The sequence below is a fragment of the Pipistrellus hanaki genome (assembly GCF_964339955.1).
Source record: "Pipistrellus hanaki genome assembly, chromosome: 5".
NCBI classification, from domain to species: domain Eukaryota; kingdom Metazoa; phylum Chordata; class Mammalia; order Chiroptera; family Vespertilionidae; genus Pipistrellus; species Pipistrellus hanaki.
The window spans coordinates 60,262,860-60,407,038 of record NC_140507.1 but is presented as its reverse complement, the minus strand read 5'-3'; the positions used below and the strand labels follow the sequence as shown (position 1 = coordinate 60,407,038).

The 144,179-nt window shown below is 37.1% G+C and overlaps 1 protein-coding gene and 2 long non-coding RNA genes across 12 annotated transcripts; 1 reads left to right on the top strand and 2 right to left on the bottom strand.

Moving 5' to 3' along the window:
* Positions 1 to 28,019: 28,019 nt before the first annotated feature.
* MAP9 (microtubule associated protein 9) lies at positions 28,020 to 47,901 on the bottom strand. Of its 10 annotated transcripts, none has more exons than XR_014795045.1 (14): positions 47,785 to 47,886; positions 46,273 to 46,432; positions 45,478 to 45,562; positions 43,969 to 44,289; positions 41,593 to 41,825; positions 37,672 to 37,768; positions 36,817 to 37,058; positions 33,703 to 33,773; positions 32,432 to 32,600; positions 31,806 to 31,895; positions 30,225 to 30,386; positions 29,962 to 30,107; positions 29,655 to 29,809; positions 28,020 to 28,531 (listed from the first exon to the last, which is right to left on the bottom strand). XR_014795045.1 is itself a non-coding variant. In XM_084884319.1 (14 exons), the coding sequence occupies exons 2-14, from the start codon at positions 46,345 to 46,347 to the stop codon at positions 28,409 to 28,411; spliced, it is 1,947 nt and encodes a 648-aa protein (XP_084740445.1). In that variant the 5' UTR covers positions 46,348 to 46,381; positions 47,785 to 47,901; the 3' UTR covers positions 28,020 to 28,408. The 10 variants fall into 10 exon arrangements, 9 of the variants coding, with proteins under 9 accessions (XP_084740445.1, XP_084740448.1, XP_084740450.1 ...); XM_084884319.1 differs by having other exon boundaries at positions 29,655 to 29,787; positions 46,273 to 46,381; positions 47,785 to 47,901; XM_084884322.1 differs by having other exon boundaries at positions 29,655 to 29,787; positions 41,593 to 41,822; positions 46,273 to 46,381; positions 47,785 to 47,900.
* A 124-nt stretch (positions 47,902 to 48,025) lies between these two features.
* On the top strand, positions 48,026 to 126,582 carry LOC311622872. Its single transcript, XR_014795046.1, has 3 exons — positions 48,026 to 48,324; positions 96,226 to 96,296; positions 125,993 to 126,582. It is a non-coding gene; the product is annotated as an uncharacterized lncRNA (long non-coding RNA).
* On the bottom strand, positions 89,682 to 94,894 carry LOC311622873. The gene is made up of 3 exons (XR_014795047.1): positions 94,760 to 94,894; positions 93,056 to 93,147; positions 89,682 to 89,761 (listed from the first exon to the last, which is right to left on the bottom strand). It is a non-coding gene; the product is annotated as an uncharacterized lncRNA (long non-coding RNA).
* Positions 126,583 to 144,179: the final 17,597 nt, after the last annotated feature.

Genomic DNA, 144,179 nt, shown 5'->3' with positions numbered 1-144,179 from the left:
GCTGGAGAATCTTTTCACTCTGTGAAGGAGATGCCACAGGAATGTACCACATCTCCTGGGACTCCGCTCCTCTTCCCATCGCATCTCTCTAGCTGACAGATCTGAGCTCTAGAAGAGAAAGGATTGTCACTACCAGTTTGTCAGAGAAGTAAACATGTAGGTCATTAGGAAGAAAGGGAGGAAAAATTCTGCAGACAGATAGTGCAGATGCCCAGGCACCTGTGGCCAGGAGTAAAGTGTGCCCTGTTCACCAGCTTGGGGTATTTTGAAACTCCCAGAGATAAGCAAGACACATTGCTGAGACACAGCTACTATCCATGTTGGGGACATTTAACCCAGTGAGACATGTATACCAATTTCTAACAGAAATTAATCTCATTCAGACTTTAATTGGGGGCCTCATAGGTGTCTGGCATGATAATTTAGATCGTGCAGGAGGAACAAGCTTTACTCTCTCAAAGTTCTTCTGGATGGTCTAATAAATAGACCTGAGACAGATTAGCAAGAGAAAATAACCAAATTATATATATGTGTGTGTGTGTGTGTGTGTGTGTTTGTATGGAACCCCACATAGTCAGAGACCTCCACATGCACAAGAGGTTCAGAGACAGAAAGGAAACATGGGTATGTAAAGCAACGCATTGTGGGGGTTTCAAAGGGCCATTGCAGGATGATGAGAAGGGCAGATGTTTAGCAAATAAACGTTTGCCTGCCTTGTAGATAGGTAAAAATCATTTCTGGTGGGCCAGAATCATTGTGGGCCAGGGTCCTAATAGAAATTCTCCAAGATTGTTAAGATGGGGGGCGGGCAGAAGTTTCTCTTGAGCCCACAGGGCTTTGGTCTTCCTTAGCTCAAAATAAGCTGCACCAGAGAGGTACATCCTGGAGTGGCTCCTTCTGAACCCCTACATCATTAATGACCAAAAAAAAAAAAATAGTATAGACAGAATCAGAAATCCAACTCACTCAGAATGTCAAATGCCCTTGGTAAATAACTGATGCAGTACAAGTGTGTTTCCCAATGCAAAATGATAAATGTGATTAAGTAGGAATAGAACGAATGAAGGGCCCTCACCACCCAACCAGCTCTGACCTAATCCCCATAAATTAATTTTCCATGTGTTTGCATTCAATTAGCTACAAGTATAAAAGTAAATGATGTAAACTTCATGCTTTTACTTAGAAGGAGTGACTATTTTATTACCGAATATGTGAAAAGTCATTTTTGTAATATGCATGCTATGAATCACATGGCTCCAAAAAGAAATAGAGGGAAGCAGAAGTGCAGAAAAGTATGAAATATTTTGTAAAAAAGTTTTTTCAATACTTTTTTCCATGGGTGTTTAAGTGTTAGAAACAAACTTGCTGGTATTTGTGTTCTTCTATGCTATGTTTTACTAGAAATCCATTCCTGAATTTTTTTCTTAAACAACTCTTTATTAGTGGTGCTTAATGGATAATATAATTATAATCAGGCGCCATAATATTTTCTTGCCTTTGAGTGACTTTCTGTGCATTTTTGACAAGTGAATCTCAATTAGTAAGTAGTTGTTACTGTGGTTAATAGTAAATGCCTGAATTGTATGACTTTGATTATTCCTGTGCTTTATCAACCTCATTCACTGTCAATTTAAAAAAAAAAAAAAACCTGCTTTAGAGTTAAGAAATTGTTTCACATCATATGAAATACAATATTTATTAATCTGAATGAGGTAACACACACTAAAGGCACTTGTGGGGGAAATATGAAAACTAACATATTAGGCCATATGGGAGGTTTCACACTTGCTTCTTACATACAAGCACAAGAGCATGAACTGAGCTGAAGGGTCTAAGCTTCTCCTGGTGGTAACTGAATCAGGATGCCTGTGAAATGTACACGAGTGTATATACACGCAAGTGGGTGACAAATACTGTGGATAAATTTAGCCCCCTGATCAAGTCATGCTGATATGAAGGCTAAACCTACCAATTGAGAGCAACCATGTGGCTTCAGATACAAAGGTGTTGGCGAATTTCCTTTCAAGATATTTTGGTGTTGCTTTTGCTTCCTGCCAAAGACAAAATGCTTAACTTCAGCGTTTTGCTCTATAGGGTTTCTTAAAGATCCATAGTATAAATGAGACAATATATTAAATATTTTCACACCATGCTTTCCTGAATTCTGCTACTTATATTAAATCTACTTGTCAGTCAGCAAGTTCTCAATGGTGCTTGGCATTCTTAGCTATATTTGAAACTGATTCATGATAATAACATTCCATAATATTAATATTGTAACAAGGCCTGGACAGGCACTTTCTTTTTTCTATTCTACTTTATTTTGCTTTTAAACACCTCCCCCCACCACCACCACCACCACACACACACACAATGCTGTTTACATAAGAAAAGTAGTAATCATATAACTTTAAACAACAGAAGCCATATTTCCCAAACCAGAGAGTACATGGCAAGCACTGTGTCTGTAAAAGATTCTGTGACTTCGAGATGTTCTGTCTGGAGAATGTTCTGTCTGAAAGCTTGAAGAGGCTATGACATCATTGAGTTCCTTTCTTTGGAAGAAGAAGAGCAATGCTGCCATCTTGCGTTTAAAAGCTATAAGACAGCGTTGATATTTTCCTTAATGGCACAAATTCTAAGTGACCTGAATCACACTGAGAAGGAAGACAAGGACACCTGGGCTATAGAGAAGTAAAATGCTCAGCTTCAATTCACTGCCTAACCATAAAGTTAACTAACGGAGTGTTTACATTTGTGAGAAACACAGAGTTTGAATAACCGTTTATTGCTGACATTAAATAACTCGTGATTTCCGTCATCACTTTGTGTGGACTCAGACTTCCTGCCAATGGAGACAGCTTGTCACTGATGAAAGAGGATGAGAACTTAAGGAAATGGTGGCAGAAGCTGTGATCTCAGCACTCATTTAAAAGCCCTGGAATGCCGACTGCTGATGCCACTGAGGTTGAAAGAGTAAAAAAGCCCACAGATGCTGACCATGCACAAGTGCTCCTCCGCTCATGGTAGCTGGCTCCCAACCCCCCTCTGAGGGTCAAATAACACACTTGGGGTAGGAGCAGCATTTGCTGTGGGAAAGACCACACAGAACTTTGCCCTGCCTTCCAGACTCTATTCCAAAGCCACACATTTCCACAAAGCTCCAGGACCCGCCAGGAGCCATTTGAATATGTTCTTCCACAATAACTCTCCCAGCCAATCATCAGCTAAACCATGGGCCAGGTTATCATGGGAACAGGCCATACCCACATCTACAGTGGGTATCAGGTGTCTTTGAGTGTCAAAGAGCAAAACTTCAGAACCAGAACTGTGCCCCACCACTGCCTCCAAAGTACACAAAAATCCTGATTTGGGGATTTTGGGCTCCACTGACCTTGAAAATACAGAGAGAACTTTGCACTCACACTTAGGCAACTATATGCCAAATGACAGAGGAGAACATATGAGTTAAAAGAATAATCATGGTCCTGAGACAGAGGAACAAGATGATACACATCTCTGCTGCTCTACCAATAAAGCCTTGGAAAGACGTATTTTTGTCTCAATCAAAGGAATATGTTCATCTGGCTTATTTTGTAAGGAACAATGTAAGGCATGAGGGACAGTGCATGATCATCTGGGACAATCTACTAGCAGTATATGCATCCTACTAGGCCAGTGGTTGGCAAACTCAACAGAGCCAAATATCAACAGTACAACGATTGAAATTTCTTTTGAGAGCCAAATTTTTTAAACTTAAACTTCTTCTAACACCACTTCTTCAAAATAGACTAACCCAGGCCATGGTATTTTGTGAAAGAGCCACACGCAAGGGGCCAAAGAGCCGCATGTGACTCAAGAGCTGCAGTTTGCTGACCGTGGTAGTAGGCAATAAACAGCCAGGCACATCACCCTATGATGGGCATTTTATTTATTTATTTATTTATTTATTTATTTTAAATATATTTTATTGATTTTGTACAGAGAGGAAGGGAGAGAGATAGAGAGTTAGAAACATCGATGAGAGAGAGCGCCATCGATCAGCTGCCTCTTGCACACCCCCCACTGGGGATATGCCCGCAACCAAGGTACATGCCCTTGACCAGAATCGAACCCGGGACCCTTCAGTCCCCAAGCCGACGCTCTATCCATTGAGCCAAACCGGTCCCGGCTATGATGGGCATTTCAGAAGCAAAAATCTCTTGGCAAAATTCCAAAGATAGGAAGACTACACACACACACACGCACACACACACACACACACACACGCACGCACATGCATGCACGCACATGCACACACAAAATACAAGTATAGGATTTACCACTTGTGACACTCTTTTGACCAATGGTGTGTTAAGATAGAGTGGGGATGTAGGATATGGAAAATCTTAAAAGTTGCCATGAAAGGACATAAAATATTGAGGTAAAAATACCCAAAATGTGAAAACCTAGGGAAATTATTTTTTTAGGACTCAAGGAGAGCATGACATTGTGTCTGCATTGAGTTTACATTTCTGTGTGATTTCACAAGCAATTTCAGTGACGTAAGCTCTTTGCCTACCTCATTACAATGAGGCTAAGACTGCAGTTAGCGTTACAGCATAATGACTACATCCTATTTGCACAGGTTCAAAGTTTCTGGTTTATAATTTGTGTTTTAGCTCAGAGTAGACAGAATGAAACAATAAATTAATGAAAACACCCTCGGGGGGTGTCCAACTGCTTAGGCTGAGTCTCTTTATTTATACGAAACAATGACTAACACCTTCTTGGGGAAAATAACTACCTAACAATGTTGGATGACAAATGCAAAGAAAAAATGTACAATTCCATCCCTAAAATAAAGGTAGTGATAACACGCTGTTTTATATAGGGATTAAATTAAAGCTTTTATAAGTGTTATTTTATGTTAAAATATTTTTCATACCTGGAAGCATGAATAGCTCCATGTTCATTTTCAATGTTTTAATCACATACATATCCATTTTTATAATTCACTAGCTATTTAAGGTTTAAAAATGACCTAACAGTACTTTCACTCTGTGAACAAATAGTATAAGAAGGTATAGATTTCTGGTCCTCCATTAGGAGAGCTTGTCAAGCAAGTCTGAATGGTCAGCACAGATTTGTCAAAGCTTATCATCTATACATATAAAAGCCTAAGTGACCAATACTACTGAATGACCAGAAGGAATGGAACTACTGGTCGACCAGTTGCTCTGATGCACACTGATCACCAGGGACAGAGGCTCAATGCAGGAGCTGCCCCCTGTGTAGTCAGTGCACTCCCACAGCCAACTTCTCATGGTTAGCCAACCTCCCACTGTCCCTCCCCACATTAGGCAGACCCCATCCAGTGACCAGCAGGCCCCAGCTGGCAGCCTGCAGGCCCCAGCCAGCCCACTTCCGATTGGGACTAGGCAAGACAGCCCCAATAGGCCCTGATCACACGCACAAATTTCGTGCACTAGGCCTCTAGTGGAATATATAAACCTATGGGTCTTTAGAAGTTGTTCATTAGAAGTTGTCATTGCCCTTATATGAGTTAAATTGTGTCCCTTCTCAAATATATGTTTAAGTGTTAAGCTATAGTACCTCTAAAATAGCCTTATTTGGATACAAGGTCACTGCATACGTATTTCATTAAGATGAGGTCATACTGCAGTAGGGTGGGCCTATAATCCTGATCAGTGGGTGTCCAAATAAGAAGAGGAGAAAGAACACAGACACATGAGGGGAGGATACCATGTGGCAATGGAGGCAGATGTGAAGTGCTGTGGCTGCAAGCCAAGGAATGCCGAGGATTGCCAGCAAACAACCAGAAGCTACAAAGAAGCAAGAAAGGATTGTCTCCTACAGGTGTCAGAAGAACTATTATAGGTTTAAATATTTTATATTTCAATCCATTACAATTTATTCCCCCATGCCCTCTTCTACCTTCACCGACCTCCCTCCCTCTACCCACAATCACCGCACTCTTTGTTGTTCATGTCCATGAGTTCTTTCCTTTTTTCTCAATCCTTCCACCCACTTAGCCCCATCCCCACCGAGCTGTCAGCTACTGTCTATGAGTCTCTCCCTATTTTACTCTTTGTTCAGTTTGTTCATTATATTCCACATGAGTGAAATCATATGATACTTGTCTTTGACTGGCTTATTTCATTTAGCATAATGTTCTCCAGGTCCATCCATGCTGTCCCAAAGGTCAACATTTATTTTACAGTAGAGAAGTATTCCGTTGTTACTACAATTTTTATTGTAATGAAACTTATGTTGTCTCATTTGAGGCCATCTTTAAAAGGATCTCTAACGTTTTGTGGCCTCAGTAGTCTGATGGCTCCCTTATTTTCTGGTGTTGCAGATGTTCCAGGTTCATCTTGTACAAATTGGAGCAGAATCAGCATTCTCCAAAATTCTTTCTTTCTTTCCATAGGAAATCGGATTTAAAGGCCATAATTTGCATACCAAGGAAGCTCATTACTGCTCAGTTGCCTCATTATTTGTAGGTCTTATCAGTGGACAGAGTTAGAAGATAGTTCATGAGACTAGTATATTCATTTCCAATTCAAATTTAGCACTATAACATCTTCTACTGCTTAACATCTTTTGTATTATATCTGTATTTCACTTTTTTCACACCAAAAATTCTTATTATTAAGGACAAGTGAAATGGCAATTAGAATATTCCATATGCACTCATTTGCTTTAGGCTGCAATACATACAGAACCATATTAAATTTACCAGTCTAACACTATTTTGATTAATAAAAACAGCTAAATTTTTTAAAATGCTATCTCAGTTTTTTAGTATTTATTTTACATCTCTATCATCAGATGTATTGCTATTATGAACTATAGTCTCTCTTTTACCCTTCTTTCATTCTTAATTCTACAAATAACTATACAATAAAGCAATGACAACCACTGATCACAGTGGATGACTTAGGTCATTTTAATCATGTGAAGCTCATTTGCTAATAGATTCCTTAGAAAAGTCCCCGTAGAAAAATATTCTAGGTTGTTGACTATTGATATTTACTGCATTTTAATGACCTTTTCTATCTTTTCTAGATCATTTATGCTGCATATATATTTGTGTTCCCATTTTCTTTGCTTGAGAATCCTAAATATATTACTCCATTTTTATATAACAATGTATTGTTGAAAATCTAGTATAATTTTAATTTTTAAAATATAAATCACATATTCTCTTTTCCTAGACACTCAAAGGGTTTTTGGCTTTTTTGTTAAAGTCTGCTAATTTTACTAACTTAGGCTTAGTGTTAGTTTTTCCATATGCTCATTTAATATGTTGCTTTAGTCCTCCTTCCCTTCCCCATCTTTTTCAGAATAGATTTTGTCCTCCTAATGAATATTTTTAGATTTTTGTTTTGTTTTGTTTTTGTTTTATTTAGAGATTTTGAATCTTCTTTGACTAAAACTAATACTTTCCACTTTTTTAAAAATTCTTTGTATGACTTGCTTTTCTTTATCTTCAGCTTTAAAGGTTCTTCTATTTCTGAAAATATTTATGATTTCTCTGTGTTTCTACTTTATTCTTAATTTATAAATTTTTTTCTAATTCTTAAATTTTATCATCTCAGTTTTGACTTTGTAATTCTGATTTATGTTGTTCTTTCATATCTTCTGTCTTTGTTGAGCATCTCAGCTTGTTAGAAATTCTTTTGGGGGATTGTCTTTTTGAAGCTATAAGAAAGTAATGCTCCTTTTAAAACTTTTCTATTACAGTGACAAATTGAGCTTTGTCTTTGATTTTTTTATATATATATTCTCTGTTGTTTCCTTTATGTGGGTTTCTTTTTTCTGCGCTTGAGAAGGAAGTTTGGCTCACATAGCCTTTCCAGCTTCACAAATCTCCCTCTTATGTTGTATTCATGAAATATTAAAAAAAATAATAATAAAGTATTGTGTTCTGAGCTTCCCCAGCTCTGTAACCTGCTCCTCCCTTTACCTGGACCATCTGCTTCTTTTGTGCCTGTTGTCCCCATCCTCTCGCAGTGCGGAGGCCTGCCCTGAGAGGCATGTCTGGGGTCTCAGTGTCACCAGTTCCTGGAAGCTAGATTGCGCCTGTCCCTCTACGGCTAATATGCCCTGCATTTACCCACTAGCACAATGAACCCCTTGTATTGCAGTGACTGTCCATTAGATATTAAGGAGTCTCCACTTATTATCATCTGTCAGATGTTGGATCATTTCCCTTTGCTTTCTCCTGAGCAGATAAGAAAACATATAGGTATTGTAACTGTTAGTGGTTTTTCCCTCCCATTAGTATTTATAGCTTTTTTGTAAAATTTGGGTTTCTCTCTAGTGACTTGACACAGTTTAACATGGGCATTCAGGAAGATCCAAAAATATGCTGCCGATGCCACTGTGCTCTTACCAGTTACTTCCAGATTTTTTTTAAAACTGTTCATTCCTTTTGTCCCTCCAAACCCTCTTTGGTTTGCCTGTTTAATTTTACTTCATCCTAGTATCTATATAAAGCTTAAATGATGCGTAACAGGGTTTCTCTTAGGCAGTTTTGTAAGATCGAATTTTGTATAAGTGTGTGAAAGCTCAGATTTTATTTCCTGTTGAAAAGTTTCCTGTTTTCTCTCATTTCTAGATGTGAATCTACTAAAGTAAATGCCTATCCTTAATTAGCATCAGTGTAGCTGTATGGAAATTTTTCTCCTCTATATTCTCTTCCCATCAATTTGGAGGCAAATGTTTATATTAGGAAAAGTCAAGCTTCTTTAGGGCATTTTTAAAATTCCTTTACTAGCCAAAATCGGTTTGGCTTAGTGGTAGAGCGTCGGTATGCATGTACCTTGGTTGTGGGCACATCCCGGGTAGGGGGTGTGCAAGAGGCAGTTGGTCAATGTTTCTCGCTCATCGACGTTTCTGGCTTTCTATCTCTCTCCCTTCCTCTCTGTAAAAAATCAATAAAATATATTTTAAAAATAAAAATAAAAAATAAAATTTCTTTATTAGGTCATTTGCAAACCCAGTATTTAAGATTTGCTATTAAATTGGAACTTGTTTGACACTTTTTCATTTTCATATCTATTTGTCACATTGTGAAAATGTCATTATAGGGTGTAAGTGTTAACAAAAAAAAGGAGGCAAAGAAATAAATGTGATAAAATTGTCATCAAAAGGAAAAAGATAAAGAAACAAAAACTTATAAATAAGATTAGAAATGTGATTTTATTAGTAATATATTGATGACAACATGATATATAAATAAACCTGTTTTTGCACAAATATATATATATTATTTCAGAGAGGGAGTGGGGAAGAGAAATAAAAACAACATTGATGAGAGAGAATCATTGATCAGCTACCTTCTGTATACCCTACTATGGGGATCCGGGTCAGCACTCAACACTGAGCCACTCAGCCAGTCTATTTCATTGATTTTTTTTTTTTTTTTTAGGGAGAGAGAAGAAGGAAGTGGGAGAGATAGAGAGAGAAAGATCATGGAATAGCAAAATATCTATTAGCTACCTCTTGCACAACCCCAACCGGGGATCAAACTGGCAACCTGGACATGTACCCGGACTGGGAATTGAACCAGAAATTCTTCAGTACATAGAATGATGCCCAATGAACTGAGCGACACTGGGCAAGTCATCCATAAATATTTAATAATTCTTATGGTAAAAATTATACTTCATTGATCAGCTGTTTAGCATAAAATTTTCTCTGTGAAAAAGTATCCCTAAAGTGATATTTCGTTTTTGATGACCTGTAATTTATAATACCAATGGGGCTTCTAATTTGTGTAAACATCTGTAATGGCTAGCATGTGTTTTCTTTATTGATTTTTTTATATTTCAAAACATCTAAGTTTGGGGTTCCGCTTGTTACAATTCATTTCCTTCCTACAAAATGTGCATCATATGGATCTTGAAAAGCACAACTTATAAAAAATTCGCAATTTAGAAAACTGATAAAATATTCATAAATGTACTAACAAGATCTCCAGGGTAAAACTCTAAAGCCTCAGAGAATAGGGGGATTGGGAAGTTTGTGCTGAATCGGTATCTGCCTGTATCAATCCTTCGTTTGCTAATCTTCTACGTCTTCCACTTGTCAGTGATTATTTCCGCTCTTCTCTGTAACTACTCCCTTAGTGCCTTCCTCTCGGAGTTTTACAGCCTGACTGCTTTACTAATTCATTACAACTTGATGTGTTTTATTTTGTATTATAACTTCTATAACAGTAAGCATGGATGTTCATAATTTCTGGGAGAGAGAAGCAATGTTCTAATGATAAGACACATTGATAAAAAGCTGAAGACTTATAAGTGAACTGAAAAATCCAAATTTGGATGCATATTTAAATAAAGTGCACCAGATCCCTTCCTAATTCAGTAGTCTTAGTGTTCTGTTTTAGATGGTTGGATTTAATTATGTAAATCAGGCCCAAGTTTATTTATAGTTCTACATTCATCATATTTGGCTTCTCTTAATTTTTTCCAGGTGAATCAAAATCAGTGCACAGTATTTTGGCAGAGGTAAGAGGCTCCTGTTGCTGAATTCCCCATTCTCTCAGGCCAGTTTATACTTTAAATGCTCATGATATTATGCTATGTCTACCCCATCTCTGCCACCTACCTGAAAAGCCAAATTGAGGATGTTGTAATTAAATCATAATTAGAACTTCTGAAAATAATAGAAGAATGATTCCCAAACATGTTATAAAGCTATTTAGCACACACAGTAATGAAAGATTTCCATTTCACCCATGACCACAGGATTCTTATCTCGATGTAGTGTGAACACAAACTTCCTACCAGTGGACTCTATGCGCTCTGAGTTGGCCATCAGCAAAATATTCCACATCCCCAACATACTCAGATCTCTGAACATCTTACTGCCCTACCCCAAACCAGATTACTCTCTAGGGGCATAATTTACCCTGTAATACTATCAAGATGTGACACAGTTTTCCCCTCTAATAATCTTCTCACCACAGGCTAAAAGTCAGTAACATGCAAACTCATTGATTAATCATCATACGTTAGGCATTTACATCTATTAAACTCACTTAATCCCTAAAACAATTCTATGAGATAGCAACTATATTCCTAACAAGTGATGAGGAAAGTCGGATCCCAAAAGCTTAAGTTGACTCACCCATGGTCACCACATCTGCTAAGTAGCAGAAGTTAATTTGATTCCAAATCCAAAATATTAATTTCTTTGCTTTCATACCTCCCCAACACAGTAGATATTCTCACTGAACTTTAGTGTATATTCTAGAGCATTAAGTTTCCCTTTTACCTCAACAGCATAAAGCCCAAACTAATAGGCAATATCACTCTTTCTCTGTTAAAGTCAACTGTCTCCTTGTCACCATCCCTTATACACTGCAGAACTAGATTCACCAATCAACATTCATGTCATCATTCTGGGTGATTCCTATAACCATGTAAAAGATCAATCCAGTCCTACTCAATGACTTATTCCTGATTTTTGCATGTTTCCCACCTATAACCTCCTATCTTCCCAATGAGCTTGCCCTAGTCATCCACTGGAACAACTCCTTGATCCCTCCCATAAATATCACTAATCACTTGATCCCTCCCATAAATATCACTTTGCCTTTCTGCTTTCTCATCACCTGAATCTCTACTCAACCTTCAGCATTAATCAGGACTACATTTCCCTAGTCAATTCATCCTTCTATTCTTCAGATGGTTATTATCCCCTCTTTTTAAATTTTCAACATCCACTCTTCATTCTCTCTTTTATAGGATGACTTTGCCTCTTATTTCCTGAGAAAATAGAATCACTTTGAATAGATTTCTGAATCTTCCTACCACTACATACATGAACTGGCCTATATTTATACCCCTTCATTTAATTTTAGATTATTATAACAGTGCTTGAAATTCATGCAGCAGGGGGAGGAGAGGTCCCTCATCCCAGTCTGCACCCTCTCCAATCTGGGACCCCTCAAGAGAATGTCCGACTGCCTCTTGCAATCCTGGCCCACTGGCTCCTAACCACTCACCTGTCTGCCTGCTGCTTGATTACCATAACCTCTCTGCCTGCCTGCCTAATCACCCCTAACCACTTCTGCTTGTTTGCCTGATTGCCCCTAACTGCTCCCCTACCAGCCTGATTACCCCTAACTGCTTCCCTGCTGATCGCCCCTACCGCCTCTGCCTCATCCCACACTGGTACCCAGGATTCCCTCCACTGGCCAGTCTCAGGCAACTGGGACTTGGGCTTCCCTCTCTCTTGCCAGCCGCAGCCACAGGGGACCTTAGGTTGGTGGCTTCACCCTGGTCATAGCCCCTGGCGCCCTGGACCATGGGGCATGCATATTGTCCATCTCCTGGGCTGGGCTGCAGGCGCAGGTACAGCTACTGGTGCCTGGGACTGCAGGGCGTGTGGCTGGTCCCTCTCCAGAGCCATAGGCACAGATGCAGCCACTGGCACCTGGAACCACAGGGCAGGCTGCTTATCCTTCTCCCGGCTGCAGCCCCAGACATTGGCACCCAGGATCTTGGGAGGTGGCTTGTCCCTCCCCTGGCCTGCAGCCTGGCTAGTCCCCATTTCTCTCTCACAAGCTAAATTGTGCTTGGCTGGTCCCCATTTCTCTCTCCCCAATGTTAAGTGTCTGAGCAGTTATGGCATGAAGGTGTGAGGGCCTGACAACCATTTGCATATTAGCTCTTTATTATATAGAGTTATGCATTCAGCTTACTCTTGTTGAAGGCCCACATCTTTGTGCACAAGACCTTCCATCTCCTTCTAGCCATTCTAGCAAGGCCTGTGTGCCTAGGAGTCTAGTCCATTGAAGATACTCTGATTAGGATTCAATTACATATTTTTCTAGTCCCAAAGTCACCTTCTGCCTTTCCAGTCCCTTTGGGCCCAACCCCAATGGTCAGTCCTCATTTGATCCCACCTCTCTCTAGCACTGCGCTCAGGAAATTATCCTACTTTAAAAAGCACTTCACTTTTCAGAGACTTTCTGAATTTCCCCACTTTTCAAACTTTCTCAGTCTTTTTTATGGATTTTAATGTAAGCAGGCATATTGTAAATAAGAAGGGAAGCGTCAGAAAGTATTTCAAAAACCATATAAATATTACATGCCCACTTTTTTATTATTTAGAAGACAGCTGTTTTTCAAAGGCTGAGGCTGGAGAGGAGTATTTTCACTGAAATCTATACCAAAATGTCATCTGCACCGAAATGGGAGAAAACTTCCCCATCACTGGTGATTAGTGTACACATCACCCATGAATTCAAGGTATATATTCATTTTCCCAGAGATTGCACTGAACTGTTGTCAGATATATAATATTCAGGCTTCATAATGTGTACAGGAAACAAATTAAAATCCATTTTCATGGAGACTGTGGAAAAAAAATAGAATGTCATAACTCATTTTTGCAATGAACCTAACAGGCAAGTACTGCATTAGGCTATGTGATGGAAAATTATGTCTATTCCATGAACTTAAGCTTCCAAAGTGTTAAGATCTTTGGGAAATATGCAGTGTCTGCACGTGCAGAGGGAACAAGGGGAATGTGAAAGAAACACAATATGCTTCTCTGAAATGTTTGCAAGAATTTAAAACTTACTCCTCCTCAGTTGAAAGGCAGAGTTCATTTGAAGGAAGCCGCACGTATTTCTGAGATCCCTTACTGAAGACACCTTTTATGTACCTGGATAAAAAGCCCATGTTCCCAAGGCTATGCCATTTTAGTTTAAGAAAGAGTTTGTTGTTGAGTTGGTGCATACTATTTAAAAATTAGATTTGATTTTGAAACATAAAAGATATTCTTTTTTCTCTCCTCATCTTCCTTGAATTTGTGTATTTCTCCTCCTGGGAGCTGGCCTCACATGGAAAAAACCTGGTTGGGTGGAGTGAAGTTGTGTCAGCAGCTTTGTTTGCAGCTCACACACTGACACGGGGTGGCTGGGTATTAAATCCATGTTTAATCACTCATTCCCAAGACGGATGCATGAGCCAAACCAACAAAGGAGGAGCACATATTCCTGCTGTAAATAGCTTCAGACAGATTGCTCTTGAGTAGAACATCAAGGTCAACTCATCATTGCTGACTTCATATTCTGTTTTCTGGGGAAAATTTATGCGATGCTAATTGCTTTTTAAATTACACAAAGAGTTGTCCAACCATTCAGATTAGATTTGTGCCTACTCTGATTCTCTTGCATGAACTGGTTCAAGGCCATGGTGTTTTCCATTTTTGCAATGAACCTAAAAACTAGAGGCAAGTACTGCGTTAGGCTGTGATGATAATTGTGTTACCTACACTTCTCTATTTGAACTGATAGTTTATCTGCATTCCCAATCATTTAGTAAAATGTATTCCCATGAAGCCATTACCATGATTTTCATTAAAAAGAGGTTTGCTTTCTAGGAGTCAGGGGTTTTCAAAGGCATGTCATCATGGGACTCCCAGGCTGGAATCCCAAGGGGCAATGAGGACCCCTCTCTAATAACAGAACTCTCCTTGCTGGGGGCCAGTGCATGCAGCCTTCAATCATCACTTGGCACACCCCCTTATATCTAGTTGAAAGTGAGGTGTATGGAGAAATCTGTATATTTTGGAAACACAGGTCAGATCAAGATGTGTGCTTTGCATATTATCTCACTCTTCTTCTCCCCCAGCTCCATGGAACATTATTCTTGTGCTTCCGAACACTTTTTCCTCTTACACCCTTTTTGGAATATTTTTCTCATAATAGACATTACTTCTGGCTTATGCAAGAAAACAATCCTATATTTTTATTGATTTTTTACAGGGAGGAAAGTTAGAAACATCTATGAGAGATAAACATCGATCAGCTGCCTCCTGCACACTCCCTACTGGGGATGTGCCCACAACCAAGGTGCATGCCTTTGACCGGAATCGAACCTGGGACCTTTCAGTTCATAAGCCGACGCTCTATCCACTGAGCCAAGCTGGTTTCAGCCCAATCCTATTTTTAAGAAGGGCATTTAGGCAGCCGCCATTTTATTTTATTTTTTTTTAAATATATTTTATTGATTTTTCACAGAGAGGAAGAGAGAGTGATAGAGTTAGAAACATCAATGAGAGAGAATCATCGATCAGCTGCCTCCTGCACACCCCCTACCTGGGATCTGCCCGCAACTAAGGTACATGCCCTAGACCGGAAATGAACCCGGGACCCCCCAGTCTGCAGGCCGACGCTCTATCCATTGAGCCAAATCGGTCCCGGCAGCCCAATCCTATTTTTAACACTAATACCAAATTGCTTTTTCTTTTATCCTTTGAGACATTTTCCTGAAGTGGATGAGATATAAGCCCATATGCCCATAACATTTTGAGCTACAAACATGGTCCATTTAATAGCTGTTTTTATTTGTTTTGGTTTTACAAATGAATGATTTAGCTTTGTTTATTCCCAGGAAATAAGTCTAGTCACAACTACCAAATACTTTGCATCTTTTAGCAATGAAACTAAAGGCTATAGTCACATTCCTACATATGAATATGAAAAGCTATGCTGTGAATCACCTCAGACATTTTAAAAAATAAAAATAACATCATGGATGAGATTTTAAATTACAAAAACCTATATAATAGTCATAACAAATCTGAATAACTTCGAAATATGTAAAATAAACACCAAAGTTCTTTCCTCTCCCTGGCCCATTCGGGATAACACTGTTCAATAGTTTAGTGAGTATATTCCAAGTTTTTCCCTGTATCTCACATCTATCCATTTATCACAGCATTTTATGTTTATTTTTAAAAATTGCATTCTTTTCTGCAATATAACTGGGTATATTGCAGAAAACTATAAAAGTGTGCTATTGTTTTATTCTCATTCTAATAAATCAAAGCTGTTTTATTATAGTAATAAATGTAAACTATATTGTTTAGACTTGCATATAATTTTTGGAAGAATCATTTTGCCTACTTATGGGTGTTTAACTTATTTTTAATATTTTGTTTTAAGATTTTCTGCAAGGAGCATATTGTTTCACCTTGTGAAAACATCTTTGTTAGATAGATGAAACCATTGATTAATCTAAATGAAATTTTAGATTTTTTTTTAAACAAAATGTTAAATTGCTCCACAAAAAGAATGTCCCAAATCCCACTCTGTTTCTCCCTATTGGATGTCATCAATCCGTTTTACTTTTCTTATCAGTCACAATATTGTTATGGTGTCACAAAACAAATAATTAATAACTCTAATCCCAGTAGTTTACTACAACCAAAGTTTTATTTGTCTATCCCCCAAATTCTCTCTTCTAACACTGTAACTAAGCCATCTGGAACCAATGTTTTCTAAAGTTGCTGCAGAAGAAAGATTATTTTTCAACATCTCGATCCCATAGTGATACTATTACTTCCTCTTGCCACCACTGCCATTCATCACCTACTCCTTCTGATTGCAAAGGGATTGGGAAATGCAATCCTCTCAATCCCAAGATGGAGGGAGCAGTGGTCCTGGGTGAGTGGAAGTCACTATCTCACTGTCACTAATGTAATGTGTAAACAATGGTATCTCCTTGTGGTTGTAGTTCTTTCTCCCTGGTGATTTTTCTACTGTGTGGTGGTTGTTTTAAAATTAAGCACACCTAGCCAGAACTGGTTTGGCTCAGTGGAAAGAGCATTGGCTTGAGGACTGAAAGGTCCCAGGTTTGATTCCGGTCAAGGGCATGTACCTTGGTTGCAGGCACATCCCCAGTAGGGGGTGTACAAGAGGCAGCTGATCAATGTTTCTTTCTCATCTATGTTTCTAACTCTCTATCCCTCTCCCATCCTCTCTGTAAAAAATAAATAAAATGTATTTTTTTAAAAATTAAGCACACCTAATTTTTATTATTAATTTAAAGGAGCCCATAAAGTACTATGCATAATAACTTTTCTTTTTTAAATATATTTTTATTGATTTCAGAGAGGAGGGAAGAGGGAGAGAGAGAAGAGACATCAATGATGAAAGAGAATCATTGATTGGCTGCCTCCTGTATGCCCCACACTGGAGATCAAGCCCACAACCAGGGAAAATGCTCTGACAGAGAATTGAACCATGTTCACCTGATTCATAAGTCAATGATTAACTACTGAGCCACACCAACTGGTCTAACTTTTCTTTTTCTGTATTATAAATATTTTCTCTCAGGCTTTCTTCTCTTAATTATAATTACAATAAAGGCTCGGTGAATGAAATTTGTGCAGTGGTGGTGGGGGGTGTCCCTCAGCTCAGCCTGTACCCTCTCTAATCTGGAACCCCTCGAGGGATGTCTGACCACCCACTTAGGCCCAGTGGGACAATCCCTCTCAAAATCCAGGACCGCTCGCCTGCCTCTGCCTGATTGGCCGTAACTGCTTCTGCCTGCCAGCCTGATCACTCCCTAACCACTCCCCTGCCAGCCTGATTGATGCCTAACTGCTCCCTGGCCAACCTGATTGCCCCTAACTGCCCTCCCCTGCAGTCCTGGTCGCCTCCAATTGCCCTCCTCTGCCAACCCAGTCACCTCAAACTACCCTCCTTGCTACCTGGCCCCCTCCCCCAACTGCCCTCCCCTGCAGGCCTGGTTCCCCCCAACGGCCCTCCCTTGCTGGCCTTGTCTCCCCCAACTGCCCTCCTCTGCTGGCCATCTTGTGGCGGTCATCTTGTGTCCACATGGGGGCAGCCATCTCATGTCTTGAAGTGATGGTCAATTTGCATATTACTCTTTTATTACCGTAGATAGGATTTTTAGTGAATGACCTAAAAATCCCCAGAGGGCTCCAATGACTTACTACACAGTCTTCATTTCCTTACTTTTCATTTTTGAGGTTTCCACTGTGTCCTGTTGCATTCCTTGGTCCTCACACAGGACACCACTTGCCAGGGCTGACCAGCAGACCCTGAGCGATGGATGGATGAATGATTACTCTGATATACAATTGCTGTGAAACAGAGGGCTAAGGGACTGCTTGGCTAGAGGAACCAGACAACCTCGTTTGCCTGCCTCTTCAGGCTTTTATTGTAACAGCAGTTTGGGATAAAGTTTACCTTTTGGATACAATCAGTAGGGTAAGTAATCTTGGGAGAACATATGTATCTTTAAGCAAGGACACCTAAAGATTAAACATAAAGGTTTCAGTAAATACCCGAGGGTCCGATGCACATACACAGACCTGTTAAGGTCAAGGAACAATTAGGGGTGGCTGCCTTCAACACTCCTCTTTGTTATTATCTAATTGTTAGCATAGCAAGAAAGCCAGTGGGTAGTTGTAAACCTAATTTGCATCTCATCACTTTTCCCAGTGGTGATCTGGTGGCCTCAGCCCTTAGGCATCTTGGTAATATGAGAATGAAATGGGAGGAGGTAGCAAATGGAAAGAGGCGATCGGGGAAAATAATGTGAATATTGCCTCTAGGAATCAATAACTCTAACATAATGTAACAGTTTTCTGATCACATTTAACTTTAATGAGCTTGAGAATATCTCTTTCTTCTAAGTAATAGGAACAGATGGGCATGGATGATCCCCGTCCAAAACATTTTATGAAACAGCTTCCTTGTTCCCATATGGTTTGCACATCCTTCTACTCTTTGTTCATATATTTTCTAAAATGTTGAAAAAAGACACCACCGCTTTGGGGAAATGTTGAAAAAAGACACCACCGCTTTGGGGAAAGGTCACTCATTCTATCTGCTTCTGATTTTATGTTATTGATATCATAGATCCATTTCCTATTTTCTTCAGAATAAAAAAAATGTTCCATTGTTATGCTTCTGAGGGTATGCTTGGATAACTGTGTGATTTTTTTTCTTATTTTAATTCAAGCCTATGAAGTCAACCAACCAATAATGTTTAAATAAGCATACTTATTTTCCTTATAAATAAATAAATACAGTGCACAGTTGTTCAAATCAAGTGTAGCATTTTATCAATTCTTAGGAATTCATTTTTATGACTTTTAATTTTTTTCTCCAAGAAAATTGATCAGCCAATTTTTAAATTATTTTTTGACTTTTATATTTATGGTTGGAGAAGAATGCAAAGTTTCCTTACAAACTAAAATGGTGTTAACTCCCTTTTCCCTAGAATGTAAGCTGTGTGATGCCACTGTTGAGGGCATCCAGGATCCCTGATGTCATATTCACAAATCTCTATTTTTTTGGAGGAGATTCTGCCCTCAAACACAACTTCCAACAAAAAATTTTCAATGAGCTATATTCTTTTAAAATATATATATATAATTTCCTGACTGGAAATTGAACCATGACCTCCTGGTTCATAGGTAGGTGCTCAACCACTGAGCCACACCAGCCAGGCTATGAGCTATGTTCTTAATGCAGAGGAGGTGGTATTCTACTTACTCCTTGAGTTTATAATTGCCAACTGTCACCCCAAATCCCCAAATAAAAGTCTTGATTATTTTTACTTGTCTAATAGTTTTCTTTTGTTCTGCTCAGTTACAGAAAAAGAAGGGAGAGAGCAGACATGCATGATAGTGGGGGGCGGAGGGGAGGGACAGAAGGAGGGAGAGAAGGAAAAAGGGAGAAAGGGAGAGAAGGAGGGGAGGGAAGCATGAGGCCAAGGCAAAAACATTGGCCATTTTTCTGAATTGTCAGTCTTCCCTACCCTCCCATTAACCTAACTCAATCTTGACTAGCTCTAGCCCTTTCTGCCTCTTTCTTCTGCTTTATTTATGAAATTTTATTTACTTACCAATAGCACTGATATGACCTTACAGAGTGACCCATGACATCCTTGCACACTGCAGCAAAAAAGTTAATCCTCAGACTGTGACCCTCTTGAGTGACTATCTCAAAGCCCGTGTTCCATAATTTGCTAGGTTTTCTGATATTCTAACACTCGCTACATGTTTGAGTAACTCAAATATTGTAAATTCTTTATTCATTTTGTAGATTTAATAAGGTCTTCCATCTCTAATAATAAGGATATTGAATACAAGGATGTTTACTATATTGTTACTTATTATAGTAAACATTTGTCAGAAAACAAATTGCCCCAAAATGTAGTTACAACATCAAAGATTACTCCACTGCAACCCACGTCCCTGCAATTAAAAAGCTATGATAGTGTGGAAATATGTTCATTACATATTGTTGAGTAGAAAAACCTGGTTACCAATTGTGTAGTTTAATTTCTATATTAAAGAATAAAAAATGTTATGCATATATACATGTATGTGCATGTGTTCTGTATTATACATACACATGCACATATATACGTATACACATAGATAGCATGGAGAGAGACACAAAAACAGACAGGGAGAAAAATAGAGAAAAATAATATCTACCTTCACATTCAGCTTAATTTCAGAACAGTAAAATGCACTGGTTAACTAAAAACTGGATGAGTACATAATATATTAACTATGATTGTCTTTAGGGGATGGGATTGTAGGTAACTTTTACTATTTCTATTTTTTAATTACTTGATAATTATGTAATCTTACATTACCTTTGTAGTTTGTGTAATGTTTTAAGTAAAAAAAAAAAAAAACACAAAAACAAAAACAAGAAAACACACAAAAGTTTTATATCCAAATTCTGTCATCTATACTAATAAAAGGGTAATATGTTAATTAGACCAGACGTCTTCCAGATGACCTTCTGGACATCCTTTCAGACAAAGCCATGGTGGTTGGGCTGAGGCAAAGGTGGTTAGGGATGACCAAGCCAGCCGGCAGGGGAGAGCAGTTAAGGGGATCAGGCAGGCAGGGGAGAGCAATCAGGGGGATCAGGCTAGCAGGAAAGAGCAGCTAGAGCAATCAGACTGCCAGGGTAGAGCAGCTAGGACGATTAGGCCGGCAAAAGAGAGTGGTTAGGGAGGTGAGGATGGCAGGCAGTGAGCGGTTAGGAACTAGCAGTTTCTGATTGTGAAAGGGACGTCTGACTGCCAGTTTGGGTCCGATCCACAGGGATCCCTGTGGGATTGGGCCTAAACCGGCAATTGGACATCCCCAGAGGGGTCCCAGGTTGGAGAGGCTGCGGGCCTGGCTGAGGGACCCTCCTTCCCATGCATGAATGTTGTGCACAGGGCCTCTAGTTTTCAATAAAAGGTATATCAACATAACATCATTATTTCATCTTTAGCCCACAAGTAAAATTCATACCACATTTCCTAATATTATGAAATTAAATTTTGGCACAGTCAATAAATAATATCACACAACAAAATAAATCTTGAATGGTTCACTTTAATTAAGCATTACATGAAAATACACTAGATAAAAAAGCAGATATTAAATACATCTCCTTAAATAATTCTTAACATCCCAAGTTTAACAACTAAGAATTGTGTTCATGCAATTCAACATTCTACAATCACTTGTAACATATATAATTTAAAATAAATCACTTGGAATTTTAAAGTAAGAGAATTCAGAGGTCTCTGAGAGTTAGGCATTTTTCATTCTGTGAGCCAATGTACTTAGGAGGCAGGAAAATTGATAAGTTTGCTTTGTGTAGAATGAAAGCATATGGATTTAATTACTTTTACATGTAGCACTCCTGAAATCAGAGCCAAGATTTTTTTTTTTAAATATATTTTATTGATTTTGTACAGAGAGGAAGGGAGAGAGAGATAGAGAGTTAGAAACATCGATGAGAGAGAGTCATCGATCAGCTGCCTCTTGCACACCCCCTACTGAGGATATGCCCGCAACCAAGGTACATGCCCTTGACCGGAATCGAACCCGGGACCCTTCAGTCCCCAAGCCGACGCTCTATCCATTGAGCCAAACTGATCTCGGCCAGAGCCAAGATTAAACGAGGAAAATATGTTTCCTATACTAGTTTACTCTTGAGAACTATTTTGACTAGCATGCAACTTTTCCTATTTTGTGAAATTCCTTTTCTCTACTGTTTAGTCCATGACCCAGGACTTAAACTTTAGTGTTTCTTCACACTATACATGGTAGGATAGGTGCCCTGCTTTGATCTGGTGGATAGTTAAGGAGATGGTGGAAAAATAAGGGCACATCTGAGAGCATAAAATTCAACCGATAATGACCAGTTACAAAAATTAGTCTGGACATTTTATCAGGTTATCGAAATTATAAATGGTGGGCGGAAGCTGATGCCTGAGTTCTAATCCAGATTTCTTATAGTGGCTGTGTGAGCTCGGGCAAGTCAGTCTTTGGGAATCAGTTTTTTAATTTAGAGAAAAAGTTTGGGTCATGATTATTAAATTATTAACATTCCTTTTAGATGAATATTTACATCACTCTAAATTGCATACCTACTTTCAGATACTGCTTTGGCAACAGTGACAAATATCCGTTTCAATACTATTTAAAAGAGTAAAAGCACTACTAACACTTGAAAAATATGATGCTCTATAAACCACTAGAATATTGTTATCCCCTCCTTCTGATCTAAAATGCTGTATTGTTTACTTATGTAACACTATTATTTTCTTGATTATTGAAACTTAAATTCTGCATAAAAATTACTTTTTATTACTAATACTTAAATTTCTAGGGAAATGTTTTTGGTAATATTTTCAAATATTCATTAAATTTCTATTTCCTTTACTTTGAAGTGTCAGCATTCTTTAAGTGATACAATTTAATAATGTGAAATCTATAGGCTTATCCTATGTTAATTTAAAATTCCCTTATAAATTAATGAAAATTTAATCAACAAATTTCTACATCAATGATTTTCAATCTTTTTTATCTCGTGGCACAGATAAACTAATTACTAAAATTCTGCAGTACACCAAAAAAAATATATGTTTTGCCAATCTAACAAAAACATTTTTTTTTTAATTCATTCACACTGGATGGCTGTCATAGTGTTGGCTGTTGTCATTTTTTATTAGACAATCTAAGGGAAAAGAGGTCAGTGTCCCTGACTAAATAGGGACATGTTTTAAAAATTCTTGTAGCATACCAGTTAAAAACCACTGATATACATTGATATTTGAGACTTTTGAAGGAAATATGGGGTAACCATATCCTTTAAATAGATGAATATATTCAAGAGACTGTTGACAGGCTTGGTTCTCTCCTTGAAATCTCAGAAGGTAAAGAGTACTATATTTTTGCCTAGCTCCCAAAAGTCAGCTTTATTTCTGCTACAGGAGAAGAGTTGACTTCATTCAACTAGATAATTCAATCAGCACTGGTTGCTATAAGCAGGAATATATATATATATATATATATATATATATATATATATATATATATATATATATATATATATAGGGTCGGCAACTAAGTAATTGCGGGTTTCACACATATATGGCTTCAGTTGAATTTTTAGGTTTGCAGACGTAGTACAAATGTAAAACACATTTTGTATTTGATAGTTGGCTATTCAGCTGTTAATCAGTAAAAAAAGTTTTTTGATCTGTTTTGTAGTTTTTGTTTGGCGTTCGTTGAAAAATGGAAAATCAAAAGGAACATTTTCGTCATATTTTGCTTTTTTATTTCCGCAAGGGAAAAACGCATCACAAGCTCATAAAAAGTTATGTGCTGTTTATGGTGACGAAGCCTTAAAAGAACGGCAGTGTCAAAATTGGTTTGCCAAATTTCGTTCTGGTGATTTTTCACTCAAAGATGAAAGACGCTCTGGTCGTCCAGTTGAAGTTGATGACGCCCTAATCAAAGCAATAATCAATTCGGACTGTCACAGTACAACACGTGAGATTGCAGAGAAGCTTCATGTATCACATACATGCATTGAAAATCACTTAAAACAACTTGGCTATGTTCAAAAACTCGATACATGGGTTCCTCATGAACTGAAAGAATCACAGTTAACGCAACGCATTAGCAGCTGCGATTTGCTAAAGAAACGTAATGAAAATGATCCATTTTTAAAACGACTGATAACTGGCGATGAAAAATGGGTTGTTTACAACAATATCAAGCGGAAAAGATCGTGGAGCAGGCCAGGTGAACCAACTCAAACAACATCAAAAGCTGATATTCATCAAAAGAAGGTTTTGTTATCAGTTTGGTGGGATTACAAAGGAATTGTCTACTTTGAACTCTTACCACCCAACCGAACGATCAATTCTGATGTCTACATTGAACAACTAACGAAATTAAACAATGCAGTTGAAGAAAAGCGGCCCGAATTGACAAATCGAAAAGGTGTTGTATTCCATCATGACAATGCAAGGCCACACACATCTTTGGTCACTCGGCAAAAATTAATGGAGCTTGGTTGGGATGTTTTGCCACATCCACCATATAGTCCTGACCTTGCACCATCTGATTACTTTTTGTTTCGATCTTTACAAAACTCCTTGAATGGTAAAAATTTCAATAATGATGATGATGTCAAATCGTACCTGATTCAGTTTTTTGCTAATAAAAAACAGAAGTTTTTTGAACGTGGGATTATGATGCTGCCTGAAAGATGGCAAAAGGTCATTGATCAAAATGGGCAATACATTAAAGAATAAAGTTATTTAGTTCCATGAAAAAATTGTTTTTGATTTTCTTTAAAAAATCCGCAATTACTTAGCTGCCGACCCAATATATATATATATATATATATATTTTTAACCAAAGTAAAAGTATTCTTTTGAAGGAAATTGCTTGTTAGATCTTTGCAAACATCTCAATTTCCCTTTATATCCTACCTCACAAGCAATGCTAAGAAATTAGATTTTTTTTAAGAAGGTCCCTAAGTACAGGTCACCTCCATATTCTCTTTTGAGTGCTATGACCTAGACTGACCAGGAAAGCAAAGATTTCTTATATATGTCAAATAGCCATTATCAACCCTATCTATATTAACCTCATATATATTCGAAATATGGAAATATAGAGCTCATGGTAGTCAATAATGAAAAAAATGAACATCTATTAAGCCATATGTGCCATATGATACATTAATTAACTTCACTCAATTCTGACAACTTAGATGTGATAATGGTAACCCACTGAATGTGATAATGTAGAAGAAAATGATCAGGAAGCTGAAATAAATATTAATGTGAAATCTATGACACATTTATGATGTCACAGCCATAAAAGTAGCTATCCTTTTTTCCTATTTTTCCTTTTACTTCCTGGAATTTGCAAATATCTTTTTACCTCGAACAGCGAATTTGATACAATAAGCACTTAGCAATCTATTCTGGTAGGCACTGTGTTTGGTACTATGGGGGACACACAGATAAGGCCCTAAATTCCATGTTGATAATACATGTTGCTGGTAATAATGTCAATTTTATGAAGTATTCTCCTAGTTCAGGCTGTATAAAAATGTTGTTTATTTGTCTGTAGCACTGATGTGACCTTACAAAGGAATCCATGACATTTTTCTTACCTTGCACATTCACTGTATCGAGATTAATTCTCTGACTATCTTTCTGAGTGACTATCTCAAAGCCATAACTGCTGGGCTTTCTAATATTCTAATACAAAATACAAAGCATTTGACTAAATCCTTAAATGCTATGAATTCTGTTTTTATTTTATAAATGTCTACAGCTATTTCTTAAGTGAAAGATAATCTCTGGATAATAATAGGTGATTGTAGGATCTGAGAGGTAAAATGTGGGTGTAAGATTAAGAAAATTCTCTGGGGCCACAGGAGAGCATGAAATGGGTATGAGGCTTCTGGAGGGCGGCCCACTTAATCAGCTCTATCTAATCAATTCAGTCACATGCTCAGAGTGTGGCAACTTACTTGATTTCTCTGAGTCTCAGTATTTTTATCTGCAAAATGGGACTAATAATAACTACCCTGATGAGTTGTTGTAAAGATGGAAATAACATTTGTAAAGATCCAGCAGAGAGAATAAAATAGGTGCTTAATAAATATAATAGTAACTGCTTTTCTCATCCATTATTGCATTGTACATTGGCTAAAGAAGCATTTCAACTCCAAGAGTGTTCACTTGGTCTGTGATAAACTATCTGACCATTCAAGTATGAGTCCAATTAGTACAGAGATTTGCAGAGATCTAATAAATTAAAGCTTATTGGAGTTTTTCTACAAATTACCTTCCTCTACAGCTGTTTTCCAAATATAAGCTGTAAGACTCTAGGTTAAAGAACAAAAATTGCCTTTATCACCTTTATGGCTTTAGTTTAGAAAATAATCTATAGTAATAATAGAGAGATATGCACATTATCTGTTACACTGTCACATCACGACCAGATCAGCAGGCTGTGGCCCCACCCTCTGCTCAGGCAGCTCCAAGGGCCGGGGTTGGATAGGATACAATAGGAGGAGACAAGAAAGGAGCGGGGAGGAAGGCAGGTCTGCATGCAGACAGGCAGAGAGAAGAAACAGAAATACAGAAAGTGAATAAGAAAAAGACGCAGGAATGGAAAAGGGAAGGAAACATGGGGCTGCAGGAGGAGGTGGTGACTGCGTGGGAGAGTGGGAGAGCAAGGGGGAGTAGGTGTGCCTGGCGAAGGGTGGAGCAGGGCCCCACTCCCCCATCCAGACGCAGGAGGAAGGGAGGCGCCCATGGGCCCGGGACAGAGTGGTGGATAGTCGGAGGCCTTCTGGGTGCAGGCGCTCCTGCTTGGCAGCTCGGGCCTCAGCCACCCTCGCTGGGCCTGGTGTCCCGGGCAGGGAATGGGAGCAGGACAGTGGAGGGGAGGTCAGGCAAGGGGGGGAGGGGCGGTGAACACTTGGCTGAGGCTGAGCCCTGGGCTGCGGGTTAACGCCCCCCCCTGAATGGAGCTTTAAGAAGGAAGGAAGGGAGGGAAGAACCTTATAAAGGAGTCAGTAGAGAGCAGAGTTAGAAAAGGAAAGAGGATGTATGTGTGAACTGTAGGAGCTATAATTAAAATGAAGTATAGTCGTGTACCGGGGACAGATTTTAAAAGTAAGTGAAAAGAACAAAGATAAATGATAGTGAATAATTAGGCAGGTGGATAGATAGATATTAAAACAGTTGAAGTAAGTAGCGAAGATATATGAGAAAGGTAGGATGGGAGAGAAAGAGGGAGAGAAGAAAAGTTTTAAAGAGGAGCTGGTAGAGCTTAAAAGGAGAATGGGAAGAAGGAAGAAATGGGGCAGGGAGCAAAGCAGGTCTGAGGGAGGAAGAAAAAAAAAATTAAGGTGGGAAGGAAGGAAAAGGGAAAGGAGGGAAGGGGTAAAGATAAAGAAGGAATGTGGGGAGGGAAGGAGGGTAGGAGAAAGATGGCAAGAAGGATGATGGAACAGAAGTAGGAAATAAGGAAGAAAGAAAAGTTTATAAATGATGAGTCAGTAGGAAAAAGTGTTACATAAAGGAGAGAGAAAAATTGTGTGAGAGGAAGAAGCCAGCAAGAAAGTCATATACAACTGTGTGTGAAGGGGATAAGATTTAAAAAGAGTTAATAGGAGCGACCAGGCTGGCAGGGGAGGGCAGTTAGGGGTGACTAGTCTGCAGGGTAGGGCAGTTAGGGGTACCAGGCCAGTAGGGGGGTGGGGGTAGTTAGGGGGATCACACAGGCAGGCAGAGTGGTTAGGGCAGGCAGGCAGGTGAGGGGTTAGGAGCCAGAGGTCCTGGATTGCAGGAGGGATGTCCAACTTCCAGTTTAGGCCTGATCCCACAGGATGTCAACTGACAGTTGGACATCCCCGGAGGACTCCCGGATTGGAGAGGGTGCAGGTCAGCTGAGGGACTCCCCCTCCTCCCCCCCAACCCCATGCAGAATTTCTATAACTAATGTTTAAGTATATCACTACCATGGAATAGATATCTTTTTGGTATCACTGAAACAATAAAGTGACATGAAATTTAAAAAGACAAATTTCAGAGGTCTGTTCATGACAAAGTGCCTGTGATTGTCACATAAGCCTAGAATAGGTAAAGTTCATTCATATTAAAACAAAAGGCAGAATTCTTAAAATGTTTCAGTAATTAGCATTCTTCTGAACTACTCCTCAGTTGACCAAACTACTGAATTACTCCTCAGTTGACCAAAACTCTAGCTTACAAAGTGCAAATGAAACTGCTTTGAGCTAAAGATCAATTTTAGAAGAAATAATATATTCATACTTCCCAGCAACTGTTCATTTAAAAACATGAATCTAGATGTACAATCATATATAAATTCAATTATTTCCATAATTATTGTATCTAGATGGTTTCCTTTTTACTATTGGGAACAAACATACTTAAATAACATAAACAGCATAGTGAAAGCGATCACTGATCACCTGACTGTCAGAATCCTCAGGACATGATAAAAGGTATTTTAAAAGTAAGAGCATTCTGATGATTAGAGCTTTTCATTTGAGGCAGTTTATCTGTAGTTCAAAAACCGCTTTCAATGTTTTCACTGGGTAAGCCCCAAAGCATACTTTTTATGACCAGCAGAAGCAGCTGGCATTTAATTTAAAATAAACTATTCTAACTATAAATAACTGGATACATAGTTTTAAACCTATCACTAACATTACTGAATTAATAACTAAATACTGTAAGAAGTAGAATTATCAAATCACTTTTGAGAACACAGTTCTGCTTGGAGGACTCCATGGAGGAAGTGCCTCATTTTCAAGAAAGGAGTGACGTTTCTTTACTTTTCGTTCCATTCTTTCCTGCCTTTCTTTCTTTTCCTAAAGAGAAAAGAGAAAACTATAAATTTATACACATGTATAAACAGAGCAAAATAATCCATTATATTTAAATTTCATTTCCTAGTTTAATTGGTTATAAATAAATAGCAACTAGGGAATATTGCTAATTTATAAGTACACATTCTACCAATAGGTATTAATGCATCAATTAAATTTTTAAGTATTAAAAGTGATATTTAAAAAGAATTATGTAAACCAGGGGAAAAACCCTGTAATTCCATAACTCAAAGACAATGATTGACCTAAGCTAGTTCTCAGAAATGAAATTATTGGTTACAAAGGCTGAACAGGCCACGGCAGCAAGGAATACTTCAGATCTTTTACAAACAGTTGAAAATTGAGCCTCATGTTTCTTTGCTTATTTTTAAGCTTGAACCCTTTTGTAAGTTTTTTTCTCAATTATTTGGGTCATCTTAACTGTATGGGTATCAGCATTTTTAATTTTTAGCAAGTTACATCTCTATATATATAAAATCCTAAGCAACGGGTCAACTGTTCGACTGGTTGCTATGACGCGCACTGACCACCAGGGGGCAATGCTCAATTCAGCGGGAGCGCCACTCAGTTGTCTGACAGGCACCGGATGCCAAGCTCACAGCTGGCAGCAGTGGCAGGCACAGTGGGGTTGGGATGAGCGGGAGTGGCTCAGCGCCCAGCCCAGGCTCAGGCTCCTCGCTTGCCACACTACTACATCCCTCAGGGGATGTCAGACTGCCGGTTTCCCTGGCCTGCAGGTATCAGGCCGAAACCAGCAGTCTGACATCCCCTGAGGGGTTCTGGATTGCTAGGACACAGGCCAGGATTGCTAGGACACGGGACCCCACCAGTGCCTGAATCCGTGCACCAGGCCTCTAGTTATCATATAATAAATATTAGCTTTGCAGCAAACATTTTATTTACATTACGTTTAGTCCTTGATTTTTACAAAAAAATAAGATAAATATTTCAGGCACACACAACAGTTTAAAGAGTGATGTAATCAAAACCTGTGTAGCCTTATGAAATGAAACATGCAGCCAGGGGAAGGAAGGCCCATTCTTGCATGAATCTTCGTGCTTTGGGCATCTGGTATATAATAAATGCATTAGCAAACAAAACCTACCAGCCATTTTTCGTATTCATCAATAGCTTGTTTATCTTTATCTCTTTTCTCAGCTCTTTTCAGTTCTTCTTTCCTTTTCTCACTGATTTTCTCTTTTCCCTTTTCTTTGAAAAAAGCTTCCTTTTTTTCATTCCTATGTAGGATAGTATAAAACACTGGAAAGTTAAAGGAGAACATATAATAAAGATTTCCTAATATATCTTGGAAATAATGAGACTGAGATGCACTAGTAAATTTCAAGTAAGTAATTTTTAGAAATCCTAGAGTGCTATCAATTCAAATAGGTCAGAATGTTATTTTGGATTACCATTTTTCCACAGCAGTTTGGTTGTCTTTCTTTTTCTCAGCAATAGTTTCCTCCTCCTTCTGTTTCTTTGCTCTTTCATATTCTTTTTCCTTTTTATTTTTCTCTTTAAGATATTCTATCTTTTTTTCCTTCCATCTTTCAAAAGCCTGAAAAAGTCCAGAATGAATTTCTGATTTATTATAAAATCAGTAAAAACACAGTCAATCACTAATTTAGATTTCAAATATTTAAAATAAATTAATATATTCAAAGCTGCCTAGTACATGTTGTGCTTCTTCTTTTCTCGCAGCACTTTCTTCTTCAGTTTTTTTCTTGTTTTTGTCTTCAAGCCTTTTTTTTGCAGCTATTTTCTTAGCTTCCTTTTCCTTCATAGCCTTCCAGGCCTCAAATGATGCTAAGGCTTCTTCTCTCTTAGCAGCTCTTTTCTATTTTGGAGAAAAAGTGGATAGTTATATATGCAAGTAAAAATAGCTAGACAAATATAAATACACCCCCAATTATATTTAGCTTTACTTTCCTTGATATGCATCATATATAGAAATTATGTTTCAGAGCAGATAATTTATTTAGAATGGTTTATACAAATTAATTTATGAAAAATATGTTCTGAATTATTTGTATTTTAAAATGTTCTTTACAAAAATACATTTTATCAGCTATTGATCTATTACTATTCATGGGAAGGAAAACAACTTTTTGTTCAAAGTGTACATCTGTAATAGGCTCAGTAGTACTGTAAAATGTTCATAATAAAATACTTAAGTAAAAGAAAAACAGCAAAGCGCTAGGCTTATAAAGAAAGTCTGAGTAAGGGAATTTGGCCACAACACACAGTAAGCTGCAGATTTTGCTTTGAACAGAGTTTTGTTTGACATCAAAGCATAAAATTCTTACTACGAAAAACATATTCCAATGGTGAAGATATGGCAGACTGGAAAATATGTAGGTGAATGTTGATAGCAAGTATGTTATATTACTTTACTTACTTCCATCTAATCCCAAAATATCCCATGCCTTCCTTAATATTGGTTAACATTAAGTGACATAAAGCTTTATTATGAAGAGAACATAATTTAGAAGTAAAAGGACTACCGAACTCACTGAGTTGTGAAGATCAAATAAGTGTCTGGCACTGACCACAGCAGTAAGATGCTGCAAACGTGGTGACAGGTGTACAGACATGCCCCATTCAAAAGGCTGCTCCACACAGTACTGTGTTTGGGAAATTTCTTTCTAAACCTACTTAAGTACTATACAGCATAATGAAAATTTTTTGTTATTGCTGGGGTTTTTTCAGGACTTTTATTTTAGAAGGTGAGAAAGGATTCAGCATGTTGTAGGCTATCAAGTAGGACTTAGAGGCAGAGCATGAAGCACAGGAGAGAATTAAACAAGAGCTCAGCTCCAGTCAATGGGAAGGATATGGATCAAGAGCCCAGGTAGGGCCTGCTCTTAAAGATATGTATGAAATCCAAGTTAGAAAAAGGAAAACTGAAGGTTAATGTTGATGATCCTTTATATTCTTGGCTAAATTGTAAGATTGAAATCAATTTTTAAGAGTGAAGTAGGTAGGTAGTCACAAGCAATAACTAAGTTCATAATCAGTAATGCCAAAGCTATTCCACACACATAAAAAATAAAACTCTGTGTACCTGCTTTTCATGTAAAACAACTATATTTATATCTAGCTAAAAATGTATAAAGCTCCAGAGAAAATCAGAAATTACTTCTTTTATATACAAGTTACTCTGCCATTTAAAAAACAGTTGATTTAAAAATACTTAATATTGAGATATTTTACTGACTTAAAAATCTAGAATATTTTTTATTATGTTTCACAATACCTGCTCATTTTCGATCTTTGAATTTTCACTTTCAATCCTTTTAATTCTGTGCTTTTCATGTATTTTTAAATTTTTCTTCTCTAACCATTCCTGTGAAAACAAAAATAAAGCTATGATATTCAAAGTTTCCCAAATGAATTTGAGTTCTTATATATTTCTGAATATTAAAAACTATATAAATCAAAATAGATTTTATGAATTCTATATAAACTAGTATCATTTTTCTTTTTCCAATAATATTCTAATATAAAAAGATTGCTCAGGTTTTATAAAATAAATATTTCCCAATAAATTGGGTATTAAATCATCATTTTTGACAGGGTAAATTTATTCCTTGATAAACAGGTAACCTTATGTGATTATTCTTTTTTAATATATATTTTATTGATTTTTTACAGAGAGGAAGGGAGAGGGAGAGTTAGAAACAGTGATGAGAAAGAAACATCAATCTGCTGCCTCCTGCACATGCCCTACTGGGGATGTGCCCGCAACCAAGATACATGCCCTAGACAGAGTGGAACCTGTGACCCTTGAGTCCGCAGGCTGATAATCTATCCACTGAGCCATACCAGTTAAGGCTGTGATTAGTTCTTATAATTATTATTATTGTTGTTATTAATTTTTACCTGATAAACAGCTGCTCTTATGTTATCTGCTTTGTCAGGTTCTTTGTTCTGTTTGTGTGAGGACTTTTGATCCAAGACTTTCAAAGTCCCTAAGTAGTAAGAAGAGGTAGTTTTCAATGGAGTTCTCCTTATAGAACTAGAATTCTTTAAAAATTCAGAGGTCATTAATCTGAAAAATAAATAAATAAATAAATAAATAAATAAATAAATCAAGATAAAATATTAAAATTGCACTTCATTGAAAAAGATATGTTAGAATTTGCAACTACTACATTTGAAAACTACATTCTAACAATAAATTATAATTGATTTGAATATTATGTACGGTCTTTTCTTATTATACAAAGAGACCTATTCAACATATTTTAAATTTTATAACTTCCAGTTATATAGCTTCAAAGTGACTGCTCTTTTTGGTATTTGCAATGCGAACATTTTTAACAATGTTCTGTATCACATTTTTAACAATGTACTGTATCAAAAATACATTGAAAAAACCCCACAATATTAATAAAGTAGGTTTTAACAGTTTCTTGTGTTATTTTATTATGTAAACTATTCTAAATATAAAGTTAGAATGGTAACCTCTATTTCAGGGGTTGGTGGGAAAATCTGGCCCATTTTCTATTTTGGTAAAAAAAAAAAATAAGTGATCATCTGTTTAAAAAAGAAGCTGACCAAGTCACAGCTACATTCACTCATTTACATCTCGTCTATGGCTGCTTCCTGGCCTCTGCAGCAGAACTGGGGAGTTACAACCCAGGCTGGACGGCCCACAAAGCACAACATATGTACCACGTGGCAACAACAGCATGCTGACCCCTATTCTAGTTGATTAACTATAATTTGATTAATGATAATTAAAAGATGCCGAAGGTTTGATTAACATTTATGAGTTAGTGTTCATTATCACCATCATCGAAGTTTAACAACTTAGTCCACAGAACCTCAAATTTAAGTATAATTTTTCATGTTTTAGAAAAAAAAACAACAACAGAGAAATATAATGCTGGACCTCAGCTTTATTACCACTTTATATCTACTGTCTCAGGAAAATCAGGAGAAACTCTATCCCAGAAGGAAGGTGGAGTATGGAGAATCCTAACCAACTAGGGGTTTATATCATGAAGAAAGTACTCCCTTTATCTCATAAGATGGAAATTAAGAGAAAATCAAGTAACAACAAGTGCAATTTACTTTACAGATGTTCAATTCAAACTAGCTTTGTGTAATGTAAACCCAGAAGTAAGAGATGATGAGAACTTGATTACCTGCCAGAGGCACTGGATGCTCTATTATTTGCTGACTGTTTATTCTTCTTATTTCCATCTTCAGGTGTTTTCTATTAAACAGAAAAGGCTACAGCTGGATTACTTCTCATAACTAGCACAGTGAGGCTCAAAAGTCAAACTGTCAGGAGTAAACAAATGTTTCTTAAATTTCCACAGGGTGTCAAGTACTCACTGAAAACAAAGGATGTTACATTTCAGAGAGAGCTGACTATCTATATAAAAGGCTGTTACTGACTATACGTCTGTCCAACCATCACCGTCCAGTACATGACACACACTGCCAATTTAAAAATAAATGTTGACTCGCACATGTGCGATACATATACCCAACTTCTCATTATTGATGAATGCACCATGCATCCAGTCATGCTATAAATGCCACAGACAGATTACTAAGAGAAATTATGAATTTGAATGTGGCTTTTGGTGGGAAAGTTCTCCTCGGAGGGGATTTTTGACAATGTCTCAGTGTTGTGCTGCATGCTATGCGATCGGCCATAGTACAAATGAGTTTGAAGTACTGTAGTGTCTGAAGATGTTTCTGACAGTTGTCTCTGAAAACAAATATGAGATCAGAGGATTCTGCTTACAGCGAATGGTTGGTAAAACCGGGAGATGGCAAACTTGATGGCAGTTTTCATTTAGGAATGGATGTTATTTTCCCCTGTGAAATGATTTGTAATGGATCTATTATTGAAGCTACCTTTGAAAATAATATATCTTAATATTATTTATATTAAAATATTATTTATATTAAAAATATACCTAAATGTACGGTTCTATGTCCTAAAAACGAGCACGTTCATAAATTAAATGAAGAAATTTTGGGTATACTTGGAGATTTTCACACCTATTTGAGTGATGATTCCATTGATTCAATGGCTGATGCCAAAAAGGAAAATTTTCCCATGGAATTTCTTAATGCCATGTCATAAACTAAAATTGAAAGTAGGTGCACTCATCATACTACTGAGAAATCTTAATAGTAGGTGGGGTCTTTGTATTGGTACTAGATTTATTATCTCAAGATTGCAACCTAACATAATCGAGGCTAAAGTATTAACAGGATCTGTGGAAGGAGAGGTTGTTCTGATTCCTAGAATTGATTTGTCCCCGTCTGACACTGGCCTCCCATTTAAATTAATTTAAAGACAGTATCCCATGATGCCAGCATCTGCAGTGACTATCAATAAATCACAAGGACAAACTCTAGACAGAGTAGGAATATTCCTACCTGAACCCGTGTTTGGACACGGTCAGTTATGTTTTGCTTTCTCTCAGGTTCGAAGAGCGTGTGACATTAAAGTTGTAAATACTTCATTACAAGGGAAATGAGTCAAGCACTCTGAAAGTGTTTTTACTCTTAATGTGGAATACAAAGAGATATTAGAATAAGTTTAATCAATTTCTCATTCGTTGTTTATTCCAATGTTGTTTTTATATCATGTTTTTGTTGTTTTTATATCATGATTTGTTATTTTCATATCATATCATGTTGTTATTATTTATTAATCAATTTATATGATTTTCATATATATTTTACTTATTTTCTTTCATCTCTGACACTTCTATTATAGATAAAGGGCAAATATTTTGTATTTTAATTTTAATATACTATATTATATATACTATTTTGGCATGCAATTACTGCACGAATCTTCTAATTAATTTCCTTTCAATGTGCACAAATCTGTGCACTGGGCCACTAGTAAAAAGATAAACAAAATGACTCATGAAAAAAGTCCAGTGACAGTGACTGGAGCTGAGGAAAGGGAGGGCCTCTCTGAGGGCTTGACATCAGAGCTAAGAAAAATGAACAGTAGAAAGGAGCCACCTGAAAATCTGTAGGAAGAAGGGTCAGAAGTGCCAAGAGCCTGGGAAGGGAAAGAGTTTGGTAATTTTGAGAAACAGAGAAAGATGAATGCTGCTGAAGCCCAGTGAACAATGGGGAGAGAGGAGGAATACGTGGACCGTGTGTGGTACAAAAAGAATCCTGGGAAATCCTTAGGGAATAGTGAGTTCGCACGTATTCTCAAAAAGAGAATCCAACTAAGAGACCTTAGCAGGAGAGTAATTTGATTCCCAAATAAGAAAGTTCACTCAGTAGCAAGTAAGAATAAAGCAAAGGATAGATTCAGTTAAAAGAAATATGATCTTGTCATATGTAAATTAACTATTTTCATTTAGAATTACTTCTGTTAGACATTTCTAAGATTCTATCTATAAATTCCAGAATACCATTCTTCCTTTTTAGGAATAACTTCTCTACTCTACACAGACAGATGAGTTGCTAGCATTACAGATATAAACATATCCCTAATTTGGCATTCGTCTTTATTCCTAAGGGAAGTGGTTAAGGACAATATATCTGAAACAGGGCTTAATGAACCTTCTCTATACATTTTAATAAAAAGCTAATAGTCTGTATTATAATAAAGTCCTATTCAAGCACAAGTTTTCAGCGAGCACTGTAATCTTTCCCAATAACAAATATACATAGCCATCAGTCAACTGCAGCTATAAGTGATAAAGACTAAATTCAGGAGAAATGCAGACTAAAATTGCTATGCCATAAATTTTAAAAGTACCACACTCTGGTGCAATGTAGGATAGGGACAAATATTCCTACACACCACAGATTTGGCTCTAAAGACTACAATAAAATGTTTCTGATAATGACCCTGTCCATCCATTTTAACATACATGGATATTGGTAAACACTTCTTAAAGATTTTCATTAAAAATTGATAAAATGTTTAAAGATGATATTAAAACCTTGGCAATTGTTCCAGGTGGCTGCATTTTTAAATGAAGACCTATAGAAACCTATCCACTTATGTGTATGTATTTCTGATATATTTAAAAGTATATTATCATATACTTCTGATAATTTTAATGAAAAATAAGTTTTATTATATTCACTATTATATTTAACTTCCCTGAAGTTAAAATTCTATTGAATTAAGAACCACTTGATAAACCATAATCAAAGATGAGTTTTCCACAGATAATTCAGAAGTATCAAACATGGAAAACAAAATAAAGTTGTATTTTGAGCTTTAAGATATAAAAGGTATAATTTTATTTGAATACCTTTGCAGATTCAATTGCACTGGTAGATCTTAAATTCTGCTGAGATAGTGGTGGGTCAACTGTTAAGTCCTCACTCATTACCAACTTAGCTTTCTCCTTGTTTTCTTCAAGGTCATCAGAAGTCACTTGCCCTTCCTTGGATTTCTCAAGTGCAGAAGTAACAAAGTCTATCAACAGTGAATTATCTTCATTTTTGTCTGATTTCAAGGAATGATGATTTTCGGTGAATTCTTCATTCTGATCTATTTTGAGACAGAGTAATAGCACTAAAACTCCATTGTAAATTAATAAGGTAGATAAAGAGATTCATTTGCTTTCCACTAAATGTTATTAATCCCTTTTTCTTGCAAAATAAAATGTGCAGAAATCTATCATACTCAACTTGAATAAACTTTTTTCCAGTGATCTACAAAAGAGAAAATTGTTACTCAACCAAGTAAAACATCTGACGTACCAAACGCTTAGAAAATTAGTGAACAGTGTGGAATAACTACCTTATGCCAAAGACACACCAAAAGTGCTAGTTGATCTATAAACCAAGTAAGTCAGATGGCAATATCAATTGTCTTCAAAAGCCTGTTTTTTGTAAAAAGAGGCATTGCAAGTAAGAGGCACACATACCTACCTTATGCTACTACTGTTCTTAGTAGAGCAGATGTAAAATTGTGTAAGTGCAGGGAGAACCAAGAATGCATGTCACTCTAGTATAGTCCACCACACGGAGAAAAGCCACCCTCTAAAGAGTTTTATTCCCACTAAGATGCAGTGTTGCCTCGGATACCAAGGGTGCACTAAAGGCAATTTATTTTTGCGTTATTAATTATTATATTATATACAATAATTTGATATAATCACCTTTTATAGATGTTTTGTCCCCAGATACTGGTGAAAGGAAATCTCCAAAACTTTCTTTAAGGGATGATGATGATAAACTTGTTAACCATGGATCCTGCTTAAAATAAAAGATAATAAAAAAGTACTTATTATGTTAGGTCAGTTCTCAAGATTTATGGAGGACAATTGCATTATTAAAACTATTTCATAAGTCTGACACCTGGATTTTTAGGAGTTTGCTGATGCAACACCAAAAGCTTGTTAAAATAGTGGAGGTTCAGATGTTTTACTTTCAAGCCTCCATGTCTTGATCATTAAAAGGGATCACTACAGCCTTAGCCGATTTGGCTCAGCAGATGGAGCATCAGCCTGTGGACCAGAGAGTCCCGGGTTCGATTCCGGTCAAGGGCACATACTTTGATTGGGAGCTCCTCCCCAGCCCAGCCCTGGTCAGGGCTTATGTAGGAGGCAACCAGTTAATGTGTTTCTCTCACATCGATGTTCCTCTCTCTGTCTTTCCCTCTCTTTTCCACTCTCCCTAAAAGTCAATGAAAAAATATCCCTGGGTGAGGATTAACAAAAAAACAAAAACACACACACACACACACACAAAAAGGGGTCACTCCAGAGCTATTCTAGTTCTTTAACAAATACCTCTACATTTGTTTTTAGCAATTTTTAAAATTTCTGCTACTCTAAAATCAAATCTCATATGTATTTAAGGTAAAGATTTGATATCTATTTCTCTAATTCTCCATTCTAAGCATAAAGATGACAGTAGGTAAAAATCCTTACTTTGAAACAAATATTACTAGGTGTCCAAATGAAAGCAATTATAAAACCAAGTACATAGCTACTTACAAATATATAAGATTTTATTCCCCTCAGTTTTCTTCAAAATTCTAAAAATTACACTAAATGAAATCATTATATTTGTGTGTCTAAAATAAACATTCTTTATAGAACAGGAACCCAATCTATAGAGCAACTACTAAAATATAATGCAAATAGGTTCAGGCAAAAAAGCAACAGGAATTACAAGGGAAAACAAAAAATATGTGACTGACTCTTATAAAAAGTCAGTAAAGAAGTTATAGAGGAACAGTAAGAACAATATCAATTAAAACAGTAGCAGGTAAAATAAATACAAAGCAAACAGTAACAAATTAGCTCTATATGTACTTAAGATGAAAAGTAAATAGACTGAAATAAAATAAAATCTTTAAAGAAAAGTAAATAGACTAAATATTTATGAATGCTCTAATGGACTCATAAATGGACTACCACTAAAGGAGATTGTCAAACTTTATAAAAACATGACATTCAACTATTGATATTATTACAAAAGAGTCACTTAAAGAGGCACAAAAAGTTTGAAAGAAAAATGATAGAAAAATATTTACCATGCAAACAATCATCATAAGAAAGTTGACACATCACCCAAAACAAACTGCAAGATAAGGAATATCACCAGATAGAAACATTTCATAATGCGAAATAGGGTCAAGACATAGTGTATGATATGTCTAATAACAGAGTCAAAAAATACTGGCAAGCTGAAAGGAAGTACAGACAAATTTGCAAGCATAACTGGAGATTTTAACACCTTTAGACGGTACTAGGAGAATGAACTAGATAAAAGTCAGTGAGAATGGAGAAGATGTGAATGATACTGCCAGGCACCTTGAGCAAAATAAAATTATAGACAATTATATCTAACATCTGCAGAACACATATTATTTTGAAAAAGCAAATGGAACTTTCTCAAGATACACTTAGGCTGGGCCATAATAATAACTTAACAATTTTTTTAAATTTGAAATTATATAAGATATATTCTTTGATCACAATAAAATTACAATAAAATCTTTTGTATTGATTTATAATTTATCTAGAGAAGGTCCAAATATTTGGAAATAAAATAATTAGGCACAAAATAACTAATTGGTCAGAAAAAGGTGTCACAAGCGAAATTAGAAAATAGACTTAAAGAAATTAAAATAAATGGCATAAAAAAATTGGGTACTGCTAAAGCAGCACAGAGGGAAATTTATAGCTTTTGATGGTTTTATTAAGAAGGATGCAAAAGGCTTTTTAAATCAGTGAACACATTTTAAAGGTAAGCAAATTAAACCCAAAGAAAAATAATAAAGAGTGAAGATCAGTGAAATTGAAAACAAACTATAGAAAAAATTAACAAAGCCAAAGTTGGTTCTTTGAAAAGTTTAATAAAACTGAGCAATGCCTATCAAGATTTAACAAGAAAGATAGAAATTATAAGTTCTATCCTATATAATAAAAGGTTAATATGCAAATTATCCCCTCAACCGGGATTTCAACCAGCCTGCAACCTCCCATGTCCCCTCCCTCTGGCCTGCCCGGCACAATAGATTGGCACTGATCAGGTGGGCCGGTCAGACCCCATCCTTGCACGAATTCGTGCACTGGGCCTTTAGTATCAGAAATAAAAGATAGAATGCCAGGATAACACAAATTTCTTAATGGAATTTAGCCAGGCACCATGTAGTTCCATTTCCCTGATCTGCTAAAGCACGTTAGGGAGGAGGAGTGTTCTTCCATACTCATCCCCTCTGAAATGTGAGGTGGAAGTTTGCTAATGATAATGAAGTGTAAAGACGGGAGCCACATGTTCTCCCCTAAAGATGATACATAGTAAACTTCCTGATGAAATCCTGAAAGATCACAATTACTTCCATTTTTTAATGGCCCTGAAAATATAGGACAGTGCCATCAACATTCAATAACTAAAACCAAACATTCAATAACTAAAACCAAACATTCAATAACTAAAACCAAACATTCAATAACTAAAACCAAACATTCAATAACTAAAACCAAATGAAAACACTGACACTGGCTACAATGTCCTTAGTCGGCATGGATAACAAAGGGTCACATACCAAATCTTACAAACTCAGGGGAGGTGGGCCAAAAGTAACCGCATAGGGTGGTCTGAACATAAATTCCTAACTAAAAGCAGGTCATGGCAAGCAGTCACATCCTAAGCCTATGGCTTCCTTGACAAAGGTCAACCTTTACCTTAGGTGAGCCTATTATCTTTTTGCATCTAAGATAACATACCTTGGAAATGTCAATTCTCAGGGCACACCCACCTCACCAAAGCAAGAGGCCACAAAACCCCTCACTGTTACTTGTTTCCTGAATACCATCTCTGTGTGTAGTAAATGTTAATTGTTAGCTGTCCCAAACCCCGCAATGTAGAAGTATGTGTCTCTCCATTTTACTTTTTATCCAGATTTCCCTGCTTTGCTTTCTCCTATTCCCGAATCATTATACTACCAATGATTTCATGTGTCCCTCCTGAGGCTCCTCCTTTGATTCTAACGTATAAAATAAGCTGCAAAACTGGCATTTTCCAGAAAATGTTCTCCATTTGTTGAGATTTTGCTTTGTGGCCACTGTTGTCAGTTTGGCTCAAACAAACACATAAAAATTCTCTACAGGTTTGGCCATTTCCTACACCAATAATGCAAATTATATAATGCAAAAATACATAAATAAATAAAATGTAATACATAAATAAAAATATAAAGTCTTACAATTAAAGTTATGCAATACTGCATAGATTCAAAAGAGCAACGTTTTTTTTTACATTCTACTTTCTTTGAAATTGGATGCACATTATAATTACTGTTGTGTTATGGTTTAATTGGCAGAATTTTATTCTCTCATGGCAGTGCACAATATAATGCTGTATCTTTGCTACATCTTACAATTGATGGCGTTTCAGACTTAATAAAATACAGTATATTAAAATAAACCATAAAATTATCTCCATATCCACTGCTGAAGAAAACATGTAACACACACACATACATGCATAGAAATTTTCTCTCTCGTGATTAGATGCCAAGGCCTGGATTGGAGAACACAGCTTGGCAGTTCAGCAGGAGTACTAACCTCAGGATCAAGGTCTTCAGAGAATGTTTTTTCCTCAGCTTCTGGCTGGCTGTCATTCGGCTCTGGGAGGGATGCAGGTGCAGGATGTGCCTCTAATTCTTCCCGGAGGGCAGCTTCTTTCTCTTCTCCTGGTCCATCTTTTTCTTCCTGGAGCCTCTGCTTTTTCAACATGCTCCTTGGCCGAGGTGAAGGTGTGAAGTGGTTTTCTGCTTTAAGGCTGCTGCTGTTTTCTGCTGAAAAATACAATGTTTTAAGATGGGTGTACAAAACCCCACAATGGCTTCAACAGCACCCTAGGTGCCACCCACGCTTCCTCCTGTGTCCATGCACTTGGCTGTCTGTCCCTGGGAGTCCAGAGGAAGCCCATGGCCCTTCTGTACACAGAGCTCCAGTGAGCAGAGAGAAGCGACAGTTCATAATCCACATTTTTAAAAATGGCTGCCATCCTGGAAGTAACTTTAGTTTTGTGAGAAGTTAGCTCCTCTACGTTACGAATTCTCATTGCATTAAAATAAATACTAAAAACAAACAATGCCGGGCCCTATACAATGATGGGACTTGTCTCTAGCAAACCTTAATTATTGAGTCTGGGCCCTGTACATGTGACTCACATCCCTGGACCTCATCACCAGGACTGGGATGGTCCTGTCCAAGGACTTTACAGGTTGAGAAAGGAGTGGAGTCTAAAGAAATACATTTAAGACAAGGGTGAGAGCTGTTACAGGTATGGAGGTAATGTCGGTACAGGGGCTGGGAGTGCTCGATCTCATAGGAGGAAGCAATGAAAAACTTTATGATTTGAGCCCTAGCCGGTTTGGCTCAGTAGCTAGAGCCTTGGCCTGTGGACTAAAGAGTCCCAGAATGGATTCTGGTCAAAGGCACATGCTTGGGTTGTGGGCTCAATTCCCAGGAGGGGCCGTGCAGGAGGCAATAGATCAATGATTCTCATCATTGATGTTTCTCTCTCTCTCTCTCCCTCTCCCTTCCTCTCTGAAATCAATAAAAATATATTTTTAAAAATAACCTGATGACTTGAGTTGTTCTTTGAGTTCATGAAATTTCTCAGTCATTAAAAGAGCTCAGTTACTATTTCAATTACTTCTAGGTTTAAAATAATAATCTAATGCCAGTATACTTTCAGCCTTCAAAACATGATAACAAATTTTTTGTATTAATTTTTGCCTAAATTTTACCTGTTCATATATTCATTTTTCCATTGTTCTATCAATGCAGTTTTCTGACAAAATTTCAGAACTAGACTAATTAACACCTTCCTCCTTTCTGCCTATAAATGGACTTACGAATGCTGCTAGAAGAGTCTACAATCACTACAACCATGCCAGTTGGTACCAATGTAAATGCTTTATTGTCAACTTTAGCTACATCCTAAATGCTCAATCCAGATTCCAAGAGTCATTCTAGATTGTTCTCTCTGTTCCACCAAATCCAAGCATCACTTAATAGAATTGTGGGGGTCGGGGAGGGGAGATAAGGAGTGGTTCCCTAATACATGTCAAGCATGTCAAACTAATGTTATCAGTGATATCTACTCTGTAAAAAAATTAATTTACCAGTACAATATTTAAGGTTGATAGAAAGTTAAGATAATTTTATGCCAGTTAACATCAAGTACTATTTTCCCTGTAAAACAGAAAAGAAGGAAGATCATAGGACACAAAACCCTTAACTTTCCATGCCCATGTTTCCGTGTGGTGGCTAGGGGACCCCAGAGGATGGAACTTTGGCCCACTGTGCCTGGAGCTCAGTGGAATTATGGAGAAACTACAGTAATTCCAGTTCACACCAGGAATTTACTCTCGAAACATTGAGTTTCAGGGGATTTTTCTTAGGGAATAGAGAAACTATATGGAGAATCCTCTTTCTAATGACAAGTCTAGAGGCTTAACAGCAAAAACAACAAAACTCTCTTCTTTCAACTATATAAATGCTAAACAATATTCTGGCAAATGGGGGCAGGGAAATTATTTTAAAGGACTAGTTCCAGTGCTGCCATAACTTCAATCCCTGGAGTATGAGATGGATTAGAAAGGATTCCATTGCAGTTTCATCCCTAAAAACAAAAGTAAAGTCATAGACTCAGGCAAGGCTGGACCCAGGAGCTTCCGGAGGCACAGGGGTGGATGAATGAAGGTCCTTCAGCCTTCTATTGGGCACCAGCAAAGATGCTACACTAAATATATCTCTGGACGTCCAAATTATGGGTTTCCTCCATGGTTCTATTATTTTTATTTATGTGTGTAAAGTTGAAAAGTTAAGTCTGATTATTTCCCCCCTCTTAAATATGAAGGCATTTTGTGCCTGGTTATCTTAAAATAACTTTTTAAGAAATGCAGTTATAGTGATCTAACAAATTACCTGAAGATGTGTTTTTGAGTGAAAGAATTCTGGGTTTAGGTTTCATTTGAAGTTTCTCTTTTTCAGTTTCCTGGTCTTCATTTTGAGACTCAGATAAGAGATTTGCAACCCTGTCTTCACAGTTCCCAGGCGCCATTTCCTCGTCTCTTTTATTAGAGAGGCTTGGCTCCTCTGTCATTGGGTCACTATTTGATTTCTTAGTTTTCAAAAAGGACAGTTTAGGAGAATTATTTTCTTCATCATCTGATATCTGGAAATCATTCATTGTTTTCTTCAGTGAATTTTCATCTATGGAGGTGTCAGAATAATCACCTGAGGAAACTGAAAAAAGAAGAAAAAAATGTCTTCAATAGTATATCTTAAAGTTTGGAACGTTTCATTAATCAAAAGATTGCCTTAAAGATTATAAATAAACTTAGGCAGTTTTTATTGGTATTTATAAAATACAAATTTCAATTTCATTAATTTATTCAAAACATACTTATCAAGTGTGAATAGTGGTGCTAAGCAATGTCCTTACCCTGAGAAAAATCATCCAAAGTTTCCTCAAAATAACAGAAGGCCATGAGATATTTAGATTATGAACTGTAAAACGTTTATATGTAAACAACTTCATTAGATTTTACTATGAGAACAATAACAATAAATGTTAACTACCGTATTTTTCGGACCATAAGACGCACCGGACCATAAGATGCACCAGTTTTTAGAGAAGGGAAATGAAGAAAAAAAGATTCTGAAACAAATAGTGTCCTAAAATATTTTATGTGCATTAAAACCCAACATCACAGTCATAAACACATGTAATCAACCCTGTAAAGTAAACAGCAGCATTTAGAACCATTTTAGAGCCGGGCAAGCACACAGAGACCACACAGAGCCGGGCAAGTAAAAAAAGTGCGTCTTATGGTCCGAAAAATACGGTATATGGCAATGATGAAATGAATGATTCATTTAATCATAAGCATTTTTCACTGAATCTTAACGCATAAAACACTGAATTCCAAGTTTAGAATTCTGTATTTTTAATTCTAAATGTTAATATTTTTATATAATCAAAAGAAACCAAATTAAATAATACCAGTATTAAAAACTGAGCCCCTATAACAGCCAAAACAAAATCTGATTTATAAAAAGCATTATAAAAGTGATTTTGATGTGCATGGAAGTTTAGTTCTATGGCCCCTAATTATTAATTCACTGCAGAGGCTCATAGCATTAGTTGATCTTAAAAATGAAACTTAGTTTACCGCTGATAAGCATCCTTTTACTGCAAACCTCCTGCCAGTTAATTTATATTTTCTTATTCACATTCAGAAACAACCAAGGATAATCATACAACATCTTGAAAATTAAGAGTGAATTTTTACTAGATAAAAAGTTGGAAATCTAAACCTAGTGAATTCGTAAATATAATTTTAGCATAGTAATTTTTTTGAGGCATGAACTAACTATAACTAAGTAAACAAAAAGAAGAAAAGTGGTTTACTGTTCCATATTCTCACATACCAATCTCATCACTATCAAAGTCATCTGAGTATTCAGAGCTCCTTTGTCTGGCTGAGCGAGCTGTAATTGCTTTTATTAGCTCATCCTGAAATAAAAGAATTAAAATCAATTTCCACCCAAATATGAGGTATCATATTTAGAATTTTTTAAACGAAAAGTGCTTGCTTAATGATGGCTTTCAAACTCAGGTTTTATTCATCTAATAATATTCACTGAAAGCCAACCTATGCCAAGAACCCAAGTCCCCAGACTCAATGCAGAGCATTACAGATAAGGTTCCTCTCCTCACGGAGCTTACAGCCAAATTGGAGGAGATAAGACTATCAAATAAAGTAATTGAGGAGACTCAGACAGGATTTATTATAAACTGGCATCTTGGAAGAAACTGGTACTTTTAAAGACCTTTTGTTTCTGAAGATTGCAGTTATGGATGTAATCAACACTGCAAATTTAGAAGTTCAAAACTGTGATGACTGGACAGAGAAAACTTCCATGTTGTTATGCTACAATAGGGAAAAACCATACAACATGTATATGAAAACACCAATTTAAAGTTGCTATTCAACTCTGAAAAGCTAACTTAACTTTTAAGTAAGAACCTATCATCCAGGCTAGTTTGGTAATCTTAAACACACAGAATGGTTTGTAACACCACAGCCCAAATACAACCACCTGCAACATTTTAAAAGCAATGTAAGTCTTACTCCAGCTTTATAAAGGACTCTTTCAAAATTTAGTTCAAATCAAGTATTCCTAACACAGTGTTTACTTATCAAACCATTTCAAATAATTTACCTGGAAAGTAGTCCTTTTGGTGACCTTTGGACTCTTTGTATATGCCAAAGTTGTGCTAAAAACTTCACCCGACATAGTGTATGGGACTCTCTTTGTTTTCTCCTGTTACCTTTATAAAATGTTTAATAAACAACAGTAATAATTCAACCTCTGATGGTGGCTGAAATATTAAAACAACCAAATGAGACATTTTTGCATGCTTGAGAGTTTCTAGTATCACACTTAGTGCCCCCAAAGCCAAACAAAAGCAAGAAAAGCACCATGTAAACCACATGTGTCAAACACAAGGCCCGCGGGCCAAATCCAGCCCGCCAGGCCTTGCAATGTGGCCCGCACTGCGCTGTCATCACTGCACTCCGCTGTCAGTTTATGACATTGTCAGTTTATGACTGTTCAGTAAATCATTCGGCCCGCGATTTAGGCTGGATTTTAGATTTTGGCCCCTTCTCTGATTGAGTTCAACACCCCTATCTACACTGAATGCAGAGTACTTGTAAAGATGTATCAAATCTTCATAACAAGTTTGTTTTAAAAAATATATTCAAATTGAAGTTATCTTAAAGTATCAATAATTTTGCCACAATATTTTAAAGATGAACCAATAAATGAATGTAACCTTATATAATAAAAGACTAATATGTAAATTGACCAAATGGTCCAGGATGCACACAGACCACCAGGGGGCAGATGCTCAATGCAGGAGCTGCCCCCCCTGGTGGTCAGTGAGCCACAGATGGCCAGTGACATGGTGGTGGGGAGAGCCTCTTCTGCATCTGGGACACCACTAGGGATATCCAATACTGCCAGCTTAGGCCTGCTCCCTGGGCCTAAGCATCAGATTGACATCCCCTGAGGGCTCCTGGACTGTGAGAAGGGACAGGCCAGGCTGAGGACCCCCTCCCTAGTTGAGGAACACCTTCCCCCTAGTGCACAAATGTCGTGCACCAGGCCTGCAGTAGATTAGCAGGATAAAATGCTGCCCATTAAACGACAAATACTCTTTCTCACCTCTCTTGCATTAAAAAATTACTGCCAACAAAACAGTCATACTTAGTATTTAAAAGGCTACCAACCAAGAGGATTACCTGCATTTAAAAAAAAAAAAAAATACCACCAGAAGGAAAGAAAAAGAAAAAAAAAAAAAATGCTTGCATTGCTAGGGAAAGAGGAAGATCCTAAGGCTAGCCTGCAAATAGAGGCTTTTTTTTTTTCCCCAAGCCACTGTTCCCTCTTACAAAGTATTAATAGGGTAAGAAAAAAGGAGCCCCGCGGTGGGCTGCTGCATTCAAGTGCGTGTACAGATGGGCCCGTGAGCGTTTCCCATTCGGAGCGGAGGCCAGGCCCGGGAGCCCGCAGCCGCCGGGGAGCGCGCAGGGCGGCCAGGTGGCGCGCAGGTGCCGGCCTCCGCGCTCCGCGCCGCCCGCCGGCGCCGGACCCTCGCCCTCCCGCGCTGCCTCCTCCGGTTCCTCCGCGACCCCCCGCCCTCCCACCTCCAAGCCCCACGCCCGGTACCCGCTCCTGCCGAGGGCTCTCCGCGACCCCAGGTCCGAGCGCCCGGCCTCCGGGAGGAGCCTCCTCCCAGGGCCCGGGCCTGGCGCCTCCGAGGCTGGGAACTGGAATGAGCGAGGGGGCGGGGCCAAAAACGGAGGTGGTTGGCGGTTGCTAGGAGACAGCGTCTCCGGAAGGAAGTGGCTTCCCTACCGCCGGGTCGCTCCGGTACCCAACACCTCCTCAGGGCCCCACGCGTCGCCGGGGCAACCGTCCAGCTGGAGGAAATGACATCATCCCGCTGGGTCCTGTGGGAGGCGGCGCCTAGGCCGCCGGGGCTTCGTTGTTGCCTAGGAGACGGGACCGGTCCAGCTCCCACTCGCGCGCCCAGAGCATCGATTGAGCCGGTGGCACGAGGGCCTCCACCCGCACCTGCTGCGTGAGCCTTCGTTTTGCCACAAATAGGACGTAAAGCCTGTAAATCGGCCTGGCCGAATGGTGTGCGGACAAATGGGACAGGAGAGCACGGCGATGAAGTTTGCAGACGCGGGAGTCTGACTGCAGGTTTGAATCTTGGCGCCCCTTCCCTATGCCCCTGTGGTGTCTGAGAGTTAGCATGGCTATGCCCCAGTTTCCTCTTCTGAAAATAAATAAATAAATTAAATAAATAAATAAATAATAAACAAACAAACAAATGGATGGGAGATAATAAGAATGGCCAGCCACCTGAACTGCGCGTATAAATGAAATAATACAGGTGGGAATACTTGCAAGAGTGCCTGGGATTGAATTCAGTCAATATCAGATACGCTCTTCATGCAACTCAGCCACAAAGGTCCTGGACAGAAGTCACCCCTTGTCCACACTGCTTGAAAACTCATTCCAAGTGTTGGTAGTTTTTGTTTGGGGGATCAGGACAGCGGAAGACTTATAGAAGGGAAAAATCAGTATCTTGAGGAAAGACAACTATGACACTGTTTAAATGTGTTCATCAGCATCTCATGAGTGAGGGACACTGGCTATTGTTAGTCAAATTATGCCAGTATGTATTCTTTGATAGTATCACGTAGAGACAGACACATGAATTACTATATCGCAAGAGAAATATGATTTCTCATTCAAACTCAGAACGTGTCGTCCTAAACAAATTATTTTTGTTATTAGAGTAGTGCCCTTAGTTAAATGCCTTCTACAAATATTGTTCTAGACAAAGATGCATGTTCTGAATGGATACTATCTCTACTCCCTGTATAGTGCTGTCTTGTGCCTAGTATAATTCTGCATACTTAACTCATATCTTTTAATTCAGTCTTTCCAAAACTCTTTATATCTACACTAGTGACCCAGTGCACAGATTTGTGCACATTAAAAGGAAATTAATTAGAAGGTGGTCTGTGGGACAGGACTAGGCAAGGTGGACAGGACATGCTCTGGAGCCAACCTCCCCTGGCCCCTCCCCGGCCAGCACACCTGGGTGGCGCCTTGGCTCAAGGAGTCCGCAGAGTGAGCGGGGTCCCTTGGCAGGTGGAGTCCCTCAGCCTGGCCTGCTGGGATCAGGCTGAAACCAGCTCTCTGACATCCCCCAATGGGTCGTGGGGTGCGAGAGGGCGCTCTGCAAAGTTGCTGTCATACAGGGTGTGGAATGCAAATGGAAGTGTGCAGTAAACGATATTCATGGTCGACAGTGTTCCAGCAACAACATAACCCATGGTCAAAGGTGGAATTGCTTGGCCCCGTGAGGAATTGGGCTCCCTCCGTCTTCCCCCTGGTGGTCAGTGTTTGTCATAGTGGCCAGTGAGCTGGGCAGAGGGACACTTAGTGTACTAGCCTTTTATAAATATAGATTTTACATGAAAAAAAAATAGGCAATATGATAATATCTTGAGATTCAGGTAAGTTTGAAAATATATTATTTTCACCTGTGAAATCTCCCAGACAAAACTCATTTGTCACATAGACCCTTATACTATTGTGGTTTTAAGAAATCTTCATTTTTAATAATGTTTTGTATATACAAAAACCACATTGTTCTTACTTAAGGAGCTGATCTAGTGTTTTATTTCTTTCCTGATCAGTAGCACACGCTGTATAATGTATTTTTATGTGTCATTTATCCCATGTTCATCTCCCTCTTTCATTCACCTGTTTAATATTGCTTGTCCCCTTCCTGCTTTGTGCTCTTTCCTTTTAAGACAAATCTGGTTTTAAGATAGAAAAGAAAAATCACTAATTTACATGTTTTGGCAAAAAAAACTTTGAATTTTGGGGGAATTAAGGTCTAATATTGAAGAAAGCCCAGACATCATTTAGTAGGAAATTTCCTTGTAAAAGGTAATTTATTTCAGGATTTTCAAGGGAAGAAGGGCCAAATCCAATGTTAGTTGAGGAGAATAAAACAAAATTTCAACACTATTCACAAAAACTAATTTTTATTTTGCATTGCACTCATTTTCAAGTTCCATCATCATTATTATCATCATCCTCATCCTTTGGGAAGACTTTTTTCCCAGGAGGAGAAGGAAATCTCGCTGCATGCATTAGTAACCACATTCCAGCAGATGGCAGCAAAAGATTTAGTACCTGGGATTATTAATATATGGCCGGAAGATACTTATTAATATTTTTGGAATATTTTACTTTCCTTAGAGTGATTTAAAAATACATTTAAAAATAAACTACTTTAGAAACAGTTTCACAGAACTTTTAAAATCATCAGCTTTTTCTTTATATTATAAAGTTAGAAAATTAGTGTTTTAATGCGACAGTAAATATTTTGTATAAATATTTTTGAAAGACTGTATAAGCTGCTTACCTGCCAGTCCATTCCCTACTCCCCAGCTCAGCCATGATCATTGTTAATAGGTAGGATTCTTTTCCATACTATCTTTCCTGTGCATATAAAAATGTTCACGTTACATGTGTTCTTCTATAACCAGTTTTTTTTTTTTCCACTTGAATATCCTTTTCATGTTAATCAACTACTGAATTGTGCATAATTCTTTGGTTATATAATTATGTATATTTAAGAAAACCCTTAATATTGCCTGTTAAAAACTAAAAAAATATTTGTTTATATTTTTTTATTTCACAAGTCTGTTTGTTGTCTCCTTTAAATATAACTTCATATATTGGTACAAATAAAAAAATGAAATGTGAAATAAAAATATAAATACTTTTTTTTAGTTTTTAACAGGTAATATTAAGGGTTAAAGGAAGGACGAATTATTTAAATATAAGGAAGATGTTCTATGGGTAAAAATAAAACTTTTCAAATTTCCTCATTATATAACTATTATTTCTAGCATTAGGAAGAAACTATTCAATATAGTTCTCTTAAGGAAATCCATTAGGTCATAGGAGCTAAGACTAACATAAATTGAAGCTCTTTGTGTTTACAATGGGCTATGATTAATGCTAAGGCATTGCTAAACTTTTGTATGTAACTTTACAGGCACTATATTTGTCCAATCATGGGTTTGATTTTTGGCATTCTATGTGTATGTATTATAGTCAAACTTAAAATAAACTTTGATAAAAACTTGGTTATGCAAGTTTCTTAACCTTAAAATAAACTTTTGTAAACCCTGAGTAAATATCTAAGGTGATTCTATTATATCTTGGCCTGGATTCAAACATCAACTTTTTATTTTCTAACAGCAAGTTCATGCAACCCAGAGCCCACTAATTTTTTTTTTCTTTCTGTTAGGAAGAATGAATAAGGAATATGCCCTCTAAAATCTGATACCAATTTTTTCCTGCATTATACATTATAAGATCTCTTTTCCTTCTATAACTAAAGCCCACAAATATTTTTGCTAATTTATTTTCATTTTTTAAACAAACTTTTCCCCTTAAAAAGCCAATATTACACGTGTTAAAGACATTTTTCTCTGCTAACTGTAAGTGAATCTGGTTTTTGTTTTTGTTATTTGCTGTAGATTGGGAGTGATGTATGTCTGGGGTTGGTAGGTAATAGATAAAAATCAGTGATGCATATTAAATTATAGATAGTATAGATTTTGTATTTTTTAAAATATACTTTTATTAATTTCAGAAAGAATGGGAGAGAGAGAGAGGAACATCAATGATGAGAGAGAATCATTGACCAGCTGCCTCTTGTGTGCCCCACACTGGGGATCCAGCCTGCAACCGGGGCATGTCCCCTGCCCAGGACTCAAACCATGACCTCCTGGTTCATAGGTGGATATTCAACCACTGAGCAGCTACACAGGCGAAGTTATTTCTTATAGTTTAAAAAAGAATTGCCATTCTAGTTCTCTACTGGACACTATGTTTTGATTTTGTCCTTCAAAATCTTTGTGTACAAAGATAGATAGAATGACCTCGTTATGGTTTAACCTGTGCAAAGGAATAATCCCTTCTAAGGTCTGAACACTGCTAACCCAGTCTGAGCTTAGGTTAGCATCTTCCTAGGAGATGGGTTGTTCCACTCTTGGTTCATGTTGTGAACTTGTAATTAACCACATGCGGTGACTTTTCTATATGATTCAAAAGATTCTTTGAACCTAAATGTAGAAATTGATATCTTAATGTATTAAATAGCATTCTATGGTTTGGGGCATCTTTTTTCAATCTTTTAATCTACAGAAAACTTTTTCAGTTCTTTGTAATCACCCAGACTACTATTTTTCATTTTGTATTATCCTGAAATTTAACAAGTACATATGTGCATGTGGCATGTGTTCATACAAGTTGTTTCTAAAAAGTATCACTAGGAGTTTTAATTTATGCATAATCTTGGTTGCCTTTCTAACCAGGTGTAATGAAAGGTGATTTTGCTGTTTTCCTCAGGTGGTGAATATAAACTGCTCTTTTAGAATTGAGAGCCTGAGCAAAAAAGAATCTCCTAGGTTTGTATGAAACCTGAAAACTAGTTTTCCTAAAACCATAATACTGAATCTGTCCACCATTACTGAAAGATAAGTCCACTCTGTATGACAGTTTTATACTAGAAATTACCTAAACACTTTAAATAACTAATCTTGCAGGTGTCTATATAAGTAATGAAAATGTAAATAATAGTTAAAGAAATATAGAACTCCGTGACTACACAACTGCTTCTGAGCCTGCCTTCTCACTCTATCAGGCAAATCTATATTTTATTATTAACACACACTTCATTTTGGAAGCGTCTTTTAAATAGAAATGTCAGTTCTTCTAATCTTCCCACACAGCATCATTCAAAACCCTTCCCCACAATTATGTACTTCACAAAACCTTTCTTAATTGACCAAGTACAATGTGGAAATTGTCTGTGGGAACCTACTTTTATTCCTCCATGTCCTGATTTTAAAATAGAGAGATTTCATCATTATTTTGATTAATTAAATAAATAAAAAAGACTAATTAAATAAATAAAAAAGAAAAAGATTTCAAAAACACAAAACTAAATATAATATAAACGTTCTTTATGGTCTATTTTTTTATTTTTAGTCTGTTAACTCCTACCTTTGTCACATCAAATATTATAAATGTTTGATCTGATAATCAATGTCTTACTCATTATAGGAATACAATCTAAAACACTCATAGCAAGAGAGGAAGAGTCAGTGCCTAGCTCCAAAGGACAGACTGACTCTCTCGTTAGGGGCTAGTGCAGTTGATGACTTTAAGATGAAGCCAATGCTCATTTACAATTCTGGAAATTATATGGCCATTAGGAATTATGCTAAATCTACTCGGCCTGTGCTAAATAAATAACAAACAAACAAAACCTTGTTGACAGCACATCTTTTCACAACATGGTTTATTGAATACTTTAAATAAATATTTAGTTGAGAAAACAAAAGATTCCTATTAAAATACTAGAGGCCCGATGCACAAAATTCGTGCAAGAGTAGGCCTTCCTTCACCCAGCTGCCCGTACTGGCTTCCCTCAGGCACCTGGGACCTGGGCTTCCCTCCCTCTGGCTGCTGGCAGGCACCCAGGACCCAGGCTCCCCTCATAGACTAGGACGCCTGGCCTAATTAGCATATCATGCTTTTCTTATTATAGATGACTGCTCACTGACAATGCATTTGGTTACCCAAGAGCTCTGATGGAGATGGACAACAAGACTAATTTTGTTTCAATATTTGCTTAAAAAGCATCTACTTTCAAGTCTTATTATTTAAGAATTCAGTTGAATTATTTAAGTAACTGCAGATGTGGTGGAAATAGCAAGAGAACTAGAAGTGGAGCCTGAAGATGTGACTGAATTGCTACAGTCTCATGATAAAACCTAAAAAGATGTGATTGAATTGCTACAGTCTCATGATAAAACCTAAATGGATAAGCTAAAAAAAGTAGTTCCTTGAGACAGAATCTAATCCTGTGAGGGCACTATTAGGATTGTTGAAATGGCAACAAATTCAAAATATTACATAAACTTAGTTGATAAAGCAGTGGCAGGATTTGAGAGGATTCAACTTTGACACAAGTGCTACTGTGGCTAAAAACTATCAAACAGCATCACATGCTACAGAAAAATCATTTGTGAAAGGAAGAGCCAATGGGTGCGTCAGATTTTATTGTTGTCTTATGGTAAGAACTGCCTCAGTTACCCAACCCCCAACAGCTACCACCCTTATCAGTCAGCAACCATCTACATTGAGGCAGGACACTCTTATCAGCTAAAAGGTTATACTTAGTCAAGGCTCAGACAGTAGTTAACATTTCTCAGTAAAGAAAATATTTTAAAATTAAGATATTTACATTATTTTCTTAGATATACAACTTTTTCACTCTTCATAAACTGCAGAATAGTGTAAATATAATGTCTATACATGCAATGGGAAACTAACAAAAAAAAAAGCTTGGTGGCTTGCTTTATTACAATATTCACTCTATTGTGGTGGTCTGGAACCAAACACACAATATTAGATAAACATCTTGTTTTTGAAGATGTGTCACATCTGCTTCTAAAGAAACTGACCTAATACACTCTCTTCATTGGAGTTGGCCAATCCATACCCTAATGCCCTGTGTTATCATGACTCAGCTAGTTCCTGTGACCTTTTAGCTCCCATTTATGCTATTAATGGCATATATCTCCAGGGTTCAACCAGGAGACACTATGATCTGAATGGTGGAGTCAGCATGATCATTCTGGGAAGAATTTAGATCCCAAAAGTCTTATAGCATGCTTACATAAATATTTTCTTTTCTTTTCTTTCTTTCTTTCTTTTCTTTTTTTTTTTTAATACAGAATAGCTTCTACTAAAAAAAACCAACAAAAACATACCTTTACTATGTTATTAAATGTTGAATAGATTATGAATTTAGGAGTCTTAAACAGCATTATCCAAGAGGAATTTATATATACATATAAAAGGCTAATATGCTAAGTGTCCAACCAACCAACCAACCAGTCGCTATGATGCATACTGACCACGAGGGGCAGACACTCAATGCAGGAGCTGCCAAGATGCAGTGACTTGGCAGCAGTGGTTCTTGGTGCTGCACCCTAAAACCAGAGAGGAGGGAGCCAAATTTCTCACTGGGCCATGTGACTCCACCTTTGACTGTAGGTTATGGTGTTGCTGGGGCACTGTCCGGCCCAATTCTGGTTTAGTACACACTTGCATTTGCATTCCACACCCTGTATGACAGCAACTTTGCAGAGTGCCCTCTTGCACTCCGGGAACCCTCTGGATGTCGGAGAGCTGGTTTTTGCCCAATCCCCACAGGCCTGGCCAAGGGATGCCACCTGCCATTGGGACCCCGCTCACTATGCAGATGCCAAGGAGGGAGATTGGCTCCAGGGCGTGTCCTGCCTTTCTCACCCAGTCCTGCCCTGCCACCAGCCACTTTCTATTAATTTCTGTTCAATGTATATGAATCAGTGCACCAAGTCACTAGTTTTTTATATAAAAGTAATCATAATAGATGTAAACTAAAAGGCAAGGTAAAAGTAGTAATATACCAGGCAAAAATTAAGGTTTGAAAAAGCTCTTATTCCAAATGGGAAAATATAATAAGCTTTTAGAAGTAGATAAATTTTCTAATAATAACATTTTGTTCATTAATGCATATTTCTAACTTCCATTTGGGCAAGCAGTTTTTTATAGTGTAGAATTTATGATTACATAAGCATTAAAGATTTTTATCTACTTGTATGCTATCAGGCAAATCTACCTAAAACATTTGTGGTTTTGATGTGATATGCAGCTATGAAGCTTGATTTCTTTGCAAGTTCTACAATTTGTTTAAGTTTATTTACAGAAGGAACACTAAATTAGCTTGTTATACTCAGAGTCATTCAAGTATGTCCAATTTGCATACCCATAATTTCAATCCCACGCATTCAATTTAATCTTCTTTCCATTGCTTTCTCTGGCTCCCTTCAAAAGATTAAGAATGACATACATATTTTTGGATGTTTCCTACATATGTCCCAGAAATTTTAATTCAGAATATTTTTGTCTTTTATTTTAAATCTTTTTTTTCCCCCTCTGAAGAATGGTGAGAATCTGAAGGTATGAGCATCTCTAAGGATTTTGCATCTATTCCAAACATGCATGCTTATAGAAGCAACTGTTACAATGTCCATTCTTTTAATACAGGATTCCACTTAGAACTTTAGCATGGGCATTGGAGGTACTTTTAAGAGATTTTTATATTTTTATTTGGATATTGCTATGGTTTCTGGATAGCCCTTCGTGTATTTCTGTGGGCAGCCTTTCATATTGTCAGAGAATGCCACTTTATTTTACTGAATAACTGTTTAGACATTTATTCTTCTCTATAAAAATTCTGGTAATTTTAGCCTGAAACAAAAGGTCTGCTCTTGGAAATATTTCTATTTTAAAAAGAACTTTAACTTTTAAATCAAAGTAACTAATGTATAATATAACAATAAAATAATATTGAAAAGCTCCTAATAAAATAAATGGTTCCCTCCTTCTCCCAAACCACCAGTTCTCACCCTAAGTACTTCTAGAGTCAAAGAACATTAACTGAGGGTTTATTTGTAATGATTTCCCACAAAAAATCAACTCTAAAAATATAACTCAACTCCTATACTTTGATTCATAGTTTTAAAACATTTTCTATCTAATTCCTCATGTAACAGACATGATTTAGCTTACTCAGACCCTGCCACCAATATCTAATTGTATTAATTTTGGATTATTCAACTACTTTTCTTTAAATTAAAAAAAAAAAAACAACAACAAATCCCTCTCTCTCTCTCTCTCTCTCTCTCTCTCACTGTAGAAACACATATATTATATAATCTAAAGCCAAAGAAAAGACATAAAATTGGCTTGTTTGCCCAGTATGGCAACAAGGTCACCAGAAAGATATTATGTCATTTCTGCTAAGATTTATCATACAGTATCCATTAGCAGCACTTCAGATTGTTATAGGCAGCACTTCAGATACTTGTTTTGCTTCCTATTTAAATTTTTTTCTGGAAAATGAATAATATTAATAATAACAATAACAATGGTTATCATTACAATAAAGAGTTTAATAATTTCAGGCTTTCTCTAAATTCCTTCTATGCACTTTGAAATTCTTACCATGCTAATAAAATTATTATGCCCATTTTATAGATGAGGAATCAAAAGCACAAAGAGATTATGTCACTTATCTGCTCTAGTTACTATAATTAGCAACTTAACCCTCTCAACATTTAGTGATGAAAAGCAACTGTTGTTTATACTCATGGATTCTGAGTCAGAAATTGGGTCAGTTCCCAACAGAGAATGCTTGCTTCTCTCTACTTCAAGAGGCTAATGCTGACACTAAGTTATTCTGCTTTTCTTTTGCTATTGACTTGTAGTTTCTTTCCACTGTGCTTGGAAAAGTACTTGAAACTTCTTAAATTTATTAAGACTTGTTTTTGACCATACAAGTAATCTATCCTGGAAACTATTTCATGTGCTCCTCAGATGAAAGTATATTCTGCTTGTTTTATACAATGTTTTGCACATGTATTTTAAGCCTTTTCCAGAATGTCATGTACAATAGTTTCTAATTGTAGGAGGGAATTAATTTAAAGCCAATTGGAACCAATGTTCCATCATCATCATCTTTTATTAATATTTACTGAGTATCCATTGATATATAATATCTGCTTACATTTGAGCAGTCCAGGTCCCTGTCCCTGGAGAACCTTTGAACTGCATTAAGGAAATGTAGCACATAGGACAAGTACACAGCATATGGTGGGGGCAAGGATGCTGGATATGTTTGTTAGGCTTTGCCAAACTCTTGCCTATAGGAAAAATGTTCATACAGTAGTTTTGATTTATGGGAAATAGGACTTGAGCAGATGTAGAAAAAATGTTTTAACTCATTTCAGATGTGAGAAGCATCGCTTGGGTGAAATTTTAGGCTATAGAAGAGAAAACTCCATGCAGCAGATAACAAACACATTAGCCTGACTCAAAAGACACATGTTTATAGGACATCAGTTGAGTAGAAAGGAGGCTTTGCCACAATTGGTAGGATGGCCTGGAAAATTAACCTACAAAATGATCTGAGAGAAGGAAATAAAACAGAATTTTAAAAGCAAAGATAATAATAATAATAATTGGCATGAAGGTAGAAAGATGAATTCTCTAAGTCAGAATCTAAAAAATGAGAATAAGAGTATTCATTAAACACACACACACAAACACACACACAGAAAGTACAGTATAATTAGAGAAAGGAGGAAACCATATGCAAAAATAAGAAAAAGCCTATCTGAACATCTCATATTTTTAGAGGAAGCTTTTCAGGCAAAACATCAGAATATAATTTCAAGTTCAAAGTGGTTGAAGGCAGAGATGAGATTGTGTAGCATGCATTGAGTGGTTTGGCATGAATTTGCATGTTTTAATTGGCATATCTATAAAAAGGATTCTTCTGAGAGGCAGCACTGGCAGAATTGCTAAGCATTCGGACAATGGAATCAGATTGCCTGAGGTGAAATTCGGTTTCCCAGTTCTCAGATATTTGACACTGGGAAAATTGTTTTATCTCTGTGTGCCTTAGCAGTGTATCTACCATGCAGAAGATTTCAAGGATTAAATTTGTAAATACATGTAAAGCACTACAATAGCATCTGTTGCATAGCCAGAAGAGTCATTGATTATTATTATAACTATTATGATTAATCTTCCTTTTCCCAATGCATGAAGGCATTTTTATATATTTTTGAATATCTACTTTTCTTGACTTGACTCTATTTATTCACTCAACAAGGTAAGAATCCTATGAAATGCCTACCTCTGGGACTATGTAAGATATATAAGTAGATGACAATGGAGAGCTTATATTTAGTGAGCAAAAACATGACAGTAGCATACAATTTTTTTTTTAAATCATGTGATTTTCAATGTCTTTCACGACTGTCCCATCCCTTATCATTCAGACTGGTTAATAGCTTTTTATGTGCACTGCCTCCAGTGTAGGTTTGTTTCTTCCTATACAAAGAATAATATAAGAGAATCAAACACTTATCTTTGAACTTGAAAGTCTTAGCATTGATTAGCAAGACTAAAGTCTAAAAGATTCAGAAGGCAGGTTTTAATGAATAAACTAGGAGTGGAAAAGAACATAGAACAAGGTGAAACATATTTACTCTCCCCACATTAACAGAAAATACCATATTTTAATGAAGTCGGGGATAGGACTGGAGCTTGGTGAAGAGAAAGGAGAAAAAGAATTTAGAGCTTTATGAGAAATGCGTCTTTCTATCTTAGGCCACATTCTATGTCCTGCGGGGAAATGAGAGAACAGCAGACATTTAGGGGAGCCCAGAACATAGAGGATTTGTGCCTTTTCTTTCAGAACATGTCTAAGGTCACTGCATCCTCTCAGAGGAGCTAAGCATGGAGCTGCAGTGTGGATTAGCAAGTAAGGTAAGGTGAGACAAAGGGGGAAATAAGTCTGAGAGGGCCTTCTTCAGGCTTTGGGAGTGTTTTCCAAAGTTTCTGATGCTCCCAAGGAGGGCCCAGAGTGAGAGAGCTAGAGAACTTAGCAAGTCTCTGCCACTTGAATGAGGAGGACCCAGTATGTCAGCTAAAAGCAAAGGACTGTGAGTGTCAGCTACCCATGCAGGGGGGAAAAGGCCAATAGCAGATGGCCTTTTCATGTCACTGTGGAAACATGTGGGAGCAGATGAGGTTCCCAGAGCTAATGAGGCCCTCTCCCTACCTCTTCTCTTCTGCCTTAGACCTGTGGTACTATCTGAGCCCCTCCCCAAACTTGATGTTACCCAGAAAGAAGAGGAGGGGAGGGGAAGAAAAATAATCCTGCATTGACCACTGAGAGTTAAAGAAAAGACTGGTTTTTAAATCTGGAATTGACAGGTTTCTAAATTTGCAAGATTTAAAAAAATCTTGTTTTGTTTTGCTACTGAGAAGAAATGGAAAATCATGAGCAGTGCAGTGTCCAGTTACAGAAAATTACCAATGTGTCTTTTTACATCCAAGTTGTGCACATCACCATCATCCCAGCTATAGTTATGACACTTCAACAGCCTCAGAAGTGATATGATTAGGCCTCACAATCAGCGATGGAGAAATAGGCTGTTTAGGAAAAGGGCAGCATGATCCAGATTGATCAGGAGATGGCAAGTCATGGCAAGTGAATTTCAAGTAGGCAGTTACAGGAGGGAACCCATTTTGAGGTTGAATCAAGCCTCAAGGTGTAGGCATGTGTTAAGAGGCATGGTGAACAAAGGAAAACATTTGGCAATAGTGAAAAAAGTTGTTTGGAACTAAATTTCTGATCTCTGCACAATTGAGAAAAAATACATTAAGGGACAACAGATAGATTTTACAACTCTTGCAGGGCAGTAACCTGGCTCTTATACCGAAACCAACACTTTTCAGAGAAGTAGCCAAAAATCTACTTACACTCTTCTGTATCCGAATCTGGGTTCAGCCCTAACTGGCTATACAACGTGGGACACAAGCATTACCTGTAACATTGGTTTGAAACAAGCTCTGCTACCCTAGAGATAGCCGAGTACTAACCATTCCAGTTCAGCCAGTTTCCGGTGTTCAGCAGAGGCACAGACAAATGATTCGGGACTGGGGTAACCAAGGTTATGTGAAAATGAGATTGGAGGACTTTCTGTCTGATTCTGACTTTCAATTCTAAATAACACTTCCCTGCTTCCCCTTCTGTGCTACAAATAAGGATGGTATTTGGCATGTTTACTTTTCCCAGGAATTTTCTGTTTTGAAGATCCCCCCCCCCCCCCCGCCCGCTCCTCCCACCACCAGACTCATGTCCACTTCTGAGTGTCTTTTGCTTAATGTTTTCTCTGTCAAAGTTTCTAATTGTACAGGTGGTTTTGTTTTGTTTTGATTTGTTTTCACTCCTTTCAGAATTCTCTGGCAACTAAGATTTTAGAAGCCAGTTCAAAAGCTGTCAACACCATAATGCTAATTTTTGCTCTTTAACAATCATACATTTAGAACCCTTTATATTTTAGTTATTGGGAAAAAATGAATTTGAGGTAGCAGAATATTAAGACTTGGAAATTCATTATGAATTCAGAGTCCACGTTGAGGGTGTCATCATTTTACCATTAGCTCGCTGCTGCAGTATTGAGGACAGAGCTTAGCACAGATGCTGGCTCACTAGTAGACATCCTAGTAAGTGGCACATTCTCTTTCTCTTTTCCCTTTCTCAATGATGACCTATTGATGATGAATATTGAATTAATTTTTGCTAAGAAATTCAACTGACTCTACTTTCAAAATTTGGCCATGTTTCACCTTTTCCTCTGCTGCCAGGCCACTGTCATGTCTCCCTCGGATTACTATTGCAACAGCCTCCTAAGTGACCTCTCCTAAATTGACCCCTCTCGTCCACCCTGCTCCAACATGCCGGCCTCTGCATTTCCTGCCTATGCCAAGCACTTTGCTTCCTCAGATTCCCTGCACTGGCCATTATCTCTTTCTGAAACACCTTTCCCACAGATGTTTCTCATGGCTTGCTTCCTTTCTTCCATTTTGTCTTTATCAATTGTTATCTTCCAACAAAGTTTGCCCTGATTATCTTATCTCAAATTAAAAATAGATACTTCCCCACACCCCAAACTCATTCCTCTTGTAGTATTCCGATTTTTTTTCCATAAGAGTTTCATCTTTGAACATATACATGATTTACTTAATTTTTAGATTTATTGTAATTGTCTCTCCACCTCCCACCCCCCAACAAGAAAGAAATTCTTTTCCTTTATTTTTTATTTTCTTCAAATGAATCCCAAGGGCCCAGAGTACTACCAGGGATAGAATAATCTCTGAGTAAGTGTACAGAATGAATGAAAGATGAATATCTTTTGTATTGAAAAAGATATGAAGAATTGATTTCAGCTTTTGGACATTAAAACTTGTTCCTTTCTTATTATTTCATGATGGTTGAGAGATCGTATTACTTAGTTCTATATTGGAATTAAATTATGTGTTAATTTTTTAAATTTTTGTAAGTGGGATAATAATAGAGTGGTCGTGATCACACTCAGTTTCATAATGTCTTTCAACTGGGTTCCCTTATCTGTCAGCCTCCCTTCCTAGGGTTAATGTGATTCTGTATGTGGGCTGCAACCAAACCTATTCATTCCACTCAGATATAAAATCGATATTATGGTCTGATGAAGTTTGCAAATACAGTGTTTTCCTGGGTAAAAGAGCCAGTGAAAATGAACATAAAAGACAGCTCTTAAAGCATTTATCACAGAATCAGTCAAGAATCTATATTATGTGAATTCGGGGTCTATTAAACTTTTGTTTTTGCTACACATAAAAATGATTGGAAGATGAAGTGTATCTTAGACATTCTGTAAGATTTCCCAAATAAGCTTAAGTTTGGTACGAGGAGAGAATGACCATTTGGTAGAAATTGTGAAATAGTAAAGGTATGAGTGTGGGTGGACTTGGGAGACATTTGACTCACTAATCCAGGAGCTCTTTGAATAAATCTGCCTTGTACACCAAGACTCTTGGATGTTTACCACATGAACAATATTTGTTTCATTTGGGAAAGATGGATTTGGCAGACTCCCCCCGTTGTTTCTTGGCATAGTGTACAGGCCTTGAGGTTATATTCCATTAAGAAAGTATGTCCACTTTACAAGGTAAGGAAATGGAAGTTTGAGATAATCTGAGAATTAATTTTTTTTCTCTATTTAAAAATATGCATATAATTACCTATTAATACTTTTTTTTTTTTTAAATAGAAGATTGTAACCAAATGCCTCAGGAACATAGAAAAAGTTATAATTAGATAAAAAAGGGTCAAAGGGTCAAGTGTCTGCCTTACTTTGAGGAATTGTCACCATGTCTTATCAAAGGAAGTTGGCCACACCTCTCTTTTTTTTTACTTCTCAAAGATAAGTAAGTCTTTGAATTTTGACATTAAATGAAGAAGTCTCACCAGAAAATCAGAAAATGACTGAGAAATTGTGTAACATATGACCACATGATGTATTGTATAAATTTAGTAGAAATTCGGGGGGGGGGGGGAGGGAATCACACCTTCTTTGAGCTCTATTTCTTTAAGTTCTGAATATTTATTTTACTGCTCTTATAAAGATCCAATTAATTAATAGGGCAGAGAAAAAAGAAGAGAGTGCACCTGATTTTGGCAAAGATTTCTAAAGAGCAACATTATTATATAAGCACTTGGATTATATGAGTATATTATAAATTATATCTGATTTATAATAAGATTTTAATATATAGCTTAGTTGACTGAGCAAGAATTGGAAATGAGAATGGTAAGGAACAACTATCTTATATAGAGAGCTATGTAATCATTATATTTTTGAATTTAGTATGTAATACATTATTGGATAACTTCTGCTATTGGTACTTATTATGTTTAATCTTTATTCTAATGATATCTCCTTGGAGGCCCGCTATGAGACCTCCTCAGAATTACAAAGACAGCACGGGAGAAAACATGTTTAAAAAATCATGTTCAACATCAGAATCTTATATATTAATGAAAAAAGTTATCTTTTTAATATTATGAATTATAAAAAGAAAAGCGATCCTGATAATAGTTTGGGTAGTGGAAATAGGCAGATAATAGTGTAGTAAAACATTTGGGATGAGTCATGCAGTAGACAAGGTCAGTCACACTTATTTGTTACTATTATTTTCTCTGTGTGCATGCAAGGCATGATTTTTACAAATAGGTAGCTCAATTGCATATGGCAAGTATCAGTCAGAATATAATCCCAAATCTCTATAAGAGTTTACAATACCTACAAGATCTGACCTTGGGCTATCTGTCCTACTAGTCTGTGCATCACCTTCTTCCAGCATCACTGGCTTTTACATTGCAGTCCCCTGCCTGGCATCCTCAAGGCTCACTACATATTTACTTCAATCAGATTTCTGCTCAGAAGTAAGGCCATCAGAGAGGCCAACTTGACAATTCTTATAGCAAATATTCTCTATTTTTCTTTAGGCACTTATTGCAGTTATATATTTATATTTAGTTGCAGCATATTATATATTTAGTTGTTTGTTTGTTTTTCTGTCTGTATCAACAGACTATACAAAAAGAGTGGCACTGTCTTGTTCAGTGTCTTCCAGAGCTTAGAACAGTTCTGGTCCAGGGTAGACACTCAATAGGTAAATAATGAATGATGGATGGATGAATGAGTAACGGAGGAGCCTCTGGTGTTATGGGATACACTGAAAAGAACACTTGCAATATCATTATTCAGATAGCCTGATTATACTTTTTTTAAAAAAAAAAAAACACAAGTTTTTCTCTGAATGTCTGAAAACAAAAATGAAAAACAAATCTTCAAAATATTTTTATGAGATTCAAACCAAATTTAGGCTTACACATATTGCAAAGAATGACATTCAATTAATCTGGTATGATCTATGTCAAACCACTGAGCTAATTCTCATATTTGAACACATTTGAGTTAAAAACAAGGATATAGATACATACATACATTATATATATATATATATATATATATATATATATATATACACACAGGATTGTTTCCAAAGTAATTATTTGTCTTTTTATGAATATAGACTTCCTGAAATGTATATTCAAGTCTACTCAAAGTCTTTAAATAATTAATTGTAGAGTTTTTCAAAATATCAAAATGTTGGAGAAACTTTTAAGAAAATACATTTCTCATAAGAATATTTATTTGTCATGTTTTTCTGACACCAAATTTATGACTTAGCTGATAATACTAAATTTTAATTTCAAAGATACTTATCATCTGTTATTCATTGTTCTGATAAATCTACACATGAAGGAAGCTGTATTTAGCTATTTAATATATGTATATAATTTTTTTTTCTAAAGTATTGGGGTCAAATTTTTCAAGTCACATGAGCTAAGTTAGAAAATACATAGAATAGGCCCATGGTGTTCTGGAAATGCTGCTCCTCGGCCCCCATTAGATTTATAGTTAATTAAACTACTTTATTTTGAGAATATCGGAGGAAAAATCAGCTACTTGAAACTTTAAAAATGACAACTGCAAGCATACTTGGACATACTTAGATAAATTGGGAACTTTTCAAGGCATCAAACCTGGGATACCATGAAAAACTAATTGCTCATTGTGCATCTATAGTTGAACATTAAGCAAAATTAGTCATTGTAGAGGAAAAAAAGAATCAGTATTCACTTACTGTGGCTTTAACAGATAAGTCTCTTTAAAATTATTTTTAAGAAAATAATTAAATCTTTGTGCTGAATTAAAGTTAATTTATAAATAAAAATACTAATTACAAGCTTGTGAACCGCTAAAAAACATTCACTTTTTTGGGGGGGAAGGGGGTGATGTCTCAGAGGAGATTTTATAATTTAATGCTTTTTTTAAAAAATATATATAATCAAACTTTTAGAAAATCACTTTGAAAAATTTTAGGGTAAAATCTGTCTCAGTTTACTTTAAAAATGGCATTTGACATCAAATTTTCTTATTTTTACAAATATTCATTTGTAAATCTTGTTTTTCTGCACTTTTGGCTGTGAAAATGTATCATTGCAACAGTTTGATGGTGAACGGTGGCTCTGTCTTCAAATTTACTTAGAATTGAAAATATTGTAGCAAGCAACTCATTCTAATTTGTAACTATTTTCTGATTGCAGTAAAAATAAAAAAAATTTCTTTGATAGTAAAATAATGTTTTTCTTTATAAATTTACTAGAGGCCCAATGCACGAAATTTGTGCAAGGGCTTTGGCCCTTGCAGCCTTGGCTGCCTCAGCCAGCCCTCGCAGCACTGGCTTCCTCTGGAATGTCGTCCAGAAGGACGTCAGGAAGTCATTTGGCTGTTCAGTCTAATTAGAATATTAGCTCTTTATTATATAGGATAATTGCTCTGTATATTTTTGAAATTTTAAATATTAAAGGATAACAAGCATATTTTATTATACTAAATTATTATACAAAAAATTAAAACGAAAAGGACTTTTATGAAACTATTATTTATGAAGTCAAATTCCTCTTGCTTCACTTGCTGCTGTATCATATTTACAGCAGAATCCAAAATCTAGAGGTGTTCTGAGCCACTATTAGTTGGTATGCAGAAAGTTTAGTCTTTCTTTTTCTGAACTCCGTGCCCATTCTGTCTGCAGTTCCTGGGAAAGGGGCGAGCTCACACATGATGTATAAATGTGAGGGCCTGTCTGAAGCTCCTCACTCCTGCTGCTGGGGGACCCATCGCTTTTATCATCCTTGCAGGGCTGACCCCCACCTCCCACTGGCTGCTCTCCCTCCAGGTACTTTTCTCTCTGTTTGGCCTAATAGCTCCTGTTTTTCTTCCACCTCTTAGATACATTTCCCTAAGCAGAGCTGTTGGACACAGTTCTTTCCTTTCTAATGCAGATCTGAGAGGCAGGGGTGGGGCTTGAGGTGCTGAGGTGAAACTGGCCACTGAGGGAGCATGCTGGATAGAGTGTTGGCCAGGCTGGGCAGGTATAGTCTCACTGTACCTGAAACAAGTCCCCTTCTTCCCACGCCTTGTCTCCCAGACTGGTCACTTCATTCTGTAATTTTAGCCTCCCTCCCTTCTTTCTTCCTACCCTTCTTCCCTCCCTCCATTCCTTCCTTCCAGTATATTCTGAGCTTCTATGTGTCAGGCATTATGTGAAACCTTTCATAGACCCTATTACCAATGGAAACATATCTGCACCCCAGTGTTAACAGTATTCATGTACTTTCCCACAAGAGTTTTATCCAGGGCATTAAACTCAGCCTAAATTTTAGAAAGAGGAAGCCTCTCATTTCCTCAACAATTATCAGGAATTCCCATGCTTGGGTCTTTTGCAATCCCAACAGGATATGGAAACAAATCTTTGAGATCAAAAGATGTGTTGCAATAAATCTTTCAAAGTGTCTGAAACACACACAACCTGTTCTTTCAATGGCTCAGCAAGTCTATGCACTGCCACAAAAAAATCTCTAGGGGGCAGTAGGGCTCAATATTGCAGCTTTTAAGGTGTTAAATATTCAAAACCACAGTATGATTTTTGTGCATTGGTTAATCTCTATCTGGTTAATGAACCATTTCTAGGAAGAAGGTCACTAAAGGAGAAAGCAAATTGTTTCATTTTATCATTCCCTATTTTTTTCTTTCTTTCTTTCTTTCTTTCTTTCTTTCTTTCTTTCTTTCTTTCGTTTTCTTTTTCTTTCTTTCTTTTTTTTTCTTTTTCTGGCATTTGACAAATAGATGATCCTCAAGATGCAGAGTCCTTCTTAGTTCGGGGAGATTTAGAATTGATGGCAGAGGGTACTGGATACAGAGAAAATGCCTTAATTGGAAGTTTGTTTTAAACATGGGACAAAGTGCAGTCTCTCAGAGGGAAGGCGGGGGAGGGTGGGTGGGTGGGAGGTAATCAACCCAAAACCTTATATACATGTATGTATAACACATAGACACAGACAATTTGGTGGTGAAGGCCTGGGGGAGGGGGTGCAGATGTGGGCTGGAGAGGGTTCGTGGGGGAGGAAGGCATATACTTATAACAATAAAGATTTACTTTTTAAAAATAGGTCTCATTGAGGAAGCAAAAGGAGAGAAGATAGGGATCCCTAATACTGGTTGAGAAGATGGTTGGCTTTCTCCTCCTGGATTTTAGAGTGTTTAGAGCCTTAAATGAATCAGAAAAGTTTGTAGGCAAAACAAAACAAAACAAAAAAGCAAAAAAACTATTGATACATCCAACAACCTGATTGGATCTCCAGGATTTATTATGAGTGGGGGAAAAAAAAAAAAAAGAAAAAAGAAAAACCCACAAAAACCAATCCCAAAGGTGATTCCATTTAAATATCATTCAAGTATTACATGATCTCACTCAGACATGGAATCTAATGAAAAAATAAATTGATGGACAAAATAGATCCAGAGACACAGAAGCATGGAACTGACTGACGAATCTCAGAGGGAAGGTGGGTGTCGGTGGGAAGAAAACAAGCAAAGAATTTGTTTCTATATATGCACAACTCATGGGACAAGACAATAGTGTGGTAAAGGCGGTGGTGGGAGTGAGGCCGGCTGGAAGGAGCCAATGGGGGGGGGAAAGGGAATACGAGTAAGATTTTCAACAATAAAGCTTTAAAAATAAATAAATATCATTCATGAAATGACAAAACTGCAGAAATGGAGAATGGATTAGTGGCTATCAAGCACGAAGGAGAATGTGGGAGTAAGAAGAAAGTGTATATACTAGTAGCGAATAAGTTCAACATGAGAGATCCTTGTGGTGATTGAATCACCTCCAATATGTTGTTTGTGATATTGCATTTTTTATACTTTTGCATTCCTCTAGTTTTCCCATTGGTGGGCATTGGATAAGGGAAACATGGCATCTTTCTGTGTTATTTCTTACACTTGCATGTGAATCAACAATGATCTCAAAATTAAAATTTTAAATGAAAATATGTGGAGCTAATTCAGTAGTTTGTTGTTATTTTCCTGTTTTTCAAAAAGTGGCAATGAAAGAATGGATTGGAAGTAGGATACTAAAGGAGAAGGACCAAATAAGAGATCAAAATTAAATGATCAGCCATTAGTTCCTTTCCTCTGAGGAAAACCAGCTCATCCTTAGTATTTAAATATTCACTCCATTCATTTCTTAGTATTTTATTAGAGTAGTGGACTGTAAGTTAGTGGCATAGGTTTGCAGAGCTACCAGATACCAAGATACTACTATCCTTTACCAAAACAAACTAAATCCTTCCTTGTTTAAGGTTTCTTGCTCTGTGGTACTTCAAGACCAGCAAAATGGGAACATTGGTTACAAAACAAAAATGAAATTTATCTTGTCTCATTTTTTTTTATAGCAGTAACAAATGGAATGGGTCATAAAATGATTTTACCGTAAATATATATGAATGACACAAATGTATTTTAAACACTATAGTCTTGCTCTAATCTTAAGGTAAATATTTCAAAGTAGTTAATGTTTGGCCAATTATCTCTGAATTAAAAGAAGAATGAAGGAAAGATGTAAGAAAGGCTTGTGATATTTCAGATACATAGTGTATTTCATACATGAAAAACAAATTGGTATGCTATTTGCATATATTGTGACTTCCATTATATTATTAGTGTATATAGTAGACACTATGGAGTGTGAGATATGATGACTTAATACCATCACTAAGTACATGTTTATTTGAACATAATAGCTACACTCGAGGACAATTATGATAGAGTTTTCAATTATACATAATAGCAATGAACAGAGAACTGCCATCAAATGTAGGGAAGGCACCATTTCATCTTTGATATTCAGAAGTAGTTGTCAAGAATTCTATGTAGAGAATACAGAAAAAAAATCACAAAATAAATAATTTACTCATAGCCTAATTACTTTAGAAAACCACTGTTAAACGTTGGTATGTTCCTTTTCCAGTCATTTAAAAAAAATAGACTTCAAAGAGGAAGTGAGGGGGAGAGAGAGATAGAAACGTCAATGATAAGAGAGAATCATTGATTAGCTGCCTCCTGCAAGCCCCACACCGAGAATCAAACTCACAACCCGGGTATGTGCCCTGACCAGGAATCAAACCATGATCTCCTGGTTCATAGGGCAACACTCAACCCCTAAACCACGCCAACCAGGCTCTAGTCACTTTTTAAATGCAAATATTTTTCTTTATTTAAAAAATTGATTTATGGCTATAGTCTATGTATCATGTATTTTTTTTTTCAAATAATACATTGTGGCAGATTTAATTCCACCTTCCTTCCCTGTCTTCATGTTATTCCTGTGCACTAAGGCATGAGTGTGGCTCAGTTCTGCTTATTGAGATGCGAGAAGATTCCTGCCAACTATGGAGAATACATGCATATTTATTTTGTGCTAAGAGTCAAGCACGCTGGGAGAAAGACTCTTTTCACCAGGTTTGCTACCTGACTCCCTGCCTTTAAATATGGTTTTGATATCTGCCAAAGAAGCTAAACTGTGATTATAAGAGGATGAGTCAAAAAAAATGAGCTGTCAATGTGATGCTCGCAGTAGAGCAGAAATCGTGGACAGCCTAGGTTCTGGATGTCTTTGCTGAGAACTGAACCAAAGCCCAACAGCAGACATATACCTTGGACAAGTTGTTAGGTGGGAAAAATAACCCAAAGTTTATTGAAGTCACTAGTCATTGATTATCTGTAACTTGATATTTGAAGCAAGTATGGTCCCAAGTATGACACATTCTATTGGGTAATCTTCAAATCTGTGGTTATAAATGCCATGGAATGTTTCAGAGAGGATTCACCATAGTTATTTATTTTTGTTTGTCTGCTATCGCTGGACTGGAAGTCTTTAAATTTATAGGTCACATAAGAGGAATCAACTCTGCATACCAATTTCCTGGCCTTATATTTTTAGGTAACTTTACCAAAGTGAGTTTACCAGTTCTAAAGACATCATAAATTATAAATTTAAATACATTTCAAGTAGTTAAGTTAGATAATTTTATTTGCATATAACTGAAGAAAGAATTAACATTTTCAGGGATATTATGTGATTTTCCTAAATCCACAACCAAAACCAGGACTAAAAACTAAGCTTTCAGGTCCTGATTATTTTCTTCTTTCAAATACCCTATATCCAGTCCTCTGTAAGGCCTGGGGAACAGCATGGGAAAAGACAGAGCTATGGAAGATATTAAATATGACAAGCTTTTTTTTTTTTTAAGACTGTCTACTGCCTTTTTCTTTAACAGCTTCTCCCTTTCTGGTCTCTTTACCTCCATCTGTCAAATATGTTTTGCTAAGGAGGTCCAAGTAGGATCTCTCTGCTCAGGGTAATTTGATCAATTACATCTATCTGAGAGTATTAATCTTGTGGTGTGTTTCTCAATGCTGGACCACAGGATTTTAGGACAACAGGTCCTGAGATCATTTTAGTGATCCATAGGGTCAAAACTATTTTTATGGTCATTTGCCTTTTTTTTTTTTTCTTCATGTTTTATCTGTAGCAATGATGTAAAAACAATGTTAGGTAAAACTGCTGTCATCCTACTATACTAGTCCTCTCTGTACATTTTACTGCCAAAAAGTGGCTAATTTTTTAAAGTTTCACTTAAAAATGTCCTTGATGAGGCAATAACCATTACTTATTATATTAGATTTAAATCCTTGAGAACAAGTTTTTTTGGTTTTTTTTTTTAAATAGTCTTTGTGACAAAATGAGAGGCTGGCATAAAGAAATCTACTGCATGCCTGGGACAATGGTTGTTTTTAGGAAAAGCTCTTGTGTGATTAAGTTTTGAACTAAAATAGCTGCTTTCATATCAGAACTACATTTTTACTTGCAAGAATAACTGGTCAACTATGACTTTACACTTAGGCATTTGACAGTTATTTTTTGCGAGAGTTAACGGAGTGAACCAAAGAGTATTTTTATCACTGATAAAATACAGGCAAAAATTAGTTTCAAGCAAAAATTAACTTTGAGGCAAAAATTAGTTGTCTAAAACTTGTCTCACCTGACGGCTTAACAATTTCTCAATACTTAAAGTCTTTCCTAATGAGATTGATGGTGATATTAGTGAATATGATAATCTGATATTGTATATTGAATCTGGAAGATCTTTCAAGTTAGCAAACCAATATTTTTCATATGATCAGGGTATGGTATTAGAAAATAAGCATGGAGAACACCATTCAAAGTGTAAGATAGACAATGGATTTTAATGTGTTGGAACAAAAAGTTACTGCTGTGGCTTCAGATCCCATAATGCAGCTAATCTTTCAAAAAATACAACTTGTTAAATTTTGGTGTAGTATCAAGACAAACATTCACCATTATCTATTAAAACACTCCTCTCTTTCCCAACTTTATCTGTGAGAGGTCATATTTTATTCAACTACTTCAACCAAAACAGCACATTAAAATAGTTTAAATATAGAACTAAATATGAGATTGCAGCTGTAATGTATTTGGCCAGACACCAAACACATTTACAAAATGTAAAACAGTGCCATCCTTCTCCACAATTTTTGTTTAGAAAAATACACTTTTCATAAAATATGCTTTTTATGATAACATCTAACAGATTTGTTATTATTTTAAAACACATTAAGAAATATTTTTAAATTGCCTCAGCTTTTAATTTCTAACACTGTATATATCCTACATAAACAAAAGTCTTTGGGGATCTCAAAAATTTTTACGAGTGTGTAAGGACACCGAGTTCAAAAATTATATTTTTGAAAATTGTTCTAGCATATTTGTTCTTCTAAGTAACAGTTGTATTTGCACTGCCTTTTTCATCCAAATAGAAAATTTTAGTGGTCTTTGATATAGCACTGGGAACATGAGGCAATAATAATAATAATAATAATAATAATTTATTTTTATTAGAGAACATTTTAGTGCCTCTCTGCAGCATTTTTTTCTGCAGAAGCATCAAGTGATTTTTTGTGACAAGAAGCCCCCCTGCCTTGAGGATCTAACAGATGTTCCTGTTGCAGTCATTGATTACAAAAAGGACAATAGAAAAGCTAGAACTGGACTTATATTTATGAGAAATGTTACTGATGGAAAGTGACTTAGCAGATACCAATCCAAGTCATTTGCTATATAAATAAGGGAACAAAGGCCCAGTAATGCTATGTGCCTCCTTTATTTATTTTTTAAAATATATTTTATTGATTTTACAGAGAGGAAGGGGAAGGAATAGAAAGTTAGAAACATGTATCAGCTGTTACCTGCACAACCCCTACTGGGGATTAAGCCCGAAACCAAGATACATGCTCTAGACCAGACTCAAACCCAGAATACTTCAACTTGCAGGCTAACTCTCTATCCACTGAGCCAAACCTGTCAGAGCCTATGTGCTTTCTTTAAAGTGACATGACAAATACATCTCGAACTAGAACCCAGTTTCCCGAACCCCTTTGTCTCCTTCTATTCTATCAGATTTCTCAAAAATAACTTCGTTTCAAAATTGCTTTTTTGCTTTTGACATTATGATGAGGTTGACCTTAATCTCGTCATATTTTAATGACTTCATCTTGCACATGATTTTTTGTGGGTAGAATTAAACACAATTACTGGTAGTCAAGCCTAAATTCCCAAACTATGGTTAACTCAGATGATGAGTAACTGCAGGATGACCTTTGCTGATCAAATACAGAAACAGAAGGCCCCCAGGTTGTGGAGAGTGAGAAGCTGCTCAGTGTATGCATGCATATCCGTGTGTGTGCAGGTCTGCTGCTGCCTGGGGATTTCACTGTGGGGCTCACTGTGACTTCACATCAATGGTTGACTCGCAGCTTGTGTGCCTTGACTCTTCACTTTTCCATATCCTTCCTCATTTTTTCCCCCATGACATGTTTAAGGCCAGAATGCATTTTCTCTCCAGAAGCTATGTCATGCAAAGCAAGCAAATTATTCTTTCATACTTATGCATTTTTTTTTTGTCACTGAGAGTATTTCATGTGTTGAAATTTTAATTTTAAAAAATGATCATCACTCCTGTAGAAGATTCCTTTCTATATGAATCATTTTCATCTTTGCTGTCTTGTATTGGACTGCTCACCTAGAACAGAGAGATGTAATTGATCAGAAAGTAAGTAAAATAAGAAAGTGTGGACAAAATAAAGTACATATGATACCACAGACAGAAAAAAAAAGTCGCTCAGAAATATCTCTCTTAGGGTTTATGTGGTCATAGCAGCAGTTCTATACACATGTGAATGCGTGTAACCAGCAGGGAGATGAGTATCGGTGCTCTAAGATGTGAACCTTTTACATTCATATCCTTCTTTTATTAGTGTTGACTATTCAATAGTTTAATTCAAAAGACAAACTTAATTTGAAATTAAAATTTCCAATATCTAGTGTGTGTGTGTATGTGCATGTGTGCGGGTGGTGGTGGTGGTGGTGCATGTGGTGGTTATTCTGGGAAATGGCCAGCATTTCACCATATGTTCTCAAGACTCGGTTATTTAAAAAGTTGAAAACAAAATTCTGGAACCTTCAGGTAATCAAATGATCTTCTTATAGTGCATCTGACAAATCGCTTAGTGCTATTGTGGACCTAACTATATAAAAATAACTAGAACTCCTCCTGCCTTCCCTTGCCAACACACAAATACCCATAGAAACTCAATATTATCCTAGGATAAAAACCAACACATGTTCTCCAAGGTATTTGTATTACTTATATGGCTAAAATTTATTTATTTTTATAACTATCCTTGGCTATTTTTAGTGATCAACAGGCTCATTCTGTTCTCTACAAGAATTCTCTCTGCAGAGCTTGCTATCTCTGTTTGATGGATTCCTCATACATTCCCCAAAGTGGAGTTCAATATAAAGTTATTGTATCTGGACCCCATTTTAGAACAATCAATTACCCAAATGACTAATAAGATTTTTTTAAAATTTCTTTATTGATTAAGGTATTACATATGTGTTAATAGGACTTTTTATAAGTCAGCCTCCCCCAAAAAGTTATCACTAAAGATAGAATTATAGAAAGGCATTAAGAACAAGTTACTAATGTGTTTCTTTCTGTCTTTTCAAATTGACATTTTAAAGCCAGGATCTTGGTGAACACATTTGTTTTATTGTTTGGGACAAAAATGATAAATAGAAAAGCCTACTTTGATATCAACAATATCAAAGCCTACTTCGATATCAACAATTATCTCAAATTTTGAGATCATTTCCATGTTATCTAAACATCTCCACAACTTTGCCAGTAATTACATGTGCCTATGTTTAATATTAATGAGGGTATGATTTATGCAAGAACCAAAAAATGATGTAGCCACTCTACTTGGCAGCTGTTTCCAAAGCAATGCTTTTTCAGTCAATAACAGTATTGTCTGGGATCTTCAACTTGAAAATAACAGCAACATTAAAATGGACTATATGGTTTTTATTCTCCATTCATTCATTTGATTATTTATTGCTCACTTATTTGGGGATAATTTATTTTTTAAAGACTTGAGATTAAATATAAATTAAAAAGAGAAAATATATTGCCTCTGCCCTCAAGGAGGTTGCAGTTCAATAAAATATGAGACCACCATGGTTAAGGTACTAGTTTGTCAGACTGCTTTGGTAGCTTCTAGTTTAAGTTACTGGAATTGTGTCAAAGCTTAGTTTGAATGAGTAGCTTGAAGGAAGAGTAAAGTGGACTGAATGTTGTAGAATTATTTCACAGTTATTACAATATCTGCCCCTCGCAACATTCTCTCTATCATCTGCGTAGCAAAGTTGGGCAGAAGAAACCAAAAGCCAGAGAATAACGCCCCCCTCCTTTTTTTTTTTTTTTTTTTTTTAACTTTTTAAACATTTCTAGCACAATTGCTAGAGGGTTTATTGCTAGAGCACAATTGTGAGCACATATAATTTCATGACTAACACTATTGCCTTCGGGAAAACAAGATAACACACCCATAAAAGATCTTGGACATGAGGAAAATTTCAAGCTCTTTGAGGAAAATTTGGTGGTCTTCGATATTTTTGTTTACTGTTCGATAGTACAGTACATTCTATCAGTCCCAAACAGGCCCCAGTAGTAAGGGAACAAGAACTTAAGTATAGAGAGCTGTGTGGATAGGAATCAGGAATCATGGAGAAGCATGACCTTGCTCTGAGCCCCATGGCGCACTGCTGCCTCTAGAACCAGGGTGTATTTAGTCCCTCCCCCACCTCCTGCCTCTCCACCTCTTCCCTGTGGCTATCAGTACTCCTTACTGATATTGTTAGGTAAAATGGGCTATTTTGAAGATTTATATCTTGGTGTTTACAGCTCTTCCTGGTCAAAAGGGGGCAAATGACTGCTTGGATATACATCAATGATTTTGGAAAAAACAAAACAGTAGGCTTCTGAGAGGAAATCCCTCACTGCATATATGCAGTGTCAATATTAGACAAGAAGCGCATAAACACCATGACCTCTATTAAGCTTCTAGTCCTTCAAGTGATAGTAGTGATAATGGCCAAGAAGAAGGGAAAAAGTAAGCACTTGGCAAATTTAAAAAAAGAAAAAGAAAAAAGGGGGGAAAAAGCATGGAAAACACATTTTTATCTGGATCCCCAACTAAATAGGCTTCAGAGAACATAGGATCATTTGAAATGATAGGCAAACTATTATGTGTGTAAATGTGCATTTTCTACTAGAAAGGTTTATAACTTTAATTAACCCCTCCAGGATACCCTGACTCCAAAATGTTTAAAACTACTGTTGCTGATAAAGCAAAGGGTGGATGGTGAGAAAGGTTTGTTTCTTTCTTAAATGCAAAGTAAATGTAATAGGACACTAAATGAGAATAAAGAAGAATTATATTCATTATACGTTGTATAAAATATTAATAGTATGTTTATAATTATTTTTCTAAAGTATAAATTCAGTCATTCTGAAGAGATCACTTTTATAGTTTTGATTTTGTCTCCAGGTAAATGTTACCTTCTTTTATTGTCACATAGAGACATAGAAATTTTGTTGGAAACAACTTGGCTATTACAAACAAGACTCTGGTAATAAAAATGGGCAAAATTATGTAAGCAGGTTGTGTTACACAATTTTTATCTAAAAGAGTTTTTTTTTTTCTGGGTGCATTTCTCATTACATAAGAGACAAAAGGAACCAGGCAAAACCTACAAAATAAATTCTTCCCAATTAAATTATGATTAGAAAATATTTCTGTCAATTCAACTAAAAATATCTTTGTATATATGGCTGTTTTGTGAAAAATGTCATTCAATTCATTGGTTTTCAAGTTAGAGTATTCACATTATACATTAAGAGAAATGTAAACATTTTTGTTGAATATTGTATTATAAAAATACACTTTATCATAGAAGCCATTCACTTTCCTCAAAATAGTCTGAGGAAACAGGTGTAGGATAGATTATATTCCATTTAAAACATTGCTTGCTGTACTGTTTTTAAATAGGCTTATGTGAAACTGCACCCGCTGGGAAAAATAAAATAAAAATGAATCATACACTCAAAGGGCATTGATCTAAAAATATAGGTCCTGTGAAATGGATAAACATATTCTATTTAGCAAAAGTCATCAAGTGAGAGGATGTTTCAATCCTTCCAAACCATTTAAGCCTCCAAGGTTGTTAATTAATTTATCAGTCACAGAGAAGGCAGCCACTCTAGTGCCAGTCCTCAGGGGGGAGCAGAGCAGATAAAAAGTGATCCTACTGAGGATGAATAGAGATGAAGGGGCTTAACCTCTCAGCAGGAGAGAGAGGGGAGCATATGTGCAAACTCACAGAGGAGCTGAGCCTTAACACTTGATTTCTAACAGGAAAAGTAGGCCTAGCAGGTCCTCAGAAAATACTTTGCCCAATGATGGGCATGGTGTTCTTCAGGCATGAAACAGGAAACTAACTAATGGCTGCATGACATGCATTTGTTGTCACCAAGAGGGTAAACATAGTTCTCTACAGGAATGAGAAATAAGCATTTCTCATGTTGACTTTCCCCAATTATTATGGAGAGAAAGCAATGTTAAGAGACGCAGGGGTCTACTTGTAGGGAGGAAGATAACAGAAATGCAGTAGTTTGTCTTTCATTAAAAAAACTTTTAACGGAGACCTTAACCAGAACATAACTTTCTCTGATAAGTATATTAGATATATATATTTCAGAGTTCTGATAGCTTGATATAAATAGCTATCTTGCCTAACAAAAGGCTAATGGTATAGATAAACACGTTTATAGTGGTGTTTTAGTGTGAGAAAAAAGAGAGCAAGAAAAAATATTTTAACTCTTTTAATAATACTGCCTACTAATAAATAATTATGTATTAATATATATGCAGTGATGTAACCAATAGTAGGGACAGTGAGCTGTGTTCATTTTGAGTCCAGGCTGTTTAGGGACATGTTGTCATTGCAGAATTAAAAACAATAATAAAACCAATAAAAGTCAGGATGACATTTATTATCGCTATATTCTGGTAATTATAAATATTATCAGTAATAATACTCTTCAATAATAATATTAGTAAAAATACTGTTTCCTGCCCCCCCAAAAATCCTTCTCTATACAAATGTCCTCATGACAGAGTACGTATCTGTATGTGCAAATACAAAACATCTGCACACACTCATGTATGAGGGTTCCACATACATGGAGATCATGCTTTAATGAGAAGTTCATTCACAAGGGAACTGATAAAATGGCCTTCTCAAATATGACCTGGTCTAGGGTTCAACACAAATCTTCCACATTATCCTGACTAGCATGTCATTGAAGGAATAACATTTTAGAGTTGATCTCTAAATTCTGTGAAGAATCTCCAATTAATAGATGAGAATATCAAGGAGGATTATGGTTGCCAACTAATTTTCCTAATGTCATCCATTTAGTAAACCATAGAGTAGGAAATGTAATTCAAGTCTTATGAATATAATACTTTTATTATAATAAAATATTATTTTAGCATAAAGTGCCTTATTTTCATAAACTCATTAAGTGTTTTTTAAATTAAAATCTTATTTTTTTTAAGTTAATGTAGATAGGTATATAAAATTCACCCAACTTTCTTTGACTGAAATTAAAGGAAAAACTAATTTTAAATTAATTTCATTTCAGTTTTTAATAAATTTTTTTGCACAATAATATGTGAAGTCTATCAAATTACAGATGCCCCAAAATTTGTTATTTACCTTATTAAATAAACAATGCAGATATAAGTATAACATACTTATAATCATGAATATATACACTTTTGCATATGTGGTTGTATGTACATTTGTGTATCTATCTGCTCCCTAATACATACTTAATCAGTCAATAGTAGAAGGGATCTGAATTGTCATTTTTTATAGAATTTGTAATGAGTTGAGCTTAAGAGATTTATTTTCTCACACACTATCAGAAGATAATTTCTGAAACACCTAATTGACAAACACAAATATCTAAATGTTCAGTAAATTAAAGCAAATGTGTCTGTAATATTGAATTCCTTTTGGTTAAAAATATACCTAATTTAATTAGTTTTAGAATAAGTACTGTGATAATTTTGAGTGCATTAAAAGAAACACTATCTTGCAATAATCATTGCAATGAATAGACTTTATTGAGGTATATAATCAATAGGGAAAATGAACAAGTAAACCATACTCTATTTTATATTATTGAATTCAGTGCTCTGTATAGGGGCTGTGGGAACATAGGGAGAGACCATGCACATCGAATCAGGTATAATGAAAAGTGTTCTGAAGTGGGTTATAAAGGTGAGAATTTAGCTAAACAAAGCAAAGGGTGGGTAGAGAAACAGGTGATTGAGAGAGAGGGAAACAACATCATGGATGTTGTGAAGGTATAATGGAATGTGGTAAGTCTGGGAAAGCAAGTTGGTTAGGGCTGAACCACAGGTTGATGGATCAGTCTAGAGGAGTTGATTTTAGGAGATATAGAAAGTAAGCAGATTTAATGTGTTAAGAAAAGGAATTTGAATTTATTTTGAATCTCTGAGGAAATAAGTCCTGAACAAAAATCTATTCTTTCTTCCCAGATCATAGCTTGACTGTATGTTAGCCTCTCTCAGAGCAGAGTGTACCCATGTCATTGAATTCTAGTGAGAAGTGAACTGTGAGAGCTGCCTCTCCTATAGATGGCTTTATTCTCTTTTCTACTCTGGCCCACTGAAATAGTGATACTTTTTGTGGTTTTTTTTAATATATATTTTATTGATTTTTCACAGAGAGGAAGAGAGAGGGATAGTCAGAAACATTGATGAGAGAGAATCATCAATCAGTTGCCTCTTGCACACCCCCTACTGGGGATGTGTCCGCAACCAAGGTACATGCCCTTGACTGGAATCGAACCTGGGACCCTTCAGTCCGCAGGCCGATGCTCTATCCACTGAGCCAAACCGGTTTCGGCAATATAGTGATACTTTGAATACCCACGAGTGCCATATGTTGACAGTGCCAGAATCTCTAGCTGCTGCCAGCTTAACACTTGATCTAAACTATTACATTACCAACTGGTTATTACAACTGGGCCTAGTTATTAAAGTAGTTTGGACAACCCTAACTAAACTGGGAACACATTGAAATATTTTTACCTGGGTTACATTATAATCAGATTTATATTTTGTAACTGTATCTTTGTCAGCAATGATAGGGTATGAGAGAATCTTTACTATAATAGGCAGATTTGATGAGGACCTGGACTAAGGAAAGGTTCCCTCCCTTCCTTCCTTCCTTCCTTCCTTCCTTCCTTCCTTCCTTCCTTCCTTCCTTCCTTCCTTCCTTCCTTCCTTCCTTTTTCCTTCCTTCCTTGTCTCCTTCTTTACTTTCTTCCTCCTACTTCTTTTTAAATCTTGGAGATATGGGATGTATTATGGCAAATAAAAAGGCAATGGCACTTAGGATATGTGGGAAATTCACAAACCCAAGACCTTTAGTGGGTAAATCTCTAAGAACTAGTGGTTGATCGGATAAGGTGAATGAAAGACAAAAAAACAAACAAACAAAAAAAACAACAACACACAAACATCTAGAATGACCCACAAATATATGTTTGCATAAGTGGCTCAATATTATGTAGGGAATTTACAGAAGCACAGTTAAGAGGAACAGTAAATAAGTTCAATATTAAGCATATTGACTTTGATTTGGCCATGGAAGACGTCTAAAAGATAAGTCGATTTGAAGTTCAGAAAGAGGTCTGGGCTGTTGACAACTTTGTACTGTCATTGTGTGAAATGATAAACTCTGAGTAAGGGGATGTCACAGGCCCTCAGACTAGTGATGGGAAATACTGATTTAAAGATGGACGGAGAAAAGCGATTAACATCAGAGTGAGAAGGAGTGGCCAGAAAGATGGGGAGGAATGCCAAGTAGCCTGGGTGGGATCACCAAAAGCTGAAGAAAAAGAGGGTTTCATGGTCCAAAACTCCACAAAAAAATTAAGATAAGGACTGAAAATAATTCATTAGATAATGCGCCAAGGAGATCATTGTTGACTTTGCTAAGAACAGTTGGAAAGAAATGGTGGTGACAGAAGCTTTATCACAGCTTGAGCAATGACTGGATGGAAAAGGATTCCACAGTACAGATAACTGTTTCACACAGCTAGTGACTGGGCAAGAACTACAGAGGAATGTTGGATCAGGAAAGAGATTAAATTTTTGTTTTGAATCGAGAACTTTTCATCATATTTACACTATAAGAACAAATCTAAAGATACGGAAGGAAAGATGATATATGATGGCGTGAAGTCCCTAAAGAGATGGGGGGAGGGGTAGATTTAACTTCCCTTTCATGTTACTGAGAGGGAAGAAACTAAGAAGACAGGAGGTCCATGCAGACTATGTAGCAAGACAGTTAGGGAGACCTCCTATGAATGTTTCTCTTCATGCGGTAAATAAAATGAAATGAATGAGGTGACAATGAAATGATGTAGAAAATGAAACCATAGGTGAGAATGAAGGTGATGAGGTAGTAGATTGATATTAAGGTTAACACTTGAGGGCAGAAACCTGCTAAGGGCAATGGGAACACACACTGACTAAGACATAATGGAGTTTGCTGGATTGCATCAAGGTCTCAGATAGGGCTTGATACCATAACTGCAAGGCACCTATACTCACTCCTGTGTAGTTTTCTCCAGCCTTGCAAGATAGTGGGGATACACTAGCAGAACCCTCAGAAGATGAATATTCAATCTGGGCTTGAGATTTGTAGGACTTTTTAGGTGAATGAAGAAGGCAGCAAAAGAGGTAAATAGTGATGAGTAGGATCTCTGCTAAAATGTCCTGTGTGGGTGTGGATTATAATTTTGGTCAATAAATTGCTTTATATTGTGTTATCCATAGTGTGGAAATAATGGGTTGGCACAAAGGGCAGAAATAAAAGCCTGTTTTAATGATTGACTTTGAGTCCATGAAACTTTATTTAAAATATAAAGGAATTGCCCTACCTGGCTTGGCTCAATGGATAGAGCGTCTGCCTTCAGACTGAAGGGTTCCTGGTTTGATTTCAGTCAAGGGCACATGTTGGGGTTGTGGGCTCCATCCCTAGTAGGGGATGTGCAGGAGGCAATGATTCCTTCTCATCATTGATATTTCTATCTCTCTCTATTTCTATCTGAAATCCATAAACACACACACACACACACACACACACACACACACACACACATATATATATATATATATATATATATATATATATATATATATATATATATATAAATTGCCAATGTATTTTTATGTGCTCTAAGTGGGCATACAGTACTTTCTTAAACTAACATTTATCTGCCTAACAGCTCTTCTAAAACATGACAGCTGATTCTGCCCATTAGTGTTGGTTTGGCTTCCTATAAAAAAACAGCCTAAGTTCTTGAACTTGAAATGGTGGGAATGTATTTTTGCTTCTCACATGTCATGGGTTTTATTTAGCTCCATTTTGCTCTCAGGGGAGGCAAAGTACCAGAGGGGATACATATCTATTTGAAAATTTTTATATTGGCTTTCTTAGTAAATATACTTCTCATAATACAAAATCATTCTATCTGATTTTAAATTATCGAGCGCATAATCAAAAGGAGCATGGTGCTAAATTTATACTCAAAATGTACTTTACATTTGAAGAGAGATTCTATTTATTTTATTTTTTTTAGTAGTAATAGAAAGTGACATGTCTTTGCCACTAGCTTACTTTTCTGTGTTGCCTCTGTTGCCAATAGCTACAAGGTTGTGTGTTGATCCTAATGGATGGTGACAAATATTGTTAATTACGTTGACATGAATTCTCTTGACCACCCCTTTGTGAGTAGGTTGTGAGAATGGGGATGTTTCTCATAGTCTTAGTTATGTGCTAAAGTAAACATTACATATGTTGTTACTGACTTATGTGAGTCTATTCACATTTTTGGTGTGGGTGCTTAGTGTTTTGCGTGTTTATAAGTGTAATTGAAGTTATACATATGTATATATGTAAGTAGATATGCAGGCTTTGGGACTAAAGGACTAACAACAAATTATTATAACTTATAGAAATAAATGAACAGTTATTGAGCATTTCTAAGACAGTTGTAGTGCTAAGTAAGAGATATACAATAAAATTTGGTTCTAAAACAAGCCCAACATTGCAACTTTATTGATGTGGTAGTTAAGACTAAAAGGCAATGTAACTACTCAAAACTACATAATATCTACATATAAAAGCTTAAGCGACCAGCTCACTGGCCGACTGGCCAGTAGCTATGACGCTCACTGACCACCAAGGGGCAGATGCTCAATGCAGGAGCTGCCAAGCTGTGGTCACTTGGCAGCAGTAATTCTCAGGATGATGCACCTGGAACCAGAGAGAAGGGAGCCTGATTCCAAGATGTGTCACCTGAGAACTGCCCTCTTGCAATCTGGGACCCCTTGGGGGGATGTCAGAGAGCCAGTTTTGGCCCGATCCATGCACCAGGCCTCTAGTTAGGTATATTAGGGCCAGAGAGGACATTAAAGTCTAGGATGTAAACATACACTCAAGTATTCTTTTAAAAAATTTTTTTAAAGCTTATAAGATTGATTACAGTTAACTAAGCAAAGAAAATGTATCCCACATTTTTTTTAACATATTTTATTGATTTTTTACAAGAGGAAGAGAGAGGGATAGAGAGTTAGAAACATCGATGAGAGAGAGTCATCGATCAACTGCTTCTTGCACACCCCCTACTGGGGATGTGCCCGCAACCGAGATACATGCCCTTGACCGGAATCGAACCCGGGACCTTTCAGTCCGTAGGCCGACGCTCTATCCACTGAGCCAAACCAGTTTGGGCTGTATCCCACATTTTAAGCTATATATATTTTAATTTCATAAGCTGTGGTATCAGATAGCAAAACTTTGTTAACACTTATCTGCAGCAAATTACACCATTAATGCAAGCATAATGTAAAGCTAAGTTCTTTCTCATTTTTATATTAATTGATTTGTAGTTATATTTGTTACCTATGTTGGCTTTTTATTTAAAGAAATGTGATTAGAAAATTAGGAAATTGTACATGAGAATTAAAAGTTAACAACACTTAATATTATCTAATCAATTTAACTGGCTATATTGAAGGCTATAGTGTGGAGTTCTAAAATCTTCAAGAGAAAGTTACTTTCATTCTGAAAGGGAAACTAATAAGAAAGGTTTATCGAAAGAGGAATATTCCATGTTAAACTATGATTTATAACTATAGTGGGCGGTGATTAGGATTAGGTGAGGTCTTGAAGGTAGAGGTCTCAAGAATGGAATAAGTGCCCTTATAAGAGTCAGGAGAAAGTTTACCTTTCCTTTTTGCCATGTGAAGTACAAAAAAAAAAAAGGGGGGGGGCAAGATATAAAAAGAAGTTGGCAATCTGCAACTTGAAAGAGGGCTCTTACCACTCTTTCCAGAACTTGACCATGATGGTTCCATAACTGTGAAGGGAAAAAGAACTCTGCTGTTTATAACAAGACTACAGCACTTGTTTTAGTAGCTGAAACTGGCAAAGAGAAATACTTATAATGTGTTTAAAACAATGGTTGACACATAAGAAGTGTGCCACTAAATGTGTGATTTATGCTCAGTGGTTGGGTTGAAAGGAAAAAGATATATTATTTTTTCTGTATCATTGTTGTTTTACAATATTCTGTAGCAACAAGTTCAGAAACTGGCACGTGTTTATCACTTCTGTTAAATTAAATTTAAAAACTTTTACAATTATAAATATGATGTATGGTGAACGATACTTAATATATATGAAGTTTTCTCATTTTTTAATGTATTTTAAAATGTGCTTCTATTATATTTAGGTGCTAGGCTTTGGGTTTACCAAGGTAAGACCAGGTTCTTTTTGTTTGTTTTGTTAATCCTCACCAGAGGATATTTTTTCCACTCCACTCATTTTTAGAAAGGGAGGAAGAGAAGAAGGGAGAACAGGGGCCAGGGTAGGGAGGGAGGGAAAGAGAGAGAGAGAGAGAGAGAGAGAGAGAGAGAGAGAGAGAGAGAGAGAGAGAGAGAGAGAGAGAGACGATGTGCGAGAAACACATCAATTAGTTGCCTCCTGGAAAGAGTTTCTGAACTGTGACCCATGTACCTGCCCTTGACCAAAAATCGAACCTGCAACCCTTTGACCCTTTGGTGCCTGGGGTGACACTGACCACTGAGCAACACCAGTCAGGGCAAGACCAGGTTCCTATATGCAAAGAGCTCACAGCCTAGTTGGGTAGACAGACAAAGAAGTAATTACAAACAAATGCTAAAGACACAAATAGAAAACAGAGAAGACACTCCCTGGAAGGCTAGATATTAATTCAGAGCACAGATAAATGAAAAATTACTTCTATTATAGAGATTATATCTGACTTGTATATTTTTGAGCTCTGATTATGTTTTATTGATTTTTTACAGAGAGGAAAGGAGAAGGATTGAGAGTCAGAAACATTGATGAGAAAAAAACATCAATCACCCTCTTGCATCCCTCCCACTAGGGATGTGCCCGCAACCAAGGCACATGCCCTTGACCAGAATCGAACCTGGGACCCTTCAGTCTGCAGGCTGACACTCCATCCACTGAGCCAAACCGGTTAGGGCTGAATAATAGTTTCTTGATTGATGTATATTGAATATTACTAATCTGAAATGTATGTGATCTATAATTAAAATTTTAGTGACCATGAAACTAACTTTTTGAGGTTTTACTCAGAATAAATTCCTCCATGCTTTCTTTTTTAAAAAAAAAACAACGTAATTACATTTGGCTAAAATGTTTTGTTCCTTGTTGAGATTATAGGCATACATTTCATATTTCTTTCTTTTTTTTTTTTACTAAGCTATTTCCCTCCTTTTAAAACATAATTGCTCCTTAAAAGCTGAACAGGATTGTTTTACAGTCTTTACTCAACCTCCTGAACTAGCGTTCAAGTGCAGATACAAGTGGCATGAAATAGCTTTGATCTCTTTTATTCTGATCCTCTGATAATTGTCCCACTGATGTAAGGAAATAACAGTAGCCAATGCTCTAGTGATAAGCATTTCAGAATTTTTTTTTTTCTCCTAGGGCCTAAAGGGCATTGAGTTGAACTCAGAGCAGCTGCAGAATTATGGGAATTACAGTCTAGCACTACTGTTTTCACATATAATTTTGTCTCCAAATAATTTATTCCCTTTGTATAAACAGCAAGGATCATCTTTTTATCTTTGGCTCTGAATCTTACTAAAATCATTACATCTTGATTTTTATTAGATTTTATGATCTCTCTGCTCTTTTCTCTTAAACAGATCTCTTCACTGATATAAAGTTCTCACTTGGGCCTGAGTAACAGTAAATACAATAAACCTATCTTGTTTTGTTTTGAACATTTGTGTTATAGACCAGTTTTCTAGGATACTTAGTAAAGACACCAAGGAAGAGTTTATTCAAGACAGAATGCTGAAATAAGAATTTTGCCGTATGGAAGATCAGGCTTAAATTCTGAATAAGGCAAAGTGAGAATTTTCAGTCATGGAGCAGGGGGGAATCAATAATGGCTGGGAAATGACTAAGAAGAAACATCAAGAAAAGGGAGATTCTTAGTAAAGACAGACCTGGGTGATCAGGAATCTGGGGTTGGAGGTGAGGAATTTGATCTGATACTGAGGGTGTCCAGATATCAGGGTGATGTCTTCTGGCTCATCTGACAGTAGGATTCTTAGGAAAATTGAACTCTATACGGACTGCGGAGATTGGAGCCCAAGTTAGAGTCAATTAAGCAGAGGGCTCAGAGGAGCTGACTAAAGTGTGATCAAGGAGAGAAAGTTTCTCTTTTTTTGAGCATTCATGAGGGCATTTAATATATCTGATAAAATATTTCATGATCCCATACCTGACAGCCACATACTGAGCTAGTTGTTTTAGATGCGCTGCACCAGATAGTTGTTGCTATTCTTGTGTTAAAGATGATAAAACTGGGGCTCAGATAAGTTAAGTAAACTGTCCAAGGTTATATAGCTAGGAAGTGGTGAAACAAAATTTGGAAAATAATTTTCTTTTTCAAGTATAGTTTACATTCAATATTATTTTAGCCCTAACTGGTTTGGCTCAGTGGATAGAGCATTGGCCTGTGGACTCAAAGGTCCCAGGTTTGATTCTGGTCAAGGGCATGTACCTGGTGTGGGCACATCCCCAGTAGGGAGTGTGCAAGAGGTGGCTGGTCAATGTTTCTCATCGATGTTTCTTACTCTCCATTCCTCTCACTTCCTCTGTTAAAATCAATAAAATATATTTTTTCTAAAAATATTATTATTATTATTTTTAAATATATTTTATTGATTTTGTACAAAGAGGAAGGGAGAGAGATAGAAAGCTAGAAACATCGATGAAAGAGAGTCATCGATCAGCTGCCTCTTGCACACCCCCTACTGGGGATATGCTCGCAACCAAGGTACATGCCCTTGACTGGAATCGAACCCAGGTCCCCTCAGTCCCCAAGCCGACGCTCTATCCATTGAGCCAAACCGGTTTCGGCTAAAAATATTATTTTATATTAATTTCAAGTGTACAACATAGTGGTTAGATGATCATATACTTTCAAAGTGTTCTCTCTGATATTTTCAGTACCCACTTGGCACCATGCATAGTTATTACAATATTAACTATAGTCACTATGTTGAACTTTACATCCCCATGGACTATTCTGTAACTACCTATTCATATTTTTTAATCCTTTTTCTTTTTTTATTCTAGTCCACCAACTCTCCTGCCCTCTGGCAACTATTAGTGTGTTGGGAACTAATTTTCCCATTCATTATTTCATTTGGCACACTTTTATTGTATATGTATTATATCTCAGACACTGTTTTGAACAATGTAGAAATATAGAGATGAACAGAAATTTATTCTCTCTTAAGAGGTAACAACAGAGTATGGGAGATGGGACATCATTCACATAACCACATAAAGAAAGGTAAAATATCATCTGTAATATCTGCACTAATAAAAGAGAAAGATGCAAATTGATTGTACCTTCATGACACCCACCAACCAATCAGGAGTGAGAATACAAATTAACCCAACAAAGATGGCAGGTTAATTTGCATACACAGATACCCATGCAGCCTGGGGCAAGATGCTTGCATTGTAGCCATGGCAATGTTGCAGGCATTCCCCACTGCTTCAGCAGCTCTGGGCCTCTAGGCAGTCTGGGAAGGCCGGCCAGAGTGAAGGTGGTGCTGGCAGACAGGGGAAGGAAGGCCCATTCTTGCATGAATCTTCAGGCATTGGGCCTCTAGTATGTTATGAAAGGAACATGATAATTTGTGTTAAGAGGACTAAATGTATTCTTAGGGAGGAATCATAGAAAGCTGTCTAGGAAAAGCTCCTTAGGGTTTAGCTATAAGAAAGAGATATATAGTATGTTCAAGGCAAAAACATTATTATGGACTGAATTGTGTCTCCTCCAAATTCATATGTTGAATCCCTATCTCCCCAAAGTGATGGTATTGGAGATGGAGCTTTTGAAAGATAATTTGGTTTATATGAGGTCATGAGGGAAGGGCCTTCATGATGTATTTAGTGCCCTTATAAAAGAGACATAAAAGAACTCTCTTTTTTTCCTCTCTTTACTTGTATGCACACAGAGGATATATGAGCACATGGCAAGATGGAAGCTGACCACAAGTCATGAAAAAGGTTCTCACCAGAAACTAACCATGCTGATACATCGACTTTGATCTCATTAGCCTCCAGAACTGAGAAAAATGAATTTCTATTGTCTATGAAATTTTACTATGGCAGCCTGAGCTGACTATACAGGCATATATAAACAATCTATATGGGGAAAATGACTGGGCTTGTTTGAAGAGAACGAGGCCAGCCTGGTTAGTGTGGCTTGAAATGGAGGCTGAGTATCAGGTAGACCGGTTCATGCACAATCTGAGAGCCACTCAGGAATATGGCTCTTTATACAGAGATCATTGGATGATCATTCAAGAGCTCATGACCTGACACATTTGCATTCTAGAAAGATCACTTCCTAGATCCAATCTACTGTGCAGATTGGGGATGAGAGATGAGAAACTGGGCAAGAATGACTCCCAGGTTTGGACCTTTCACAGCTCCATTTACTGGAGAAGGAATACTGAACAAGGAACAGGATTGGAGGGACGGAAGGAAGACGTGAGACAGTAATAGACCTACAAACTTGCCTTAATTGTGTCCCTATGCATAACTCTTATAGGCCAGATTTCAGGTGGCATTTTAGGTTCATTTTTAACATGTCAGTTTTAAGATAACCTGAAAACATTCAAGTAACAATTTCTAACAGTTATACTGGTTTGGATTTAGAGAGAGGTCATGAACAAAGATATATATTTGGGGGGTATTTGCTGCTAATAGAAATAGAAAAAAAATAGGAGAGTGTAGTGTAGAATAACAAATAAACTCCATACTTTATATACTGTATACTCCATACTTGCCAAATAGAAGTCAATGGGTTGCAGAGGTCAGGAATGGACAAACGAAGATCCCTGCTTTCACTCACACCCCTTCCATTTCAGCAGAGAACTATTGCTCCTGTGGCTCTTTTGATAGAACTGGCCATGTGGAGGTACTGGTGGAAGATTAGAAAGTAGGTAATGGGATAAATCTGGGTATTTCAGCCTGTATTAGTTTCCTAATTTTGCTGTAACAAGTTAGCACAAATTTAGTTAATTAAAATAACTTCATTATCTTACATTTTGGGATGTTAAAAGTCTGAAAAAGGTCTCCCTGAGCTGAATCAAGATGTCAGCAAGGCTGTGTTCCTTCCAGAGAATTGAAGGGAGAATTTGTTTCTTTGCCTTTTCCATCTTCTAGAAACCTTCTGCATTTCTTGGATTGTGTTCCTTTCCTCATCATTGCAGCTGGAAACACAGCATCTTCAAATATCTCCCTCTCACTTGGACCCTTGCTTCTGTCCTTACATCTTATTCTCTGACTCTTTTCCTGCCTCTTTTATAAGCACCTTTGTGATTACCTTGGGCCCATCCAGAAAATTGAGGATAATCTCCCCATCTCACGATCCTTAATTAATCACACCAGCAGAGTACCTTTTTGTATATCAGGTAACAAATGCACAGGATCTGGGGATTGGGAGGTTGACATTTGTAGGGGCCATTACTCTGACTACCATGAATCACCTGTCACTCATCCATTCATAGCATCATCTCCTGTCAGAATTCTCCTCCTGCTGAGGTCTGAGTTCCTGACATGTAGATTCCAAGGCGGTGTCAGCTCCTGCCAGACAACCTTGGCTTTGAGCTTTGAGAACATGCTGTTCTATCTTTGATTGGTCCTTCAGAGGTAGTAGATGCTTCCTGATGCTGCTAATATTGGGGTCACCTCACTGCATCTTATTCAGCTTCTCCAGTCTTCCGTTACAATGATTACCATAGACAACATGTAAAAGGCCTCTCATGGAGTCTGTTTTCCTGGCTTGCTGGCACGTGAAAGGTGAGGACTGATGGCAGCTTAAATTTGAGTAGTGATGGAGGTGGACACATTTGCTCACATTTTCAAGTAAAATAATAAAATCAAAATGATTACTTTGGGGGAAAGTTTCCTAGGTCAAAAATCCTGCCATATTCAATCATGTTACTTTTTAAAAGTGATACTTATTCTTCAACCAGGAATCAGGGATATGTTAATTGTGTTTGTGGAAATTAGAGAAAAGATGGCCACAACTTCCTCTCTTTTATTAGGTAGTTGAGAAAGCATAATTAAAGATTCCATTAAGAACTTTTTGTTATTTGTTTGTTTAAAGCAAGACTTAAATTTGAAGGATGAATTAAAACCATCAGTAAATATTCAAGTAAAGTGGCTTTTAATTTATGGAAGAGATCTATAAATAGTAAATTTAAAAAACACTAAAAATACACTGTGCCAAAGATACATTTCAAATTTAATGAGCCATGTATTTTCTTTGGGATATGGACAACAACAACAAAAAGCATTCAACATATTTTAAGACCCTTTAAAAGAATTTTATTACAGCTGTTTTAACTTTATCCTGGAAACCTTTGCTTCTTTTCATCATCAAGATCTTGATGAGTATATTATCTGAAGTTATTAGGAAATGAACTCACTGAAACAATTTGGTGAAACAGGTTCTGACCACTTGAGTTCAATCCCAGTTCTACAGTCATTGACTGTGATTTTCAGTTGTTTAAGCATCCTGAGCCTTGGTTCTCATTAATAGCACAGGATCGATTTAACTTAATTTAGGAAATTGTTTGGGGATTAATGTAAAATGTCTAAATCTGAGGAGGTGGGCAAAAACATCAGAGATATTATTGGCATGATTTTCTGATAGAAAATTCCAGTATTAAAGCTAAAGGTTAATTCCTAAGTCTCCTTGCATTCTCTATCTAGCATTCTCTTTGTGAACTTTCAGGTGTCCATTAAACATTCCAGTAGAAAAGTAGAGGAGAAAAATAGATAAATACATATGGATTTTAGGGAAGAGATCCAAGTGGAAAATATACAATAAAGTAATCACCACAAAGATGGTATTTAAAACTATGAGACTAGATAAGCATGGAAATGAGTACATATTGAAGAAAAATGTTTTAAGAACTAAGCTTAGCAGATTGTGCACCAAGATGGTGACATAAGAGGCTCCTGAACTTCACTCCTGCCAAGAATTCACAGAAGGAAGATATATTCATGGGAAGCATTGCCTCCCTCTGAGAGATGCAGACACTAGCTGGTTGCACCACATCGAAAAACTAAGAGAATGTCCATATTACACAGGTAGGACAGGCTGAATCCGGTATTACTACAGGACTTCACCTATCAAACATATACTCTTGGTAATCCTCACCGGAAGATGTTTTTCCATTGGTTTTTAAAGAGAGTGGAAGGGAGAGGGAGAGACAGAGAAAGAAACATCTATGTGAGAGAGAGATCAATTGATTGCCTCCCACACAGGCACTCTAACTAGGGCCAGGGATCCAGTCAACCCTGAGCCAAACTGGCCAGGGCTCAGACATATTCTTGTGATTCCAGAATTTATTTTTTCATCTCTGTCTTAGAAGATATAATTGTCAACTTGTATTTTTTTTTCTTGGCACTTCTAGTGAAACATATCATTGTTTTTCCCCAAACCAGTATTTTTTTTTTTCTTTAGTATCTAGATGGATTTACTATCCATCCAGTCACCCAAGGAAGAAAGGATGCTGTCATCTTGAATATACTCCCTTTTCACTGGCCATATTTCAGTCTGCCCCTGCCCTCATAAAACAGATTAATTCACTTAGAAACAATCACCGTTATCACTGTTTTCTGATGTCTCTCCATCTTATTGACATTCTTTAGAAAAACCTCTAATCAGCTTTTATGTCCACCTTGTCTTAGGCAAAGGCAAATTTTAAAAGGCCAATGGTTCTATTCAAATATGTTACTATAATTACTTTTTTTTTTTTTTGAACATGAACTGGCCACCCAAGAACAGAACTAAATAAGTCAAAGCAATATCATTAAATAGTATTATGATAGAAATAATAAAGATAATACATTCCTTTTACTTGTCAATCTTTTGTGTGGTAAATATAAGGACGGGTATACAAGTTTGAGACCCTATATCTATCATTTAATTCCTTGTTTATATGAACTCACTTCTTTAAGAATTTATTTCCATGAAATCATCAGTTCCAGATTTAGAATTAAAGGAAGTAAACTGAGATAGGTATTATGACTGGAAACTAGGTGATTTATAGTTTTACTGAATATTTAGAAATGCCATTCTCCCTAAAACTAATTTTTTAATCTAATGCTTTATGAAGATTAAATAAAAGCAGCACTCAGAATGACAGGCACCAAAGAACTGTGCAAACATTTCCTTAGTGTTGGCACTAGGAGCACTTACTTTTTTCAAAACATTCGAGGTTGGCGTCATTGGGAATGACTGGAAAGGCTAGAAGGTTTCAGAATGTGGCTTCAGATTTCACTTCTCATTACCTTGAAATAAAATCAAACATTGCATGAAATGTTCGCACAAATGGACCTTTTAATATTCTGAATTAAAAGCATATAATCTGAGGCTAGAAACTGGCTTTGAAATACTTATTCCAGGAAAATAATTGGCTTATTCTAATTACAAATCTAGAACCCAATTTAAAATATATAGAAAGAATTTAAACTTCATTACAAGAATCAAAATTTTCTATAGAATTGTACATCTTTGTGGCTACATGAAATAAAAGTGTAGTCTCCAGGAAAATTGGAATCCAATGTTAGATGGCACCTTAGTGGCATCTGTTATTGAATGGTAGATTGAAAAGGATGCCCATATAAAGGCATAATACAAAGCATTCATGCATAGACTTGAGAAAGAATGAGATATCAAGAATAAAAAAAAATTAGTTTACTTTTCAGTCTCTTGTTTTCTCTAAATTTTCTTTTAAATAGGATTGATCAGTCATTCCAGAATTACAAATATAACTTTTTATATTTGTCGATTTAATTGTAACACCTAAACCCCATATTCTGGGAATGTTATTTATATGACAAAAGGTTTCTGCAGATGTGATCTTGGATAATCTAAGTTAAGACTATCCTGTAATATCTGGGATAATAATCATGCCATTCATTATAAGAGGGAGGAAGGAAAGTCAATAAAGGTGACATGAAGACTGAACCCAGACATTAGAGGGAGGGAGGGGTCCCAGAGCCAAAGAATGCAACAACCTCAAGGAGCTGGAAGAGGCAATGCACACATTCTTCTCAGGATCCTCCAGAAGGTGCTAGCACTGCCATTTCTGGACTTTAAGTTCCAGAAGACTTAGTTCCAACTGTTCATCTTGAAATTAACAAAGTATATATTGCTTTTAGATCATAAAAATGTTATTTTACTATAAATAATAAGTTTTCTATACTTTTCAAGTAATTTTTATTAAATTGAAAAAATTATGAAAATCTCTCTACACATGTCTGTACCTATTGCCAATTTGACCTGCAGTTTATCACTGGAGAAAATGGTCAAACTGTCCTTCCTACTCTCACACAAATTGTAGGTTATTTAATTTATTTTGGTGGTGGTTGTTAATCCTCACCCGAGATATTTTTCCCTTGAGTTTTAGAGTGAAAAGAAGGGGGAGAAATATATATAGGGAGAGAAACATTGATGTGAGAGAGAGACATTGATAGGTTACCTCCTGAATCTGGGCCAGGATCAAGCCTGTAACCCAGGTACGTGCCATTGACCAGGAATCAAACCCAGTACCCTTCAGTCTGCAGGCTGATGTTCTATCCAATGAGCCTAACCAGATAGAGCCAAACAAATAAGCTTTTAAAGATAAAAGAAACAATATGGCCCAATAACTTGCCATCAAAGTAGTCTTCATAGAACCATAGAACACTAACTTTTTATATCTTAACGTCATCAACAACAACAAAATTATCAGATCATGGGTCATGTTTATAAATGTATATAGCTTAGTATTTGTCAGTTCTCCAATTCTTTGCATATTATTCTTCCTTTATGACCCACATCCCTTTGAAAAGGAAAATGGGGGGAGGGAGCGGACTTGCAACCTAGTTCAGTGTCTGGTAAAACCGTAGTCTTACTTACCCACTCTGACGGTGGAGCTGCAGAGCCTAACCCCAGGGCCCGCCACAGCTGGCTTGGCCGGAACTTTGGGGCCCTCAGGAGCCTGTCACAGGAGAAGATATAGAGGCCAGAGCCTCCCCACAAGTTCAGTTCAGGCTTTGGATCTGGAATTCCCCTGGACTAGCAGATCTGCTAAATAAAAGTTAAACTGTCCTCCCTCGGAGTGCTGGCTGATCGTTCTCCCACATGTTCATATTCTATGTTAGAAAGTCCTTCATCTGCTATCTCTCCTGTGATATGAGGCTTTTGGGTGTAGAGTCCCACTGAAGCCAGAACCTCCATCTTTGTGTTAAGCCCTCTCTCTCTAAGTGCTTACAGAATAGAATATTATGGGATGGCAAGAACTTTAAGTCTCAAGAGATCCAAATCTCAGTGTGATTTTTCCCTGTGAGAATTTAGAGTACTTCTTTCATGTATAACATCTCTCTAGTTCCATATCTAAAAAACAAATGTGAACTAAATAGGTTTAAGATACCTTCAAGTTCTAAATTTGATTTGTAAGTAGCCCTTCTTTTGACATTGTTGACACTCTTCTGGAAGCCTTTCTAGATAAACTTTTTCTCTTTTACTAGCTTTCCCATCGCTTTGAATATGCGTATATTTAAACAAAGAAATGGATTCTGTGTATATAGTTATCATTTATAATTGTCTGTGTTTAGTCTCTCCTGTGAGAGCTGGTACCAAAATTATAAGCTTTTATTCTCCCCCTAGCATTTGAGTAAGCATTACTTGCCTTGAAAAGCTAATTTGTTAGTTCTCTCTCTCTCTCTCTCTCTCTCTCTCTCTCTCTCTCTCTCTCTCTCTCTCTCTCTCTCTCTTTTTCTTTTTTAACTAAAGAAAATTTTCTCTAACTTGTTGCCAGGAGAATTTCATATTTCATATGGCAGAAATAGGTAATACATATTTTCTGAGAGCAGTTTCACTCCTTTATCAGAGGCTTCATTTTTGAACGTCACTGATCACAGATGTCTCAGTATTCAGGTTGACTGGAGAAGGCTCTGGTCCCCAGTCCATGCTCCCGATGCTTGTAACCTAATGTTCCCAGCACCGTGATAAGCAGTGCAGGAGAGTCTGCAGCTGGAGCTTGCTGAGAGCTGAAAGCTGCCGCCACGCCTTTCACTGATGGAAAAATAAACAGCACTTTCTAGCCTAGTGCAGGCAAAACCTGTTTTTCCAGAAACAGTATACCCTGACTAACTTCCATTGCAGTTTTTGTTATGAAATGTGTGTGTTTAAAAATATGATCACTTCAGATTATACAAAAGAATATATATATATGTATATATATGTATATATATATATGTATATATATATGTATATATATGTATATATGTATAAATATAAATATAAATATAAATATAATCTCAACATTTTGTCCAGGACTTTCTACATATAAGTGGGTCTAATTCTCTTGTTTTTCTACTCAGATTGCCTGAAGAAAAGCCAAAGAAATGGTCTTAATTGCTCCTGAAGGCAATGATGGATGAAGGAAAGACAGGTAAAGAGAAAAAAGAGATAAAAGAAAATGTGAGGAAAAAAGGAAGAGATTTGTTACTACTTAAGAATATGTGGTAAGAATGATGCAAGGAGGACATAATCCTATGAAAATAAATGCATTCTGAAAGTCCCATTAATGGGTAATATTTATGGGAAAAACATAAATATTATTTAATCCTAGGGAACTGAATAAGATAATTGCAGGAAACTACCACTTTCTGGAAAGCTTTTATATAGTACTTGTGAATAATTGTCTTATAGCAGTAAGGAAAGGACACCTTAATTTCTCTCCCTAGAAAGTCAACTCAGTGACCCAGTCTCCTGGGGATTTAAGAAAGTTAACTTGTAGACATCACAGAGGCCTAATCAGATAAAAATCCAGTGATTTGGGATTCCTCAGTTTCAAAGTCATTATATAAGACAAAAGGCAGATCACGGTTATTAAATTGATTGTAACCATTCTAATGGAGAAACATAACCACAGCAAAGAAAGGAATAATCAGAAGCTTTATTTTGTGGTTTCAGAATTATTTTTTAACAAGAACATCAAAATACATTTAAGACAAACTAACATGAAACCAAGAAAACTTTCAATAGACACTTAAGACATCTGTCATAGGGCACTGGTATTATGATTGAGGACTTATTCTCATACAGAGTTTCATTTCAGTTATATTTGTGAATGACTATCATCTTTTCCTTTTAGCTTATTATTTAGAAGCAGTTCCCTGATGGATATAAGTATCCTTTCTTACCATATCTCCTCTATCAGCACCAGAAACCTAAGACAATATTTTGGGGGCAATTTGGTCACAAGACTAACATTAGAATTTTTATTTTTTGTATTTTAAGTCAAAAAGAACCTGGCTATATTTCTACCTTGGGTCTTTGTCTTGCTTGCTGAAGCCATAGAAAATAATTTTAATCACTCTCCTAGTCACTGCCCTTCAGACATTTGAGGGCAGTGGTTCTTTACCTTCCGATCAAATCTACTCATGTAGATTAGATTAAGCATCCCTATCTCTTTCCATCCTTCCCCACTTGGGAATTTTCCAAATTATCTCTATCTCTCTTTAGAGAACAGCCCTCTTAACAGACAGGGCTCTAAATACTAGATAGAACTGTCAATTTAAGCCTAAACATGGATGACTAAAGCTTGCCATTACATTTGGGGTTTTCTGGAGAGCTTCTTCATTAGAGTAATTTATTTTAAAGATAGAATAAAATGTCTCCAGTTCTTTGTCAGAAATCCCACTGTGTAGAAGTTCTGTGGCCTACATTAAGTGTTATATATTCATTCATTCATTCATTCTCCTTAATTCCATCTTCCTCTTCAGCTACCATTTCAAGCAGTTTATTCAGTGATGGTGAATCTGCAATTTACTTCCGACTATGTATTACAGTGAAAATCACAAATCTTTCTGTGGATTAGCAGATTTCTTTGGCCCTCAATAGAGATTAGTGCACTGTTGGTGCCAGAAAGTGTTAAGCAACATTAAAAAATCGGTTTTAATTATTGAAAATACGTGGGTAAATTCTAAAATAATTGCACAATATTGAAATTGAATTCATTGATGTCTATAAACATAATAAGGATTTGGTTTGGTTTTTAAAGCCTTTTCCTTTGTGTTTTTATGGGATTTTAGAAGAATTATTATTTCTCATTATTTTTATGAATCTGTCTCGCTGGTCTGATGCTAAAAACTAAATTATATACTGTAGAATCACGGATGGCTCTGCTGGGCTCTGACTCATGCCCTAAATTAAGAGATGGCTCTGACTGTTTTCTCAAGGGTAAGTTCTGCTTCTACATCTGAAATACAAATTAAGACACTGACTTTAAAAAGATGCTAGGGCCTGAAGAACATGTTCAAGGGCGGAAGTGTAAAAGAGACAAGCTGTTGTTGATAGATCCAAAATGCAAATGTTGATAGATGCAAGTGCTGGCCTACAGGCAATATGCCCTTCCCAGGAAATACGTGCAGAAAAAAAAAAAAAAAATCCTTTTGTATTCAGGCAGACCCCAAAGAAAAGTTGCAGTTTATGGTTTGCCCTGGCCAGTGTTAGAACAGTGGCTAGAGTGTTGGCCCCTACATTGAAGGGTCTCAGGTTAGATTCCAGGTCAAGGGCATGTACCTGGGTTGCAGGTTGGATCCTCAGCCCCAGGTCTGGGCATGTGAGGGAGGCAACCAATCTCCCCCTCCTCACACCCTCACCTCCCGCCTCCATCTTTCTCTCTCTCCCCTTGCTCCATTCTTTCAACTCTCTCCAAAAATCAATGGAAAAAATATCCTCCAATAAGAATTACCATACATACATACTTACATAAAAGTGTCTTGATTTTAGTCATGCTAATTAAAACATCTTACCTATAGTTTTAATTTACTTTCTTCTGCTTTTGTCTGAGAATTCAAAAGCTATTGTTTGAAAACCAAATTTTACTCACTTTTTTTTTTTTTTTTTTTTTTTTTGTATTTAAGCATCTCTGTGGTTATAATGTTACCCTTACTTTCTGGGTCCAACCATTTTCACAACAGTCTCTCCAGTTTTTTTTTCCTTTAACAGATAAATACAAGAGATTTTTTTTGAAAGGGCTTGTTGAAAAATATTACTGTCTTAATACAATATCAGTGAAGACTCAGTTTACTGTCCAAATTGCACTCTGGTCCAGTTATTTAGGTGTTTTTATGTTTTGTTATTGTTGCTTGGTTTTTGTTTCTCTGTGATATGAAAAAATTAATTTGCCCCTTTTAAAACACTGAAGAAATATTTTATCTGACCTAGAGCTTTGCTAATATTTAAATGAATGTGATACCATTTTAAAATATTTGATGGAAGGAAAACACCTTTTCCTTGGAAGGAAGAAAATTATAAGATTAACCAAAGTGATTAATAACAAGGACAGTGACTGTGCATGTTGACGATGGATAGGAGCCAAACATTGATGTGACTCTTCTTGGGAAATAGAAATAAGCATGGCTTTCTGACACTTTTTAGTAGGATTAAAAAGAGAGAAGACCTGCCTGCTAGGGTTGAAGTCCAAAAATAGAAGAGCCAATGATTGCCTTTGGAATGAGTTTTCTAATAATTGCTTAAGAATGAGCTAAAAGTTATTTCTTTCTGAGTCTTGAGATAAAAAATAAAAATAAACTAGACACAAATTTGTGATAAGTGACAATGTGTAAAAGCTACTTAATTATAACTGTATAAGTTCTCAGACTGATTTTCAAGATACCTCTATCCTTCTAATATTTTTCATCACCCAAAATGGCTTTTCCCCTTAGTACATATTTTATCCATATTTCAAAGGCAGGGTCAGGCAGCACTGTGCATGACTTGATCTCATCCCACATAGGCTTATCCATTCCAAGTTTCCAGAAGAAAGTTTCTGTTCTTGACTATAAGAAATTTTTTATAGAATCCCTAGCCTTCCCTTTGTCATCACATGATTAAGAAAAGGCAAGGATGATAGTGGTTGCACTTGACTTTGGTGAGAATGATCTTAATCACTGTTGAGGTTTTCCATAGGGAACAGAAATGACCATGGTTACCTGTCTAGTAGATGCAAGTACTTACTGGTCCTCTCTCTGTGATGGTCCTCAGTGCCCCTCTTAGGTCAACCTCCCCCAATGCAAACTATGCAGGGACCAGTTTGATAAAGTAATTCTCAATGACAAGTAAAGCTCTCGGGGAATGGATGGAGTTTTATTAATATATAATCAAATTCCTATTAACTTTAAGTCATTGTGTATGAGGCTGGGGATATTTCTAAGGCTGATGGATGTCCCTCTCACAGTGACACTTCTGGAAATGAGTTCTCTAGAAGTAATCGATTCAGTCCTACAAATCCATGGTGAGAGACTGGTTCCTTTGGTCCATAAAATGTCCCTAGGCCACATCAATTCTGTAACCTTTAGAGAATTTGCAAGTGCTCTCTTGGAGAGTGAAGTCTATTCTGTTCTCTGCTATTTCAGTGTATTGATTTATCAGTTTAACCCAAATAAGTAGTGGTTCTTAACTTTTCTGAATGATGGACTCATTTTTAAGAATCTGGTGGAAATTGGAGCTATTTTCTTTGGGAAAAGTACACATAACACACATAGAAAATATTGTACTAAATTTCACATTATTGTGAACTGCCTAGAATATATCCATGACATGAAAAATTACAACAAAAACTATGCCACAGATATTTCAGAGGCATGGAGAGATTGGGTCTAGAAAAGAGAGTTCTGAGAAGTTTCTCTCATGGAAAATGGAGGACTAATATTTACCTATAAATCATTACTGACTGTCTACCATAAGCACCTGTTTTGACTCTTGGGCATCTATTCCGATAGGACAGTGCCTCTACCTTCCTATTGATATGTGTATCAACTTTGCCCTTGTATACAGGGAACATATTGTATTTCTATGAACATGGCTGAGGAGAAAGGCCAAGGATGAGAGGACATGATTGGATTATGGAAGATGGAGAGGAAATTCAAGAGTATGTCACTAAGACTACTGGGAAATTGCACTGAGATCAGCTTCGCAGCTGCGAATCACTCTCAGAAGGAACATGCATTTATAATGTTGGGCTTCAGGTTCCAGGTGAACTATGTTGATTGCAAAATGGCCCCAGTTCCTTATCCCGTTCCCATTTCCTTCTTAATTTATATTCTTTGCATTGTGATTTTGCAGCCTTTCCATTCATGAACTAGAATCTATTTCTACACTCCTTAATCTGGCTTCAGTTTATAACTTGCTTTGGTCATTTGAATATTGAAGAAATGCTAGTATGCCAGTTTTGAGGCTGAACCTCATCTTCCCACCTCCTTCATCCTCCCTTCCCTTCCCTTCCCTTCCCTTCCCTTCCCTTCCCTTCCCTTCCCTTCCCTTCCCTTCCCTTCCCTTCCCTTCCCTTCCCTCCCCTTCCCTTCCCTTCCCTTGCCTTCCCTTCCCTTAGATAACTCATACATTAGGCTAGTTGAATATGGATCTAAACATGCAGGAGGATTGTAAAATTGACTCATCTTCCCTATATATCTTGATGTCAGAATGATGTGATATGGAAAACAGGGAATATCTCCCCCTAGAAATGCAGGCCCAGGCTTGGCAAATTCCAGCATAACATTCATTGAAAATTATTAATTCAGGAATTACATTAGGTCTTGAGAATATAGTAGGAAGCATAGTTCTAAAAGCAGTCATCTTTTGGTAGACCTGAACTTGAATTTACTTCAGACATGCTCTACTAATTTACTTAAACCAATTGGCACACTTCCCTTATTTGGGTATCCTCTATTCCCAACTAGAATTGTGCTTGACTGGACTTTTTGGAATGATTCTATTGGCAGTAATGCTGAATAGGAACTTAGTTTTAGGACTATGACCTCTTCAGAATCTTTACTCTTAACCCCAAAGTGAACTCCAACAAATTTTTTCTGGGCTATAATTTACTTAAATTTTACTAGTTCTTATCTTCTTCCAGGGTTTAGGCACTTTGGTAGGTATGATTTATAGAGGTCAAATGTTGTTGCTTCCAAAACATAAGACTCCTGGGTGGAAGAAACGGAAACACTTCGTGCCAAGTTTTCTGATCTTCCATCCAATGCTCTGTCTCAGTTATATGATTTAGGAGGAATTATTTGACCTCTTTGATCTGGTTTTATCATTGGAGACATTTTGTTGATGATGATTTGATTGCCTCATACAAAAACAATGCTGTTGAGAACTTTAAAAGTTCTGTTTCACTATAAACAACGATTTTCATTTTTCTTAAATTGAGATTTTTTTTGATCTGCCAAAACAAATGGCACAGGCAGCTGTATTGACTGTCCAGCTCTCACATTAAGCAGAGTTGTTAAACACACAACCACACACACAGGCACACACACAGAGACAAAACTCTGCTTACCACCAAGCACACCTACATTCATTTTTAAATTACATTGTTTTTATCTTGTTTTTTTGTGAATGTGAGAAAAAACATAGAAGACTTCAGTTTCCTTGTACCCCTCAGTATCAGATGAGACCACTGGGAGAATGTGCCACACACAACAGAGGCTCTCTTGGTCTATCACTGTTGTGGACTTCTTAAATACAGAATAAAGTTCATTTACAAGCTTTAAAATGGCATAGACAAGCAGTGAGTATGTTGAAATATTGCTTTCTCTCTGATTATAAATTATTAATATGAAAGCGGGAACAGTAATAAATCTGATTTACTGTGTGTATGAGTCTGGGTTCTCCAGAGAAACAGAACCAATAGGAGATTTATTATAGGAATTGGTTCACATGATTAAGAAGGTCAGCAAATCTTAAGATCTGCTTTCTGTAAGGCGGAGAACCAGGAAAGTCCTTGGTGTGAGTCAAAAAGTCTGAAAACAAGCTCACCCGTGTTCAAAAACAGGGAACATAGATGTCTCAGCTCAAGGAGAGAGAGATAATTTGCTCTTCCCCTGCCTTTTATTCTATATAAGCCCTCAATGGATTGGGTGATGTCCATCTACACTGGTGAGAGTGATCTTCCTTACTCATTCTACTGTTCAAACACTGATCTCTTCTGGAAGACAGACACATCAAGAAACAATGCTTTACCAGCTATCTGGCTATCCCTTAGCCTAGTCAAATTGACACATAAAATTAACCATCACCCTACATTCTATTTTGGTCTTGGAAAATGAAAAAGCTTATCCTGACCCAGATTTCTCATCTGCAGTATGGATTGGGCAAGTCATTACTGGTTTTTTGTTATAGTTGTTTTCTGAACTAAATACCTATACATTGCTAGAAAGTGCCAGGCTTTTGATCTTTATCTGGTATGTTTTTATTTTTGGCTTGAATTAAAGTGAAAAAAATATTACTTAAGGCTTTTTCCCCATTATGGTACTTTATACCATTAAAGAATGAAGAGAATAAAGGAAATGCAAAAGAGTATGTAAAGTCCTTACTTAATCTAGATAAACTCAATTTCATGGCAAATGTCATTTTCATATGACCTTTCTTACTGAAGAAATAAACCAATTAAAAATTTACCAGATTTTATTGACATGTAAATTTGACTTCATTTTAACTGCAAATCATTGGTTTCTGGGTACTGGGTTCTTTATCATTTAGGTTTCACAGTGTTTTATTGTTCATGAATTAGCTGATTTTGTGCATCATATCATAACATACATAGAACCCATGGTCAAATATCAGAAACTGTATTCTCTGAACATTAGAGAAAAGTTCACAGCTCTATACTTAATGGTTTGTTGTGAATTTATAGTCTTCAAACTTAGCTTAGCACAACTTAGCAATTCTAGAGAGTTGGGCAGAATATTTGGAAGTTCGATATCCTAAAATGGTTGAGAAGTTTAGTATTTAATGTAGGATCTGAGGAAGAGTGGACTTTCAAAAATTTTAGCTTGAGCTCTGGCCTGTATGGTTCAGTTGGTTGAGCGTTACCCTGTGCACCAAAATGTCGCCAGTTCAATTCCTGGTCAAGGCACATGCCCAGGGCACATCTCCACCAGATATTGTTTTTTAAAAAAACATTTTTATAAAGGTTTTTGGGCCTGTTCCTTTCCTAGAATTTTGCAAATTACAACCTCAGCTTCCCTCTTCCCCCCTCCCCCGTATTAGGACTTGTCTTAATAAAATTTTGTTTTATTTTGTTTTGTTTTATAAATTGAGCTCCTAAGCTTAATAATCTGGATCATAAAATTTGGACAATTTTCTTGAATTCTAAAGTACTTTGTTTACAAAGTTTGTGTGGGTTTCACTTTCTAATTCTGCATTTAGGTTACATAGAATAAAATATTGTCCATATGCTAACCATCTGAATATCTGGTTAAGTATGAAGGGGATAAGTTCATAAGAGAATGAAGGGATGGGTTTGGAGAGGTTGGGAGAGAAACTTATTTAACCAAGACCAATTCACTATTACAAGATCACCAATGTCAAGTGTAGTGATCAAGAGGCCATATGTGTCTTTCTTTACCCTGTCTACTAAAGCTTTTATTTTCCACTGAAAATCCAAGGATAAATAAGACTGCTGCTTCTACAAGGTGAGAGGTTTTCAAGAATTGTTGAAGGGTGGAGGGAGAAACATAAAACTTAAGTCTTCTAAGGGTAATTTAGGTGATATCCTTAAAACCTGTGCTCTTATGCAGAAAACAAATAACAGTTTAATTTTTCTGTTTTCTAGAGTTTGGACCTTACATACTTGAGTCTCAGTCTTCTCCAATTAATGTTCCCAAACAAGTTCTCAACCAAATTTCCTCTGGCTGAGTTCTCACAACATAGCTCTTGAATATCTTTCTCCTGGAAAATCAGACATCCATACCTCTCTTGCCTTATTTCATTACTGTGGTGTCTATTGAGTGCTAAAATGTCAAGGTTATATTGTTCCTTGTGACACGAGGGCCCAGATGTTGGCAGTCTTTCTCCTTTCTCTTCTTTAAAGGTGTCCTTCTCTCACCAGGTCACTGAGGTATGACAGAGCCAGTCAGTTTATGTGCATGACTGTTTTTACCTCAGAGGGAGGGATGCTCAAGATAAATGCATATCCAAGAGATAAATGATAGGCACACAGCCTCTGGTTTCTTACTTTGCTTAAGAGCTTTGCATATGTTGACTGGCTGGTTTGGCTCAGAAGTTGAGCATCAGTCTATGAACCAGGAAATCACCAGTTCAATTCCTGGTCAGGCCACATGCCTAGAGGCAGCCAATCAATGATTTCCTCTCATCATTGTGTTTCTATCTCTCCCTCTCCCTCTCCATTTCTCTCTCTGAAATAAATAAAAATATATTTAAATAAATAAAAGCTTTTACATATGTTAAATAATCTCTTCTAGGCTTGCTCTCCTCCCTGTAATCACTGATTCTTTGGTTTCATTTTCTCGCTTGTTCATTTGTGCTTTTCATCCTGTCTTATGAGACTCAGTTTTTCTTTAAATTCTTGGGAGAACAAAGTTATAACAAAAGCCTTGAAACCCAGGGCATCCCCTTGACTTCAAAGTGAAACTGCTTTCCGCAAGCACCTAAATAGTCTTGAGGAATAGAGTCCCTGCCATCTTTCCATCAGCAATTTACTATTAGTCTCCTCTCTATTTAAGAATATAACACACTCATCAGACTTCTTTTGTAATCTATGCTTCTATTCTCAGTTATCACTTTCTGAATATCTTTCATCTCATATTTTATATTATTTTTTCCCCATCTTTCCTAATCACAAAGCTAGTTAGCTCCTTGGGGCAGTTATTTTGCTTTATCTTTGAATTTCCAATGCTCAGCACAGGGATAAAGCAAATGAATACAAGTCTTAAAGCTCTCAATTGCTTGTATGTCAGCATCTGTACTTTCTAGTACTAGCATATTCTTTCCACATCATCTTAGAGAACTTTTCAGCCTCCCTTTTCTAGAAAGCACCTACATCTAACTCAAGGTATATTCATGCATATCAGTAGTCAATAGACTATGTTCCCTGTGGTCTGATATAATCCACTTACACCAACATACCTCATCTTCACTCATAACTCAAATAATTTGGATCCAGCCAGAAGAAATAGCCTCCCTTTCCTTCATTTTCTCCTACTGAACCGCAACTTTAATGTGCACACAGTTCCAAAGTAAAAAATATTGAAACAAAGTAAGAAAAAACAAAAACAGCCCAAGAAATGAATCTCTTCAAGAGTGTAAGGAACCGGAGCAATTTCCTAGGAAACTCACAATAGATTAGCCCCAGGATGTTCAACAGAAAATCTTTGTACTCTGGAAATTAAAAATCAGTGGTTGGATTTATTATATGCCTAAGGTCTGCATCTTGTCACATGAGACAATTCACAAGAAGAGGAATTTAAAAGAATAAAATTGGCTAAGCCAGAAGCATGTTTCACCCGATGTCAACATTCTGTCAATATCCTGCTTAGGTGCTCCTTTATTTTGTATCTGCTTTATCTCTGCACTCTTCCCTTCTTCAGACACCAAGACAAAAACTCAGCAGGGTTGTTGAAGCAACTTTTATCTTGACAGCTTTAGTATTTCATCATTATGCCTTTGTTTCCATGGAAAATGTCTTCCCACGCTCTTAACTGAAAATGACTTTCTCATTAAGCCAGAGCTTTTGCCTCTTTTTACATAACAAATGTATACACAACCCACCTGCTTCTGGGTTACTTTCCATCTGTTCTTCAAAACAAATCCTATTGCATATAAAAACAGCATTTTTCTTTTTATGGGCATTATGTCTTCATGTAGATGGAATTTGTAATCAACTTGGGTTGTCTTTTTAGACAACAGACATATTTCAGGAACTTCACGACAATTGATTTACAGAATATCCTGGTGATGAAAGGCTCATTATTCTATTTGTTTTATAAGGAAATATTTCTGATGGATAAAGGGCAATTGAGATTTTATAATATGTAATCACTTTGATTGTAAGTTCAACAAAAGAAGAAGTCTCCTTTTTAAAATTATTTTTATTGTTGGGAGTACCACAGATGTCCATGCTATGTTTTCTCCCACATGCTCACCACAATCTGGTTCACTTCCTGCCCCCCAGGCCTTCACCACTGTGTTCTTGGGCAATACATATCCTAATATATAAAAAGCCTGTAGCCATCAGGACCTAAACAACCAGACAGACAACCAAACAGCAGGCTGTGTGGGTGACCAGGCAGGCAGGGGGTGTTATTGAGGGATGAACAAAGAACTGAACAGCAGATTGCATGGGGCAACCAGGCCAGCAGGTGGGTTAGTGAGGGACAACCAAACGACTAAACAGCAGACTGCATGGAGTGACCAGGCCAGCGGGGAGGTGTGAGGGGCACAGTTGGGGCTGACCAAGATAGAAGTGGGGAAGTTGGGGGCAACAAGGCTGCCAGGGAGTTAGCTGGGGATGACCAGGCCAGCAGGGGGGTAGTAAGGGGCATCCAGGTTGGCAGTGGGCAGGTGGCAGTTAGGGGCAATCAGATTGGCAGGCAGAGGTGGTTAGGAGTGATCAAGCTGTAAGGGGGGGAGGCAGTTAGGGGCGATCAGGTGAGCAGTTAGGAGTCAGTGGTCCCAGATTGTGAGACAGATGTCTGACTGGGATCGGGCCTAAACCGGCAGTTGGACATCCCCCTAGGAGTCCCAGATTGGAGAGGTTGCAGGCTGGGCTGAGGGGACCCCCCCATGAATGAATTTTGTGTATCAGGCCTCTAGTATGTATATAAGTTCTTTAGTTAGTCTCTTCCTGCCTCCCCCATCCCCTTCCCTGTGAGATTCCCCAGTCTGTTTCTGGGTCTATTTTGTTCTCCAGTTTATTGTGTTAAGTGTATTCTCATTATAAGTGACATCATGTGACACTTGTCTTTCTCCGACTGGCTTTTTTTGCTTAGCATAATACCTTCCAGGACCCTCTTGCTGTCTCAAAAGGTAAGATAGCCTTCTTTTTTTTATAGCTACATAGTGTTCCATTGTGTAAGTGTACCTCAGTTTTGTTTTTATTTATCCCTTCATCTACTGATGGGCACTTGGACTGTTTCCAGATCTTAGCTATTGTAAACAATGCTGCTATAAACATAGGGGTGCATATTTCCTTTCAAGAAATCCATGCTATTTTCCATAGTGGCTGCATTAATCTGCATTCCCTCTAGCAGTATACTAGGGTTCCTTTTTCTCCACATTCTTGCCAGTACTTGTTGTTTGTTATATTATTGATGTTAATCATTCTGGCAGGTGTAAGATGATACCTTGTTTTAATTTGCTTTTTCCTGATGATCAGTGATGTTGAGCATTTTTTCATGTTTCTCTTGACCATTTGTTGTCCTCTTTTGGAAATGTCTCTTTAGGTCCTCTGCCTATTTTTTAATTAGATAGTTTGTCTTCCTTTTGTTGAGTTGCATGAATACTGTATATATTTTAAAAATTAACCCCTTATCAGATATACCATTTATTGACAAATATGTTCTCTCATACAATGGGTTCCCTTTTCATTTTGATGCTGGTTTCCTTTGCTGTGCAAAAGCTATTTAGTGTGTGTTGTCCCATTTGTTTATTTCCTTTGTTTCTCTTGCACATGGTGAGTATTAGAGAAAATTCTGCTGCATGAGATGCTTAATATTTTGCTGCCTATATTTTCTTCTAGAATTTTTATGGTTTCATGACTTATATTTAAGTCTTTTATCCACTTTGAATTTCTAGAATTTTTATGGTCTCATGACTTATATTTAAGTCTTTTATCCACTTTGAATTAAGTTGGTGGTCTAGTTTTATTTTTTTTGCATGTACCTGTCCACTTTTCCCAACACCATTTATTGAAGAGACGAGACTATCTTTATTCCATTCTATGCTCTTGCTTCCTTTGTCTAGTGTTAATTTAGCATAATTGCTTGGGTCAATTTCTGGTTTTCTGTACTGTTCCATTAATCTATATGTCTGTTCTTGGGCCAGTATCAAGCTATTTAGATTATAAGGCTTTGTAGTATAACTTGATATCCGGTACTATGATCCCTCCTACTTTATTCTTCTTTCTCAAGATTGTTGTGTCTATTCAGGGTCTTAGAAATCTCCTTAAATTAGAACCCAAGTGGAGTTGAAAGTCATACAATCCTTGGGGTGTCAGAGCAATCAGGACATTGGGATCTACTGTGTTCTTAGCCTTGTATCCCTACTAGAATTTGAAAAGAAAGCTATTCATACTCTTCCCAACAAATATATGCATTGGAAAGTTTTCATACTTGTCAGGGTCACTTTGTTCTGCAGGGTCCACAAATCATAACCCTAGTAAAGAATGTTTGATTTAATCTAACTCTTCATTTTTGATGGAAAATAAACTGAAGCTCATAGAAGCTAACAGATTTATTTAGGGTTATAATTATTTATATCTTATAAATCATGTTTTCTTTTAATGAAATAATTTTTTCCGTAATAGATTGTGTTTCATTATTTTTAAATATTGGATGTTATATCTGCTTCTTTTATTAATGAATGCATTTATAATTACATTAGATTCAGTCACTTTTATAAAGAAACCAAATCCCGCCGAAACCGGTTTGGCTCAGTGGTAGAGCGTCGGTCTGTGGACTGAAAGGTCCAGAGTTCGATTCCAGTCAAGGGCATGTATATTGGTTGCGGGCACATCCCTGGTGGGGGGTATGCAGGAGGCGGCTGGTCGATGTTTCTCTCTCATCGACGTTTCTGGCTCTCTATCTCTCTCCCTTCCTCTCCGTAAAAAATCAATAAAATATATTTTTTTTAAAAGAAAAAAGAAAAAAAGAAACCAAATCCCCAGAAATTAACTAACTGGTCTTCCAAAAGTTACACAGGGAGAGAGATATTCAGAATATTTTCAAGTGAAGCCTCTTTTATCATCTTGCCTTTATGTTTCAATGATCTTAGAACTGAAACAGGTGTTTCATTATTACTGTTACATTTACAATTATTTTACAATAAATAATTTAAAGAGATACCAAAGCCTTTAAGATTATTTCTCCAAAGGCAACATTGGTTTTACTTTTCTTTGATATTATCTTATTTTTTACTACTGGGTCACATAAAATGTTAAAGGAAAAAAAAGTATTTGAAAAAATACTCAAAGGAAAATGAGCTGAATATTATAATTTCACAGCTTTTTTCTATTCCCTTATGTACAAAGTCTAATAATTCTTGTCTTTCTAACATGATGTTGTGCAGTGATTTAGGACAACATTCATCATTTTAATGTTCTCACTCAGTTGTAGGGGAAAATAAAACAGCTGAATTTATGCTAAAAATAAACCTCACAGATTTGCTGGATTGCTCGACATTCTCGTTTAAACAACTGTCCTCGCTCTCGGAAAGCTAATCCTGCCTGGCTTTTCACTTTCCCAGGAGATTGTTCTAATAGATTTTTTAAGCTGCATGCTGGATAATTGTTTCCACAACTAGCACAGATTGGTTTTCTCCAAATAAAAAGATGAAAATAAAACCTCTATCCAATTAAAATAGAGCTATTAATACCCTGCTGTGCTGGAAAGGAAAAGGCTGCTCTTCAAAAGTCTGCCATTTGTCACAGAAGCAGGAATTGTCACAGCAACCGAAAGAATTGGGTGAAAATTTAAAAGTTTATGGAGAATGAGAAAAGCTGATGATTTAGCTTTTGTAAATAGGCACATGTGTAACATTAACATCCCTGAAGGAGGGGTGCCTTCACACTGACTCTGCTGACATTCCACCACGTGGAAGATGCTTCACCAGGGAAAAGCCCGAGTTCACTCCTGTCATTTGGTTACTTGTACCATACACTCAGCAATGGGAAAGATTAGCCCCCTCTGATGGAGTAATTAGATTTAGAATACTTTTTGTTTCCTGCTCTTGAAGGACTTTCTGACATTTAAATGACTTATTGCTTTGTGAACAATGTGCTTTGAAATTTATAGGTAATCTAGCTATTTTTTATATTTAAACTCAAATCAAGAAAAATGCCCTTGTAAATGGATATTCAAACTTTAGGATTTGAATTGCAGTAAAATAGCTGTTGATGTGATCATGAGTATCCTATTTCAACAGCCCATTACTTAAACACTTTGGTGTAAGAACACTAAGGGTTTAAGAAAGACAGGCACATTAATATCAGCTCAAATATCATAATGAGTGAAGACATTATGTGACAGTGTTTTTCAAAGACCTGCATTAAAATATTCTCAGTTTTTAACATTGATTCTTGAATTCTATTCAAAATACAAAGAATCAGAATATATGAAAACAGGTACCAAGAATATGTAATTTTAACAAACATACCATGGTAATCTTATAAACAAAAAAGGGATGAATGCCATCTAATAAAAGTGATATGTAAATTGACCATCACTCCAACACACAAGATGGCCACCCCCATGTGGACACAAGATGGCTGGCACAAGATGGCCAGCAGGGGAGGGCAGTTGTGGGTGATCAGGTCAGCAGGGAAGGGCAGTTGGGAGAGACCAGGCCATCAGGGGAGGATAGTTGGGAGGGACCAGACCTGCAGGGGAGGGCAGTTGGAGGGAATCAGGTCAGCAGGGGAGAGCAGTTAGGGGCAACCAGGCTGGCAGGGAAGGGAAGTTAGGGGAAATCTGGCCAGCAGGGGAGAAGTTAGGCATCAATCAGGCTGGCAGGGGAGTGGTTAGGAGGTGATCAGGCTGGTAGGCAGAAGTGGTTAGGAGTAATTAGGCAGGCAGGCAAGTGGTTGGGAGCCAGCAGTCCTGGATTGTGAGAGGGATGTCCCACTGTCCATTTAGGCCCGATCCAACTGGGTGCAGGCTGGGCTGAGGTACACATACACACCCTGTGCACAAATTTTGTGAACTGGGCCTCAAGTGTGAATATAAAATGGCAGAGGGGAAAATATGAGAGAGTCTATAAATGTGGCCACCCTTTTTGTGACCTACACTGAGATGGCAAGTATTTTTTGTTAATGAAAAAATGGGGTCAGCAGTCCTGGAGCAGTGATTCTGTGTATTGTCAGTATGGATTATGAATATGCTAGAAAACAAAAGAAAAATATTTTATACACTTAGACCTTCAGGAATATTTCATTTTAAATTTACTAAAAATAACAAAGCACATTTCTGATAACTGTATCATTCAAGGAGTGTAAATTACTTTTCAAATTTTAATTGAGGCCTTTTTATTCAAATTTAAAAATTATAAATGAAATCTTAAAAATCAGTACTCTATAGAAACAAATTTTTATTGTATAAAGTTCAAGTGTGCATAGAATGTTCACATGATAGCTCATGTGCTGGGCCATAAACCTAGTCATAGTACATTTCTAGTAAGTGAACTCAAGAGTATCTTCTAAAAGGACAGATGCCTACTTTACAACACAAAGCCTGATGTATGTTTATATTAATAAATATATTAAAATGTAGTGAGAAAATTATCAGAGGCTATGAAAACTACTGAGTAAAAGGTGGATGAAGAATAGGATATTTACACAGCTTCAAATTATCTGTCCCCAATTACCTACTAATTGCAAACGGAAACTATTAAATTTAAAGTGGATCTTGACAAATCCCACATTAACCAAGTCACCCAAATTAACATGTTCAATTAAATGGGCAAAACAACACCATGTATCTCTTGTGATGCACTAAGGACGGTGAAAAACAAGACTAGTAGCCATACCATGAGTTGGTGAGAATATGGAGCAAATGGAATTTTTCACTGTTCGTATAAAGTAAATTGTTACAATTACTTTGGAAAATTGCATGGCAGTCTTGTCTAAAGCTGAACATATGAATGCTTACATTATAGCAATTTCACTCCCTCAGTACATACCCACCAAAATATACATACAAAGTAGATTTTTTTTTCATAATGGCCTTAAATTGGAAATAACCCAAATGTCCAAATGGATAAATAAATTTAGAAGCAATTAAATTGTTATACCATGAAGTAGTTAACCACTGTTATATAATAAAACAGATGAGCCAACATAATGGTAAAAATAGACTCGAACCTGCATTCTATATGAGTTCATTTATATAAAATCTAAAACTCAGCAAAATTAAGCTAGAATATTAGAAAGCAAAATAGCATCCAATTTGGGGAGAAGAAACTTTTCTTGGAGGGAGGTCATGAAGGAAGCTTCTAGGTGCTGGTAATATTCCTGTTTTTTATCTAGATGGTGATAACATGGATGTGATCTCTTTGTTATAGTTCAATGAGCTATTCACATAAGATGTGTACACTTCTCTATTGTATGTTACAACATGTAATAAGCACACATGTAAAATCCATGTTAAAAATTCTATCAAGAGACAAAAAAATCCTAAATAACATGGAAATAAACACTCTTCATGACTGGCATAATGTAGCATTGTAAAAGTGCCATTTTTTCTCAAATAAGTTATAAATTCAGTGCCCTCCTGAAAATATTTTCACAGAAATTTATAAAGGACTAGAAGAAAAAGATTAATACTATAAAATGATACTGGGTGAAAATAAAAGCGAATGGATTTGTGATGTTAGGGTTGGGAAGTAGCTCATTGAGAACAAGAGAAAAATGAATAAATGTACTGCATAGATATTTACTCAGAACTTGAATGGCTAGAAAGTGTATGAGATTATGAGTGCTGGCAGTGGTAATTAAAACAGTGAGATAATTCTGTTTGACTCATCAAATGAGACAAAGGTGGAAAGTAAAATTTGGCAAAGACAGAAGAGAACTGGAACTCTCCTGCATGTCTCATGAGGATGCAAACTGGGTTCAGTCTGGAGCTCAATCCAGCCTTTTGGAGTAAAAATAACAGTCTATCCAGAAACAGATTCATTCAGAAAACCATTCCACACACGTCCTCAGGACTTGGTCTGGACAATCATTAAACACATTTGCAATAGAATGGGAGTGATGGTGATGGATAATGAGCAAAATTAAAGAGAGAGGCCTTACAAAGACCAATAACACCAGAGCAATTAACTCCACTTTCTGTACCTTAGGTGCAGGTGAGAAATGGGAAAATACATGAAAGATAAAGAAATCATATTTATAAGTTTTATTATTCAACACTTACCTTCTTATAGGGACATTTTTAAGTTAAGAAGTAAATCAAAGTAATGACCATTTTATTAATTATACTATCTTTGTGTTTCTTCAAGGGGAACAAATAGCTATTAGTATCTTTGTGAACTGGTAATTTTCGCTACGCACTTAAAGCTGAAAATTTTTGAACAATGTTATAACTCTTTGGATCTGGCCCTGGACTTCCTTTTGCCAGCTGGCATAGTAGAATTTTGATTTCTTGAGCTGCGGTAAATTAGGCAAATTGCTCTCTTCCTCAATTTAACAGCTATGAAATAAGCACAAAATTGAAGGGAAATTAAATCAAATTCATTCACAGAACTTGGCATATAGTAACCTCACAATAAATACAAGTTACAAAATTTAGATTCTGTCAAGAATGTCTTTATTTCTTGGATTCTTCTTAGTATTTTTACTTATATCTTAGATTTATTTATTTATTGATGTTTTGTGAATTATTCAGATCCCCAAGTTTTCCCTCATTTCTGCACCAATCTTTCCTAATACTTTCCAAGTATTGGTGTGTGTGTGTGTGTGTGTGTGTGTGTTTCATTCTCATAGTTCTTGAAATTTATTTTTCAAGGCATACTTTTTGAAAACCTGATCACAGTACTTTTTTTTAAATTATAATTTTATTTATTTGAGAGAAAGAGAGAAGGAGAGAGAGACAGAAACATCAATGAATAGAGAATTCATTGATCGGCTGCCTCCTGCATGCCCCACACTGGGCATTGAGCCCATCACCCAGGCACATGCCCCGCCCGGGAATCAAACTGTTACCTCCTGGTTCATAGGTCAATGCTCAACCACTGAGCCATGCCGGCCGGGGTACAGTACATTTTTATTGGTAGTAAAAGAATATGGAAGTGGTTTGGTAAGGGCAGCTTTTATTAGGAAATGCAATAATTCCAGGAAATATGTTTTATTACAAAAATTTCAATCAATATTCCTTAATCTGGAAAGTATCCACATAAAACAACAAACCAGATTCCACCATTTTGTACAGTCTCTTAACATTTCAAAATGAAAGTAAAAAAACATAAATAAATAAAGCTTATATATACAAGTGGAATCAAAGAAAGCTAATTCTATTAAGTACTGTCCTTTATTTATAGAAGTAAACTTGATAGATGTTCAGGGGTGGGGATTTCACTATTTTTAAAAATAAAAAGAGGTAAACATTTTTACAAGAATGTAATAGGGTAAGGGGTGTGTGTGTGTGTGTGTGTGTGTTACTTTTTAAAATTAAGTGAGTAAACAAGCAAGGGCATACTCAAGCTGCTTAACAAAACCACCCTGAGATGGCTAGCCCAGGCTGCTCCTTCTGCTGATAATGTCACACTGACTGAACTCCTTGGTGCTGTTGAAATCTTTCTGTTTGCAGTGTGTGGGTCCTGCCAGCTTTGTACTGTATTTATGGGAGAGCACCACTGGAAATACCTGTTCTAGGACAGGGTTTGTATTGAATGGGCCATTGTGTTTATATATACTCATTTCCCCCAAAATGCTATTTAGATAAGGTGTCTGCTGGGAAATTAACTATGCACTACATTTTCAAAATAAACTACTTGCTGTTCTGAAAAACTGCAAGCAATGTCATTAGTGTTAGGGTGTTTAAACAGGTGGTATGGATTTCCTTTAAAAATGGAAAAGATAAAACTGCATTTATTCAGACAGTTTTCTTCAAAGTGTTGATTAGTTCGTACTTCTTCCTATTTCGTAGAAACTATAACATCCTAAGTTAACACCAACTTTTAGGTGGATGGATTCATTCTGATAATATGAATCTCTTGCAAGACATACAAGCTCCAAATTATTCTCTCTTCCAGTCCAGTCTGTGCTAAGTATATTATTATTCCGTGTGTATTTGAGATTGCCCATTATTCTCCAAATAATAGTAGCATGTGACCTCCTATTACTTCTGCCCAATCTGCTTGCCTCCTTCCATCCATCCATCTATCCATTCATCCATCATCCATCCATCCATCCATCCATCCACCCATCCATCCATCCATCATCCATATACTGTAACTGAGACTCCATGGTAGAAGGCAGGGCCATGCATTGGCCGACCCACACAAATGGGGAGGCTAAGGAAGGAACATGGGGGCACTGTCAGAGGAGGATTTTCCAAAGACTTTCACAAAGGAACATAGGACCAAGAAACAAATGTGGGACGAATATCATTTCAGTGCTTTCAGCTGAGAGCTGAGCAGAATTATGACTTGGACTTCAGTTCGGTTCTTATTGAAGTAGCCCCGAAGGAAATCCTGCGGCAGAGGCTTTCCAGGTTTTCAAGAAAGTAACTTTGATTTGGGACGTCTGATATTAGGTGAATTCAAAGGTGAGAAATTGACGTCATTGTGTTTGGTGAGAGAGGTGGGAGCAGCATTTTCAATTCAGAATAAGACTGGTTTGAAAACTAGTGATGAACCTCAGAAGTAGGATGATGAATTTATTTGTCATCTGTGTCCACCTAAAGCTGAAATAGCTCAACAATTCATTAGCAATTCTTCCTTTGTCTTTATATCTCATTATTATGTAATTGTTCCATTTTTCTAAATAACGTTTCCCTAAGTTCTCCATGTTATGGGTTGAATTATGTTTTCCCCAAAGTAATATTGAAGTCTTAACCCCTATTACTTCAGAACATGACCTTATTTGAAAATAGCATCATTGCTGATGTAATTGGTTAAGATGAGGTCATACTGGAGTAGGGTCAGGGTATCCTTATAAGGCGATGAGGTGAGGACACAGACACTGAGGGGAGAGAGCCATTGAAGAGGGAGGCGGAGACTGGAGTTATACCACTACAAGTCAAAGAATGCCTGGAGCCTCCAGAATCTGGTTAGACAAGGAAGGATGCTCTACTCATGCCTGGGAGGTAGTAGAGTCTTGACAACAGGTTGATTTCCAGGTTCTAGCCTCTAGAGTGAGAGAGAATCAACTCCTGTTGCTATTTTGTGGTAGTTTGTTACAACAACCCTAGGAAACAAACACAGTCCTAAGAGCAGGGAATGTCATTAGATTTACTGATGTACTTTACTTCCTGGCTTGGCGATTCCCACAGAGATTGAAGCTCCCTGAGGCCAGAGACTATGCCTGACTCATCTTGGCCTCCTCTAGAGGAAGTGTCCTTCGCACAATGGGACCTAAAATATTTCTTGAATAGACATACGAAGTTTTACGTTTTTATAAGAGTCTATTATTTTCCAAATAAATTTATGAGTAGGATGATGAAGACAGTCCTTCCCAGAAAATACTGTTTAAGTCTATTTTACATACCCTCAACAGTTCTATCCCCAGATAGTGGACAACTTTTTATTTATTGCTATTCTTAGAAAATTGAAAAATAATTTAAACAATTCACACTTGGGCTACTCAGATCTGTGAGAATATACAATGTCCTCACAGTTCTCAGCAGGTTTGTGTCTAAACTCGGGAAAGAAATGTCTATGGTGACTTTATGTTGGGGAACTCAGTTGCTTCCTGAGTGCTTCCCTTTCCCCATCAATGTCTTTCAACAGGAAAGATGACAATCAGCTCTTTTATTGTCGTAGCTGCTAACAATCTCAGCGGCACAAGAAGTTCACTTTAAAGGGTTTATTGTTTAGTAAGGATAATAAAAAGAACGAGCAAAAATCCCCAAGGACACAGCCATCCAGCCGGTGTTACTATGATTCAGAGAACAGAAGCCATGGTGTTGCCATTACCATAAACATGTCTCCTTTTTATTGCCAGATGTTTCCCCTAAATAAACATAATCGGGATTTGGGAAGAATCGCCTTGGCAGCACCAAAAATGGATGAGGAGTCACTAATCCTCTTGTGTCCTAGTTGTTTCTCCAACTGCTCTGGGAAATACATTTATGAGAGTGTGAGTGCGGGAGACAGGCAGCTGAGAATGTTGATGAGCCACATGTTGCTTTCACAGCCCCATCCATCAGAGAACATTTGTGTTTTTTCTAATTCCCATATCTACTGCAAACGTGCATAAGAACCTCTTCATTCCATATTACTCTATAATCCCTCCCCAAAATGCTGGTATTAAGAGAAAGCTAATAGCTATTTTATATTTCAGTCACCGTTAATTTTGAGTTTCTTGTGTTTGCATGATGAGTTTTGAGGTGATATTATTGGTTTAGTTATCAAAAACTAGCATAGAGAAATTTGCAAGAAAGAGAAACTCATTTTCCTACCTAAAGTAAGATTTACATAAGGAGTCTATAGGTTATGGGGTAAGTCTGATTAACTCTTCCAGGGCTCAAGGGCAGGGTATAGAGATAATCCACAAAGAGCCAGCACACCTCTTCTCTCTGCCTTTCATCCTTACTCATCCCGCTTTTTTCTCAGCAGGCTATCCCTCTGTACTCTTTCACTAGGATAGCCCCAAATGACCTCCCTTATTCCCAACTCTTTATACTTTTCTATTTCCAAGGTTGCCACCAACTAACGCTAAGCTTCTGTGAATCTTAGACCAATTTGTGAGCAAGCCACTCTGACTAGCTTAGTTTCTGGGCCAGATGTCCATGCAGTCCACATAGGCAAACAGTGCAGCCAAGGCTCAATGCTTTCATGGGCTGGTGGAGAAGAGGCAGATTGAGAGTAGAGTGGACATCTAAAATGGATTTCAGAAAGTGCTCAAAGATGCATAGCAAGAACAATCCTTTCTGGTTGCAAAGTGTTATAAATATAAGTTGAACAATAACCTGGTCATACCATTTGGTTTATTTATTAATTGTTTTACAATTCCAACATCACACTTTCCAGTATTTAGAAAAAATTTTACATTATGTATGTGAGTAGAATTGTATTATTTCACTTGATAATTAACAGTGATATGCTAGTGGGTGATATTACCTCTGTAAAAATAAAGAAATTCTCATGGTGCTTGACCAATAGGATTCTTCTGGTATAGACTTTTCTAGTCTTGCTTCTCTAAAAATCAAAAATTCACAGGTTACTTTACAGTTCCTGAGAAAATTCAAGTCATTTCTCCTAGATAAGTGGTATCTGTTATAAACTAGTCTTCTCCTATTCATTTTTTATTGTCTTAGCAAACTCAATATTATAACTATTAACTAAGGATTTTAACTACTCCTCTGGGAAAATGTTTCACTTGATTAAGCTCTGTTCTCTCCTTGATATCATCTAAGGTAACCAGGCTTTACTTGGCTGTGTTTCACTTGATTAAAGTCTGTTCTCTCCTTGATATCATCTAAAGTAACTTAGGCTCTGCAACAATGATTCATATGCTTCCCACAGAGACAAGAACAGATGTACTATACATTTTTTTTATTATTATTTCACAGAGATCCAGAGTATTTGAGTATGAAGGTCTAAATGAAAAAGGTCATCTGTCTGCCCTATATCAATAGACTATAAAGGCAACCCAAATATATAATGTTTATAGAATAGAAAGTATAATGTATTATGCTTCCTTAAGTATTTATTAGCTCATAGTTCATACTGATAGTTGACAAATAGGAAGAAAGCCTGAATATTATTCTCATATACAATGAATATTTTACATGTAATTGTTTCTAATACAGTGCCTAACACCTAAAGAGGCATTTGATATTTGTTGAATAAATATAGGTGGGTAACTTGGAGTGTAACAGGAATAATACAAACAGAATGAGAACACCACACAAACTCCCTATTGAAATCCACCGACATTATCAAATAAGTTAACTAGACAAACTGTGACATCAACGTGGGACTGGAGTTCAAAGTAGGATCCAAGAGTTAGCAGAGCCTGTGTCAGGGAAGGAAGTGCTGGGATATAGACACTCATTCCTGGAACCCTGAATAGTATATTAATAAAAGGAAACAGCTCTACTCACGTCCACCATAGTCCCTGCCAAGAAATCTGTGGTTACCTATTAATATTCAAAGGCACAAAATATCTTCAAACAAGATACTTGAAGCCAATTCTTTCATTCTGAGACAATGAGTGTGAGCAACTAGTCCAGAGGTCACCATTTGTGAGCCAAATGAGAAATGACATCAGCAAATAACTTTATTACAGTGAATGGAAGGCAGATGTGAAGAATGATGAGGCACAGATCTTCCAGAACCAAGACTCAAGTAAAACCATTTGGCTTGAAGAGCTTTGAAAATGAATCCAGATTATTAATCCTGAAGATGAGACTCAGTGGTGTCAGGCTAACAGAAAATCAAATAGCAACAGAGATGTAATATGATAATTGCAGAAAGCTGGGTCAGGCTCTCCAGGGAGAGACACATATTAGTCAAATCTTCTGGTTGATACTTTTATGGAAAGGAGTATGCAATGAGTCCAAATATTTTCATATTCGTAGGAATTAAGAGGACCATCTTAGTACTTAATACTTGGTAAAGATGTATCCAGTATTATTTAGATTACCAGTTACTAACAAATATTGTTCAGTTGTTGTGTTGCCAGTCTTATCGATTTATGATCATTTATCATCCATATTTGTTGTCCTGCTCTGCTGGACTATAATGTTCAGGAGGAAAAAAGTGAAAAATATTTCATGTGTTCCTATCCCTTCAATATAGATCTAGGTATCCCTCAGCAAATATGGCTAAATTAATCTAAATGGGAAAAACCACTCCAATTCTGATTTGAAGAGGCATTGGGCAGTGGACTGCATTAGAAAGACCATCAGACAAGAGGGCTGGCTTGGCAGCTTTATTGATTCCCTAACTTTTAGGCTTTAGTTAAAAGCCCCTCCTCCTCTTTCTCCTTCTCCTCCTCCTCCTCTTTTTATCTAGAATTTCACTATGTTCATAGGACATGGAACTTCATTGACTGCTATTTTTAAATACAAATCTACTCATTCAAGATCTGTATATTGTTGAATCACAAGAGGTATTCTAGTGTAGATAAGGAAAATTAAGCTTCCTGGCACCTTTCTTACATGAGCCCCTTGAGATCTGGGAGTTGATGGGACGTGTAGCATATTCTAGGTGGGAGGGGAAGTCAGGGAGCAGAACTAAGACAATGGTTTTGGTAAATGGACTAAAAACATTTCAGAAAAAAATAAATCTTTAAGACTCAAAAAATTATGTTTTTTTTTCTGTTTACATTCTAAATTATTATTTACATTCAAATCTAGTTTGTATTAGTAATTTAAAAAAAGAGAAGGTGGGAATTGGTAAAGTATGTACACATATAATACCTTAATTTAAAAAAAATGAGAGAAAAAAAGAAACAAGAAAAAATAAAATAAAATAAAAACAAAAAAGAGAGAGAACCAGCTCTCCCAATTGTATAAACTTTAGGCCCCGCAGAACCTGAATGCAGGCCTAGGAACAAGCTTTTATAAATCCTTGGCCTTGACTTGCTCCTTATCTCATGGTTTTCTCATCTGCTACTCCTGTAAATGTTTCTTAAGCCCTTTCCAGATTCTATTTCACCTGAGATCTGGGAAGCCAGAACTGTCTAATATTATATGGCAGTGAGTCATCTGAAAGACCCAAGGCCTTGGCTCATATCTGCCAGTTCCCAAAACCTGAAGATCTGCACTCTATTCTCACTGTTCCCTACACTTTCTCAAGGAAGGTTCCCTGAGTTTGAGAACTGGCCTTTCTATAAAATGGAGAACATATTACGTGTTCTGAACCTCCCAGAATGATTAGTTGAATGTTAACAGCTTTCCAGAGCAGTGTTTGCCTTACCACATGCAGATTGATAATTAGTTTGACAGCTCTTAGCATGAGGCCTAGACCTACTTCTGTAGCATTTCCCAGTCATTGTCTCCCACCTGTCCTGCTTTGTCATTCTTGGCATATAACTGCCAAATTCTGACAGTATATCAATCTCTTGCTTCTTCCAGCCCTTCACACATATTTCAGTAACTGACCCCATCAATCTTACTTTTCAAAAGTGAATATGGAATTGAAGAAATCTAGTTGACAGTCATTTCAGGAATACGGTGAACAGAAATTGATTGGAGCATGATACTTGGTGACATTCTTATGAAATATGATCCTCCCAATACTTAAAAATCTGACAACTGCTACATATTCTTTACTTTTCCTCTTTATATCTCTTTTTTTCCTATGTCTGTTATTAAAGCATTTTGTTCTTTGTTCCATTTTTAAGAGGCTATTTAACCTTAAGAGCAAACTTTTTCCATTTCATTTTGCCAAATGATTTCTTTTAGTTCAAAGTTCCAAAAGGTCAATTTTCAGTTTGATTTTCAGATTATAAAAAAACTCAGATTGAGAAAATATTTATTTTACATTTAACTTACTAGTATACAGTATTGTAGAACAGTATTATACATGGACATTTTTATTTTATGTAAATTAAAAGATAAAGTCCATAAAATCTTGTTAGAGCAATTAGGAGGATACTTTTGACTCCACTACTAACTGAATAGTTCTATTTTTATAATTATAGATATAAAATTTGTAAAGTCAAAGCATTGTATTCTTTGGGTGTTTAGGCTTAGATCTTTACAATAGTCAGGAAAAAAGAAACAAAGATTGTTTGGGGGAACCAGTACCCCTTGACATGGTCCAGAAAATGCACTGCCAATTATTTCTGGACATCATTGCTACTCTGTTAGGGGGAGCAGTTTGAGGCATTCTGGGTTTATGGAACAAAGGGCTCTAATGTCCCCTGAGGAATGTTTAAGCTTGATTTCTAACCTATCCTAGAGAAACCTACTAAATGGTATCTAAGACCACAGGGATCCTAATTTTAGTGATTTGTCTTCTGGAGCAGTTAGATGAGATATCAAGATTCCTTAATTAATTTTATAGTTTTCTTTTGTGTTTAAATTACATTAAAAACAACAACAACAACAACTATGTATCCAATCTGTATCCCACACACATCTTTAGGACAATCTTGGGTTCTGTTCACATAATACTACCAAATATCAATGTATTTGTCATATGTAGTCACTGTCTTTGTTTATCATAAAATAATTGCAAAAATGGCAACAATTATTCATTTCTTTTTCCTGCTCCATAAATCAGGACTTGCCCTTTATATAAATATATATATGGCAGAGCTGGCATTGTGTTGAGCCTAGAGCTCCAGAGGATCCTGCGTGTCTATGCTGAGTCTCTCAGAAGACTGCTGCTGCCTTTCTATCATGCTCCAGCTATTCTACTGGTAGAGGAGAGGCCTCATCCATAATAGAGATGGGTCATTTTAGCTCAAGCCATCTTGGACCAGCCAGCTGATCACAGACAACCATGAGCAAGTCCTCTGAGATCAGCCAAATCCAGCCCAGATGAGCAGAACTGCCCAATCAATTTACACAATTATGGGATAAATACATGGTTTTTGTTTTGTTTTAATATACTATATTTTGGGATACTTAATTATAAAGAAATCACTAACTGATACTTTCCCATATGATCTATTATAACTATATGTCAACAACTGTGTGCTAGTCAACAGAATGTAAAGATAATAATAATCCCAGATTGGTTCCATGATCTTAATTGGTTCCATGATCAAACCATTAAACTGGTTTGTAGACATCTGCACATTAAAGCATCTATGCCCTATAGTCTAATATAAGATTGTCAGTCAGCTTCCCCAAATAACTCAATGTTTTTCTAGTAGATAAAAGGAGATCATTGTTCTGAAGAGAGAGACAGAGACAATAGAGAAACAGAGACACAAAGAATTAAGTGCACTGTGGGACCTGGAGCTAGTTCTGCATGGTTTGACATAGGCACAAAGGAAAAGTGGGAATTCAACTGAGAAGGACTGGAGAGTGACCAAATCATTGAAAACCTTCTCTGTGCCTTACTAAGGAATAGTTCCTTAGGACAGTTATTTTCAGTCATCTTCTGTGGCACCCTTGGGATCTGATGCTTTAATGGAATGTAGATGTTAAAGGAGGCTGAGCTGGTAGAAATTGGGTACCCCAATTATACGCCTTCCTGATTTTGCCTATCACCCCAAGCAATAGACACTTCCCACTCAAAGTCACTTTTCTTTATTTCATATATGGTGGTGAAATAATTTGGGGGGATTGGTGAAGGGAGAAGGATGTTTTACCTTCTCCCCTGAGTTATCTACGTGGCATTTCTCTGTCCTTTCAAATTTCTCTATCAGCTGCTTCACAGTTTTGCTTCTTGTTACCACTGAAACTCCTGAGTGACATCTTTTAACTGGGTACTGATCCCTTGGCAGGGCATCGGTGGATTGGTGAATGTCTGTTGGGCCTCACTTCCTTTTTTTCCCATCTCCCTTTCTACTTTGTAACACAATAACAAGAGACTATATGAGAATCCACTTTTGCTAAAATGGTGGGTTAAAGGGAATGTCAAGGGAGAGGCTCTTACATTTTGTCTGGAGTACTGGAGACCAGTCTGATCTCTCTTGTGTTCCATTTAGGCAGAATGAAAATATCTCAGAATATGTGTTTAAAACTGATAATAATTTTGAAATAAAATTCTGCTTTTCTAAAGATATTTTATTCCACACAAAGATAAAAGACTAAATGAAAATAAATTTTACTCATATATGGAGTAAAGGGAAATATAGGTAAAGATTTTTATAACTGTATTTGGGGCATTTTTTTTTTCTTTTTTTACTGAAATACTATATTAAATAAAGAGTCCATGAAGAAAAAAATTCTGAATGTAAGTTTAAAAATAAACTAACTTGAAAGACAAATTTTAAACTGTGTATTTTGAGTCATGAATATCTGATAATTAAATTCTTACTAAATTGATTCCATAGAAAATAATATTAAAGAGAAAGATACCAATGGAAAAATGGGCAAATAATACAAATAATTGGCATGCACATATATATATGTATATTCATAGGCACTCATGTATAAAACAGATAAAGTAACTAACAAAAATCTCAACAGTGTGTTTATTAAAATACATTTTGAACATAAAATGTATTTTATAGATAAACTAGAGGCCTGCTACATGAATTAATGAATGGGTGAGGTCTGGCTAGACCGCCCTAATGGGGCCCATAGGCCAGGCAAGCAGGTGGGAGGGGCTGCAGGCAGTTGACTGGCCAGCCCCGCCCCTGACTGTGGTGTTGGAGGATGTTGGGGGTGGAGCTGGCCAGGGAGAGGGGCTGCAGATAGTTGGCCAGCAATTCCACCCCCAATTGGGGTGTTGGGGGTCAATCAGGGCCTGGATCAGGCTGGATGGCTACTGCAGTGCGTGTCATAGTCACCAGTCGTTCTGGTCATTCTGGTTATCCTGCCATTCTGGCAGGTGGGCTTTTATACATAGAGATAATGAGTGATGTGACAAAATGTTTAAAATGCATTAATAAACCACAAAAAAACACATTACAAAACAATATATACAGTATTATTCTATCTCATTAACAAATATGTGCCATATACTGGTATGTGTTAGAAAAAGGAAAAAACATAAAGTAACATTTTAAGAGTTATTTGTGAATAGTGTAATTGTGGATAATTATTTTTTTTCTTTATCAGTTTATCTACTTTATAACTTAATTTTATATTATTTTATATTTCCAAAAACAATACAAAATAAGTGTACTTTTTTTCTGATTAGACCAGGACAGAACAACGTAAGTTTTGGTAGCAAACAGAATTTGCTATAATTTACGTGGTTGGAGTGTTTGCATTTCTAACGTGATAGGTCAAACAGATGTCACTACTTAAAAATTCCTCTTCATGACACTAAGCAGATTGGTTTCTACGTAACCACTTTCCCAGAGCACTTTTCCCTTAAGAAAACTCTAACCACAACCATCAGCACAGCTACGCCCCTCCTTGAACAAAATATTAACCTCATTTGAACATTTTAAAAATTACTCAACACTAATATTACCAAAGAATTGCATAAAAGGTCAGTTCATTAAATATGAAAATACAATTATTACTACATTATTATTGATATGACATTTAATGTAAAAAGGGAGCTCATGGAATATTTAGTATAAATACTTTGCTGACTTAAGATCTCTTCTAAAGTTTTCTTAACATTAACACCATAATTCCTTTTCAGTTATTTATTAGACTTTAAAAGAAGAGTACTTTATGTTCTCTCTCCTCTCTTTTTTAATAACTTACACACTCCAGAAAATTCAAATGAACATGAAGACATAAACTATAGAACTACAGTTCTATTATACTTGTTAGAATGAAAAAACAATAGAGAAAAAAGTTTAACTCTGTACTGCTTTCAAGACAACTCATGACATACCAGCTCAACAACTTTTTTTCTCTCCACTTGTAGACTGACAATTTCCATAGCTGCTCCAAGATGGATTTCATCTCCAAATGTTTAGAAACACCCTAAAGAAATGAAGAATCCACATGTGACAACATAAATGAAACTGGAGGTCATTATGTGATGTGAGATAAACCAGACACAAAAAGACAAATACTTCATGATCTCACTTACATGTGGAATTTAAAAAGTTAAACTTACAGGATGGTGATTGCCAGAGGCTGGGGTTGAGGAAATGGGAAACTATTGGTATAAGGTACAAAATTATTCATTTATGAGTAAGTTCTGGGCAATGTACAGCATGGTGACTATAGTAAGTAATACTATTTTGTATACTTGAAATTTGCTAAGTGAATAGATTGTAAGTGTTCTACACACACACACACACACCAAGGTAACTCTGGGATGTGTTGATTAACTTATTGTGGTAATGTATATAAAATTATTTGATATACAGCCCCCCCAAATCACATTGTATATCCTCAATGAGTGATTTTCAACCAGTGTGCGGCAAATATTTTTAAAACATACAATATCTGACTGTTTAGTCAGAGGCACTGACTTCTTTTCCCTTAGATTGTCAGATAAATAATAATAATAATAAAATGACAACAGCCAACACAACCATCCAATATAAATGGATTAAAACATTACCATTCTTTTTGTGAGATTGGCTATATATATATATATATATATATATATATATATATATATATATATATATATTTCTCTGTGTATTGCAAATTTTAGTGATTATATATATATCACTAAAATTTATAGTGACCAATGTGACTGTCTGACTATCCGACCAGTAGTTATGACATACATTGACCACCAGGGGGAAGATGCTCAATGAAGGAGCTGCTGAGCTGTGGTGACTTGGCAGCGGTGGTTCTTGGATGATGCACCCTGGAACCAGAGAGGAAGGATCTTAATTCTGGGCTGCATCACCCAAGAAACACCCTCTCGTAATCTGGGACCCCCCAGGGGATTGGAGAGCCTGTTTGGGCCCAATCCCTCAGGCCAGGCCAAGGGAACCTACCTGCTGGAGGGACCCCCCACTCACTCCACAGACATCCTTTGAGCTGCAGCGCCACTAAGGGCGGTTGGCTCCAGGGCATGTCTGGCCTGTCTTGCCCAGTCCTACCCCACTGGCCACCTTCTAATTAATTTCCTTTCAATGTGCAAGAATCCATGCACCAGACCACTAGTTAGTTTATGTGTGCCATGATATGAAAAAGGTTTAAATAAGCTGACCTAAATATATGCATTTTTTTTAGTCAATCATACCTCAGTGAACTTGGAAAAATAATAATGAAAAATAAATGAAGAAACAAGGATTTCTCCAAGTATCATGATGACCCTTACAGGGGTGGGTGGTGATGTTGTGATGATGAGAAGGGCAAGGAGTGGGAGGGCAGCTTCTGGAATTCCATTAGTTCTGTTTCTTTATGTGAATATCAGTTACACTGGTATGTTCACTTTTTAAAAATGCATACACTTATGGTATGTTCCACAGTTTTATGCAATAATAGCCACATTCCTCAGTTTCTATGAAAATTAATTATTTGTTCTGTTTGCAAAGAATAACTTTGAAGAATAACTTTTCTTAACAATAACTTTTGTTAAAACAAATGTGGGAAAATATATTCATTTTACATTCTAAATTTATTGCAGTGTTTTCATTGTAAAAGCAGAGTGCTTGGGGATATATTAATAACAACTTTATTAAATATAAGCTTTGCATACTTAGGGGGGGAAATCCACAAACATGAAGAGAATGCCTGTGCCTAGATCATGTTGGCAACTAATTAGAGTAGATTTCAACAAATCATATTTAAATGCCTCTGAAGTTGGCATGGCTCATCTAACTAGTTTTCCATAATCTTGGGACCCAATTTTTCCTTTTTAGTGTGAAATTATTAAATTTAAATAAAGTAATTATACCATGAAACTTCAAAATCACAAAAGCTATCAGCAAAATGTCTGCTAAATGGCTTTGGATGTGCTAAGTAAGTATGCCCAAAAGTGCTTTAGACAAGGCTGAAACAAGTCAAAATCAAGACAACTTTTCTAGGAATAGGAAAGGCAAACATAAAGAAAGTCACAGAGACATTCAGGTCACTGTTGATCCAGTATGTTAAGATTCCTAATTTTCCCCAAACCTTAGTTTTCTTATCTGTTGAATGGGCATCCTTATACTAACTTCTTGGTTGGTTTGAGATGAGAGAAAGCCTATATAATGAGCTTTGCAGTACCATGAAGAGCACCATGAAACCCATAGAACAGTTATTTGAAAAGTATAACTGTTCTTCAAATGTTATTTCTTTTCCTCAATGTATTTAAATGGGTAAGTGAGAAAGCATTTTAAGCAGATTGATAATTTTAACTCTTATTTATAAATCATTTCTTATTTCCTAATATGACATTTTAAAATCACATCCTAATTTGTGTGATCAATTCAAATGCTGTTGCTATTGTTTATAGTCACCAGTTTAAATGTGCAAATTATTTATTCAATATATCATTATGAGTTAGTCCTCTTGTCTCATGTCTTCCAAGCAAACATAGTTGTTTTTTTTTAATTTTGTCTTTGCCTCAGTCCTACAAGTGATTTGAACTTTTATGCCACTGTCTATAAACCATTCATTCAACAAACATTTCTTATTAATAAATTGCGCACCTTGAACTGTTGTTCTAGGTCCTGGAATATAATAAGCATCAACTCAAAGACCTATTCCTCCTGGAGTTTACATCATAATAGGGAGAGAATTAACAATTGCTTTAATACACAAATAAAATAGTATAGTAGTGTGCGATTCATGCTATGAGAAAAAATAAATGAAGCAGGGCAAAGGAGACTGGAGAGGGAAGAGTAATTCTCATTGAGAAAGCAATGACACCTGAAGCAAATTAAGACTTAGCCCTGCCATTATCTGGGGGAAGAGCATTCCATGCAGAAGGAACAGACAGTGCAAAGGCCAAAGGCTGGAGGTGGCTCGGGTGTGGCTGAAGCTGAGTGAGCAAGGGAAGGCAGTGGTGGAGAGGAGCCAGAGGTGGGCCCCTGGGAGCACTGCTGCTTTCTCTCACTGTGAAGTGCAGTGGTTAGTGCAGGAGGAACATGATGCAATTTGCTGCTTTTTAATAAAATGAGTCATATGTTTAAAGGATCTGAGGATCTGCTTGTCTGCTGTGTTGAGAAGGAACTTTAGGAAGACTAAGGATAACAGCAGGAAGACCAGTTAGGAGGGGATTGTCCAGAGGAGAGATGTGGGTGACTCCAAACAAGCACTGTAATGGTGGTGGGGTGGACAGAAGTGGTTGGATTTGAGATGTATTTGGAGGAAGAATTAGGAGGAACTTCTGACAAATGTGCATGGAGCTTGGAAGGAGATAAGCAAATGATTCCACTTTATGGAAAATTATTATGAGGAAAAATATTGTATGTTTTCATTTAAAATCTTATATATTTTAGTTTCCTCAAAGTGTATTCTTTCTATTGAATTGTATGGAATGAAACTACATGTGAAACATACAATAGCTTTGTTAACATATTTTTCAAAATGCTAGCACTGTGAGCATGTGTGCCAGCATGGAACAGGTCTCTGCAAGGAGTCTTGTGGAACTGTGGCCCGCCTGCCACGCCCCTCTGCTCTGACCTCTGGAGGACAGCTGTGTGGTGGATGCTGTCAATTTATTCCATGTCCATCAACCAGAGTTGAAGTGGCATTTGATGATTTCATTCACTGGGATTCTGTGGGCTTTTGACCTTGAACTTTGCAAACTTGTGACTTATTTTTCTTTCGCAATCTTTGCCAGGTTGTCTTAAAGAAGAATTTCATTTTACTGTCAAAAGAAAATTACTTTCAGTTCTTTCATGTGTCAAAATCCTGTCATTTCTGCAGGAGTGGCCCGTTGTGACTCAGGCTGTGAGGTTAGGCTTGATTTTATTGTCACTTTCTTTTCTTCCAGCTATAAGAGCACCCCTCCTCTGACTTCTTTATGTGTGTCACAGTGGGTATTGTTACATAATTGCTTTAATGAAGAATGTGAGCTGTTTTATCCTCTTAGGTTCTAGTTGTCAGAGATAACTCTGCAACAAAACTTTTCCAATCCCTAAAGGTTTTATTTGACATTCTGGTGTGCTATTTGAAATACTTTATTTAAAATAAATAAATGTATGTTGATTGATTGATTCATTGATTGGTGAGAATCTGGCTCTCTTTTTCTTAGAGTCTATGTGGACTCTAAATAATGGTGAAGAGGGAATATATGAATCTTTCACACATCTCAGATTTCAGTGAATATAAGATTATCTCATTCTTTTGCAGTGTCTCTATAAAGCTTTTTCTTTGTTCTTCTTAAAGACAATGCATGTGCCTCTGTTGAGAAACACAAAATTAAATCTCAAATACTTCAAGGAAAGATTGTTTTTTTTAACCTGTTAGTTATTTAATTCACTTTACATGTGTTAAAATTTTATCAGTACTGTAGCCTTAAAAAATTAAAAATGGAACTGCCTTATGATACAGTGATTCCACTTCTGGGGATTTATCCAAAGAAACTTGAAACCCTAATTCAAAAGAATACACACTCACCTATGTTCATTGCAGCATTATTTACAATAACTAATATTTGGAAGGTGTCCATGTGTCCATCAGTAGATGAGTGGATAAAAAAGCTGTGGTACATTTACACATGGGATACTACTCTGTTGTAAAAAGGAAGATAATTTTACCCTTTGAGATAGCATGGTTGGACCGGGGGAACATTATGCTAAATAAAATAAGCCAATCAGAGAAAGACAAATACCGTATGATTTCATTCATATATGGAATTTAATGAGCAAACTGAACCACCACACAAAACAGAGACAAAATCATAGATAGAGAACAGGCAGGCAACTTTAGTTGGGAGAGAAGTTTTGGAGGAGTGTGTATGGAGGGGACTGAGCAAAACTAAAAAAAAAAGAGAGAACTCATGGACATGGATGACAGTGTGGTGATTCTGGGGGGAGTGAAGGGGGGTAGAAGAGGGCATAGAGGAGATAAATGGTGATGAAAACAAATAAGTAAAATGTTATTTGCATCACAATGGAAAATAAAGCTAGTCTCGTTTACCCCAGGCACAACCATCTCTTATCTCCAGTCTGAGCATGGCACTATTCTCACTCACACAAAACATTCTCGCAGAAGAAACCCAAGTCATCCTCCAGGCCTACTGTGTCCAGGTACCTCTGCAGCTCTGTCACCATTGCAGAGTCTGAAGGAAGCCGTTGGCAGTCAAACACACAGGCCAACGTGAGAAGCTTATGCCTCTCTGAGGTGTCACACTTCTAAGTCTCTCCTTGCTCAGAGCAAAAGATAAACCATTAGCCTGTTAACTTAGTATATTTTGAGAGCCAGGTGGCAATTTCTTGACTAGGCCTCCATATATCTTAGTTGGCATAACTTCCAGAGGCTCCATGTTACATCCACCGTGGCAGATTGTGCCATAGAATAACAGTCCTGCATTGAGTCAAGAGACCCCTGCTCTGCTGTTACAGAAAACCGAAGAACAAAGCAATACCAAAGAGAATGAGTTACATTTATTACATGTGGTTCCACAGGAAAATGTCTCTCAAATTCTGGGCCCCAACATGCAGGAATTTTCCCTATTTATATGTTTTTACCTTCTTTGTCTCCCAAATATGGAGTGTTTCTGGCCCCTTTTGCAAGTTCTTAAAGAGCCCTTATGTGCTGGGCCTTAAGACCTCAACCAGAGGCCTAGCCTGGCGCCAGCACTGATAACCTTGTCTGGGGAAGGTTTAATGGCCTTGCTGAAATGGGAGTAGTTTTATCAAGCAAGAATTTACAGAAGCCAATTAGCAGGGTTAAAATTTCAAACAGCAGTTTTCATATAAGATGGATGCTTCACTGCCAGAAACCTGAAAACAATTCATCCTCGGGGAAAAAAAAAACAACTTCATTTTAAAAACATCAGTTAGGTCTCTAAAGATGCTAATATATGATTCTATCAGATTCATCAGTGTCAACGTACTAGGTAAAGATAATGTCATGAAGGGAATATATTGTTCTAGGCCCTTGCAGGGCACTGATCGTTAGAAAAAAAGAAAAACCTTTTAAAGAGCAGTTTTAGATTTACCCCAAAATTTAAGGTGAGGTAAGGGGATTTATTATATTCTCTCTTCCCCCACAAGGCATAGCCTACCATATTACCAACATAACTTACCAGAATGGTTCATTTTTTATTTTATTTCTTTAAGGAGAAAAATACATTGATACATCATTTTTACCAAAATCCATAGTTACATTAGGGTTGACTCTTGGTGTCGTATTATAATTCTATGGGTTTAGGCAAATGTGTGACATGTACCCATAATTATAATATAATATGTGATATTTTTATTTCCCTTAAAATCATCTGGACTCTGCATATTTATCTCTCTCCTGCCCCAATCCTGGCAACCACTGATTTTTTTTTTTTATTGTTTCCATAATTTTGCTTTTTCCAGGCTGTTTTAAAGTTGGAATAATCCTGTATGCAGTCCTCTCAGATTAACTTCTTTAACTCTGCAATAAGCATGTAGGTTTCTCAGTGTCTTTTCATAGCTTAATAACTTATTTCTTTTTAATGCTGAATAACATTCCATTGCCTAGACACACCAGTTTATTTAGTCACTTCAAGTTGTGGCAATTATAAATAAATATTTATTCTACAACTATTTTAAAATATTTATACTATAAACATATATGGTCAGAATTTTGTGTGGATATCAGTTTTCAGTTCCTTTGGATAAATACCAAAGAGTGTAATTGCTGGATAACATGTTAAGAGTATGTTTAGTTTAGTAAGAAACCACCGAACTATCTTCCAAAGTGGCTTTACTGTTTTGCTTTCCCACCAGCAACTGTGAGAGTTCCTGTTGCTCCACATCCTCTCCAGCATTCGATGTTGGCAGTGTTCTGGATTATGGCCATGCAAGTGGGTGTGTAGTGGCATCTCATTGTTGTTTTGATATGTATTCTCAGATGATATATTATGTGGCACATATGCATGTGCTTTTCCACCTTCCTTACATCTTTGGTGAGGGGTCAAAATCTTTGGCCCATTTTTTAATTGGGTTGTTTTCTTATTGTTGACCTTGTATATTCTAGATAGCAGTCAGTCTTTTGTCAGTTGTGTCTTTTGAAAATATTTTTTCCAGTCTGAAACTTGTTTTCTAACTCTCTTCCTATTGTCTTCCTCAGAGCAGAAGATTTTAATTTTAATGATTAACTTATCATGTTTTCCTCTCATGGACCATGGCTTTGGTGTTGTGTGATGTTAACCTTACAATCTTCTCTCTTAAATGGGAATGATATTGGGAGATTTGTGTCTCACAGGTATGGCCAGGATGTCCTATGAACATGTGTATCACAGTGTCACAGTGGCCAAGTTCATTGGGCTGGGCGTGCAAGACACATACTGTACAAGAATAATAGTCTTATATTTAGGAAAAATAACTTCAGCCAAAGCCATAAGTTTCTCTTTTTTAAAAATATATTTTATTGATTTTCCTACAGAGAGGAAGAGAGAGAGAGAGAGAGAGTTAGAAACATCTATGAGAGAGAAACATCGATCAACTGCCTCCTGCACACTCCCTACTGGGGATGTGCCTGCAACCAAAATACATGCCTTTGACCAGAATCGAACCTGGGACCTTCAGTCTGCAGGCTCTGTCCACTGAGCCAAACCGGTCAGGGCAAGTCTTAAGTTTCTTGACTCTCCTCAGAGTAAAACAATCTAAGAAACATGGTATTATATCCAGCAAAATAATCACATTCATCCAGAAAATGTAACAATTGCATCCTTGTTAAAAAAAAAAAAAAAAAAAAAAAAGGAAAGAAAATAGAAAATAAATTACTGATTTTAAAAAAGACAATAAAAACAACGTTTAGCCCTGATCAGTGTGGCTCAGTTGGTTGGAGCATGTCCCAAACACCAGAAAATTACCAGTTTGATTCCTAGTCAGGGAACATACCCAGGTTGTGGAGGTTGTGGTTTAGATCCCCAGTCATGGTGCATGTGGGAGGCAACTAACCAATGTTTTCTCCTAACTCTCTCTCTCTCTCTCTCTCTCTCTCTCTCTCTCTCTCTCTCTCTCTCTCTCTCTCTCTCAAGAAAAAAAATTCATTATTGCCAGAATATCAAGGAAATCATTCCCCAGAGAAAGGAAGGGAGAACTACAATTTTCCCAAGAGAGTGAAACTACAAAGGGATAAAGCTTCAAACTATTGTTTTCAGAAGTTCTTTAGTTTTGGTGTGGAAAGATAAGTGTGGTTCTTATAATTTCTAAAATGCAAATCTTCCTGGTGGTTCCTTTTGAGGCAGGACAAGACAGTTGTTTTTCTTTCTAAACCTGATCCAGTGTTGCATTGGAGCTGGACTGCACTGATTCAAGAGTCATTTGTGCTCCTACACTCCCTATTCCCTGTTCAATTACATCATATCGGTAGCTTGAAATCAGCCAAGATCAGGGAGCATTTACACAATAGAAATTGGCAAACACAGGACAGATGTTGTCAGGGCTCCAAAAGAGAAGATGCTGGTTTCAGGCTGAGTTCAGACAGATGACAATCATAACCTTTTTCCTCTGCCAGAGCCTCACTCTCCACATGGGGCTCACCCTTCTCCTTCTCCCTTCTGAGTTATTTTTTACATAAATTTGTTTAAACGCATTTTAATTTTTGACCAAATATCCTGAACACAATTCATATGTCATTGCTTTTAACTTTAATAATTTTCCTTTTTTTCAGGCTTTTGTCATTGGCACATTAATTCAATATGTAGCCATTAAAAAAAAAAAAAAAAAAAAAAAAAAAAAGGCAGCCCTAACCGGTTTGGCTCAGTGGATAGAGCATCAGGCTGCGGACTGAAAGGTCCCAGATTCTATTCCTGTCAAGGGCATGTACCTGGGTTGTGGGCATTTTCCCAGTAGGAGGTATGCAGGAGGCTGCTGATCGATGATTCTCTCTCGTCGATGTTTCTAACTCTCTATCCTTCTCCCTTCCTCTCTGTAAAAAATCAATAAAATATACTTTTCTTTAAATAATAATTTTTTTTTTAAAAAAAAAGACAATGTCCAGTCATTGTTAAGCGTGCTGGTCCTGAAGTCAGATGAGCTGAGCCTGAATCCTGACTCTGCTGACTGGCTGTGATGTTACATGAGTTGCTTACACGTCCTTTGTATCAGTATTTTCCAATGGTTTTTGTCAGATGATCAAATGTGTACGTACCAGGGCACGGTACTGAGAACAGTGCCTCACATACAGTGCTAGTTCTTATTTAGGTTTTGAGTCTGTACCACCTGTATACAAAGAGATAACATTAAATTGCTTAGAAAATCTATTTGAGCCGAAACTGGTTTGGCTCAATGGATAGAGCGTCGGCTTGGGGACTGAAGGGCCCCAGGTTCGATTCCGGTCAAAGGCATGTACCTTGGTTGCGGGCACATCCCCAGTAGGGGGTGTGCAAGAGGCAGCTGATCGATGACTCTCTCTCATCGATGTTTCTAACTCTCTCTCTCCCTTCCTCTCTGTACAAAATCAATAAAATATATTTTAAAAAAAAAAGAAGAAGAAAAGAAAACCTATTTGAGGAGTTACACAGTGTTCTTGAAATTTTATTTGCAAATTCACGCTTTAGTCACAACCTCCTAATTTGCTGTTGATCTGGAAGAAAATGTCTAGCAGAGAATTTAACTTAGATAAATATTAGTTCTTCACTGCAAATTTAATTAGCATCTCTATGAGCTCTTATTTCCTCCATTATACAATGAGGCTATTAATATCAAGCTCACAGCATTGCCTAGAGGGCTCCTTCTGAATCTTTTTAATTCAGGACAAGCATAGAAAACGACCATATCTGAGCAGCTCACTGGCGTGAAGGGGCCAGGCTGCCTCCACCTCAATATCCTGACCCACCTGCACTCCACCCCTGGCACCCCGAGGAGAAGCTCTGGCCTAGGAAATCACATGCGTGGCCACGAGTGCCACAGAGCATGGCACACAGATGACACCACATTAGTTCCACTTGGTTAGCTCAAATTAATGAGACTGCGCTGTCCTGGATGGAAACTCACAAATAGCGCAGAGTTGGGTGATGTCTGATGTGGATAATTTTTGTCATTGGGTTTGATTCTAATATGACTCCCCATACACACACACCATTCACATTTTAATTTCTATGAGCTTGGAAATTCAGTTATCAAGTGCTTGAAATTATGTCAAGAATGCTAGCAAATCTAAGTGTGGAGCTATTTCCTGGGGAAGATACAGAAAGCCAGCAATGTTAAGAAGCACAAATCGTAAGAAACAAAGGAAACTCTTGTGTTATTTCCCCTCATCATTCAGGAATGCCATTCCAGGGCTGGTTTCATGCACCCTGAGACAGGCTGGTACCTTTTCTGGACACGCATTGTGAAAAGACCTTGAGCCACTTGGTTCTCTAAAACAGACTCTGTTCAGGAATAAAATAACAAGCTCACCTTGAGTCATGATCTCACGTTGAGTACCAACTAAAGTCTTCTCTCCCATGGCTCCAACAGGAAGCCTGCAGCTGAATGGGCCGCCATTGCCTTCTATCTTAACTCAGCCTGACAGACATCTCCTTTGTCTCCCATGACTAAGAACTGCAGTTTCAAATTAGCCATTTATGATTCCTTTCTCAGCCCCCAGCCATCAGTTTTAAACTCTCCTGGCAGCCTTCTCAGGAGACTTTTCTGCCCCTCCAAGTGACCTTTATCACTGTCGGGCAGCCCCTTTTATCTTCCCAAGTATGGCCCACAGGCCCGCAGGACACACATACCTTAGAGCTATAATCAGCACCAGGGTAGTTTCTTTCCCAATTATAACCCTGAACTCTGCCGCAGCAGGTCCCCGCTGACAGCTTCTGACCATTGAGATTTGCCAGCTACAAATTGAGATTTGCCAGGTTCACTTTGCCCCTCCAGTGCAGAGGCCCAGAGCAGTTCTGTGATGGGTGGAAGCCCCTTCACTGGTCTTGAGGGGAACAAAGCCCTCATTTCTTTACCATGCTGTGGGCTCTGATGGGGAGTGGACACAGGGCACTGCTCTCTCCAAAGAAAGCCTCACCCATCTTCTACTGTCCCCACCATTTCAATCTCAAATGTTTTATGTTTTCAGTGCATGCCTCAGAGTTACACAGAAGGCTTTGCAGCCCTCTTTGCATGCTCTGCATGGCTGCTGAGGAACTTACTTGGGAATGTGAGACTGGTTATGGATATAACTTAAACATGCTAATAACAGCCGAATTACTAGTTACTTTTAGTAACATAATGGTCTAGACTTGTGACTTTTGCATGTGAAATATAAGTGCCTTACTTTTAAACCTTACTTTTAAAAAATCATGGTTCATGTGGAAACTCCTCCAAAACTAATATTATAATGTTGGGTAAATTCATCAGTAGATAAAAATCATTAGCCAATAGAATTTTAAATTATCCTAAAGAATACAATCTCATTTTTAGAGTGTGTGCTATTGGAAATAATGCTTGCAATTGTAGTATGCAAGTTTGGAATTCAAGGCAATCCTGATAGGATAGTAAGGGCCAGATAAATAATTGTTCCTGTTACTCTAATCCTGGGAACTTTGCCAGACTCCAGCTGATTATGCTGCAACCAGGACATCCTGGTGCCTTGGTTGCCCAGCAACCATTCCCCTCCCATTTTTTTTTTTTTTTTTTCTCTTCCAGAGGTGCGGAATACAATGTCATTTAGGATAGAAGTCGGCAGATAAGAAATTCAATCACATTACATCAGCCAGGACTTGTTTGGCGTGACATGGCCTGGGCTTTCATATCAGACAAGTCCAAATTCAAATATTGACCTTGGAAAATATAATTAACCTCTTGGGGTTTGCTTTAAAATTGAATATTACATTTCTGTCACATGCTCAAGTCTTTTAAGTGGATCTGTGCCACTCACAGTCCACTTCTCAGGAAGGCAGCACTTCAGACAGTCTTTGCATGGAGACAGTCACTCATCTAATAGGTCAGTTGGCGTGTGCTCCAGAGGAGACCAAATAAAGTGTTTCCAACAATCCAGTGAGGTATTCTTGGAAATCCTCTGCCAAGGAAGGTGATAATAGCTAGACGATTAACTGATTTTTTTTTAATTTGAAAAATAGTTACAGAGTGACTTTCCTATGTTGTATAAACTATGTCAGGCAATAGGAACTCAATAGAAAAGATAAACATGATCACTGCCCTCATGCAGGTTATATTCTAATGGATGTGATGGCAGTACATGAGTATATAGGAAATAAGTTGTTTACAGGCTGTAATTATTGCTAGAAAAGCAAAACACAAACAAACAAAAAACACACCAAAAATCAGATTGAGATGGAGCTGATTAGGTAGAAAATAACAAGAGGAGACCTATCTTAGTTAGATCCCTGAAGTTCTCTTGAAGTGACATCCTATCTAATAAAAGAGTAATATGCAAATTGACTGTCACACCAAAACACAATATGGCCGCCCCCATGTGGACACAAGATGGCTGCCACAAGATGGCCTGCAGGGGAGGGCTGTTGTGGGGAAGTTAGGAGTGACCAGGCCTACAGGGGTGGGCAGTTTGGAGGAGAGGGGTGGACCCAGGCCTATAGGGGAGGGCAGTTGAGGGAGGCCAGGCCTGCAGGGGAAAGCAGTTGTGGGGGACCAGACCTGCAGGAGAGGGCAGTTGGGGGGGACCAAGCCTGCAGGGAGGACAGTTGGGAGCCAGCAGTCCTGGATTGTGAGAGTGGGATTGGGCCTAACGGGGCAGTCGGACATCCCTCAATGGGTCCCAGATTTAAGAGGGTGCAGCCTGGGCACATACACCCCCATGCATGAATTTTGTGCACCTGGGCTCTAGTTTAAGCTATGATCCTAAGGAACCTACTAAGAAAGGGCCCTGAGTTGGGTGGGGTGGGGTGGGGGGTGGGGGGAGTAGAATGGACCACAGATATTACAGCAAGAGGCAGGGTTGGGATATGACTTAAGGAATTTGTATATTGGTCAGAGTGTGGGAAAACACACACACACACACACACACACACACACACACACACACAGTAAGAAATGATGGATTTAACTGGGTGAGGAGCCCCCAGAACAGAGCCCCAAGAGTTCCCTGTGTGGATGGTGTTCACACATCTCAGCTTTATAAAGGCCTGGTCTGGAGACCTTCCTGTGGCAGTGTAGTGCAAACCAGAGGTAAGTAATCCTGGACTATTCTATTTCTTTCCAAAGCAACCCATGTAAAACACCATAAGAATGTGCTAATAACCAAGGGCATTACCCTATAGTGAAAAACATGTGACTACAAATTAGATGCTAATTTCTCAATGTGACTATTCAGTGCTAAATCTCAGCACCAGGTAGGGAACATACAGCAGTTGCTCAATAAATACCTGAAAAATCTGAGGGTATGAACAACTGAATGGCCCAGGCACTAAAGAACTACATACCAGTGAGCTATTCATTAAATCCACACACACAGTTCCTAATTAATTATTGTTTGAAATACCCTCATGAAGCCAGGACCAAAGGTACTATGAAAATGATAACTATTGTTGTTATAAAGTCTACTGTCCAGACTTCTTCCATAAACACAGGTCCAGTCTCTTTACCTTAATGCCCTTCTTCTCTTTGTGAAAATATTTATTTTTTTTATTGTTATTTTCAAACTTATTTATAATAAGCACATATGACAGTTTATTATAGTTTGTTAGAAGGAAGAAGAACTGCCTGTGAACCATGCCTCTATCATTAACTCCATGACTTTTGAGGCACAGAAGGGAAGTCTCATGACCAATTAGTATGAATGTCATTTAGAGGAGGCAAATAAAACCATGTGGACTGCTGTAGCAGATTACTGTGCACAGGTGCATCAGCTTTGAGAAGGACATGGACTTTTCCCAGTGGATGCAGGCAGATAATATTTTTCAAACCTTTTTCTTTCTTAGAATCTAGAGCCCATTTATCAGGAAACTATGTCAGCCCCATCTCATAATCCTACCACCAGAGTAAACTGAGCATTCACAGTCATAATTCAATTTATTGAATGTGTAGATCTTTTTCTAATTCTCTCGATAATAACATACTTTAATACTTATGGTTTAAATTTGAAATTATTTCCAAAGCTACCCAAACTAACCCAAATAAATAAAAGAAAATAGCAATTGAATGAAAGAAAAGAAAAACATATACCACCACACTTACCAAATGATGAACATATCACCTTTGTGTAAATGTTTTAGACCTTACTCCATTTGTTCATTTGTATGTTAACATATTTCATATATTTTTTTTTAAATAGATTCCAGAGAAGGAGTGAGGGAGAGAAAACACACACACACACACACACACACACACACACACACACACACACACCTTGAGAGAGAGAGACATATATCTGTTGCCTCCTCCCCAAATGCATCCAGACCAGGGATTTAACCAACTAAAATATAGGCATGTATCCTGACTGGGAATTGAAGTGACCTTCCTGTGTACTGGATGATGCTCCAACCAACTGAGCCACACTGGCAAGGGCATCCTATATAATAAAAACCTATTATGCTAAGTGTCCAGTCATCTCTTCAACCAATCAAAGCTTAAGATGCTAATGATATGCTAAGGCCACTCAACCACTCAATATGATGTGCACTGACTAGCAGGGGGCATATGCTCCATCTGATAGGTTTGCTTGCTGCTGGGGTCCAACCGATCTGGACTGAGGGAGATGGGCTGAACATGCCATGGTACTCTCCTGTGACCCCTCCCTGGCTGGCCAACCTCCTGTGTCCCTCCTTGGCCCTGATTGTGCATTGGTGGGCTCCCTCGGCCTGGCCTGTGCCCTCTCACAATCCAGGATCCCTCAGGGGATGTTAGAGAGCTGGTTTTGGCCTGATCCCACAGGCCAGGCCGAGGAACCCACTGGTGCACTATGCCTCTAGCATTTCATATTTTCAAATGTGATTTGTCATTCATGGACTTCATCAACCACTTTACCACAATGTATCACCATGCAGACAATTATTTTTGTTGTTAAACCCCAGTCAAGAATATTTTTTCTATTAATTTTTAGAGAAAGTGGAAGGGATTAAGAGAGGGAGAGAGAAAGGGAGGGAGAGAGAGAGAGAGAGAGAGAGAGAGAGAGAGAGAGAGAGAGAGAGAGAGAGAGAGAGAGAGAGAGAAACATTGATGTGAGCTGAAACCGGTTTGGCTCAGCGGTGGAGCGTTGGTCTGCAGACTGAAGGGTCCCAGGTTCGATTCCGATAAAGGGCATGTACGTTGGTTGCGGGCACATCCCCTGTAGGGGGTGTGCAAGAGATGGCTGGTCAATGTTTCTCTCTCGTCGACGTTTCTAGCTCTCTAACTCTCTCCCTTCCTCTCTGTAAAAAATCAATAAAATATTTTTTTTAAAGGAAAAAAAAGAAACATTGATGTTAAAGAGATACATTGTTTACTTCCTCCATGCACCCCAACTGGGCCAGGGATGAACTTGCAACCCAAGTATTGTGCTCTTGACCAGGAATCTAATCCAAGAAACTTTGGTGTTCAGCTGACACTCTGATCACTAAGAAGCACAGGCCAGGGATATAGACAATTATCTTACTTTAGTAACCACATACATTTTTGCATAACAGATATACACACGCAATATACCAGAATTTAATTTTATCAATTCCTATTTCTTGACAAAGAATGAGTTTTCAACTTTTAATCCTTATAAACAATGCTATGATAAACAACATCCTTAACTAAATTTTGAGCATATTTCTGACCATTTCCTCAAAATATGGGGAAAAACTTATTAATCAAGACTTTAAACATTTATAAACATCTGACATTATTGTTAAGGTGAATCCCAAGCATGCAAAACATTATGCTCCCACCTACACTGTATGACATAACCATATCCTGAAGCTAAACCTAGGAGAAGGCATCCTGTAATGTTTAAGAGTAAACAGAGATAAAATTATGCATAATTTTAATTGCTGTGCTCATAGTAATAATTTAATTAGTAATAACCAGAATTTGATTAAAGATAAACATCTCAGAATTACCTTAGAAAAATAACCTCTCCATTTGGAAAAGGGAGCACAGTGACAAATTCTAACTTTAGAGGATGCTTAATTACAATGTTACTTGATTCAGAAACGTAAATTGCTGTGAAGGATGTTCAGCTGACCATTAAAGGGCCCAGTAGAGGCAGGAAATGACACGCTGGGCTTTTGTTTACTTATCCTACAGTCAGTGAGGTGAACTGAGTGGCTCTGGTCTGATCAGTGCTATTCCAGACACAAGAGCAAGTAGAAAAAGTGTAGATACATTTCTATCCTCTGGAATATTATTCAGTTAAGAGAAAAGATGTACACACAAAAAATCAACAGCTACATAAGAAAATATTTGAAAAATAACAATTGAGTTGTACAAGTCAGTATACATTATAGCTAGTCGGGGGGCGGGGAGAAAATCTTGGGTAGTTTAGGGAAATGAATTATGATGAAAAAGCAAAATTTGAATTGGATGTTAAAGGATGGGTAGGATTGGCTAGGAGGAGAGGCAACAGGATCTAAACAATCAGAAAATGAGTATGTCATCACTAATTTTCACTGGACCCCCTTTGATCAGAATAGGAAAATTCTGTTGGGCAGGTGTAGAAATAAAGTGGAAAGATCTGTGAGCATCAGACATGAAAGCCTTTGATGCTAGGATAAGAAAATTTCACTTTCACTTATAATTAAAGTGAGTCAGCCCTAGCCGGTTTGGCTCAGGGCACAGAACATCAACCTTAGGACTGAAGGATCCCAGGTTCGATTCTGGTCAAGGGCTCTCTCATCATTGATGTCTCTATCTCTCCCTCTCCCTTCCTTTCTCTGTAATTAATAAAAAGGTATTTTAGTTAGTTAATGAATAAATTAATTGAAGTGAGTCATTTGAAGATTTGTGTTTAAGGAAATAAAATGACAATCACAATTCCTCTGCTCACACAGGGTGCAAATAATAGTTATTGAAGATTTGCTCTGAAGTACGTAACCAGAATGAGAATTAGATTCTATTGTAAAGTCCCTATACTTGCAAAGCCTACATGCAGTTTGGGCAGGATTATTCATTGAGATGTTGACTTTACTTTGGTTTTGCTGCTGTAGACATATCAGGAATGAGGGCTCCTATGGGGAAGCTCCTTTTCTCTTGTCATGTGTTTCTGTCTTCGGGGACTTGAGCTAGAAATGCTCCTGGCTTCCCTTCCTACTAGGAATTTAGAGCTCACGAGGAGAGGTAATTTCCCTGCAGTGTGGAGCCCCTTCTAGGCTCTGTCTTTCCGTCTCCAAGCAAACCTCGAGTAAACGGAAGTACCTCCTATGCAACCTCAGCATGGCCTATCTCAGAGGGTGGAGTTGGAGCTCATCTTCTTCCTTGTCCGGCTTCCACATCTTCACCTACCCAGTCTGTAATGTAGGCCATGCTGCAAATGCTTTCAAGATATTATGGACAGGAATCTAATTATCAGAATTAACTGACAAATAAAATAGATCCAGAGACAGAAGCATGGAACAGATGGTTTAACCTCAGAAGGAAGGTGAGATGGGTGGATGGGAAGAGACCAACTAAAGAAATTGTATGCATATATGCATAAACAATGGACACAGACAATAAGGTGGTGAAGGCCTGGGGTGGGGAACCAGGAGCAGGCTAGAAGAGATCAATGGTGGAAAAAAAGAGGACATATGTAATACTTTCAACAATAAAGATATATATATATATGATGTCAGACTTCTCACCAGGGCTCACCCTGTACATGCTATGAAATTTGGTCACAGAATAAAATTGCAAATAAACAACCAGAGAGTTGTTGGTATCATTCATAAAAACATACTTTGTATCTTTCTTGTTTATACCTCCACTTTTTGAATTTGTAATAACTTGAAAAAACTTTTTAGTGGTATTGGAAATGATGTTATTATTTACCTTATCCTAGAAAATTTTATTCACATATCATCCATATTTGTAAATGCCATTAAAGAAGAAAAAAATCAAATATTCAAAGTTAATGCTTTTACCTGGTTTCATTGACACCAGCCATTTTAATCATGGTTTTGCCAGATTTTTAATACGAGGCCACCTAAAGGCCCTTCTAAAGGAAAC

Bases quoted from the DNA above. Each gene is read 5' to 3' on its own strand.
- MAP9 (XM_084884319.1), bottom strand. From the start codon at position 46,347: ATGTCGGGTGAAGTTTTTAGCACAACTTTGGCATATACAAAGAGTCCA. The intron at 37,059-37,671 runs GTGATTATATCA...GTCTCAAAATAG, and splicing joins GGACAAAACATCTATAAAAG to ATCAGAATGAAGAATTCACC. The intron at 33,774-36,816 runs GTATTCAAATAA...TCTGTTTAATAG, and splicing joins GTGCAATTGAATCTGCAAAG to AAAACACCTGAAGATGGAAA.